Raw genomic sequence first — 144,179 nt, 5'->3', positions numbered from 1 at the left:
TCCAAGAGAAGACATTTTATTATAAATAGATAATAAAATAAATCTTTTCCTTGCTCCTTCTGAAACAATATCTCGATTCTGCTACAAAAGCTATGGCAATGTCCATAGGTCAATTAGAGAAAGCTCTTCTTCTTGATAATATGCTGGAGTAACAAATTATTATAATGCCTTGCCTTTAAATAAATAGATTAAAGAAGAAAAACACATGCTTTTCCAACCATCTGCATAATCACCAGGTGACTAACCTTTGTTGTGTTACAACAACAATGGAAATTCAACCCATTTGGAAGGCACCAGATTGAAGAAGTCTGACCTAGGCCCCTTTCAGACTCTTTGAAAATACCCATTAGACTCATCATCATGCATTTCTTACTTTACTCTCATTCTGCATCAGTGTTATTTGGCCTCAGAAATGTGACGTTTGTGAGGATAAAATTAGAACAGGCTCCCATACTGTATATGCAACCTAGAGCTTTCTGACAGTGAGCAGTGAGCAAGATATAAACACAACAATACATTAATAAATAGTGCTAGTCTTTTTCCTGTGATAGCCATGCATTTAACATTTGCACGGGTACTTTCTGCAATCTTCAACTGATCATGAGATGGTCTTCTTATCATTTGGCATAGTTAGACACACCTAGCTAAATTAAGCCTGTTCCTTTGTGCACTGAACAACTCTAGTTCTGTTTATAGTATATAAACAGTATATAGTATACTATAGTATATAGCTCTATACTGTAGTATATAGCTCTGCGCATGCGCAAGATGGCGTGGCTCTGAAGACTCGGCTCCGGCGTTGAGAGGCCCCTCCGATGCTGGCGATGCCTCGTCGCTTTAGCCGCTGTCCCCGCCCGGTAGATCTTACCTCGGGCAGCCATAGGAGAGGTCTCTGACTTTTCACACATGGCTGCCGAGAACGAGGCCGGGTAGGCAAGCGGTGGATTCGGGCGGCCATGTTTTTAGGCTCGGAGGTGGGGCGATGAGTCGGCGTTTTTTCGGCCGTATCTCGGCCGATTCGTCTTGCCGGCTGGCCTCTAGCCTCTGGCCCGTTTCCCGGCCCTCTTATGAGTATGGACTCCGGACTTTTTGGGTTATAGCCTTTCCGGCTCTAGCCTCTGCAACTTGGACGATCTGGATGATAGCGGAGGTATTACATCTACCCTTATTATTGCCATCTGCCTTGTTGCCATGGTTTTTTGGCTTTCTCCCTGCTGCCGGACTGTGGACTTGTCAGCCTTCATATCCCCCAGCCTCTCGGAGAGGTTTAGCCTCTTATATTTATTTATTTATTTATTTATTTATTTATTAAATTTGTATACCGCCCTTCTCCCGAAGGACTCAGGGCGGTTCACAGCCAAGTAAAATAGACAATATATAAATACAATTTAAAATACACTTAAAAAACTTATTAAAATTGGCCATAATTAAAATTTAAAACTAAAACCCATTTAAAAACCCATAAATTTAAAAAACTAACCCAGGCCAGCGCAAATAAATAGGTAAGTTTTAAGCTCATGAAAGGTTGAGGTCCGGAAGTTGGCGAAGTCCTGGGGAGGTCATTCCAGAGGGCGGAGCCCCACAGAAGGCCCTTCCTGGGGCGCCAGGCGACACTGTCGCACCGACGGCACCCTGAGAGTCCCTCTCTGTGAGAGCGCACGGGTCGGTGAGAGGTATTCGGTAGCAGCAGGCGGTCCCGTAAATAGCCCGGCCCTATGCCATGGGCGCTTTAAAGGCGTTCACCAAAACCTTGAAGCGCACCGGAAGGCCACAGGCAGCCAGTGCAGCCTGCGCAGGATAGGTGTCATTCGAGCCCCGAGGGGCTCCTCTATCACCAGCGCAGCTGCATTCTGGACTAACTGTAGCCTCCGGATGCCCCTCAAGGGAGCCCCATGTAGAGAGCATTGCAGTAATCCAGGCGAGGCGTCACAAGGCGTGGTGACCGTGCATAGGCATCCCGGTCTAGAAAGGCGCAACTGGCGCACCAGGCGAACCTGGTGGAAAGCTCTCCTGGAGGCGGCCGTCAGGTGTTCATCAAAAGACAGCCGTTCATCCAGGAGAACGCCCAAATTATGACCCTCTCCATCGGGGCCAATGACTCGCTCCCGACAGTCAGCCGTGGACTCAGCTGACTGTACCGGGATGCCGGCATCCACAGCCACTCTGTCTTGGAGGGATTGAGCTTGAGCCTGTTCTCCCCATCCAGACCCGTCGGCTTCCAAACACCGGGACAGCACTTGATAGCTTCATTGGGGTGGCCGGTGTGGAAAGTACAGCTGGGTGTCATCAGCGTACAGCTGGTACCTCACACGAAACCACTGATGATCTCACCCAGCGGCTTCATATAGATGTTGAACAGAAGGCGAGACCCCTCGCGGCACCCACAAGTGAGGCGCGCGGGGTGACCTCTGCCCCCGTCAACACCGTCTGCGACCGGTCGGAGAGATAGGAGGAGAACCACCGATAAACGGTGCCTCCACTCCCAATCCCCCAACGGCGCAGCAGGATACCATGGTCGATGGTATCGAAAGCCGCTGAGAGGTCTAATAGGACCAGGGCAGAGGAACAACCCCTATCCCTGGCCCTCCAGAGATCATCCACCAACGCGACCAAAGCCGTCTCAGTGCTGTAACCGGGCCGGAAACCGGACTGGAGCAGGTCTAGATAGACAGTTTCCTCCAGGTGCAGGGGAAACTGATATGCCACCATACTCTCTACAACCTTCGCCTGCCAAGGTTGGAGACCGACGATAATTACCTAAAACAGCCGGGTCCAGGAAGGCTTCTTGAGGAGGGCCTCACCACCGCCTCTTTCAAGGCGGCGGAAAGACTCCTCCAACAAGGAAGCACTCGTAATCCCTGGAGCCAGCCTCGTGTCACCTCCCGAGTGGCCAGCACCAGCCAGGAGGGGCACGGGTCCAGTAAACACGTGGTGGCATTCAGTCTACCCAGCAACCTGTCCATGTCCTCGGGAGTCACAGGGTCAAACTCATCCCAGACAACCTCACCAAGACCGCCTCGACGCCCCATCCGAATCGCCACAATTTTGGTCCAGACCGTCCTTAAGCTGAGCGATTTTATCGTATAGATAACCGTTAAACTCCTCAGCACGTCCCTGCAGCGGGTCATCCCGCTCCCCTGGTGAAGGAGGGAGCGGTCACCCAAACAGGGCAGCTGGGCGGTTATCTGCCGGCGCAATGAGGGAGGAGGCGAGCAACGCCGCTTCCCTCAGTGCCACTAGGTAGGTCCTAGTATAGGATCTAACTAGTGTCGATCAACCTCTGAGCGGCTGGACCTCCAGGAACTCTCTAGGCGTCTTCTCCGGCGTTTCATCCCCTCAGCTCCTCGGAGAACCAAGGGCGGTTGGGATCTGCGCCGGGTCAGAGGCCGCAAAGGCACGACACGGTCTAAGGCCCCAGCCGCAGCCCGTTCCCAGGCTGCAGCTAGTTCCTCTGCCGTGCCGTGAGCCAGACCCTCAGGAAGTGGCCCAAGCTCCGTCTGAAACCTCTCTGGGTCCATCAGGCGCCTGGGGCGGTACCAGCGTAATGGTTCCGTCTCCCTGCGGTGTTGGGTGGCGGTCAGAAAGTCCAGGCGAAGGAGAGAGTGATCTGACCATGACAAAGGTTCAATGACTATTTCCTTTAAGTCCAGATCTCTCAACCACTGACCAGAGACAAAAATCAGGTCCAGTGTGCCTCCCCCGATGTGAGTGGGGCCATCCACTACTTGAGTCAGGTCCAAGGCCGTCATGGGAGCCAAGAACTCCCGAGCTACCGTCGATGACGAGCGGCAGATGGCAGATTAAAGTCCCCATGACTAAAAGTCTGGGGTCTCCACTGCCACCCGGCAAGCACCTCTAGAAGCTCGGGCAGGGCAGCTGTCACGCAGCAAGGAGCCAGGTGCGACCAGCAAGCCCATCTGACATCTACGACCCCACCTCACAAGAGGATTCACACCCGGCAATCTGAGGTACAGTGGTCTCCCTCGGCTCTAGACTCTCTTTAATAACAACCGCCACCCCTCCACCCCTACCCTGGGCCCTCGGCTGATGGAATGCACGGAAACCCGGTGGGCACATCTCGACCAGGGGCACGCCCCCTTCAGTACCCAACCAGGTCTCCGTAACGCCTATAATATCCGTGGCACCCCCCTGAATCAGATCATATATTAGGGGGGCCTTATTGGCCACGGACCGTGCGTTCCATAACACCAGACGAAGCCCCAGGCTCTGAGAGTCTTGACCATCCGGGAAACGGGTGAAGTCAGGGGGATCGGGGCACGCGATCGCCTGCATACATCGAACGCGTGACCCCTTACATCGATACGATCCCCCCCTTCCGCCATATCTGCCCCTCCCACTTACCGTGCAAATAGACTCACCCTCACACAAAGGAACACACTCCCCCCCCATAACCTCCGAACCCATTTGACAGTCGCCACGAGCATGCGCTGGAACTGGTTTCTCCCGACGGGCTACCCCATCACCCGCCTACCCTCCCACCCCTTAAAATTGCCCTGTCTAAAACCCCAAAGGCTCTTTCTTCTGCATGCCACCTCTGTGGGTCCCAAGACCCGTCATTGAGGCCGGCCCTTGGTAGCGATATGGGCCATTCCTGCGAGGCGGGGGCACTGAGGCGCAAGAGTTCATGTACAGTGTAGCGCATAGAAAAGTGCGAATCGACGAGGGATGCTAAAATCCCAAAGAGATAAAATGGTAAGTCTTCCAGCGGGAGTCCAGTTGGTAAAGGACAGATGGAGCAGGAACCGGATAGCGATGACAGAGCAGGAACAGACAGGCCGGCAATCTCCATAGTGTACCTATGGGGAATAGTTCTACAAGGTCTTAGTCAGGTAGAAATGGCTATCGGTCTGTCCGGGTCCATAGACCAGTCCAAGCTATTCCAATCCAGTCCAATCCTCTCCATAACCCGCAGATGGACATGCATGACCGACCAGTTTAGATGATCCAAAGTCCGGTATGGGAGGGGGGAGGGGAAGGGGAGGTAAATAGAACCCAGCAACCCGGGCAGAAAACGTGGAGATGGCCAGCTACACTCCACCGCGCCGTTTGACCCTGCCCATCACGATCGTCGAAGGGACCCTGCCTAGCTTGTTGGGACTAGACTGGTTCCGTGCTGGGCATGGGAGTGACTGGCATCTACAGAAGTGACTGTAACCTAAAGACACACTCATGAACGAGTTCGAAGATGTCTTCAAGGACTGCCTGGGCAAGTACAAGGGACCCTGCCTAGCTTGTTGGGACTAGACTGGTTCCGTGCTGGGCATGGGAGTGACTGGCATCTACAGAAGTGACTGTAACCTAAAGACACACTCATGAACGAGTTCGAAGATGTCTTCAAGGACTGCCTGGGCAAGTACAAGGGACCCTGCCTAGCTTGTTGGGACTAGACTGGTTCCGTGCTGGGCATGGGAGTGACTGGCATCTACAGAAGTGACTGTAACCTAAAGACACACTCATGAACGAGTTCGAAGATGTCTTCAAGGACTGCCTGGGCAAGTACAAGGGACCCTGCCTAGCTTGTTGGGACTAGACTGGTTCCGTGCTGGGCATGGGAGTGACTGGCATCTACAGAAGTGACTGTAACCTAAAGACACACTCATGAACGAGTTCGAAGATGTCTTCAAGGACTGCCTGGGCAAGTACAAGGGACCCTGCCTAGCTTGTTGGGACTAGACTGGTTCCGTGCTGGGCATGGGAGTGACTGGCATCTACAGAAGTGACTGTAACCTAAAGACACACTCATGAACGAGTTCGAAGATGTCTTCAAGGACTGCCTGGGCAAGTACAAGGGACCCTGCCTAGCTTGTTGGGACTAGACTGGTTCCGTGCTGGGCATGGGAGTGACTGGCATCTACAGAAGTGACTGTAACCTAAAGACACACTCATGAACGAGTTCGAAGATGTCTTCAAGGACTGCCTGGGCAAGTACAAGGGACCCTGCCTAGCTTGTTGGGACTAGACTGGTTCCGTGCTGGGCATGGGAGTGACTGGCATCTACAGAAGTGACTGTAACCTAAAGACACACTCATGAACGAGTTCGAAGATGTCTTCAAGGACTGCCTGGGCAAGTACAAGGGACCCTGCCTAGCTTGTTGGGACTAGACTGGTTCCGTGCTGGGCATGGGAGTGACTGGCATCTACAGAAGTGACTGTAACCTAAAGACACACTCATGAACGAGTTCGAAGATGTCTTCAAGGACTGCCTGGGCAAGTACAAGGGACCCTGCCTAGCTTGTTGGGACTAGACTGGTTCCGTGCTGGGCATGGGAGTGACTGGCATCTACAGAAGTGACTGTAACCTAAAGACACACTCATGAACGAGTTCGAAGATGTCTTCAAGGACTGCCTGGGCAAGTACAAGGGACCCTGCCTAGCTTGTTGGGACTAGACTGGTTCCGTGCTGGGCATGGGAGTGACTGGCATCTACAGAAGTGACTGTAACCTAAAGACACACTCATGAACGAGTTCGAAGATGTCTTCAAGGACTGCCTGGGCAAGTACAAGGGACCCTGCCTAGCTTGTTGGGACTAGACTGGTTCCGTGCTGGGCATGGGAGTGACTGGCATCTACAGAAGTGACTGTAACCTAAAGACACACTCATGAACGAGTTCGAAGATGTCTTCAAGGACTGCCTGGGCAAGTACAAGGGACCCTGCCTAGCTTGTTGGGACTAGACTGGTTCCGTGCTGGGCATGGGAGTGACTGGCATCTACAGAAGTGACTGTAACCTAAAGACACACTCATGAACGAGTTCGAAGATGTCTTCAAGGACTGCCTGGGCAAGTACAAGGGACCCTGCCTAGCTTGTTGGGACTAGACTGGTTCCGTGCTGGGCATGGGAGTGACTGGCATCTACAGAAGTGACTGTAACCTAAAGACACACTCATGAACGAGTTCGAAGATGTCTTCAAGGACTGCCTGGGCAAGTACAAGGGACCCTGCCTAGCTTGTTGGGACTAGACTGGTTCCGTGCTGGGCATGGGAGTGACTGGCATCTACAGAAGTGACTGTAACCTAAAGACACACTCATGAACGAGTTCGAAGATGTCTTCAAGGACTGCCTGGGCAAGTACAAGGGACCCTGCCTAGCTTGTTGGGCCACTGCGGTCCCGAGGTCATCGACATCGCGGAAGCCCTGGCAGCCCCAACGCCGGTACAATCGGTATCGTGGCAAACCCTGCAAACCCTGCTAAAAAACCATTTCGCGCCAACGCCGTCCAAATACGTGCGGCGTTTTGAATTTGGTGAGCGCAGACAGCTAGAGGGCGAATCCCTCAGCGACTACATGGCCGCCCTGAGGAGAGCCTCCAAGGACTGTGGGTACCGAGATTTGGACGAGGCGCTGCTAGAGCAACTCATCCGTGGGGTCAGAGACATCCGTTTGCGAAGGCGGCTGCTATCAAAGAGCAACCTAACGCTGGCAAACGCTCTGGACGAAGCCAGAGCCCATGAGATGTCTACCCAAGCGGCGGAGACCCTGCAAAAGCCACTCACACCGAAGGCGAGCACGAAACCAACCCCAGTACACGACGTACGTGAGGAGGCCCAGACCGATTCAGACGGTGAGGATGAGGAAGGGGTTTGTCGTACCGAGAGACGGGGCAAAGAAGACCGGGAGGAATGCGGAAGTTGCGGTGGGCAACACCAGCGCCAACATTGCAAATTTAAGGACGCTACATGTCGGCGATGCGAGAAGAAGGGGCACCTGGCTCAAGTCTGTCGAGCACCCCAACCTTCCCGCCGAAAATTCAAACCGACCAATCAGAGCGCGGGATCGGCAAGGCGACCCGCGATTGGCTCAAACAAAAAAGGCGCGAACTCGAATCAAACGACTGTGATCATAGGCCGCGCCACAACCCGGGTGGAGAAGAAAATCTTCACCAAGCCCAAAATAGAAGGAGTACGGTGCCGACTCGAAGTGGACACCGGGTCAGCGATCACCATCATGTCCTGGGACACTTTGGCAAAGGCGTTGCCATCAGTCGCGAAGCGCCACCTGCAAACTCAACGGCTACGAGTCCACGACTACCAAGGGAATCGCATCCCTGTTCGAGGGACCACCGCTGTCCGAGTCGAGTACGGACCACACAAGAAGACCCTGCCCATCACGATCGTCGAAGGGACCCTGCCTAGCTTGTTGGGACTAGACTGGTTCCGTGCGTTGGGCATGGGAGTGACTGGCATCTACAGAAGTGACTGTAACCTAAAAGACACACTCATGAACGAGTTCGAAGATGTCTTCAAGGACTGCCTGGGCAAGTACAAGGGGACCCCTATTTCCTTCAACTTAGACCCCCAGGTAGCCCCCATTAGGTTAAAGGCAAGGAGAGTCCCTTTTGCCCTTAAACCTAAGATTGACAAGGAGCTAGATAAGCTCATAAATCAGGGGATTCTGGTGCCAGTCGATCACGCAAAGTGGGAGACGCCAATCGTCACCCCAGTAAAACCAGATGGGTCAGTTAGAATCTGCGCTGACTACAAGGCGACGTTAAACAAAGCCTTACAGAAAAGCGCTTACCCGGTTCCGTGGTGCAACACTTGCTGCACTCTTTGGGGCAAGGGCAAGTCTTTGCAAAGTTAGACTTGGCTCAAGCCTATCAACAACTGCCCGTGACGCCAACACAGCCGAAGCCCAAACGATTGTAACTCACAGAGGTGCGTTCAAGTGTACCCGATTACAATTTGGGGTAAGTGTGGCACCGGGGCTGTTCCAAAATTTGATGGAACGACTTCTGCAAGGGCTCCCAGGGGTTGTCCAATACTTCGATGATGTATTGATATCAGGGGAAAATTTAGAGGAATTGGGGGAGCGCTTGAGAAAAGTTCTGGGCATTTTCCGGTCAGCCGGACTAAAGGTTAAAGTGAACAAATGCCAGATAGGGGTAGAATCCGTCGAATTCTTGGGCTACCGAATAGACAAGAAAGGAATTCACCCCACTGAGAGCAAGGTCAAGGCAATCAGAAAGGCTCCAGCGCCCAAAAACAAAACAGAGCTACAGGCATTCCTGGGGCTAGTGAATTTTCTGCGGTCTTTTTAAAAAACAAGGCGACCGTTGCTGAGCCGCTGCATAAGCTTCTGGGAAAGAATACTGTTTGGTCTTGGGGAAAGTCGGAAGCTAGGGCTTTCGAAGCAGTAAAAAACCTACTCTCGAGCGATAGCCTACTGATCCAGTATCATAGCTCATTGCCATTATTACTGGTTTGCGATGCCTCCCCATACGGGGTGGGTGCTGTGCTCAGCCACAGACTCCCAAACGGCACAGAAGCCCCAATAGCCTTCTACTCCAGAACGATGTCCTCGACAGAGAGGAACTATAGCCAGTTGGATAAGGAAGCGCTAGCAATTGTGTCAGGGGTAAAAAAGTTTCATGAATACGTTTTTGGTAGAGACTTTGAAATTGTGACTGACCATAGACCGCTGTTAGGGATACTGGCTGGCGACCGCCCAACGCCTGTGGCACTTTCGCCACGATTGACCCGATGGACTATCTTCTTAGCCGCTTATTCCTACAAGCTGCAGCATCGACCGGGAAAAGAAGTGGGGCATGCGGACGCTTTAAGCAGATGCCCACTACCAGGGGCGATCGAAGACCCCACTCCGGGGACGCCCATCCTGCTAATTGACTCTTTGGACTCTGGCCCAGTCACATCTAAGGAAGTGGCTCGGGCATCATACCGGGACATTACTTTGAGGACTGTACTCGGTTGGGTACAAAGAGGGTGGCCCGCTGCGCCGGGCGAGCGTTTTAAGGAATTTGTAAAAAAACGTGGGGAACTCTCGGCTCAAGGGGGGTGCCTGCTATGGGGCGATCGAGTGGTGATCCCGGAGAAATTGAGGGAAAGGGTATTGGACCTCCTCCACGAGGGTCACCCAGGGATCGTAAGGATGAAGGGGCTAGCGAGAAGCTATGTGTGGTGGCCCTTAATGGACTCAGAAATTGCTGAAAGGGTAGGGAAATGCCAGGCTTGCCAAGAGTCCAGACCTCTACCCCCAACGGCCCCAGTCAGAGAATGGGACAAACCCCAAGGGCCCTGGTCAAGAATCCACATCGATTTTGCCGGCCCCTTCCACGGCCAAACCTTCTTAGTGGTAGTCGACGCCTTCTCTAAATGGCTGGAAATCATTCTCATGAGATCCATGACAGCCGAGGCGGTAATCGCAGCCCTACGGCACCTGTTTGCAACCCACGGGCTGCCCGACACGCTAGTATCCGATAACGGCCCGCAATTCACGGCAACCCAGTTTGAGGAATACTTGGCAGATGAGGGCATCCGACATGCCCTCTCTGCGCCTTTCCACCCTGCGTCGAATGGCCTTGCAGAGCGTTCCGTCCGGAGCGCTAAGGAGGCATTGTCCAGGCTCAAGCCAGGCGACTGGCAAACAAAGATAGATTTCTTTCTGGCCGTTCAGCATAGAACCCCCAGCACTGCTACAGGCAGAAGCCCAGCCGAGTTATTGATGGGACGGAAGCTCCGGTGCCCACTTGACCGTTTAAATCCCCATTACACACCAGAGGGTTACAAGGGGGAACTGGAAAAAACTAGAGAAATGGGCATAGGCGACCGAGTGTGGGCCCGCAACTATGGGGACGGCCCAAGTTGGCTAGCAGGGCAAATCATAAAAGCAACCGGTCCAAAATCATACTTAGTTGAGTTAAAAGACAACCGAGTATGGAGGCGCCACATAGATCAGATAAGGAAACGAATAGCCGAAAAACCCGAGCTAAATGAGGCAGATCATGACCACTCATTATTTGAACCCACAGCTGACCACAACCCGGGGGAGGCGCAAGACTTAGCTGAGTTCCCGGAGGTCCAGCGACGCCATCAGGCTCCCGATGGAAACAGCAGGGAAAACTCTGCAAGTAATCCAAGGCCGGATGGCCTAGAAAAAGAGTCTGCAAGTAATCCAGGGCCGGATGGCCTAGAGAAAGAGCTAGGAGGAGCAAACAGCCCCTCCGACCAGCTCAACCCACTCCCAAGGACTGAACCGCGCAGGTCCGAAAGAATCAGGAGACGCCCAGGTTATTTGCGTGACTACGTCGAAAAATAACATGTAAATAATATGTAAATAGAGGTAAAGTGTTTTCTGGGAGGGGAGGAGTGTTATGTATCTTTAAATATTTGGCGGGAAACAAGCACGTTGCTGATTGGTTGAAGCCGCCGGTTGAACAGTATATAAGGAGAGGTTTTTCCCCAGCCAGGCTGCTGGGTTCACCCTATATTAAAGAGCTGTTGTCACTACCCTGGTCTCCAGCCTCGTTACTTCCCGAACATAACACAAGGGATTTATCTGGGGACAGAGGAAGACGGAGGAAGACGTGGCCAGCGACTGGATTGCCATTTCCCCTCACCCCCGGTTCCAGGATGCTTGGACTATGCACCGGACAGAATACCACCTAGACTGTCATTCGGTGCCAATTGTGGTTCCATTCTTTGTCTGCCCTCATTCTGGACTAGTACCATCTGTTACCATCTTGCCATTCGGAGATGGAACCTCTATTTTGCCGATTCTTAGTCTCAGCTGCTACGCGTTATACTTCTTGTGAACTCTTGCGCCTGCAGTGCCCCGCCTCGCAGGAATGGCCTCACTACCGAGGGCCAGCCTCCATGACGGGTCTTGGGACCCACAGAGGTGGCATGCGAAAAGAAGAGCTTGTGGGGTTTTTAGAGAGGAATTTTAAGGGTGGGAGGGTAAGGCTGGTAATGGGGTAACCCGTCGGGTGAGGCCAGTTCCTGCACATGCTCACGGCGGTTTTTCTCTATCAGGTTCGGAGGTTATGGGGGAGGAGTGTGTTCCTATCTGTGAGGGTGGTTCTATCGACACGGTAAGTGGGAGAGGCAGGTATGGCGGAAGCGAGGGGTCATATCAAGTTCCGGGAGCGCGTGCTCGATGTCTGAAAGCGATCACGCGCTCCGACCCCTTGGACTTCTCCCGTTCCCCGGATGGTCAGGATCCTCAGAGCTTGGGCCTTCGGTTGATGTTGTGCAATGCTCGGTCCGTGGTGAACAAAGCCCCCCTTGTCTGTGATCTTATACAGGGGGGTTCCGCGGACCTTATGGGCATTACGGAGACCTGGTTGGGCACTGAAGGGGGCGTGCCCCTTGTTGAGATGTGCCCGCCGGGTTTCCGTGCATTCCATCAGCCGAGGGCCCAGGGTAGGGGTGGGGGGGTGGCGGTTGTGATTAGAGAGAGTCTAGAGCCGAGGGAGACCACTGTACCTCAGATTGCCGGGTGCGAATCCCTCTTTGTGAGATGGGGTCGTAGGTGTCAGATGGGTTTGCTGATCACGTACCTGGCTCCTTGCTGCGTGACAGCTGCCCTGCCCGAGCTCCTGGAGGTGCTGGCTGGGGTGGCAGTTGAGACCCCCAGACTTCTAGTCATGGGGGACTTTAACTTGCCATCTTCCGGCTCATCATCGACGGCAGCTCGGGAGTTCACGGCTTCCATGACGGCCTTGGACCTGACCCAAGTAGTTGATGGCCCTACTCACATTGGGGGTGGCACTCTGGACCTGATTTTTCTCTCTGTTCAGTGGTTGAGAGATCTAGACTTAAAGGAAATAGTCACTGAACCTTTGTCATGGTCAGATCACTCTCTTCTTCGCCTGGACTTTCTGACCGCCATTCACCACCGCAGGGAGACGGAGCCGACACGTTGGTTCCGTCCCAGGCGCCTGATGGACCCGGAGGGGTTCCGGACGGAGCTTGGGCCATTTCCTGAGGGTCTGGCTCACGGCTCGGCTGAGGAACTTGTTGCGGCCTGGGAACGGGCCGCGGCGGGGCCTTAGACCGTGTCGTGCCTTTGCGGCCTCTGACCCGGCGCGGGTCCCAACCGGCTCCTTGGTTCTCCGAGGAGCTGAGAGGATGAGCGCGGAGAAGACGCCTAGAGAGTTCCTGGAGGTCTAGCCGTTCGAAGCTGATCGGACACTAGTGAAGTCCTATACTAGGACTTACCTAGTGGCATTGAGGAAGCGAGGCGTAGCTCGCCTCCTCCCTCATTGCATCGGCAGATAACCGCCCAGCCGCCCTGTTTCGGGTGACTCGCTCCCTCCTACACCAGGGGGAGCGGGATGACCCGTTGCAGGGACGTGCTGAGGAGTTTAACGGTTATCTATACGATAAAATCGTTCAACCGGGATGGTCTGGACCAAGATTGCGGTGATGCGGTGAGATGCTCGAGGGTGGTCTTGGCGATATTGTTTGGGATGAGTTTGACCCTGTGGCTCCCGAGGACATGGACAGGTTGTTGGGTAGGCTGAATGCCACCACGTGTTTACTGGACCCGTGCCCCTCCTGGCTGGTGCTGGCCACTCAGGAGGTGACACGAGGCTGGCTCCAGGCGATTACGACCGCTTCTTTGGTGGAGGGCGTCTTCCCGGCCGCCTTGAAAGAGGCGGTGGTGAGGCCCCTCCTTAAGAAGCCTTCCCTGGACCCGGCTGTTTTAGGTAATTATCGTCCGGTCTCCAACCCGCCATGGCGAAGGTTGTAGAAATATGGTGGCATATCAGTTTCCCTTGCACCTGGATGAAACTGTCTATCTAGACCCGTTCCAGTCCGGTTTCCGGCCCGGTTACAGCACGGAGACGGCTTTGGTCGCGTTGGTGGATGATCTCTGGAGGGCCAGGGATAGGGGTTGTTCCTCTGCCCTGGTCCTATTAGACCTCTCAGCGGCTTTCGATACCATCGACCATGGTATCCTGCTGCGCGGTTGGAGGATTGGGAGTGGGAGGCACCGTTTATCGGTGGTTCTCCTCCTATCTCTCCGACCGTCGCAGTCGGTGTTGACAGGGGCAGAGGTCGGCCCGGGCGCCTCACTTGTGGGGTGCCGCGGGGTCGATCCTCTCGCCTACTGTTTAACATCTACATGAAGCCGCTGGGTGAGATCATCAGTGGTTTCGGTGTGAAGTACCAGCTGTATGCGGATGACACCCAGCTGTACTTTTCTACACGGACCACCCCAGCGAAGCTATCAGTGCTGTCCCGGTGTCTGGAGGCCGTACGGGTCTGGATGGGGAGAAACAGGCTCAAGCTCAATCCCGCCAAGACAGAGTGGCTGTGGATGCGGCATCCCGGTACAGTCAGCTAAATCGCGGCTGACCATCGGTGGCGAGTCATTGGCCCCGATGGAGAGGGTTCGCAACAGGCGTCCTCCTGGATGAACGGCTGTCTCTAGAAGATCATTTGACGGCCGTCTCCAGGAGAGCGTTCTACCAGGTTCGCCTGGTACGCCAGTTGCGCCTTTCTGGACGGGATGCCCTATGCACGGTCACTCACGCACTCGTGACGTCTCGCCTGGATTACTGCAATGCTCTCTACATGGGGCTCCCCTTGAAGGGCATCCGGAGGCTACAGTTAGTCAGAATGCAGCTGCGCTGGTGATAGATGGAGCCCTCGTGGCTCCCGTGATAACACCCATCCTGCGCAGACTGCACTGGCTACCTGTGGCCTTCGGGTGCGCTTCAAGGTTTTGGTGACCACCTTTAAAGCGCTCCATGGCATTGGGCGGGTTATTTACGGGACCGCCTACTGCTACCGAATACCTCTCACCGACCCGTGCGCTCTCACAGAGGGTCTCCTCAGGGTGCCGTCAGCGAGGCAATGTCGTCTGGCGGCGCCCAGGGAAGGGCCTTCTCTGTGGGGCTCCCACCCTCTGGAACGAACTACCCCCGGACTTCGTCAGCTTCGGACCTTGGACCTTCCGCTGGCTTAAAACATACTTATTTAATTGTGCAGGACTGAGCTAGATTTTAAATTTATGGGTTTTAATTGGGTTTTATTTTTATATTTTAATTAACGGGCTTATAGAATAAGTTTTTTAATTGTTTTTATATTGTATTTATGTGTTTATGTGTTTTTTTAAGTGCCTGTAAACCGCCCTGAGTCCTTCGGGAGATAGGGCGGTATATAAATACGATTAAATAAATAAATAAATAAATAAATAAATAGTTGTTGAACAACTGTAGTTGTCTGTAATACTGAAAAAGAGTCAGTGGAAGAGCTCCATACACTTCTATCCATTTATGGATTGTTTACTATGGTCCCTTTAATCTATACTTAAGTGCCATTTATTTCTTATCTGCCAAATGTAGAACCAATCCAAACCAATTTAAACCAATGCATTTATTTTTAAATATTTATTTTTAAATTAAAAGTTGTTTCCTTTTTTATTACATTACTCAGTCTTTCTTCCAATACAGTTCACTTAACACCTTCAATAACAACTTAACAAGCTTTGAGAGTAACAATCCCAAAGGCACAATGCAACAGGAAGTAGAAAGGAAAAAGAAAACAGGAAAATTAACCTGGTAAGTAATTGTTATGACAACCATAAGAAATGAAATGGAAACAGTTCAGGAAAGAATGGAGAGTATTACATCTAGTCTCTTAGAAATGGCTGTCTCTAAACTTCTAAATGACTTCCAGAACTTATACTCTCAGTTACTGTCAAGCTAAAATTGAAGTTGGTAATCCAAACCTTTTTTAACTTTTTGCAATATAACTTGTGATATCTTATTTAAACAAAATCAGTTGATGTATATAATGTACCATTCTCAGTCAATCTAATCAGAACTCAGGCTAAAAATTAATGTCCATGTTCATATATGTAGACAAGGGGTGGGTTCTACTTACCTTTACTACTGGTTTGCAAGCTTCTGCGCATGCGCAGATCACCCATGATGATGTCTTGGTGGGTGGGTGGAGCCTCCCACCGGTTTTACTACTGGTTCTATAGAACTGGACTGAACCTCGGGCAACCACCACTGGTGTAGATGCCTGCATGTCCACTCAAAGGTAAGCATTTTGGTGTTTTCTACATATTTTGAATTACAGCTTCTATTTGGCCAGCAAACATCTCCAGCAGTCATTAAAATCCAAAGTTACAAAAGAAAAAATTCTTGAATGTGATTTTTAATCAAATTGGCATGAGAAATGATTGCACTATGAGGACTGAGTTCAGAATCAAAGCTGCAGTTAAATTAATTGAGTAAATCCAGGCCTCACCGTGACAGCAACCTGGATTAAATGACTCAAGAAAGTTTTAACTTTGACGCAGTTTCAAAATCCATTTATGAGTATTTGTACTGTACATGATGTACAACATGCATCCTGAGTGGAATATTAGATAAGTGGATAATAGTGGCGTTTTGCTATTATTACTGATGAAGCAGTTTTCAGTCAATGGCCATTTTCTGCTTCTCTCCAGTTGAAGTGATTTCCACAAGGGGGCTCTTATTTCAGATTACAACTAGTCCTTCTTATACACATTGTTTCATTAATTTGTTTACTTATATTACTTGCAATTGGATGAGGCCAGGACAATCTACCAACAAAGACAGGAATAGGAACTACTGAGTTGGAAAGGAGCCAGCCCGGGGGTGAAATGCTACCAGTTCACTCCGGTTCAGGTGAACCGGTAGCAGCGGCGCATGATTCAGCAAACTGGTAGTGACAGCAGCACGAACCAGTAGAAAAGGTAAGTAGATTTCATCCCTGAGCCAGCCATAATAGATGATCTGGAGAGGGTTGAGGACAATGAACCTTTGACATCCACCTACATGCATCGATGATGATGATGATTTATTCAAATGTATTGGCTGGCCATTACCACCACCATCAATCATCCTACCATAGTTTTCATCTTACAGATATTTCTCTGGGCAAAATGGACTTCAGGTTAGGTGGAACCTCTTACACCAGCAGCTCTCATCTTGGTAGAAAGAGGCTATGCAAAGCTTGGAAGAAAGATTGCATTGTTGATCACACATAATGAAAGGATCATGAACAGCCACATCCACACGTAGGATAAAGGTAAAGTAAAGGTAAATGTTTCCCTGGCACATATGTGCTAGTCGTTCCTGACTCTAGGGGGCGGTACTCATCTCTGTTTCAAAGCCAAAGAGCCAGTGCTGTCCGAAGATGTCTCCGTGGTCATGTGGCCGGCATGACTCAATGCCAAAGGCGCACGGAACGCTGTTACCTTCCCACCAACGGTGGCCCCTATTTTTCTACTTGCATTTTTATGTGCTTTCGAACAGCTAGATTGGCAGAAGTTGGGACAAGTAATGAGAGCTCACCCCATTACGTGGCACTAGGGATTTGAACTGCTGAACTGCCGACCTTTCGATTGACAAGCTCAGCATCTTAGCCACTGAACCACCATGTCCCTCATAGGTAGGATAAAGAACCCCAAAGCACTACTTAAAGATTCTATCTCAGCAAACCTATACAAACCAAGGACAGGTAGTACCTAGTAGGAGAAAGACACGAGAGACAAATTAATTTGAGTGTTATTGTGGAAGATAAAAAGATATAATGAATGCAATCAGGAGAAAATTGTATTTCATAATGAGGATAGTTTACAACAAACCTTAGCCATTGGGAAACACAACTTACTTCTTCTTCCTTCAATATATCCTAATATTCATAGCATTCAAAGCACACAAAAAAGAGAAATGAAATACTCTGCCATTATCATGAAACAGGTGCTATCCAAACTGCATCAAATATATAAACAATCACGTTTCTACTGTTATAACAAATAGCTTCATTTAAGTTTCATTCACAGCTTGGATAAGGTGTTTTTTTTTTAAAGCACAACCTTTATATTATCTGATTGCAGTTAAATAATAAACTGGAACTGACTGGTAGTTGAAAGGAATGTGGAGCATAAAGCAGACTCACTAACATTGCCTTTCTCTATCCAAACACTTTTTTCTACAGCCACATGCCAGAAATATAAATGTGCCAGTCTGTGATTTGTTTTTTAAGTATACAGTTTTTCAACAGTTTTTCTTTCTTCCCTCATTTCTGGATGAAAATGGAAAGCAAAATAGGTATCCCAGTTGCACAGATATAATTCCTTCCATTCTATCTAGGGAAAAATGGACTTTGGTTTTCTAAAATTATCTCTAATATATACATCCTCCCTTTTTTTTTATTCAAAGTTTTACAGAAAATTTTTCCCTTTCCCCCCTCCTCCCCTCCCTTCACAACCCCTCCCCGACTTCCCGGAACAAGCACAAGGTATAATTAAAAATAAAACGAACATATGTTAAAAAATTTTCGTCCCAACTTAATTATACCCCTACAATCATCAATTCCTAACTTCCCCCGAAAACAATAAAAAATAATACATCATAATCATTCAAAAACAGTCTGATAACTCTTAGTCTGATATCTACTTTGAATATAGTCAATCCATTTTTCCCATTCCTTTAAGTATCTTTCTTGCATATTGTCTTTCAAAAAGGCTGATATCTTCGCCATCTCAGCCAAATTGGCAACATCCTCCCTTTTTATGTCTCCCAGCAGGATAGTCTAACGTGGCACTTTCTAACACTAATCCAGATAACCTTCAAGTGGTTCCCTTTCCCATAATCTATCTGCCTAGTCTAGCTTAGCATTTTCAAACTTGACAACTTTAAGATGTGTAGACTTCAAGAATTTCGCAGGCAGAAGTCCACACATCTCAAACAGTGGTGGGTTGCCCTCAGTTTGGACCGGTTCTTGCAAACCGGTAGTAAAACCGGGGGAGGCTCCGCCCACCAACCACAACGTCATCAGGAAGCTTGTGCGCATGCACGAGCAAAGCGCACACACGCATGCAATCCCGCTGCGAACCGGTAGTAAAGGTAAGTAGAACCCACCCCTGATCTCAAAGTTACCAAGTTTAAAACACACTGGTCTAGACTTAGGTTTGCAATAGAGAGCACAGGCTGTACAATAAATTGCTTCATAAAAGAATAGTTCTAGATCACGGGTGTCAAATCCGCAATGTCATGTTGTCGTCACGTGATGTATCATGACTTTTCCCCCCTTCGCTAAACCGGGCGTGGGCATGGCCAGCGCATGATGCAACTGGCCCATGGGCTGTGAGTTTGATACCCCTGTTCTAGATTATTTAAGTTTGCTGAGCCATATAATATAGAAGAAATAAGTTTTCCATGAGCAGGTCAACATGATGCTCTCTGAGCTTGATTGTTTTCTTGCAGATGTTTACCCAAACCAGGTAATATCAGTGTTGGTAAGGAGTAGGTTAGCTCTCATTTTATATTCCAGTGACTTGCCCATGAGACCTAACCCCAGCCACTACAAGCACTGATGATGTCTCCTAGTTTGAATAATGAAACGTCTGCAAGTAAACAACCAAACTCAGAGAGCACCAAAGACTCTTTGATATCATCTTCCTTTGGTCAGCCTCTTTCTCTATGGTCTGGCTAGATTGATGACATTGTAGTTCATTTACTTATGCCTCTTCTAGGTTGCTGACACAGAATGTTGCTGTGAAACCACAATCATGACACCAATGCTTCATTGGTGGAAGGGGTTTTCCCCGCTACCTTGAAAGAGGCGGTGGTGAGACCCCTCCTCAAGAAGCCTTCCCTGGATCCAGCTATTTTGGGGAATTACCGTCCAGTCTCCAACCTTCGCTTCGTGGTGAAGGTTGTAGAGAGTGTGGTTGCATGGCAGCTTCCCCAGTACCTGGATGAAGCTGTCTATCTAGACCCGTTCCAGTCTGGCTTCCGGCCTGGTCATAGTACGGAGACAGCTTTGGTCGTGTTGGTGGATGACCTCTGGAGGGCCAGGGATAGGGGCTGTTCCTCTGCCCTGGTCCTATTAGATTTCTCAGCGGCTTTTGATACCATTGACCATGTTATCTTGCTGCACCGGTTGGAGGGTTTGGGAGTGGGAGACACTGTTTATCGGTGGTTCTCCTCCTATCTCTCTGACAGGTCGCAGACGGTGTTGACAGGGGGGCAGAGATCGACCGCGAGGCGCCTTACTTGTGGGGTGCCTCAGGGGTCGATTCTCTCGCCTCTCCTGTTCAACATCTATATGAAGCCGCTGGGTGAGGTCATCAGTGGCTTCGGGGTGAGTTACCATCTGTACGCTGATGACACGCAGCTGTACTTCTCCACCCCGGGCCACCCCAACGAAGCTGTCGAAGTGCTGTCCCGGTGTCTGGAAGCCGTACGGGTCTGGATGGGGAGAAACAGACTCAAGCTCAATCCCTCCAAGACGGAGTGGCTGTGGATGCCGGCACCCCGGTACAGTCAGCTGCAACCGCAGCTGACTGTTGGGGGCGAGTTATTGGCCCCAATGGAAAGGGTGCGCAACTTGGGTGTCCTCCTGGATGGGCAGCTGTCGTTTGATGATCATTTGGCGGCCGTCTCCAGGAGGGCCTTTCACCAAGTACGCTTGGTCCGCCAGTTGTGCCCCTTCCTTGACTGGGATGCCTTATGCACGGTCACTCACGCTCTTGTCACTTCTCATTTGGATTATTGCAATGCTCTCTACATGGGGCTGCCCTTGAAGTGCACCCGGAGGCTTCAGCTAGTTCAGAATGCAGCTGCGCGGGTAATAGTGGGAGCCACTCGTTGCTCCCATGTAACACCAATCCTGCGCAGTCTGCACTGGCTTCCTGTGGTCTTTCGGGTGCGCTTTAAGATTTTGGTTACCACCTTTAAAGCGCTCCATGGCTTAGGGCCTGGGTACTTACGGGACCGCCTGCTGTTACCTTATGCCTCCCACCGACCCGTACGCTCACACAGAGAGGGTCTTCTCAGGGTGCCGTCCGCCAAACAATGTCGGCTGGTGGCCCCCAGGGGTAGGGCCTTCTCTGTTGGAGCTCCTACTCTCTGGAACGAACTTCCCCCTGGTTTACGCCAATTGCCTGATCTTCGGACCTTTCGCCATGAGCTGAAAACACATTTATTTATTCAAGCGGGACTGGCTTAAAAGTTTTATTAAATTTTAATTGGGGTTTTAATGTATTTTAGGGTTTTAAATTTTTAAATTTCGGCCATTTATGTAATATGCTTGGATTTAAGTTTGTTTTAATGTGTATATTGTGGGGTTTTTATTATTTGGCTGTACACCGCCCTGAGTCCTTCGGGAGAAGGGCGGTATAAAAATCTAATAAAATAAATAAAAATAAATAAATAAATAAATGTCTTACCCAGAAAAGGCCACATTTCATCAATGTTCTCTACCATATAGCCTTACATTCCATGGAAGTGGGGGGGGGGGCTTTGCCAACCAACTATTCTACTCCTGTCACCACAAAACCTCAGCCATTAAAAAAGTCAAGTTAGTGAGCATGCTAAACCTAGTGTCCTACAACAGGAAGAAAAAAGTTGGGAAAAGGCATGTTCTGCAGTGGTTAAGCATGACTTCTTTTTTGGGATACTTTGGAGACTGCTGTGTTTGACCTAATGTAAAAAATGAGAATTCTGTCTCAGGCACAGAAGTCAACTAGGGGTTGTGCTGCCAGTCACTCTTGCTCAGCCTTAGGAAGATGGTACTGACAAGCCACTTCCAAAAATGTTGCTAAGAAAACTGCAGGGACTTTCACCAGGACTTGATAGATCATAACTACAACAAAATACTGTCCTTTCCTCATTCCTGCTGTCTCTACTTTAAAAAAAAACCTGCAGGATAAATGCCTTTAAAAATGTATTGCTTTTGCTCTTTGGTCTTCTAGGGCTTCACCAATACTCTAGGAATTACCAGACGTTACAATTATCGATTTAACAATCATCTTTATTATTCCTTTGCTATCTTAGGATGTATTTCCCATTTCATGAGAAACTAGTTAAATCATGGAAAGGTAGTGTGCTTTAAAAGAATTACTATCCCTGTTATTTTTATCCAGAGGTGAGGTGGTATTCAGCTGGTTCAGACAAACTGATTGTTAAAATTCTGCCCAGTTTGGGGAACTGGCTAATCTGACCACTGGCTGGCCCCATCCCCGGCCATTTTTGGAGCCATTTTTGGGGCTGTTTTTTTAGGGCACTTGGGAGGCGTTTTGGGAGTTTTTTCCAGGCCAGTTTTGGCCATTTTGGGGGCCATTTTTCAGCCATTTTCAGGCCATTTTTGGGGCCATTTTGGATGTTCAGTAGTAGTAAATAAATAGAGAGGAAATTACAAGTACAAATATCTTTGTAAAATAATAATCGAGATTTACAACAATATTGATTACATTAACATCGATTCTATAATATTAAAATGATTAAACATTATAATCATAATATCTGCTTCTGTCTCTTAACATATCTTCTTTATTTTACTAATCTTTTTCTTTTGTTTCCCTGTTTCTAACTTCCGTTTTTGTTATTTAACCATTGATAAAATAATTCCCATGTCATATAATATTCAGTTTGTTCTTTTTCCTTAATTGCTAGTATTAGTCTATTCATTTCTGCACATTCTAATATTTTCCTGATCACATTCTCGTCTGTGGGGATCTGTTCACTTTTCCAATTTTTTGCAAATACAATTCTATTTGCAGTTAGTATATGCATAATTAAATATGCATTGGGTTTTTTTTGTAAAAAGAGAAGCTGCCATTTGTTGAATGAAGAGTACAATTTTTCACACAGAATATACTCCAGCATTAGTTGTATGGTTATAGATAATTGCTCCCTTGTCCATAATGAACATAGTGGGGAGTGGGGGGATCATTTTTTCTCTCTCTTCTTTTTTGTTCTCTTGAAAAAAAATCAGCCCTGATGCCCAGAAATGACAAAGGAAGACAATATTGGACCAAGTTCTTTCAGCTCCAGTCTGGAAGGAAAAAAAAAAGTGAAACAAATAAATTGTCCCAAGGAACACATTCTTGTCATCAAAGGCTGCAGAATGAAACAGCATGCTGTTCATACCTCAGGAATCCTGACGCAATGCCTCTCTAATTCTATAGGGCACAACTAGCATTCCTTCTCACAATGAGGGAAGAAAGGTTTGAAGAAACTCTGTGAGGCCCCTCTTTATAAGAACCATATGATGGAAAAACATACAAAAGGGGGCTGAAAATGGAACCGTCTGGATTATTTGGAAGAAAAGAAGGAGAAGGGAATATGATGGATAGATAATGCAGATTTGTTTAAACTGCTTTGGGTTTTTTTTAAAAATGGAATAAAATAATGTTGATCCACAGCTTTTTTAGTTCAAAACTGGCATTCTAGAAGTTTACATTCTAGAAGTTTACATAAACAGAACTTTTTTTTTCTTTTTTGCTGTCCCCTCCGTCTTGTTTTAAAGTGTGAATTGAAAGCCTGGAAATGAGACAAGGCCAGCACCATATGAGCAAGTGGGAAACTGAGGCCATGCTAGTTACCCTGTAAATAGCTAGCGAAGAAAGGCATACAAACCAGCTTCACTCCATTACCCACCTTTACTCCAATCTTTAAATAAAACAAGGGTTGAAAAATTGAAAAAACCTGGCTACATTGGGCTAGAATTCAGATATTTGGGGGGGGGGGTGAAGGTTGGTTAAAAAAAAACATTAGAAAATTCATAGCATTTTATGTTCTCTTGGTGTGCCTGCAGCCTAGCTGATCAACAAACTAGACCAGGAGTGTCAAACTCAATTTCATTGACGGTTGCATCAGGGTTGTTTTTGACCTCAGGGGTGGGGGTGGGGGGAATCCATTGTCTCCAGCTCTGTTTTTGAGTGTGATGGCCTCCTGCAGCCCTCTGCCAGTGAAAACAGACCTCTGTTTTCATGGCAGAGGCACCGCGGGCCAGTCCTTCGCTGTTTCCAGGGTGGCCCCATGGGCCAGATCTAAGCAACCCATGGGCCAGAACCGGCCTATGGGCCTTGAGTTTGATACCCCTGAATTAGACAATGCATAAAACAGTGTATAATATTTTTCTACATCCTGTGTTTATTTTTTTTTCATTGACAAAAAAACTGTAAATTAACGTCAATCAAGACTACCAGGTTCCTTTCTTTTTAGCCCTACTGCTTACAAGAAATTAGCAAACGGACAACTCTTTTTCAACAACAGAAATGTCCCCTGGTGCCTCATGAGAGGAAGAATTTTTTGATAGCAAAGGCTTAATCTCCTAAAGAGACATCTCCATTCTTTGGCTTGGTATTTCGTTTTTTTAGAATCCATCATGTCATGACTAATCACTAAGTGCATCATTTTTATGCTGGGAGTTTCCAAGCAGTTTTCCTTTCATATGGAGAAGAAGAAGAAAAAATCATCCAGTAAGTTTCATGGCTGAATGGAGGTATATAAAAGAAAACTCCAGGGATGATGGCAAAGAGCTATTTTGTCTCACCACAGAAAGTCAGACCAGAAATAATGGGTGTAAATTACAGATACTTAGCTTTCAGGTAAATACAAGGAAAATTTTTCCTGTTGCTAAAATTTGTGCAACAGTGGGAGAGTTTATCTATGCATATTATGCGTTCTCCAACTCTGGGGGGTTTTAGGAAGAGGCTGGGCAGCCACTCTCATAGACAGATTAACTGGTTTTCCTGCATAATGTCGGACAAATATGTACAAAATTGTACCTATAAGAGCAGGGGTCTCCAACCTTTCGGACCTCAGGGACTGCTAAATTCATAATTTTAAATCCCAAGGACCACTAATATGAATTTTTTAAAGATAAATAGTATTTAGTGCAATATAAAAAATGCAAATAATTTTTCTGCGGACCACCAAAATTTTCCTGCGGACCATCAGTGGTTGGTGACCACTGCTATAAGAGTATTGAAAACCACACTGAAAAAATAAGTAAGAGGAATGGCTAGAACTAAGATATAAGTGAATACCTACAGTGTTGATGTGAACCTAGAATTAAATCCAATTTTTCCAGGGAAAAAGGTAGTTTTTCAGTACATTCAGTGCTCTCCACAACACTACATAACATTCATATGGATACTTTACATACAGGTAGTCCTTGACTTACAAGCATTTTTTTAGTGACGGTTTGAAGTTAAAACGGCACAGAAAAAAGTGACTTATGACCGTTTTTCACACTTTACAACCACTGCAGCATCCCCATGGTCACATGATCAAAATTCAGATGCTTGGCAACTGGCTCTCACATTTATGATGGTTGCAGTGTCTTGAGGTCATGTGATCATTTTTGCAACTTTCTGACAAGCAAAGTCAATGGGGAATCTAGATTCACTTACCAACTGTGTTACTAACTTACCAACTACATTGATTCACAACAACTGTGGCAAGAAAGGTCGTAAAATGGGACAAAACTCACTTAACAATTGTCTTAGCAATAGAAATTTTGCATTCAGTTGTGGTCATAAACCGAGGACTACTTGTACACATAATTTGTTCATTGATGCATATTAATAGGACAGGCCTTTCCCCCCATTAAACAAAAATACTGGTAGCCTGATTTATCCAATCAAGCTAAAATCTTTGACTTTGTGGGCATTGATTTTTATACTTAAAATTTCACATGGAGATTCTTACCCATACGTCCATAAATAAAGTATGCTCCATCTAGCTGTTGCCAAATTATAACTTTGTTATCAACATGGCTAATTCCTAAAGTAAATTTTAGAGAGCATGATTTAGTTTCTTTCTTTTTTAAAGGAAGTATGGTTTAAATTTTTGGCAGCTTGAAGTTCAAGCATGTAAGAAAGTTCAGTTCAAGACATCGAGATGCTCCATACAGTCCATAGCTACATAGCTGTTTATTTATAAAAACTCATTTTTGAGCGGTCTTTTTATGGCAATGCAAAATCCAGTATAAATATTGTCATCTTCTGGAAAATGCATGTAAATTATCTCAGTATGTTTAGACAAATCCGAGACAACAATTTCATTACACGCTCATTAAAATGTCACCATGTCCAGTTCAAGCCCCTCCCCCACGATGAGCTGGATGTTTGAAATGTCAGCCTGAATAATCTTTTCTTGGTGTCAGGCTTTCTTTCTTGGTATGCAGGGAAGCAGAACGATTTCAGTTTGATTAGTTTAATGTGCATGAGAAATAATAAATTGAAGAAATTCGTGTTTTCCACCGGGACAATTACACTATCCCCTTTTTTTATTTTAAAAAATAAAAATGAATTCACCAAGCACTTTCATGGCTTAGGATATCGGGTACTGATATGATTTACTTCCCTCTATCTTTTGTAAGTTCAAATTGTTCTTTAAATTATTCCCCATTGTGCTGCTGATTACTATTGTTGATTATTAATATGTATTATTGCCTCTTTTATTCATTAAACATGAAACTCAGTCAACTGAACATTTAAAAATATGTCACAAATACCATTGACTGGTGCTAATGGTTGATACGGGTTGCTGCCAGTGTCCTAGGTATCAACCAAGTATCTTCTTAAAATATATGATGTTCTGAATAGCGCAGTTTTTTGCAGTTCCGTTGGTGTTATTGCAGGAAGCTGCAATTTCTTGATGTGTTTTGCAAAATTCTTGGACATGGTACCAAGTGCCCTGATGACAGTGGGTATCACTGTTACATGTTTCATCCATAGGCATGTAGTTTCAATGGCCAGGTCGCTTTTTAAAATATTATTATTATTTACTTTATTCATTAAACATGAAACTCAGTCAACTGAACATTCAAAAATGCACCACAAATACCATTGACTGGTGCTAATGGTTGATACGGGTTGCTGCCAGTGTCCTAGGTATCAACCAAGTATCTTCTTAAAATATATGATGTTCCGAATAGCGCAGTTTTTTGCAGTTCCGTTGGTGTTATTGCAGTAAGCTGCAATTTGTTGATGTATCTTATAAAATTCTTGGACATGGTACCAAGCGCCCCGATGACAATGAGTATCACTGTTACATGTTTCATCCATAGCCGTGTAGTTTCGATGGCCAGGTCGCGATATTTCATGATTTTTTCTAGTTCTTTTTCTTCGACTCTTGCATCTCCTGGTACCACGGTGTGTACGTTTCAGTTTTAGACAACTGTGATATCTGGCATGTTGTGTTCCAGGTGACGATCCGTCTGTATTATGGATGATGAAGCATCTTTGATCCATTAATCTTTGTTCAGATACATCACTTTCCGGGTGTTTTTCCTTCCACAGTTGCATCATTCTTTTCTGAAATCCCCTGGCTGTTGGTTCTGCCTGGTAATAATATTTGATGATTTCTTGGTTTTCTTCAGTTGTCCAAGTTTTGTGCTTTTGTTTTAGTCACTTTGCAGTTGCACGCCCTGGTTCTCTAGCAGTAACAACTGAGCCCTGTAGCCCCTTTTTCGACAGATGTCCAGGAGTCATAACATCTGATGCAGTCCTTTTTTTGCAGTTCCGCTGGTGATATTGCAGGAAGCTATTGTTGTTGTTGTTGTTGTTGTTAAGAATAGTCTGCATGAGAGTTTCCCTTGTGGAAATATGGTACAATGTGAAATGGAAATGCCAGATTAAGAATTTTTTATCTGAATGTTAATTACAGTAATAACAGTAACAGCTAATTACCACTATCACAAGTGAGCAGGTTTGCTTTTGTGTCAGTCAGCCCGTCAGTCTGTCAATCTGTTAGTCTGTCAACTCATATGCCTCCTCGCTCACAAAGTCAATGCACATATCAGGATTAAAAACCACAACGTATTAATAATAATCAACAATAGCGATCAGCAGCACAACGGGGAATAATTTAAAGAACAATTTGAGTTTATGAAAGACGAAGGAGAGGGAAGCAAAGTCATATCACAAGCTGATATCCTAAGCCATGATTTTTGACTTAAAGTGCTTGGTGAATTCATCCTCATATCCCCACTGAATAATTTTAGCATCTGGATAAATGGATTGCTATTACACAGAAGTTACTGAAAATATACACTGAGATGCTTTTTTATCCTTCTGGTTGGATTCTGTTTGGCACAAAAGAGAAAATTCATTCATTTTTGAGAATTCTCTGGTGGGGTGGGGGGAAGAGAGAGAAGAAAATGGCATTTCTTTGTCCTAAGCCCCTCCTCCTGCTATTTTATGATAACCAATAGAAATATATTTAGATATTTTCCTTTGTGAAATATAAGATTTGGAGGGCTGAGACTTTTTTTTTTTTTTTTTTTTGGTCTCATACCAAGAAAGTCCCCAGTTGGGGACAGGAAATCCAAATCGCTTTTCAAATTATACCATCAGGAAAAACAACGACCTTTTCTTATCTTGAGAAGAGTTAATAGCAAACAGATGCATTGCCTATATTAAGCTGTTTCTCTTGTATATTTATCCAATATTCACTCATTTATTAGCCTGCTGTTTTCAGTATGCATCATTCGGTGTTCTGTCACTCATTAGAACTAGCTTTTGAGGAAGCCAGTAATTTCCTCTTTCTAATCAATGGGTATCTCTATTCCTACTTGCTTTGATTTATCTTCGTTTGCTAACATAGTTAAGGATTCCAGGCATTGGGGTGCTGTGATAATAGTGATCTCTGACTCAGATCTTTAATTCTGAATATATTTTGGTTTGTTTAGGGGTTTTTTTTGGTTAGCATTAACCAAAATACATTACTTGGATTCCCTTCCAAAGGATATTTGGAAATGCCTACCTGAACTCTTTAAAGCAGCTGAGCTTGGCAATCAAAAGAGGAAGCTGTTTTTCATTTGTTCAATTTCCTTGAATGTTCTTGATTTAAATATCAGGAATGGATGGATGGATGGTTGATTCTGTTTTGATCCACGGATGTAGAAATAAAACTTTACAAACGTAATAACAAACACTTGACAAACAGAATCATAGAAAAAATGCTATGTACCATTTGTTTCCTAATAAGGGTGGCCTCAGAAATACATTTCACCACCATTTAAGTGTCTTGATTTAAATGAGACCCAAGGAGAAAGATACATGTTTTATATCTTTCTCCTTGGGTCTCATTTAAATCAAGACACTTAAATGGCAGTGAACTAGTTAGTTTACTTAAAAGAGGTTTATTCACAGACTCACACAATCCAGGAAAATGAATATCTAGTAGGGAAACTGACAGAAGTGAGTTTGAATTTGTCATTCCTGAGGAAGTGGACAGATTTCCTTAAGACTGACCACTGCTTTATTAGTTCCATGTCCTTCTGGTTGGTGAAGGCTGCCTGGAAAGCGACATATGATTGGAGCCACACAGTAATGTTAACCTCCTGGAGAATGGGGCAGGTTATATCTACCTTGAAAGTGGCAGTGATATGACTTATTTTCAAGAAGCAATTGCTATACTCAATAGTAATGGACAATTTTCATTCAATCTCTAACCTTCCCTTTTTAGGGAAAATTGTATTGTGGCTTTAAAGGGCCCTGAAGGAAACAGATTATCTAGTAAACTTTTTGGCCTAAGTCACCCAGCCAAGTGGCGTATCTCCTTCATGAGCTTAACTCTTTGCCAGTTAGCTTCTGGAAGCAATTCAAGATGCTTGTTGCCACCTATAAAGTCACCAAGGTTATCTTAGAGACTGTCTATCTTCAGTAACCTCTGCCTATTCTGGTTCATTTATATCACCTGATGGGACAGGAAATGGGGTATCTCTGTGGCTCTGCCAGATCCCTGGAATAGCATTTTCCCAGTGATCCATATAACTTCATTTAGAAGTAGATTAAACTTGACTTTTTCTTAAAATGACTTTGATTTAGGATGGGTGGGTGTCTTGTAGATTATGTATTTTAGGCTCATGTTTTTTTCTCTTCTTGATATATATTGCTTTCCCCCCTTTGTTACACACTTTCTGTACAGTATAGTTGAATGTTGCCCAGAATCATTATGGAGTTGGGTGGTCTTATATATTTAACATAAATATAACTAAAATTAATGAAATCTTCCTCAGAGTTTTTACTGGATATTTGGGGTCAGAAGTGATATCACTATTATAATTGTTGTCAGATGATGGGAGCTAATATTCGCCTCACCTCTATGGACACATAATCTGGACTAAAAAAACTTAAGATATATGGACTACGACTTCCAGAAAGCTCAAAAATATTCATATGATCTAGAGAATTCTAGATTTGAAGTCTACAATTTGGAAGCTATCCTAAATTGAAAGCCTGCTCAAGATAATAGTGAAAAGTCTCCTAATTAAATTTCTTATTCTGTCCTAATTAGAAATTACCTCAAGAGCCACAGACTCTGATTACTTTGTTACAGACACTAATTGTTTATCTGCAGGTTTCAATGTGCAGGTGAATTGTGTTGATAGACTTACATGGGGCTTGAACTACATCTGATAGGTACAATTCTGGGATTTTGGTGGAAATAAAATGACAGCTGTGCCATTTCTGATCATTTGAGATTGACTAATATTTTCAGCATAAATTAAATATCAATAAGAAGCATTAAACATAGAAGGCTTTTTCCATTGTTTTGCATGGAAAGCAAGACCTCAGTATTGGCCTGTGGGAATATTCCATTTCCTCTGTTGGCTGCTTCTTTCTTGTTTTGTCTCATGTCATATGACTTTAGATTATTGTGAATAAAGTTTGTAAGAAGAAAGAACAAAAGAAACGGAAAGAGAAAAAAAACATTATGCAATGCAGTTTTAAAACAGCCAAATTCAAGTTAAAGGTTATTGTGCTTTCTGTGCATCATTGCAAAACAGACTTTTGGAATCAAATACATTAGTAGTTGTAAGATGAGTCGGCATTATTTGTGATAAAGGGAAACTTATGACAGTGTCAATTTGGTGGACTTTAACAAGTATATCTTCTCCTTTTACCTTAAGATCCAGATGTCTTTGGGTGTTATATGATGGGCCTTGGATCTCAAAACATCTGGAAGAAATCAGGCTGGCTAAGGCAGATTTATACTAATGACAACGCTAATGGAACTTTGAGTTGCACTTCAAATGGAAATTATTCCCAAGTTGTTTATTGGAGTTCTTTCTAAGTTTTAGTCATTCTTTTCATTCAAGCATATCATGGATGTTTATTTTGCATCTTTCATTCTTCAAGGTCTAGCTATGAAAGGCATATTATTTAATTATCATCATACATGTCTAGGCCTTTGTAAATATAAATATAATTTATCATCTGTCAATGACCTAGATGTTTATGGCAATAAGATATAAATCTCAGCCTAAGCCATTTTTATACCAATTATTCTTTCAACAAAGAGTATTATCATTAAACCCAAGCTAAACATCACTGGTCATTTTACTTTTGCATAAATCCAGGTGTGAAGAGATCCAGATATCATTAATCCATTATAACATATGTATTTTGTATGCAAACATTTTATATGTGACTATATATGAAACCCAAGCTATAAAAGCCATTCCCTTGAAATGACCTCAGTTGCCAGATTCTTTGTAAAAGGTCATACAATTAAATCCAAGCACTTCTGCAGTTCAATGGGTAAAACTAATTCGTTGTTTCTCAACCATGGCAAATTTAAGTTGTGTGGGCTTCATTTCCTAGAATTCCCTAGCCAGCCTGCTGGGAAATTCTGGGAACTGAAGTTCACACATCTTTACTTTGCCATGGTTGAGAAACACTGAACTAGAGAGATGATGGAGGAGATAAGAAAGGAGAATCAAAAAAAGTACATAAATCCAATAAGCAAGAGAGAACAAATGAACAACGATAAATTCAAAGTCAAAGTGGCTAGCTTTTCTCAAATCATTATACCCTTACAAAATGTTCTTCAATACCACTCTCTACTGCTCATTTATCTATAGATAAAATATTTTAATAACAGATTTATCAAGTAAATATATAATGGCATAATGCTAAAAATCTGATTGTTTACATAATTAATCACAAGTTGTACTCCCAAAGGTGCTTTTTCCCAAAGACAACTTAACCTGGTTTTTTTGCTTGAAGACATTTTGCTTCTCATCCTAGAAGCTTCTTCAGTTCTTGGATGAGAAGTGAAACATCTTCAAGCTAAAAACAAAGTCCCCAGATGACTGAGAATCTCCATGAACACAAGTTGCACTCAAAAATAACTTCTTTTTTTTAAAAAAAATGGTTTTTTTTAGTTCAGTAAAACAAGTTGTGTATATCCATAAAATATTGGTCTGTAGAAAATGAGCATTTAGTTGTTTGGATGATACATCTGGTTCTTCCTCTTCCTCTAAGATAAAGCTGTCCAAACTTGGCAACTTTAAGACTTGTAGAATTCAACTCCTAGATTTACCCAGCCAGCCATCCTGGCTGGGGAATTCTGGGAATTGAAATCTCTGGATCTTAAAGTTGCCAAGATTGGACACCCCTGCTCTACGACTTTCAGTTATATTGTTTTATTTCCCCCAGTGGTCCTATGCAGGTGATTAATTACCCAGAAAGCTTTGTTGATGGTTGGACTTTCCTGATACCAGGGTAACATTCTAACTACTATGTTTGTATAAAACGGAATGAATTTACCAGAGCAGAACTGCAGCCTATGTCTGCAAAATTGCTTTTCTCGATAGTGGTCATGCTATTTTGGTATTTGAAAATGTTTTGTCAGCAACTTCTGCATTTCTGATTTTTATTTGCAGAATGGTCCCTAGCAATGACTAAATATTACAAGGAAGCAATCTCTAATTTTTATCCATTTTTGCTGTGAAAATATATTAGATTACACAACTATCAAATGGCATCACAATACTTCTGGAAGCATTGAGCAACAAATCATTTTGAACTTTTGTTTACCTTTGATTTATACATCTAGCCATGGTCAGAATTTCTAAGCCCAGCATTATCTCACATGATTTATTTTTAAAACTTAGGGTAATAGATAAGAATGACTTCACTCTTAGCAGCAGATAAGCAGAGCTGAAATACAAGCATATGCCACAAACACTCCTGCATCCAATTTTTAATTATATCATCAGGAGTGCACCAAAGAGAAGGATTGTACACAATAAACAAGGCTGTGCCATTAGGTCAGATTATACCTTTGTTATCTCTATACTCCTACACAATATTGATAAAATGAAGGGGATTTTGTTCACTCATCAGTTCAATTTTGGGTTAACACTCAATTGAAAACTACTGAAAGAAGTGCTTCTTGATGAAACCACCTGCTGTCATTTCAGAGCATACATGACCTACAGGCACTTTGTGCAATAACATCTGGCCATCCAGTAGTTGAGCTGTGATTTCGCAGTATCATTTCAAATGATAACAGCTAGTCCTAAGGATGTCGTGCACTGTTTTTGCAGGAAAAATGACAGACTGTTCAGGACTATCTGTGAACACACAAAGATAAGCTTATTGTTACTGAACAGGGCATGAGAAGATATGGATATTGGTACATTGAACATAATCAAGATTATAATATTACTTCAATTAATGATTACATTCCCTATATTTATTGGTTGGTTGGTTGGTTGCGTAAATTACTATGATGAAACTGATTCACAAAGCAGAAAGATATAAAATGAACATTTTATTTCATTATTCTGACTGCATAAGAATGAAAATTTGGAATATTATTAATCAGATGCCATTGCATTCATATTATCAAGGTTTTTTGTGTGTGAAAATTTTTTATTTATTTTTTGACAAAAAAAACCTCATCAAACCAATTACAACATGTTGAATGGGTGTTAACATATCTTCTTGTGCAATCACAAAATAAACATCTCTTTCATACATATATCTTATATTATCTTTTCTAACATATCTCTTCATCTAGCCAATGGTAAAATAAATCCCATATTTTATAATATTGCTTATCTTCTTGCTCTCTAATTTCAAATGTCAATTTACTCATCTCTGCACATTCCATCATTTTCCTAATTATTTCATCTTGTGAAGATAATTTCTCGTTCTTCCAGTTTTTAGCAAACACAATCCTGGCTGCTGTAATAATATTCACAATCAAATATTTTACATCTCTAGTATATAGTTATCAAGGTTTTTTTAATGTCTCAAGTCAACATTATCATTTTATAACAAGTACAGGTCAAAGGGAAGGGCTTTTATTCCATAAATACAGTAGAAATGCAAGTTTTCTCAATCTCAAATGGCTTCAGGTTGCTTCATGTGAGATTATAAAATGGCAAGAAATGATAAGAAATAAAGAGGGAGGGAGGGAGAGAAGGAGAGGGAGAGGGAGAGGAGGAGGGAGGGAGGGAGAGAAAGCGGGGGGGAGATTATAGTTCATCTGCATCAGTCATTATTACCCTCTGGTGATCATAACTCAATAAAAAAGGATGCCAGTAGGTCTATGACAGTGTTTCTCAACCTTGGTAACTTTAGAGACATGCAGGACACATGGGAACTCTCTGACTGAATGCTAGTTTGACTAATCACCAGAGGATTTTAGCAGTTATGTAAATGCGGTCTGGTCACAGTCATTATTGTGATGGGGCAATATATGATAAATCGGGTAGTTAGAGCAGAACTTCTAAATTTGGACACATCAGGTAACTCTCATTTTTAATTTTGAGTATATCCTACTTGAGAAAGAGAGTTTTGGTGGCCCAATGAACTCATTGGATAATACTAATAGATCATCTCAAACACTTGCAAAGTATCTGCAATGGATGTGTGCATGAAAATGTCAAGGGATTGGCAGCGACTGTGCAGGTGAACCACATATTAATCATAAGGCTTTGGCCACCATCCTAACTTTTGTTTTTTTTACCTTGGTTTTCCTGAATGCCCCAGAGATGGGAACAATGATGAGCAGAAAGAAAATTCAGGAATGATGAAACACAATGAATAGTGTTAAACTTCAAGGGTCTTTTCTACCTTTGAGGGGGCAGAATTATACTTGCCAGTATTATATCAATGTGTGTAAATTATAATAATAAACACTTTTTTTTTTTGCTGAATACCCATTTGTCATTTTTGTGACAGTTTATAGAAATTAAGAATGGTTTGTTCTGCAAAATGTGGAAGAATTACCTAAATAATCAGACACTCTGTTTAAGAGGCCAGACTGCATTTATTTTGAACAAAGTTCTGTTGCTTCTGAGGAACAAGTTGCTTGAAGTTGTCATTTGAAAACTTCATTTTGTACAGGTAACTGCTGCAGCAGAAAAGTAAGGTATTACAAAGTATTATAGCAAGTATATCTTGAAGCATGAGATATACGGTACATACTTATAGATCCAGGTCATATCATTTAGGCAACTTCCTTCTACCAATCTGCGGCTCCCATTATTTGTTGAGATGACATCTCCCAGAATTCCCAAAGAGCATCTGGGGGACGGGAGGACAGTAGATTGGGAAGACTGCACAGACGTGACCGGCGCGCGCAGCAGAGGAAGCGTTGGGACAAAGCCAAAGAATGATGGTCATGCAGTGACATCTGCAGAGACTATAAAAAGGAGGCGGGACTTCTTGGTTTTTTGTCTTGGACAAAGCAATTAATTTGCGCGGGCAAACTGTATCAATGGAGGGAAGAATATATTCGTGAGTAATTCTGGCCTTATCTATAATTTCCTCGTTATCTCCAGAGACTTGGCAGGCCCGTGGGTAGACGTGGCCAGGACATTTATCTATGTAAATAAATTAGAAGAGAAGGCCTTTCACTGACTCTATGTTGGGAGTATTGGGGGAGGGAAACAGAACACTTTGTCCAAGACAAAAAACCAGGATCCCTCCTCCTTTTTATAGTCTCTGCAGATGTCACTGAATGACCATTATTCTTTGGCTTTGTCCCAACGCTTCCTCTGCTGCGCGCGCCGGTCACGTCTGCGCAGTCTTGCATCACTCCAAAACTGTTCTTGGGGTGTTGCCAAATTAGAAGAAGGCTCGGGAGAATCAGGCCTTGCCGGTCCCTCCTCCTCCCTTTGGGTGGGTGCCAGGGAGGGAGAGGGCCCAAGAGAAGCAGGCCTTGCCAGGTCTTCTCCCTCACTTTCTGAATCATCCAAGTCCAGGAGTCCGGGTCCAGGAACCTGGGTCACAACAGGTTTCTTCATCTATTGCACAACTGGAACCTCACTTTGTTTATACACATTGCATATAAAAAAGCAATGCAACTACAACAGTGGTGAAATCCACTTACCTTCGCTACCGGTTCAGGAACAGGAGTGCGCGAGAGTGCGCCTGCGTATAGTGTGCACCTCTTCTGCTCATGCTCAGAGCCTTCTGTGAATATACAGAGGGTCAAAAACAGGATGTGATGACATCCCAGTGGGTGGGCGGAGCCTCCTGCCGCCGGCGCTACCAGTTCGAGCGATCCAAATAGATCCAGCCGGATTTCTATTTTTATTTATTTATTTATTTGTCACAACAATATATGTAAGTATCATACAAAAAGATTATATAGTATATAAACATATATATGAGTAAATATTAGGAGGTATAAGCATATATATATATATATATATATATATATATATATATATATATATATATATATATATATATATATATATATATATATATATATATATATGAAGAAGAAAAGAAAAACAATAAGACAGGAACAGTAGGCACATTTGTGCACCTATGCATGCCCCTTATAGTCCTCTTAGGAATGGGGTGAGGTCAATAGTAGAAAGTTTTTGGATAAAGCTTTTAGGATTATGGGAAGAGACCACAGAGTCAGGTAAAGTATTCCAAACACTGATGATTCTGTTACAGAAGTCATATTTTCTGCAATCTAGATTAAAGCGGTTGACATTAAGTTTAAATGTATTGGTTGCTCTTGTATTATTGCAATTAAAGCTGAAGTAGTCTTTAACAGGAAGGACATTACAATAGATGATTCTATGAGTTAAACTTAGGTCTTGTCGAAGGCGACGGAGTTCCAAGTTTTCTAAGCCTAGGATTTCAAGTCTAGTGGGATAAGGTATTTTGTTGTTTACAGAGGAATGGATAACTCTTCTTGTAAAATTGTAAAATTGTAAAAACCACTGAACTACAAGCTTGTAGTTGTACATCAGTGAAATTTCTGAATTTGTGCTCAGCATGATATGTGACAGTTTGGTTTTTTTAAAAAAAACTCATTTAAAAAAAACAAGCCTGAACTTTCAATCATTTAAAAAAGAAAATATCGTTTTTCCCCCTTGCACTGATTGCCAAAAGAATAGACCAATCAAATAATAAAACCCATCTTTCAGAAAGATAAAACAAATTTTTCAGGAAAGAATTTGGCATGGTATTAATATTAAGCAGAAATAAAAGGCATTACATTTTGAAACATTCTACTGCTTTGAGGCATTTTTCGCGTTTGCAGATGTCAAATTTAAGAATGACATTGCCCTCTTGTGGATGACTAGTACAATGAAACTCTGGAAGCTGTAAGAAAAATTGTTTATTCTCATCCAACCTATTTCTGTCCAATCTGTTAAGGCATCTGAGGTTCTAATCAAAGCTTTTTAGTGGCTGGAACTCATATGCTCAGCCTTGGCCTTTTTGGAGATCAATGCTCTGAACGGCTTACCGTAAGGAGGAGAATAAATAGCAGTAACTTTGTATGGCTTTGAGAACAAATGGTATCCTGATGGAAAAGATATTGCATAGATGACAGAAAAGCAAAAAAAATGAATCAAATGCAAAAGGATACCGGAATTAATTGGCAGCTTCCTTTTTACACTTTTAAAGTTCTATGGTTTCCTTCCTTCACATGAGAATGAATTTAATGAGAAATCTGGCATGAATTTCAGAATTTTTTTTTGCTTCCTTATTTTGCTATGTTTCATGACATGAACTCATAAATAGAGAAGCTGAATATTTGGATTGTGAATAATATAACTGACTACAGGAACTGGAAAATTGTTGGGTCCCAAGGTTACACAAGATGGGGACAATTTCTCTTCAGGCATGTACATTAGACTGTTTACAAGGATGCCTTGTTTATCGTTAGTGTCTAAATACAGGGGTCCCCAACCCCTGGTCTGTGTACTGGCACAGGTCCATGGCATGCCAGAAACTAGTTCGTGCAAACAAGCGAAGCCCCATCTGTGAAATGCAGACCACACATGAAACCACGCCCCCTCTGGTCCATGGAAAAGCCTCTCTCTACATAATCAGTTCTTGATGCCCAAAAGAATGGAGCCACTCTGTCTTGATCAATTCACTGCAGAGCTTTAGACCAGGGGTGAAATTCAGCAGGTTCTGACAGGTTCTGGAGAACCGGTAGAGGAAATTTTGAGCAGTTTGGAGAACCGCTAGCAGAAATTTTGAATAGTTCGGAGAACCGGCAAATACCATCTCTGGTGGCCCCAGAATGGGTTGGGAATGGAGATTTTGCAATATCCTTCCCCTAGAGTGGGGTGGGAATGGAGATTTTGCAGTATTTTTCCCCTGTCATGCCCACCAAGCCACACCACACCACGCCCACCAAGCTATGCCCACAAAACTGGTAGTAAAAAAATTTGGATTTCACCACTGCTTTGGACCACAGTCTGTCACCCTGACCCAGTGTGGGTTAGTAAAAAAGATATTTGTTGACTTCCCAATCTAAGTGTTAGGTTTGGGTATTGACGAGGCAGGAGACCAGGTTAGTGACAACAGCTCTTTAATATAGTGTGACCCAGCAAAACTCTGGAGAAAAACCTCTCCTTATATACACTTCAGCCAGAGGCTGTATCCAATCAGAAGCGAGATACTTCCCGCCTAAAACTCCCGCCAAAACTTACAGTAATACATTACACTCCTTCCCTCCCAGAAGGCACTTTGCCAATATTTGCATATTACTTCTCTACGTAGTCCCGCAGGTACGTGGGGCGTCTCCTGACTCTCCCGGACCTGCGCAGTTCACTTTCTGGAGTTGAGTCGAGCTTGCCGGAGGGGCTTTTCGTTCCTCTGAGCTCCTCCTCCCGGCCATCCGGCCCTGGATTATTCGCCGGCTCGGACCTGCTGTCCTCTAGAGGGACCGGAGGGTGTCGCTGGACTTCGCCTGACTCAGATAAGTCTCTGTTTGGTTCTACGCTTTCTGTTTGTTCTCGGCTCCAGTCAGCTGTGGGGTTAATTAAATCATAGTCAGGGCTGGTCTCGCCTAATTCTGCCTTATCGCTCAATCTGTTTCTTAATTGATCTATGTGGCGCCTCCAAACTCTGCCATCGTCTATTTCCACTAGGTAAGATTTGGGGCCCGTTTTGTCTATGACTATCCCCCTCTTCCAGCTTGGGCCGTCGCTGTAATTATGTGCCCACACTGAGTCTCCTATGTTTAATTCCCGGATTCTATCTGGTTTTGTTTTGAACCCGTCCTGCACGTAGTTCGGGTGTAGCCGGTCTAGCGGGCACCGTAGCTTCCGCCCCATTAATAGCTCGGCTGGGCTGCGGCCGGTGGCCACACAGGGGTCCTGTGTTGACGGTTAGGAATGCGTCGATCTGTGCCTGCCAATCGCCGGGCCGCCGTGATAGCGCTTCTTCGCACTCCGAACAAAACGTTCAGCAAGGCCGTTCGACGCAGGGTGGAACGGCGCTGAGAGGGCATGTCGGATGCCCTCTTCAGCCAGGTACCCTTCAAATAATGCTGCGGTGAACTGTGGGCGTTATCGGACACGAGGGTGTCCGTAGCCCGTGCGTGGCGAAAAGGTGTTTTAGTGCTGCAATGACAGCTCCAGCGGTTGTGGATTTCATTAAGATGATCTCCAGCCATTTGGAGAATGCATCCACCACAATTAGAAATGTTTGGCCGTGGAAGGGCCGGCAAAATCAATGTGTATGCGGGACCAAGGGCCTTGGGGTTTCTCCCACTCCAACACTGGGGCCGAGGTGGTAGTGGTCTGATTCCTGACATACCTGGCATCGGCCAACCCTGTCACCGATTTCCTGTCCATTAGGGGCCACCAAACATAGCTCCTGGCTAGCCCTTCATCCTTACAATTCCTGGGTGACCTCATGCAGTAGTTCCAGGACTTTTTCTCAGCTTCTCTGGAACTACCACCCTATCCCCCAGAGCAGGCACCCCTTGCACAGACAATTCCCTCTTTCTTTACAAACTCTAAACGGTCGCCCGGCAGCGGGCCATCCCCTTTGAACCCAACCAATTACAGTTCTTAAAACAATGTCCCGGTAGGAGGCCCGAGCCACTTCCTGCGATGTGACTGGGCCAGAGTCCCAAGAGTCAATTAGTAGAACGGGGGTGCCCGGAGTAGGGTCCTCGATTTCCCCGGGCAATGGGCATCTGCTCAATGCGTCCGCATGCCCCAGCTCTTTCCAGGGCGATGCTGCAGTTTGTAAGAGTAGGCGGCCAGAAAAATAGTCCATCTGGTCAGCCGGGGTGATAGTGCCACTGGCGTTGGGCGGTCGCCAGCCAGTAATCCCAATAGCGGTCTGTGGTCAGTGATAATTTCAAAGTCTCTCCCAAAACGTATTCGTGAAATTTTTCACCCTGACACTATTGCGAGAGCCTCCCTATCTAGCTGGCTGTAATTCCTCTCAGCCGGGACATCGTTCGTGAATAGAACGCTATAGGGGCTTCAGTGCCGCTTTGGGAGTCTGTGGCTAAGTACCGCTCCTACTCCATAGGGGACGATCACAAACCAATACTAACGGCAGTCTGTTGTTGTATTGTATTAACAGGCTATCGCTTGATAGCAAACTTTTACTGCCTCAAATGCCCTATTCTCTGACTTCCCCACGACCAAACAGTGTTTTTCCAAGCAATTTATGCAGCGGTTCAGCAACGGTTGCCTTGTCTTTTAAAAACACGGCGTAAAGTTTACCAGACCCAGGAAAGCCTGGAGTTCTGTCTTGTTTTTGGGTGCTGGGGCTCTCTTTATCGCCTTGACTTTGCTCTCAGTGGGTGAATCCTTTTTGTCTATTCTATAGCCCAAAATTCAACAGATTCGACCCCTATCTGACACTTGCTTGCTTTGACTTTTAATCCTGCCGACCTAAAATGGCCAAAACTTTCCTTAATCGCTTCCCCAGTTCTCTTAAATCTTCCCTGATACCAACACATCATCGAAATAGGGTACGACTCCGGTAACCCTTGTAGGAGCCGCTCCATCAAATTTTGAATAGCCCGGGCCACACTCACCCGAACTGTAACCGGGTGCACTTAAAGGCACCCGGTGCGTTACAATGGTCTGGGCTTCAGCTGTGCTAGCATCTACGGGTAGCTGTTGGTACGCTTGTGCCAAGTCTAATTTGGCGAAAACTTGTCCGTGCCTAGTGAGTGCAATAAGTGTTGCACTACTGGAACTGGGTAGGCGCTTTTGCAATGCTTTGTTCAAGGTAGCCTTGTAATCAGCGCAAATTCTTATGGACCCGTCTGGTTTTATAGGGTGACGATTGGCGTCTCCCATTTGGCATGGTCAACTGGCACTAGTATCCCTGGCTGACTAATTTATCTAACTCTTTGTCGATTTTAGGTTTGAGTGCAAAAGGAACCCTCCTTGCCTTTAACCTAATGGGAGCTATTTGGGGTCTAAATTGAAGGAGATAGGGGTCCCTTGTACTTGCCTAAACGGTCCTCGAATACGCCTGCGAATTCCTCCATTAGGGCGTTTGCAGGTTGCATCCGTCCGTGGACGCCAGTCACCCCATTCCCAACGCCTGAACCAGTCTAGCCCCAGCAAGCTTGGCAAGGTTCCTCGACTAACGTGATGGGCAGGGTCTTTTCGTATGTCCCGTACTTGACCTCGACGGTCGTTGTCCTCGAACAGGGATGCGGTTGCCCTGGTAATCCTGCACCCGGAGCCGTTGTTTCTGTAGCTTGCGCTTTGCGATGTGCGGCAAGGCTTTCACAAAAGTGTCCCAGGACATGATTGTGATAGCTGATCCTGTGTCTACTTCCAGTCGGCACGGTACGCCTTCAATTGTCGGGTTTGTGAAGATCTTTTCTTCGATGCGGGTAGCTGCGTGGTCTATGGTAACAGTCATTCGGTTTGACTTCGCGCTCTTTCTTTCCTGGCCAATCGCTGGTCGCCTCGCCGATCTCGCTCTGATTGGCTGGTTTGAAATTTCGGAATGTGGGGTTTGCATCTCTGACTCAGAGCCGCTCTGATTGGCCGATTTGAATTTTCGGCGGAAGGTTGGGGTGCTCGGCAGACTTGAGCCAGGTGCCCTTCCTTTCACACCGCCGCAAATGGCGCCCTGAACTTACATCTTTGGCGCTGATGTCGCCCGCAACTTCCGCATTCCTCCGGTCTTCCTTGTCGATTTTCCGGTGTAGTGGACTTCTTCCTCCTCTTCGCTGGTTGACTCACGATAGGTTTCTTCGTGGTGGACTGTGCTCGGCTTTGCGCCCGCCATCGGCGTGAGTCGCTTTTGTAAGGTGTCTGCTGCATGGTTGGACATCTCATGGGCTCTGGCTTCGTCCAGAGCGTTTGCCAATGTCAGGTTGCTCTTGGCTAGCAACCGTCTCCTCAAACGGATGTCTCTGACCCCCCGTATAAGTTGTTCCAGCAGCTCTTCGTCCAGATCGCGGTACTGCAATGCTTGGAGGCTTGTCTCAGGGCTGCCATGTAGTCGCTGATAGACTCGCCTTCTTGTTGCCTGCGCCCCAAACTCGCATGCCGAACGATTTGGACGGGGCTGGTGCGTAGTGATTCTTCAGGAGGGTCTGAAGGGTCTGCCACGATACGGAGTGTAGCGGTGTTGGCTCCGCTAGGGCTTCTGCGACGGCGATGACTGCGGACCCACAGTGGCTTATGAAGTAAGCCCGTTTGCGGTTGTCGGAGACTCCCTGTAGCTCGTTTGCCTCCAGGAAACTTTCGAAACGGGTCATATATATTCCCCATGTCTCCTGGGCAGGGTCAAACGGAGTGGGTGGCGTGTAGCCGGTCATCGCTGCATTCGCCGTCACCTTGCTGGGTTTGATTCTCGTAGTGAGTTCAGCTCTGTTCTGGTGCTCTGCCTCAATATCCCACCTTCGTCGCCAATGTTAGGTTTGGGTATTGACGAGGCAGGAGACCAGGTTAGTGACAACAGCTCTTTAATATAGTGTGACCCAGCAAAACTCTGGAGAAAAACCTCTCCTTATATACACTTCAGCCAGAGGCTGTATCCAATCAGAAGCGAGATACTTCCCGCCTAAAACTCCCGCCAAAACTTACAGTAATACATTACACTAAGGTTGAGAGAAAACAATTAGCTCAAAGTTATACTTCAGAATTGGAGCCTGGCCTTTCCTAGTCCAGCACCTGAATCACTATTATCATCATCACCATGACAATCAACAAAGATATACAGAAGAGTATTTCATTATGCATGAGTTTTTTAGGTTATTGTAGAAGTAGCATTAACATTCACTCTGTGCTTAGTAATTCTGTGATTATTAGAATTTCTTCTTCTTCCTCCTTCTCCTCCTCTTCTTCTTCTCCTCCTCCTCTCCTCCTCTCCTCCTCTCCTCCTCTTCCATTTCTTCTTCTTCTTCTTCTTCTTCTTCTTCTTCTTCTTCTTCTTCTTCTTCTTCTTCTTCTTCTTCTTCTTCTCCTCCTCCTCCTCCTCCTCCTCCTCCTCCTCCTCCTCCTCCTCCTCCTCCTCCTCCTCTCTTTGTGTTCCTTTTCTTCTACTCTATTTCCCTTGATTGGAAGACTGAGGTTTGGTACTTCAACCTGCTTCCAAAAGGAAGAAGGAATACTTTATTCTTTCTGATCTTTCTCAATGACTTCCAAGTCTGGGGTGGGGAAAAAGGCAGACAGTTCCTAGGTGGCAGCATTAGAGATTTTTGCAGCCCCTTTTTCTACCATAAGGACAGAAACTTCAGAAATGTAGGCTTTCTATTGCAGAATGTAACTTCTTCAAGAAACATCCTTTTGACCTTCAGCATCTGTTTCTGATTATTTTTAATGGGGTTGGCTCTAGTCACGCATACTAAATATAGATCCTAGTGAATGAACAGGAGAATTCCTAATAGGATTATCTCAGTTTCCCCCTTACATATTAATTGCATTGCTAGCTTCTTTATTTATGGCTAAAATTTGCTATGGATTATTGGTGAAGTATGAGTTTTCATATTGATGCTGCTATTGTCCAAAGGCTTAATTCATGTCTTTCAGAATATATTTCCTGGCTTTTAATTTCCAGCACTTGACCTTCAATTCCATAAATGAAAGATGTTCACTGAAGTCCAGGTGTTCAGTACACCTGACATTTACGGCCAACACACAACTTTGATGGAGGGTATCCATAGTCTTGAGTACTGTGCTGGGCAGAGGTGGGTTTCAGCAGATTCTGACCAGTTCTAGAGAACAGGTAGCAGAAATTTTGAGTAGTTCAGAGAACCGATAAATACCACCGGCTCCACCCCCATCTAGTGTCTGCCTCCCGAGTCCCAGCTGATTGGGAGGAACTGGGGATTTTGCAGTAACCTTCCCCGGCCATGCCCACCAAGCCATACCCACAGAACCGGTAGTAAAAAAAATTGAAACCTGCCACTGGTGCTGGCTATCTCTAAAAACTCTGATCAGAAATTACTAAATAGAGGAAGGGATTTTTTTTTAAAAAAAAAAGCCAGACTATATTACATCAGTTTGGTTTTTGCCATTTTGTCAAATGAAAACCAGAGAAGACAAGCACATCCCTGAAGTGAATGAGCTTTTTACACTGTTGATTTTGGGGAAATGATACTGTAGATCTAGGTATTCAGTCAGATTGAACAAGTCCTAATGTGATCTAGGATGAACCAGATTATTTCCAGAACAATGGAATTATTTCCAGAACAATGGCCCTCAGCATCAGTCTGATAGTTTCTGAAAAGCCTTACCAAGTATTTTTTGATTATCCTAATTCTGAGACGATTTCTCTTTTTTTCAACTTAAACATTATAGGGGTTATATTCTTCTTTTCCAAATATAATCTAAAATAATATGTGATTCTGCCTTGACTGTTGGCATCTTATGTGTGGTTGAATACGATTAAAAAACAGTATAAGAACTGAAGTAGATGCGTTTCAAATTTGAAAATAAAGACTAGATTTTCCTTCCCTTTTATAGGTATACAAAGATCTTACCATAAGGATCCTTGGGAAAAATCAGTTAAGAGAAACAGATTTCCTGGTAGTGTTTACCTTTTTCTGCCAGCTTCTTTATTTTCCTTATTTGTTGCAGTAATGAATATATGATTCACAAGCTGAATGTGTATATATGTATGTATGTATGTATAGATACATACATGCATATATACACACAGAGAGCTGTGATATATCATCTCATATCTCATCGAACTATATCACCTTCAATGAAGAGACTTTATCCTTCAGTGGATTGATTTGGTCTGGTACTGCTGCTACTACTACTATCAATATGACAGTGGGGGTGATTAATGGGCTAGACTAGGGGTGAGGAGTCATAGATCTAGTATTCCCTTAGGAGCAGAAACTGGCTGAGTGATTTTGGCCCAGTCACTTTCTTTCAGCCCTGGACTAGGAAGATGAAAAACATCTATTTATGTGCATTGCAGAGTATATTCATAGACTAGCATGGTAGCATATATATTCAATTTATTGATATGTATTCTTTTTTTTCCTTCTTCTTCCTGATTTTGATGTATTACAATTAGATAATTTATCTTGTAATGCAAAATAGTTGCTGTCAAATCCAGTGCATTGTCTTCAGATTCTTATTAGAGGTAAGGTTCTTACAGACCCATTACTATACTTGATAAACTTTAAAGAGTTTATTTAAACTCTCATATAATCCCATTTTGTACTAATTGCTGTTAATATCCTATCAAAAGCCTAGTTAATACCACAAGAAAACAACATGTTTTTCTATGTTTTGTGAATGCAGTCATTGTGATTTGAGTAAACTATTGTTAAGCAAATCACGCTCTTAATTTATTTCATCATTTGTATTTTATACAGAATACAAAATATAATTACACATATACACACACACAATATTTTGTGTGCTTTCATGTCAGTGTTCACTTCGGGTGCTTGCCTGGATATGTTCCTACAATTTTCTTAGCAAAAGCTTGGAAGTAGTAGGCCATTGCTCCTTCCTGGGGCTGAGAGAGAGGGACTGAGTCAAAGTCAGTCAGCTGGCTTCATGCAAGGTGGGACTAGAACTCATGTCTTCTAGTTTCTAGCCTGGTGCCTTAATTCAGAGTCTCCAACTTTGGCAACTTTAAAACTTTAAGACTCTAACTTTAACTTTAACTTCAATTTAAATTTAATTAATTAATTAATTTAATTAATTTAATTTTAACTTTAAGACTTGTGGACAGCTTTGCTGGCTGAAGAATTCTGGGAGTTGAAGTCCACAAGTCTTAAAGTTGTCAAGGTTGGAGACCCCTGCCTTAATTAACATACTATACCAAACTGGCTCCTGTGTTGCTTCACAGGGCACTGACATGAAGCATTAGGCCATCAGCCTATCACTGGTTATCTACTTATAACATATGGAATTGAAATACCCTATACTATTCCACTATGAGTTTGCCTTATTGTGGTCAGTTCTTATCTTGAGTGCTTGTATAATGATCTTTTTTTTATTATGGACATTTGCTAACTAAATTGGCTCCCAATTTATTTATTCTTTAACCACTTGACCTTTCCACAATTCAGAACTCAATTCTCTTTTCAATGTTTTAATCCTTATAATTTCCTTTGAGTCCCTTCAAATCAGTTTTACCATAGTCAGAAAATGATTTCATAATACTTGAACATTTTCCTTGTTTTTATACAGTTTCCCAAATTGCCAGAAATTTTACTTTGCTGTATTTTTAAAGTGTTATGGATTTCAAATTCTGACTATTTATTTATTGTTCAGATTATTTTCCATGCATATTTTGTACTATATTACAAAAGAATTCCTTTTAATCCAAAACAGATGAACTTGGCCATGCTTACACTAAGATAACTCATTTGTTTGGAAATGAATCTAATTGAACATAACTCTTGGTTGCATTTCAGTTTAAATCATAATTTACTTGCAGCATTACTTATGGTGAATGATTTGTATTTACAAATCATGCTATACTAAAATGTTTAGGCTTCACATATATGAATCCAACAGTTGTGGTTGGATAACCATGATTATAACTGTGTTTTGTGAATCTGCTTTATTTAATAAACTGTGGTTATCCACAGTTTAGTAGCACATGCAACCCAATCCCCAAAAAAAACTGTATCTAGTTTTGGTCAAAGCAATTATTTTAGTAAGGCTAAACTAAGACACTGAGCTTGTCGATCAGAAAGTTGGCAGTTCAGCAGTTCAAATCCCTAGTGCTGCGTAACGGAGTGAGCTCCCGTTACTGTCCCAGCTTCTGCCAACCTAGCAGTAAAAAATGCAAGTAGAAAAATAGGGACCAGTTTGGTGGGAAGGTAACAGCGCTCCATGTGCCTTTGGATTGAGAAATGCCGGCCACATGACCATGGAGACGTCTTTGGACAGCACTGGCTCTTCGGCTTAGAAATGGAGATGAGCACTGTCCCTAGAGCTGGAAATGACTAGCATGCATGTGCGGGGGAACCTTTACCTGTATTGAACTAAATATGCAAAAGTCTTGTCAGTAAGGAATTAGAATTATATCTGCCTTCTTGCTATCTGCTAATAGGTTTTTGTTTTTATTTTTGTTTTTGCATTGAGATACTGTAGATCTAAAAGTGCCAGTTTGAGAAATTATATCATAGTCCAGTTCTCAAAGCCCCAGATTTCAGTGACTATAACCTAAATATGCCTAAATCCAGTTCCAGCCCCAAATATACAACAGATGAAAACACACTTGGACTCACACACAGGGAGAGATTAAAAGCAATGGAATGACAAGGACAGCAAAACGTACCGGTTTATTCATTCAAAATATTACATAGCTATACATCTGGGATATTTTGATAACAGTTGATTTGTCTTCCAGCTTGCTTGTAATTATAGTTTTCTTCTCTTGCAGATACAGATTTACATGTATTAATAACTGATGTTTCTAGGTAATCAATTTACATATGCAATTAGAGTTTCCAGTTGGAAAATTCTGCATCCTAAAATTAATCTTTGCCTCCATGTTTACCTAAGTTAATTAACAGGAAACCTGAAAGAATAATTGGTCACAATTAAAGCATCTAGCTTCAAAGAAGGAATGAAATAATACCAACTTGAACTTTGAAGACTACGTAGACTATTTGACTTGTATCTATTGACAAACTTTCTTGGGTGATGTCATTTGTTTACATGATAATGTATTAATGCAGGGTTTGTGTAATTTGTGCTTTTTATAGATTCCTGTCTAATTTGCTGTCTGACTAACTCCAAAGATTTCATGGTCTGAGATGCAAAAAATATCCAAGATATTTGGATGGATGGAAATGGCCTCAAGAGATCCCCTTTTGATCATTCTCAACACTTTCTGCCCCTGTTTTAGGGCTCCAGCAACAGAATTAAGTCCCCTTCTCCTTCATATCTTTGATATACATTCCACTGCCTGCTTCAACCATTCTCCTTCCCTCTGTACTTTTCCATCTTCCAGCAAGGAATGGTATTTGTCTCCTGGCTAGCAAAAACAGATGAGCCCACTGTTATGGCTATTATGGCTCCCATTCATGGTTCAACTAATTTATACCTTCTCTTTCTGGCCAAAACAGAATAGAAAGAAAAGGAGGGAGTAAAGGAAAAAAAATGGTATTGGTAGCTCAGGGTTGAAATGAAGGGTCTTGGTGCTCTCTGTGCTTGGTTGTTTTCTTTCAGACATTTCAGAGCTTCATCAGAGCACAGATGATGTTACTTAGTTTGGGTAATGAAACTTCTGCAAAAGAACAACCAAGCTCAGAGAGCACCAAGGAGGAATTGCCACTGCTATACACAACCATTGGTTCTGTCTATCTTGCACTGTATATAAGCATATGCTGTTAACCCTGATAATGCTTCTCCTAGGGAGACAGAAGGGAGCTAAAACCAACTATTTGCTCTCCAATCAGGAAGTGGACACCAGGAATACTGTAAGTACAGATGAGCAATATAGTAGTCTGATGCTTTGATTCACCCTTGCCATTCACTTGCTCAAACATAAGGATGAGAGATTCAGCATGTTGTCAAAGGGGCAGACACTTACCCCAGACACTTACTTGGAGTTGATAGTAGCAGAAAGAGAAAATAGTTCAATTAGAAAGTGTAAAAGGCTTCCAAGATCATCTAAAATCTGGAACCAACTCATTTTAAGGTTTTCTATCTTTTCTATCTGTGATTTCACTGCTTCATTTTTGAAAGCAAATATCTTCTTCCATTGTATACTTTGCTTTAGGTGGTGATTCTCCTTTGAGAATGATTGCTCGGCACATTTAGTTTGATTATCACTACTAAGGTACATCTGAAATTCTGCAGAGAAAATTGAATTATTTAAATGACATGGGCTTGGGCAAATATTTAGACAAATCACTAAGGACCCATCATTTCATATATTACGCAACAGCCATAAGGGCTGATATTCTTAAAACTCCAGTTTCTGTTACCATTATGCAAATCTTTTGATATATTGTCTAAAATTGGGCAACAGCTGGCTCTGGTGATACTGTAATTCAGAATTGGGAGTCAGTGAGTGACAGAGCTGAGTTGGCCAATAAGCTTCAACAGCTGGACTCATGGGGAGGGCTTGGAGTGAGACTAGATTGATGTAACTCCTACTGGTTATGCAGGATTACTACAAGCAGAACAACTCCATTGGGATGCCACTGTCCTCACCACTGTTCAGTCTGAACTCCAGATGGCCTCCTCTTGCCCCACCAGGCCGTTATATAGGCGAGCACTAGAAGAATCAGAGGAGCAAATCTGATTGGTATGCCACTACCCAAGATGGCTAGGAATCTTACCCCAAAAAAGAGATCTGCAATCTCAAAGTGCTATGAAGAATGTTGCATTTTGGCATTCTTTTTGTGATACTCACACCTGGCCCTCACAACTCCACAGAGGGACAACATTCTCGTCTCAATCCAAAACAGGTTCTCTTTTAGATCAGCTACATAAAGTGAATTTCAGTGCTAGTGAGGAAAGCAATACTACTCCTGAGAGAAATAGGGGAATAAAAATCCTTAGGGAAAAAAACCCAGTGAAACAAGGATCCTTTAAGGCTGTTTATTGTTGTGACCTGGAGATATGTTTTACCCTGGCACAAAGAAGTAATTTCTTTTTAAAGATCCTGGCTTGTGGGATTAAAGTCATTTGTTTTGTGTTCCTCAAAGGAAATGTCTCTGGTGAGAACTTTGTAGATAAGTAACTAACAAACAAACAATTGTCCACAGGCTCTCAGCATTCAGATTTCTTAACACAACAAGGCAAAATAGTCCACAAATCTGATTTACATTTTTATAGCAACCATCTTTCCAAGTGCATATAAAATAGGAGGCTCAAAAGGTCCTAGTTGGTTCTCTAATAAAACTTCATATTGCCTATATTTACCCTAACACAGGATTGTTCTATGTAGGCCTGAGAGAATTCATCAGTAGTTTTCAAATGTGTAATACTGCAGGAAGCGTAGACAGCAGATAATACTAATAACGTCTGCCTGCCTAATGCAAACTTTTTCTCAGCTTAGCCAAAACCATCTATTTTACATGTTTCCATCTTTTTTCTTACCATTAAAAAAAAATCTACTAAGAAGAGAAAGAAAGAACCCCACAATATGTTGTGTTTTTTAAAGGCTAGCCCTAGGAACAATCTCTTGAAGGCAGTTTTCATCCTGTGGATCTGTCAAATTTGGGCTGAACTGATTCAGGAAGATCTCTTGGGCAGTCACGCACAACGTTGATGGGGGTGTTGTGGTTGCATATGTTTTTAAAATCCTAATCAAGCTGGTGCATACAAAGTGGAAACAATGTCAAACTTGCTTTGAGCCTTCTTCCACACTTGGTATGTGAACACTAGCTGTGAACTTGGACAAGGTTACACAAATACATTTGTCATTTTTAAGAAGTTGCAAGTCTCCTTAAAATGACACAAGACACGAAGTATGAGAATTTCTCCCTGAAGGCCGAGTTCTCAGAGAAGCTCAGCGTTCAGGATAATTCCTTAAATGAGCCGAGTATCATTATAAGGCTCCATAACTTTGTTTCTCTGGTGAACCGACTGTGATCTGGGTTTGGTTCCATATACATGCCATAAGTATAATCTTGCCTTCTGCAACTTGATGCTTTCCACATGTGTTGAATTACAATTGCATCAATCCCCAAAGCTCTAATCTTATGCAACATCTGCTGTACTACCATTCATATACATATGTTAAAAAAAAAACAACCCTGACTTTTATAAAAATTTAATTTGTGAAGCATTTTTGCAGTTTTATTGAATGCAGCTGTTCTCTTTTAGTGTCTTGTTGGGTCTTTTAGTCTGTTACCTTCCAAGTTATGCAGCTACAGTTATGAATACAATGCACAGATTACCCTACAATTGATCTTTTCTGCCTTTTAATTTTTATAAAAGTAAGGGGGGGTTGTTTTTTTGAACAGCTTCATGCTTAGATTCTCTTTCTATAGTTTGTTCTCAAGAATTTATGTGAATTTCTGTATTTAAAATGGTGGGAAATAAACTCTGTTATATCGCAATAAAAACGACTGATTTTCTTACCATGTCCTTTGGGTGCCCCAGAATTTAGCAAAATATAAAAGCTACCTTTTCAGATTATTTAATATATAGATATTGTTAGAACAGCGTAATATGCTTCAATTTATGGGGCAGGGTATTTTCCATAGCAACCTCTCCAACCTCTCCATTTATTTCTGCTCAGAAAAGTATTTGTCATTTTTTAAAGCCAAAAAAAATAATCAAACATGTTTTATATCCAAGTCATTTGTATTATATATATCTTACATAGTAAAACAAGGAGAAAGATGACTGTAATAAATTTTTCCCTCAGTCAGAGGTATGTTTGTCTTTAGCTTGACAAGCCGAGGACCTGCAACGGCCCACAAAATGAGGGAAAACCTCAGCTTTAATTCTTTGTTCAAACATCTTTCTAAATTAACTATTTTTAACACCCAAAGCTGGTTAGTTATTGTCCTGCAAGTAAGATAATCCAGTGAGTTTTACCAAAAAATGGGTGTTTGTCTGAGTGTATTTATGTATTTATGTGTATATTCACACACATATATAAAGCCATGGAATGCTTCAGGTTCCATTCACAGTGCATGAAGAAACAAAAGGAACACTTTTTACCACTTTTTAAAATAATGCTCTGTTTTTTCCAAAATTTCACAGCTTTTAATTTAAATTTTTCAAAACCTCTTTTTTTATATTTCAATTGAGTTTGTATATTTCCTGACTGCTGTAGCCATGTTGACTTTTCTATGGATATCAGGGATATCCAGCTAGGATCAAAAACTCAAGATGGTTGCCACAACACATTTAGCAGCTTCAATTGCAGTCAAGGCCACCATTTTGGTGTTTGGACCCTTTTTTTGGATATTCCTGATGGATATAAAAGTGGGATTATAAATTGAAGTCATTACACACATACATATTACAGGAAGCATAGAGCTTGTGTAATTCCCACACTGAATGCAGAATGTGATAGTGATTTTTTTTCCTGCTCTAATGTAATCACTTTCAGTTTTTGAGTTCTCATTTCTTGACTTAGGTTGCTTCTGCCATTGCTTTGGCAGGGATAGATAAGTGTTATGTATTACATATAAGATGAATTCAAGCCAGAAGAAATAATTCTGTTGCATGAATCTTGTGGGCAGTTCATCCAAGCCATGAGCAAAATTGGATCTGAGAAATCTGTAATTGTCATGGGCAGAACCTGTGGAATGTCAGCCTCAGGAAACACAAAGCTTAGATTCAGCTGAGGTTGATCAAACAGATGCCACCTGTTTGGAGCAGCCAGAGAATGATGTCAGACCTCCACCCTTCCCTCACATGGCAAGTAAAGTGAAGGCAGAGCAAAGACATTCTACAAGACTGCTTGTCAAACAAGGGAGTAAATCTCTTAATTAAAAGTAGTTGGCTGCAGCCTATCTAACAGGCAGCTCTGTCCCATGATCTTTTGATGGAATCAACTGTCTGATCTCTGGTTGTTGTGTGACATTTATGTAGTTTCCGATGTGAAAATCTGAACTTTGGACTAGATAATAGTCCTGACCTGGCTCTTGGAACTTTGGACTGGATTTTGATTATTTTTCTGTATGCTGCCACTAAAAGCAAAACCACTCAGGCAAGCTTCTCTTTTCAGAGACTATTTTGGTTTGCATTCCTTGTCTGCTGTTATCTCTTTGATCTTGAGTAAATTGCTAATTTCCATAACAACTCTGTGTCTGTGAATTTATAACCAGAAGCAAGACAGATATACTAGTATCTGTGGTACAACTGCTGGCTGAAGGGAAAGGGCCCCTCAAGGGGAAGTAAAGAGACATTCCATCTTAAGAATCTGTTCAGGGGAGAAAGTGTCTGAAGTCAAATCTCTAGGTCTGTATCTGCCATTTCCCAAGGGAAAGCAGATAATCTGGCCAGATTCTTGTAATATAGATGAGCAATCATTAAATATCTATCTGAGTCTGTCCACCAGAGTTTCTGGTGTTTGTTTCTTGGTTTCATGTTAATTAGGAATATTAAAGATTCTATCAGTCACATGGAAAATTGTATAATCAATCACATGTTGAATTTTGAAAATTCTGTAAAACTAAACTACCTTGCATTTTTAGCATTCCAATGTGGTCGTACAAATATCTAGCATTAAATTCTGTTTTTACTGCTCTGGCTTCCTGTTCTGTATTCATTTATTTTTCTTTATCATTATTTTGTTTGGGATAGAATTAGTAAAAACTGAAAACCCCTAGTTAACCTTGGCTGATCTCAAAAAACTAAACAGAGCTGGACTTAAATGTGAGACCATCAAGATTTTAGCTAGTATAGAAATTAAAACATACACATGTAGATACAGATATAAATCTCAGAAGAAAGCAATTGCAAACCGCTCCAACAATGTGACCAAAGAAAATACATAGATATGGACTTGACTCAAAGGAAACATTTTTTTTATTGGATAAGGTATCTATAATGGTATGAGAGAAAGACCTTAGGAGTCTTGGCAGAGATGCTGCCAAGGGAATGGTCATATAAGAGATGTTGGTTACCATCTTTAAAGCGCTCCATGGCTTAGGGCCCGGGTACTTACGGGACCGCCTGCTGTTACCTTATGCCTCCCACCGACCCGTACGCTCACACAGAGAGGGTCTTCTCAGGGTGCCGTCCGCCAAGCAATGTCGGTTGGCGGCCCCCAGGGGAAGGGCCTTCTCTGTTGGAGCACCTACCCTCTGGAACGAACTTCCCCCTGGTTTGCGTCAACTACCTGACCTTCGGACCTTTCGCCGTGAATTGAAAACGTACTTGTTTATTCAAGCAGGACTGGCTTAATTTTAATATTCTAAATTTTTAAATTTTTAAATTTTAATAATTTTTAACTGGTGTATTTTATTGATGGTCAAATTTGACGGTTTTAATTTTCAGCCATTCTTAGAATATGTTATTTTAACTATGGTTTTAATCTGTATATTGTTCTGTTTTAATCTGGCTGTACACCGCCCTGAGTCCTTCGGGAGAAGGGCGGTATAAAAATCTAAATAATAAAATAAAATAAATAATAAAATAATAAATAAGAGATATCCTAGCCTGCAACTGGATAGTGGATGGGGCAAGAGGCTCAGAAAAAAATCTCGCTAGTTTCTTGAGCTGTAAAAGGGGGGGAGGATTGTATTGACAGATTTGCAAAATTATTTTAATGTAGCTTTATAAGTAGAATTACCTAGTTCATCTGGCTGTGGTCTGGTTTGCCCTTCAAGGCTGACAGTATCACAGGTCTAGAAATCTGAGATCTTTCATGTTATTTTTGTGATGCAAGATTTTGACACAGATCAGCTCCACAGCATTTATAAAATTACTTTTAAGAATCAAATAAAGACTAGATTTTTCTCTTTTCTTTTTGATTGGTCAGTAGTTCCTGATGCTGTTCAGCACACCGCTTTTGAATTATTTTGCTGGAATCCTGGGAACGGCTATTTCTGAGAGAGTGGTCTGGTAGAGAAACGTTGCTAATGCTACTCCCAGAAGGCCAGAGTCAGTTCCTACCTTCCCCTAACCTCCATCCCATGTACTTGCTTTTCTGAGCAAGCTTTGCTTCATTTTTAACTTCACACACAAGTTCTCACAGTGATTATAAGTGAATTCATCACAGGCACGACTCCAAAACCAGATGAATCACCCCTTTCCCAGAGGTTTGAGTGATTCTTCTTAGTCATGCCCAATCAGTGGTAAAATCCAATTTTTTTTACTACCGGTGCTGTGGGTGTGGCTTGGTGGGCATGGCAGGGGAAGGATACTGCAAAATCTCCATTCCCACCCCACTCCTGGGAGAAGGATATTGCAAAATCTCCATTCCCACCCCATTCTGGGACCAGCCAGAGGTGGTATTTGCCGATTCTCCAAACTACTCAAAATTTCCGCTACCAGTTCTCCGAACTGCTCAAAATTTCCGCTACCGGTTCTCCAGAACCTCCTGGATTTCACGCCTGGTTGGTAATATAAAGATTGTCAAAAGAAAAAAATTGCAAATCTTTCACCCTAGGTTTTTTGTGAGCCAAAGCACCCCTTACCTAGGTGCTGAGACCATCTCACAAGATCCTTCTTCTTTAGTTGCATATTTTATTGCTTTTGGAGAATGTTTAAATACATTAGTTTTACTTCAGGCCTATAGCATTTCAAGAAACTTAACAACCCTTAGCCATGCCTTTCTAATTTTTTTTTTATTTAAGGATTTTATTCAGTCATCCTGAATACCTTTAATCAGCAACATCATGAGATGTGAATTTTACAAGAGAAGTATTAATACCAGGTTAATTTCCAAGCCAATTGAACCTGCATGTCTCTAGTCTGAATGGTGTGCTTTCCAGGTGTAGCATGTAAAGCAATCGTATAAATGGGATATGAACAGTATGTGAATTGGGGTTGCATGAATAACCAAGTACACAGCACTGTGTGAGGCTCTGAATGTTTCAAAGATTTCCCATTCTTGCTCTAGTATATATACTGGGGAAAAACTTCTATATGCTTCTAGCTACTTTTTTCACTAGAAACCTTAACTTCTACAGATGAAAAAAAATGACTAAATTTGCACTTTGTTGTGATAACCTTATCTTGTAACCTATTGTCATTGCCCCAGACAGACCATCCCAACTACTAGTGAAAGCAAGTAAATCCACCCCTATTAACTTTTCCACATTCACTAAGCTTACCTAGAAGCTACCATCTACCTGAATTTCATTAATAATACAAACATCAGTGCAGCCTTCCTCAATCTGGTCAATGATCACTCAGCCTTGAAGAGATAAACTAATCCAATAAATATAGAACAGTGTTTCTCATGCAGGCTGGGTTCTGGAACCTGATGTCCATACATCTTCAAGTGGCCAATGTTGAGAAACGCTGATATAGACAGTTTGGTGAAGAGTCTTCAATCCCAGCTGGTAAAAGGAATGAAAATCTTGCAAATAGAACAATGCAGCTGATTTTATGATCCAGAGTATTGTACCCCAAACATTAAGCTTTAGCAAATAATAGCAAAGAAACTTTCAATTGTTTGTTGCACAAAAAGGCAAAGACAGATAAATTATAAATTTATTAAAACTAATTTTATTATCATACTAATATATACATTTTAAATCAACATGCAAAAGAATTATATTTTTATGTTTTTTATCTTTGCCAAGATAATGTGCTTGCATAGATTTAAGATAGCACTCTTTTAAAGAGCTAAATATAGACATATTAAATAAATTAGCAATTTTCAAACCAATTATCAAATTTATCAATTCATGAATATTAAGACTACTTTTGTCTCTTCTATGTAATAAAAGTATAAATAGCAACAATATAGAAGACTCAGATATGTCTAATTATTCCAACCATGTAGGATTTAAAACTAAGCAAGTCAGCATTAAAAAAGGAGAACGTAACTTCCCCTCTAAGTCTAGTTGCAGATAGCAAAGATATTGTTTTGTTTAAGTCTGAAAATACTATTTTGGTTCAGGTACAAAAATTCTGAAAGATATCAGCCCCCTCAAGCCAGTTTTGAAAGCAGTTGAGCCCTCTCTCACGAATCTGTTTTCTCCCTTTATCGGTAATTACTTCTCCAGTTTGTTTAACAATCACAAGTTTGGGGATGGCTGTTATGTTGTATTTCTTCTTCAATTCACTGTAAAAAAAAAAGGAGAGAAAAAGTTGGCTATACTATGTGCATATAAGTAAATGAACAATCAGGCCTCTTTCCATTTGTCCATAACTGTGACATTTGTCTATAACTGGTTTTGAAAGCATAATCAAGCCACCTGAGTCCTTAATGATTAAAGGTAAAGGTAAAGGTTCCCCTCACACATACGTGCTAGTCGTTGCCGACTCTAGGGGGTGGTGCTCATCTCCGTTTCAAAGCCGAAGAGCCAGTGCTGTCCGAAGACGTCTCCGTGGTCATGTGGCTGGCATGACTCAACACCAAAGGTGCACAGAACACTGTTATCTTCCCACTAAAGTTGGTCTCTATTTTTTCTACTTGCATTTTTACATGCTTTCAAAACTGCTAGGTTGGCAGAAGCTGGGACAAGTAACAGGAGCTCACCCCATTACACGACAGCACTAGGGATTTGAACCGCTGAGCTGCCGACCTTTCAATCGACAAGCTCAACATCCTAGCCCCTGAGCCACTGCAATGCTATTTCACCTTTGTTTCTCCAAATATGTCTTGAAAGGTTGTACACAAATGACTTGTGTTTTAATTTGATCAGTACAAAATTAAATGTTTCAGACTTGTCAGGATTTTCTTGTACATACCTGAGACAATGAATTTTGTATTTAAATTGAAGAAAAAAAAAATATATTGACAGCTGCCCAACACAGTATTTCATGTTAGACAGCTGCCCAACGTGAAATACTGTGTGGTGGATCCGTGAATATCCACTCTATTGTTAGCTAAAGTTTACAGCAGTTTATTTGCAGTGAACTATTGGTTCAATTTAGCATATCTAACCAGTTTGGGGACAGTTCTAACATAACATTATCTTAGTTTTCAAGCTAATGTCCAACAGTCAGTAAAGAAATTAAAGCTGAAAAGAGATTAATTAGTTCAGCAAGATATTGATTTCAATTGTATTTTCAAACCTATCATGAATACTTCCTAGAAAGAAAATGAAAAAAATTGAGAATGTCCCTCTCAGTCTCCATAGTACTGAAATTCTGCAAGATTTTAATTAATTAATTTATAAACTACTGGCTACCCATCTTATCACAAGACACCTCTGGATGGCTTACAATTTAAAAAATATGTATACAGTATATTAAAACATAAATAAATTCAAGCCACGCATTCAAATCTAATGACATGTGGCGAGGACACGATGGAGGGAGGTGGGGTTGGTTGATAATCAACCACCTCCATTTGTGCTGTTCCTCCATTCCCCCACAGGTCTTGAGGCCCTTACAAAAGGATAGGAGGGTTGGGGCCACACTCACATGGGGAGGGCAAGACGTTCCGAGGGCAGGAGCAACAGTAGAGAAGGCCCTCCTCCTGGAATAATCCTCCTGGAATAATCAAGCTGACTCCACCCACAACATGCCTGCTCTGCTGCATGAGTGGGAAGGGCTAATCCCAGTGGGGTGAGATCAGAGGTGGGATTCACTTTCATACTAGTTTGCAAATGTGAGCGTGCATGCTCACCTCTGCGCATGGCCTTCTGCGCATGTGCAGTAGTCACACATTACATCCAGACGGGTGAGCGGAGCCTCCCACAGTCGCTGCTACCGGTTCACGCAGAACCGGCTGAATCCCACCACTGGGTGAGATGGTTCCTCAAATAGCCTTAATCATGTTAATATATGCAAGGAGACTTAAGAATATTTCTGAGCTATTCGAGAAAACATCCAAAAGTCCATGGTTGGCATGAAGACCTGCATGATAAATTAGCTTGTAAATTATGAAAATAAAATAAAACGATATTGAAATGACAAGAAGGAAATGTATTAATGGTTGACGCCACGGCTACACAAAAAGTATTTTATCAACCTGTTGGGACAGTAATTCCCACAGAATCACAGTAAGTGGATTTGTGCTTTATCTGTGCGCAGAAGCAAAGAGGGCCCCTCTGCTGACCGTTTCAATAAACTTCAGCAAAAAGGAAGAGGAGTCCAAGAGTCATGTTATGGTTAGCTTTTATACTTTTTGCAGAAAGAAGCACAAGGTTACAGTCTCACTCATTGGTTATTTATCATTTCCGGGGGCCTGCCCAGATTCTGCCCATAGCTATAAGCTAAATGTCACACTACTCAGTAATGGGCCCACTTGCAATATTTCCTAGAACTGTTTACCAACCACATCTCTTCATCAAACAAATGCCTCCTCTATGTGGTCTAGGCCTTCTGCAGTGTCTAGTAATTACCGTAGTTGATTCTTATCTGTGGTTTAGCATCTGGTGGCAAACTTCCGTTTCTCTGATCTAGGTTGCTGTTTTGCTGGATCTTCACAAAAAGCTTCTGTTTAACTACCACTTAATTCACTATAGAGTAACTTAACACATAGTTCTACCTGAGGTTATTTTATAAGATAAAATTGAAGTACATGTTCTTTACTGACCAGGACTACACTGGACCAAGATTAAAGTAGCAGGTCTACATAGAAGGCGTGCTATTCCATTGGAGAAAATAGATTAATATCTTAGGGGGGAAAAGTCAATTGAGGATTACAGAGGAACAAAGACAAATTATGAATGGACCATAACATAACACAACAATAAGAAAAGTTTAAAAATAAATCAGGAAAGGTGCCTGGATCAGATGGATAATCAAGCTTGTATTACAATACAAATGTTTTGGGAATAAACTTTTGCAGCCTCTATAAAACACAATGAACTCTATTTTATGAGGAGGAAGGATGGCAGAGATTTAGAAAGAGGCTAATGTTTATTTTTATTTATTTATTTATTTATTTATTTATTTATTTATTTATTTATTTATTTATTTGTCGTAACAATATATACAAGCATTGCATAAAGGGTTATATAATATATGAACGTATATATGAGGAGAAACGAGGTACTATAAACATATATATACATAGGGGAAGAAACAATAGGACAGGAATGGTAGGCACGTTTGTGCTCTTATGCACGCCCCTTAGAGTCCTCTTAGGAAAGTGGTGAGGTCAACCGTGGACAGTTTTTGAGTAAAGCCTTTGGGGTTATGAGAAGAAACCACAGAGTCAGGTAATGCATTCCAAGCATATACAATTCTGTTACAGAAATCGTGTTTTCTGCAATCTAAACTGGAGCGGTTGACATTGAGTTTAAATCTGTTGGTAGCTCTTGTGATATTGTTATTGAAACTAAAAAAGTCATTGACAGGAAGGACATTACAACGGATGATTTTATATGCTAAACCCAGATCCTGTCAAAGGCGACGAAGTTCCAAATTTTCTAGACCCAGGATATCAAGTCTGGTGGAATAAGGTATTTTATTGGTTTCGGAGGAGTGGAGAATTCTTCTCGTAAAATACCTTTGGACACGCTCAACTGTGTTGATGTCAGATATATGGTATGGGTTCCAGACAGGAGAGCAGTAATCAAGAATTGGCCTAACAAATGTTTTATATGCTCTGGTCAGTAGCGTGGTGTTTTTTGAAAAGAAGCTACGTAAAATTAAGTTAACAACTCTTAGAGCCTTCTTAGCTATATAGTTGCAGTGGGCTTTGGCACTTAAATCGTTAGATGTAAAAACTCCAAGGTCTTTGACAGGGTGGGGGTCATCTGCAAGGCAATGTCCATCAAGCATGTACTTTGTGATTGGGTTCTTTCTTCCAATATGCAAGACTGAGCATTTACTGGTTGAGATTTGTAGTTGCCAAATTTTAGACCAAGCAGTTAGATGATCAAGGTCCTTTTGAATTGTGGATGTATTGTCAGTGGTGTTGAAAAGTTTGACATCATCAGCAAAGAGAACACAGTTACTTGAGATATGATTACAAAGATCATTTATGTATATTATAAAGAGAGTAGGTCCAAGAACGCTACCTTGAGGAACACCACTCTTGACAGGAACAGGATTTGATAGAGCATTACCAATTTTAACTATTTGTTGTCTGTTTGACAGAAAAGCAGATATCCAGTTGTGTAAGGGTCCTGAAATGCCATAGGATTTTAATTTTAGGAGAAGTTTATCATGTACTACTGAGTCAAAAGCTTTACAGAAGTCTATGTATATTGCATCTATTGATTTACCTAGATCAAGATTTGTAGTCCATAGGTTTTTACAGTGGAGAAGTTGTAAATTGCATGATAATTTTTTCCTGAAGCCAAATTGTTTATTTGAGAGAAGGTTGTGTATTTCTAAGTGCAAGGTAATGGATTGGTTGATGATGGATTCCATAACCTTGCAGGCGACGCAACATAGGGAGATTGGTCTATAATTGGTCTATAATGTGTATTACTATCTAAAGGACAAGATTTGACCTTAGCAAGAAACTACAGTCCAATATTGTTATTGAATAATGACTATTAATTGTTTATAAAGATTTTAGCTGAAAAACTGAAAATAATTTTATAATATTTTTTCATTGGGATCAAGTAGGTTTTTACCTAAATGACAATTTCCTCACTTGGCTCTGGGAACAACATGAAGAAACCTTGCCAACAGCATTTTTCTGCCATGTCTCTTCATTTCTGCCCTGTGCTTCAGTTTAAAGTTGACACAACTTAAATTTGTACTTGGCTATAGTAGTTGGTTTCCTCTCATCCCAATATAATTTTTTTTAGCATAAATATAATCTGGCACACGTCACTAAAAATCTGGTTCCAGATACAGTAAGGAATTAAGATCTTTTTAGTTCCTGTTGGCTACTTTAGGCTGCTGTCACCTGGGCACTGAAAATGGCCTTCCGTTGCCATTTTGGCAGAAAGGATAATGTTAGAAGTATATTGGATATTTTGGAATATTTAGAACAACATAATGAAAAACAAAGCTGCACTGATTTTTTTTAAGACACAATGAAGGCTTTTGACAAACTGAACTTTTTTGTTTAGATAATTTTGGAAAGAACATTATAAAGAGGGGAAATCAATTTGTATTTCACAAATAGCATAAATAGCTGTATGTGGAAACTTAACCAAACCAAGATTTTAAAAAAGGGGTAAGACAAGGTTGCCCGCTGTCTCCTCTTCTGCTAATAAAATAGATTTTAAAATTAAGAAAAATATGAAATATTTTGGTATTATTATGACAAATGAGAATTGTATATTATTTTTAGATATGAAATGAAGTTAAAAAAACATATTAACATGGGATAAAGTACAATTGTCATTGTTGGGGAGAATTTCTGTGATTAAGACAAAAGTTTCATCTAGAACGTTATTTTCGTTTCAGACAATCCCTTAACAACTGATATGTCCTCTAAAAATGTATGGGAGGGAAACATCCTGAGTTAGATTTAAGGTATTTCAAGATGCAAAAAAGAGAGAAGGATTGGGAGTACCAGATTTGAAATTATATTTTACACTCTGCTTTTTAACTTGGATAAAAGAGTGGGTATAAGTTGTATAAGGCTATATGGAGTTAGAAGGACACAATCTGAGATTTGAGTGGCATGGATATCTATGGTATGACAAATCTAAGTTAATGTCTCAACATTAAAAAAACCTAAGATCATGGTATCCAGTCCTATCACTTTTGGTAAATAGGAGGGGAAGAAATGGAAGCTGTGACAGATTTTATTTTCTTGCACTCCAAATCACTGTAGACGTGACTTCACCCATGAAATTAAAAGACACTTGTTTCATGGGAAATCTTGTTTTATGGCAAATCTAGACAGCATATTAAAAAGCAGGGCTATCACCTTGCCAACAAAAGTATATACACTCAAAGCTATGGTTTTCCCAGTAGTACTGTATGGCTAATGACCCGTAAGGAGGCTGAATGCTGAAGAACTGATGCTTTCAAATTGTGGTGTTAGAGAAGATGTTTGAGAGAGCTCAGACTGCATGGAGAGTCAATCAGTCAATCCTAAAGGAAATCAACTCTGACTGTTCTTTGGAAGGACAGATACTGAAACTTAAGCTCAAATACTTTGGCCACCAAATGACAAGACAGGATTTATTGGAAAAGACCCTGTTGTTGGGAAAGATCGAAGGCAAAAGGAGAAAGGAATGGCACGGAACCAGATGATGAGATAGTATCATTGATGCAGTGAACATGAATTTGGGCAAACTCCAGGAGATCCTGACATCCCTCTGGTCCATGGGATTATGAAAAATAGGGCATAACTTAACAACTGAACAACAAACAATAAAGGCTAATATACATTTCAAAAATCATTATGTCAGGTAGACCATTTTTCAGAGTTTGTAATAAATACAAATCTAGGTCGTGCCCATAAACACTTTGTGAGTCCCAACACAAGAAGCATTTTATAGATGAGAAATGATAAATAAACATAAATGGTTAAATTACTGTGATGTATTATAATTTTCTCAAGGAGATTATAAAATAAAATCAAGAGAAGTTAAGAGAAGGATCTTTTTCCTATGTATAATTATCAGAGATTTACAGTGGCTAAAAGATGTTATGGTTTTGAACAAAGTCTGAAACAGAATTATATATAAACAATGTTGTTGCTAAAATGTATAACTTTTTGTTGAAATATGAAACAGAGGAAGACCAGTAAAAGAGTGTATGACACTGATGGCTAACCTTTATGCCATCGCGTGCCAGGAGGGGGTGGGAGGGGTCACGCAGTGGGACCGGAAGTTGGCAAACGAGCCGTTTTTGGCCTCCGGAGGATCTCCGGGGGGTGGGGAAGACCGTTTTCACCCTCTCCAGACTCCTAGAAAGGCTCTGGAGCCTTGGGACAGCAAAAAATGGGCCTTCCCCACCACCACCACCCAAGGCCCTCCAGAAGCAGGAAACAGCCTGTTTCCCTACTTCTGGTGGGCCTAGAAGGCCCGAGAGCTTGCATGCCCACCAATATGGCTACATGTGCCACCTATGGCACGCATGCCATAGGTCTGCCATCACAGGTGTATGATAAACTAGGCTAAAAAATTTAGTTATAATATACAAGTGGATCAATGGGAAAATATGTGAGTGAAATGACTGGAATTTACACTGTGTTTTCATGTTAAAGAGAATTTTGATAAATTGATGTACCATTGTTATTTGACACCAAGAAATTATCTATGTAGCAAACTAACAGGTAGAGCAAGGGGGAGGTGTCAAGAGATGAATCAGCATGGACTCAGTACATTCCCACAAACCAATCCCTCTTGAATTTCTTTAACTCTTATCTACTGCCAATTTAGTGCTGACCATTAGTGGATCAGATTCTTGTGTGTAGGTATGAACAGTAAATCATCTTAACTTAAATTTAGTCCTGATTCTTCACATCTGACAATTTAAAATGTATAAAGGCACTTTGAATTTATGATGAAAATGTGAACAATATGAAGAAATGTTTTGTTTGTGTATGTATGTATGTATGTGTGTGTATGTATATATATATAAAACCTAACATCTGTCTTTCTGCAAACAACTTGCTGTGCAGTGATGAGGTGGGCAGAGAAAAAAAGGCAGAACAGAGAAAAACAAAGAGAAAAGGAAGATTGCACCTGAATGACTTTTGGCTTAGTTCTGCCTTACCATTCCTAATACATGGCCTTCAAATTGATGAGCTCTATAGGAACATTGCTTTCCAAATCAGAATGATACGTGGTTTTCGATTTAAAGAAGCCCTCAGCCAAATTCATCAGATAGTCAGTTGGCCTCTGTTTTTAGGGTTATCATTTCTCAGGCAACCTTCATTTTACTATATCCAAACTGGTGGGAAAAGGAAAGTCTGGGTGCTACATTTAAAAGCAGTCAAAATAAATATCAGTCTACTATTATAAAGTGACGAGAACTATTAATCTGGTAAATGTGATCCTATGAAGAATGATGCTCATTGCAAGAAATGGGGAACTACCCCCAGAGAATACAGTATTCTGTGCTGTTGTTTACCTGCCCATTTATTTGCAAACCAAATAAAGGCACTTCAGGGTTGATCTCCATGTTGTGAAGCTTCAAAATGTATCCCAGATTGTAGGAAAATCTGGAGGCTAAAAGGAGTTCAGGAGCTATTACCTCTGATAAGATTTTGCACAAGGGTAAAATTAATCTCTCCAATTGCAAGCTCTCTGTCGTACCTAGCAGCAAAATAGCTCTCCACATAGCAGTGTAAAATCTTTGGGCTAATGTTAATGACTTGACTAACTGAGAGTTATATGATTGCCTGAAAGTAATGGATGATTATTGGTTCAAGTGCCTTGGGCATCCTGGCTACTTTCTTCAGTGCCAATTTTTTAATTTTTTTCCATTATTTTCTTTCAGCAGAAGAGTTTAATCTGAAGAACAGATAAGTAAATTCTGGCCAATAGCCACATATTTTCTTCTTTCTTCTCAGCACTGACATATACTATGGAGAGCCATTCATCGCAAATGCATAGGTAGAAATGGTCAGGCATTTCAAAAAATGATAAAATAAGTGCACCAAAACAAACTTATTTGCTTATGAATAATAATGCTACTCCAGGTGAGACAGAATCATATCCTGATATGGGCTCTTTGTTTTGTTGAAACACTTTACAGAGCACTGAGAGCTGTAGGCATAGGAAGAGTAAGCATACGCATGAAAATAACTATATAAATATAAACATATAAATGAGCATAAGTAATAACTATATTAATTGGATATAATGAAAGGAATCAATGGGACAGGAAGGGTAGGCACGTTTTGTGCTCTTATGCATGCCCCTTATAGACCTCTTAGGAATAGGGTCAGGTCAATAGTAGAGAGTTTTTGATTAAAGCTTCTTCAATTCTGAAGAATCAGTTCTGAAACGAAGAAGCTTCTTGGATGAGAAGTGAAACATTCTCAAAGAGAAAAATAAACAAGAAAGCAACTTGGAAAAAGCAACTTAGGGATAGCCATTTAAAGAACTTTGGCCAGAGCTCCCCATAGTCCTTCATGATTGCATCTCATGTGTTTTTAACTGAACCACAAGTAGTCCTCAACTAATGACTACAATTGAGGCCAAAATTTCTGTTGTTAAGCAAGACATCTGTTAAGTGAGCTTTGCCCCATTTTACAACCTTTCTTGAGAACCAATAGTTCTTAAGTGAATCACTGCAGTTGTTAAGTTAGTAACAAGATTTGCCACCATCACAGTAACACAATTAAGTGAACCTGGCTTCCCTACTGACTTTGCTTGTCAGAGGATTACAAAAGGTGATCCTATATCCAGGGATACTGCATCCATTATAAATACTAGTTGCCAAGCATCTGAATTTTAATCACGTGATCAAATGGGGATGCCCCAACGGTCATAAGTATGAAAAATGGTCATAAATCACTTTTTTTTTCCAAAGTTGCTGTTGTAACTTTGAACGGCCACTAAAAGAAGTATTGTAAGACGAGGGCTACCGGACTATTCTATTTGCCTTTCGAATGGACTGGATTACAAGTCCCATAACTCCCTATCAAAACATTTAAATTATGGGACATGTAGCTCAGGGGTCTCCAACCTTGACAACTTTAAGACTTGTGGACTTCAACTCCCAATTTTGTCTTAAAGTTGTCAAGGTTGGAGACCCCTGATGTAGACCGAGCCACCTGAAAGGCGCCACATCGGAGGAGCTGACCGAAAAGTTGCCAGTTCAACTCTAACAAGCTACCGATGTGGGGCGAGGGTTGCGCGCCCCCAACCTACTCACTGCTTAAGGGGGTCGTGGAAGGGCAAGGCCAGCCAAGCCGGGTGCATCTTGTACATAAAGCTCGCCATTTCTTCCCGGCTGCGGTCGGACGAGATGAAGACGATCTGGAAAGGGGCCGGATGAGTGACGACATCCACCAATTCGCTGTAGAAATCGCACAGCGTCGGGGTGAAGTCCCTGCAGAGGGAGCACCAGGCGGCCGAAAAGTACAAGCCCACGATTTTGTTCTCCAAAGCTTGCTCGGGGTCCACGAAGGCGCCCTCCAGGTTCACGAGGATCCGCCCGACGAACAAATCCACCATGCTGAGAGCGAGCGAGCGAGCGGTCGGCCGCCCGATACGGCTTGAGGAGCTACGTAGAAAGGGAAGGAGTCAACTGCAGGACGGACGGCCCTTGAATTGCTTAAGCCGATCCTTGCAAAACATCCACGGGACACAACTTTTCCCCGACGGCGGGAAAAATGGGCGCCGTCCTTTTTTCCGATGCTTTTTCCTCGCAAAGGCACCCTTGGAGACGACTCGAGGCGCGGAGCGAGAAGGTTCCTCGGATCCGATCTCTGCCCCAGAACCGCCTGGAGAAAAATAAAAAGCCCCGACGCCTGGAGGGCAGACACGTAGGCGGGAGAAAGGAAATGAACGTCGGGCTCGGAGAATCCGATGAGCCGGATTAAAGGCTTGCGAATTTATTTACCTGAGCTATAAATGGATGTAACGTTTTTAAAAATAGACCCCGAAAGCGTAGAGGAGCGTTGGGAAAGCTCGCGTCTTCTCAAGTATTATTCCCCAGACCCGGTTGCACTACGACGGGGTGTGTCTTTGTTGAGAAGAAGAAGCGACAAGTGTGACCAAGTTAATGGTCGCCGTTCAAATCCAAGACCGCAAGGTCGACTCAGGCGCTCAGTCCTGCAAAATGTAGGAAGGAAGGAAGGTTGTTAGGTGCTTTTGTCCTTTTGCGTTGCATTGTACCAGCATCTCCAAGCCTCAAGTACAAAATACCTCAGTAACCTTCCTAGGAGACTTCTTCAGCCAGGTACTCTAGTATATTGACAATACTAAGAATAGAATAGAATAGAATAGAATTTTTATTGGCCAAGTGTGATTGGACACACAAGGAATTTGTCTTGGTGCCTATGCTCTCAATGTACATAAAAGAAAAGATACCTTCATCAAGGTACAACACTTACAACACTTAATGGTAGTCATAAGCTACAATTAAGCAATCAGGAAACAATCAATTACAGTATAAATCGTAAGGATACAAGCAACAAAGTTACAGTCATAAGTGGAAGGAGATGGGTGATGGGAATGATGAGAAGATTAATAGTAGTGCATTCTCAATCAGCATAACCATGCTGGATGAGGACTGGGAACAATGGGAAGGACTGGTTAAGAGCTGGCACAGAGCAGTGAAAGTAATTTCAAAAATCAGGTGAACCTACAGGTTTGACTGAGGAGGTACAATGCGGTCCTCCCTTTCAGATTTGTCTTAGTGGAGATTTTGGTCTGGAATGAGGTGCCTCAGCTTGAACTGGCTCCTCCCTTAGGTACTTGCAGTTGTGAGATAGCTCTGTGTTGTACCTATTGCACACCTCAGTGACTGGAAAGTGCTGCCATCACTCCTTCCTTCCCAAACAATTTCAATTCAATTCAGATCTTTATTGTCAGTGCATAACAGGTGCAATAACATTGGTTGAGCTCCCTCAGTGCACCCCCCCAACACAATACAACTCAAAGTGAAGACAGAAAATGCTTAACCCAATAAATCGTATTAACAAAACACCCAGTCCTATTTCACCACTGCGAACATGTTACACATTGCGCTGGCCCTGCAGTCCATCATACTATATAGTTATTTCTCATTCAGGAGTCTGACAGCCCATGGAAAAAACTGTTCTTCATCCTGTTTGTACGGCTGGCTATACTTCTATATCTCCTTCCTGATGGTAAGATAGTAAAGAAGTGATGACCAGGGTGACAATCGTCCCTGGGAATTTTCCTCACTCTTCTAAGGCAGCGAGCCCTAGTGATCTCATCTAGTGGTATTGGGACAGCCCACAATGTTTTGTCACTTCTACTTTTGGCTGTCCGTTCAGGTGACTACTTCTGGGCTCATAAAGCTATTATTTAAAAGGCAAGCTGCTCCCCACTATTTGTACACAGAGGCATTCACAGTCAGAAAGTATATCTGTATGCCCAGGTACATGAGTATTGCCTTAACCACATTTTTTGAATAATAAAAAATATTATTCCAATGTTTTTGAGTGTAACTCTAGGAAGTCCTATCAATGATGGTCATTAAGTAAGTCTTAAAAAGAACAGACGTAGCCAGGCACTCCTAGCATAATTGTTCATATCCCTCAGTTTCCTAAACAAGTTGCAGGCCTTATTAAAGATATGCCTGAAATTTTTCCTGATAACTTTTTTCTTACTCTATCCATCTTACAAGCACTCACTGTAGTGGAAAATGTCAAGCTTTGCTTTGGTTGCACAGCAAGTGCTCCTTTGAGAATGGTACAGATTAGAAGCAGACACATTCAGGTGGAAGGACCTACAGATATGAATTCTTGTTTCTATAATATAGTCAGAGGGAATTCAGCCAGAAATTCTGAGATTGCAGTCCCTGTAGCCAGATGAGAAAAAGCTGAACGTTAGTGTGAGAAGAAAAAGATCAAATTCAAGTCCTTACTTCACCCTGAAGGTCATGAGTAATTTTAGGCTAGACATTATCTCTCATCCCATCCCACTACAGACAGTTATTGAGATTAAAACAAGAGTTGGGTCCCCTGGGAACATACAGTACATATGCATAAGAAAGAAATAATGCTTGGCTATAGGAGCCTTCGGCATGTTGTATTTTTCTAACAGTCTGGTAATTATATGCAGTGCAGTTTAATTATGTAGAGTGCAAAGCTAATATCACCTAGGGATTTAGAAAAGAAGACTCTAGAGAGTGAAAGTTATCTTATTTCTTCTAAAGGAAAACAAAACCAAATCATCGAACATGATTCTAAGAAAAAGTGGATTATTGTACTCTGTGGAGATGCAGTTAACAAAAGGCCACTTATAGATCTAAAATATTTATGACTATATGATGTTTAACTGTAAATAGAGCAGCTTTCCACAAAGTAGATTTTGTTGTTTATGTTACCCTTTAGCAATTAAATAATTATAACACAATTACAGATCTTACCTTCAGAACTATTAAACAGCAAAAACATATATTTTACTTGACTATTTGATGAAAAAGCTAATTTTAATATACTACAGGTTTTTAATAAAATGTCATTTTTTTTGGAGGAGCAACTAGTAAATAATATATCATTTTGTATGTTTATTAGACATCGACACTCATAATTCCCAGCTCACATGGTTGGGAAACATCGTAATGCAACAAATTAATAAAATGTTTTTTTGTTTGAAAAGAAGGATTCAATTATTTATGCCCAAGCTTTGGACATGTATATTCCAATGACATATAGAGTTATTGTAAATTAAATGCTGTTTTATGAACGGAGTCACAAACTGCAGTCTTCAACTACAAGTTTCCAGTTTTCATTGGTTCAGGTCATAGGCTATTACAGTGATTATGTCTGCTATGTTGGCAGGATTAGTCTGAGATGCATTTCTTGTCTCTTCAGAAGTTGCCTTCAGCTGTTCCTATGAGGTATTTCTGGTTCCTGTCATAGGTAGATATATGCTTGTAATGATGACTTATCAGGGCTTTTTGATTAAACTTCTTGAAACATAGGCCACTTCATGGCCAATTTGGGTTTGGCTTGCCAAAAAAGCAAAAAAGTTACGTTGCTAATTGGAACATTTTTTAAGTGAGCTTTGCACCATTTTACAACCTTTCTTGCTACAGTTGTTAAGAGAATCACTGCAGTTGTTAAGTTAGTATCACAGTTGTTAAGTGAATCTGGTTTCCCCATTGACTTTGCTTGTCAAAAGGTCGGAAAAGGGGAATCTACAACTGTTATAAGTGTGAAAAAACTGTTATATGTCCCTCTTTTCAGTGCTGTTGTAGCTTCGAACAGTCACTAAATGAACTGTTGTAAGTCAAGGACTACCTGTAGCTGGTTTGTGAAGAGATAGCCTCATAGTATACTTCTGGTTGCTGTCAACAACAACCACTCACTGCCAACACTCACCTTCTCGTTGAAATTTGAGATATTTAGTATCTAAGGAAAAACTGAAGAGTTCTACCCATTTCTCCTCTTAGCCCAAGTATCAGAAGAATAGTAAAAATTGTCAACAGGTTTTCTGGAAGACTGATAAATTTTCATCCAAAGCTGATATAGAATGGCTGGAGATATGCGGAAGAGGGGTGGCTTTACCTCAGAGCCCTTCTCTTTTCCACTGAACTGTCAGCTGGGGGTTTTTTGAGCAGAGATTTGCTAATCTTTAGGCTGGGAGAAATGTTTTCTTTTCTTTTTTTTAACATTTTTTTTATTTTATAAACAAACAAACATATAATACATAATCAATCATTCAGTGTATCATCTAGGTGTGTCTTTTGTGACTTCTTCCTCTTACTCCTCCAATCTTCATCATTTCTTAATATTTTCCATTCATTTGTTATAACATTCTCTCCACATTATTAATTTATTATAACATTCTCATCATATTTCTTGTTTATTATTAATACATTTGTCTATTATCCTATATATATATATCTTCTCTAATCAATAGTAAAATTGTCCCTATATCTTAAAATATTCCGATTCCTCTCTTTAAGTACCAAAGCCAGTCTATTCATTTCTGCACAAGCTAATATTTTTTTAATTACTTCCCCCTCTGAAGGGATTTTCTCTGCTTTCCATCTTTGCACAAATACTATCCTCACTGCAGTTATTACATGTATAATCAAATATATATTTTCTTTACTAATTTTCTCTGGAAGAATACCCAATAGGAACAGCTCAGGTTTTAAATCAATATATTGTAGCATTTCTTCTAACCATGTTTTAATTCTAGTCCAATAATTTCTTGCTTCTGGAGAAGTCCATATATGATAATACAATCCTGATATCTGATGGCATTTCCAACATTTAGCTGATTTAACTTTAAACATCTTCACCAATTTTTCAGATGGCATACGCCACCTATAAAACATTTTATATTGGTTCTCTTATATAGGGCCTTTGGTGGCTCAACAGACTAATGCAGTCTGTTATTAACAGCAGCTGCTTGCAATTACTGCAGGTTCAAGTCCCACCAGACCCAAGGTTGACTCAGCCTTCCATCCTTTATAAGGTAGGTAAAATGAGGACCCAGATTGTTGGGGGCAATAAGTTTACTTTGTATATTATATACAAATGGATGAAGACTATTGCTTGACATAGTGTAAGCCGCCCTGAGTCTTCGGAGAAGGGCGGGATATAAATGCAAAATAAATAATAATAATATATGCTGTGGACATTGTTAATTTGTAGTTCCTTCCCCATAGTTGCTGCCATTTATCTAGCTCAGTTGAGTATCCAAAATTTTTCACCCAAGTTTTCATTCTTTCTTTTACCTGTTTTTCTTCCAATTCAATACTAAGTAAGTAATTATATATATATATATATAATTATTTTATCCTCTGTTCCTGTGAGTATCCTATCCAGATCTGTCGTGGGAGAAATGTTTTCAATTCTTCTCATCATTTGGGCTTCCAGAAGCATGTTAGATCTGCCTTCAGAAATAGCCCGAGTGATAGGTTATCAGGGCACAACACATCCATACTCTTAAACTATTGCTCAAGTAACTTGAAAAGTTGACGGTGAAGGTTCATTCCCCAAGCTTGTGGGTTGGTTTCCAAACGTATCATTACCAGACTAGGTAACATTTTCGGCGGAGTTTAGGGAATCCCCTAAACCTCTCTGAAGATGTTACTTAGCCTGGTAACGAAATGTTCAAAAACGAACCCACAATCTCAGAGAATGAACCTTCACCTGCATCTTACACCCGAGCTACAGATATATGCCACTATTGCATAACTTGAAAAGTAGCTAGAACATACAACCACAGAGCTGCCTGTAATTACTCAAATCCCACAAACCTTAAGGAGAGTAATTATTTTCCCCCCCATAAGCTGTTGACATTGACTGTGAAGAAAAACAAGGCCAGGAGCATCTAAAAATGATTGCTGCAAAATTGTCTGTAGAAAATTGAACCAGCAACTACTTACAAGCTTATGCACTGAGGCAAATAGGAACTTACCTCTCAGGGCTTCAAAGTTATCCTGATATACTTTTCTGCAGCTTCAAGGACTATGGGAATCTATGTTAAGGCAACTATGAGTTACCATATCTGAATTGCAAAACTTGAGACAACCACAAGATTGTGACAAAAATATGCTATATATGGGAGCCCTATTTAAGGGCTGTAGGTCGTATGCCTGTGGATCATGTATAGCCCACCAGACATAGCTATTTAACCATTTAATTGGGAAAGGAATCCACCAAGGCTATATACTGTTGCCCTGCCTATTTAACTTATATGCAGAGCACATGATGAGAAAGGCGGGGCTAGATAAATCAAAAATTGGAATTAATATTGCTGGGAGAAATAACAACCTCAGATATGCAGATACCACTCTAATGGCAGAAAGTGAAGAGGAACTAAAGAGCCTTTTGATGCGTGTGAAGAAGGAGAGTGCAAAAGTTGGCTTGAAACTCAACATTAAGAAAACTAAAATCATGGCATCTGGCCCTCTCAATTCCACGCAAATAGATGGGGAAGAAATGGAGGTAGTCACAGATTTTATTTTCCTGGGCTCCAAGATCACTGCAGATACAGCCAAGAAATTAAAAGACTTTTGCTCCTAGGGAGGAAAACTATGGCAAATCTAGATAGCTTACTAAAAAGCAGAAACATCACCCTGCCAACAAAAGTGCATATAGTTAAGGCTATGTTTTTCCCAGTTGCAATGTATGGCTGTGAAAGTTGGACCATAAGAAAGGCTGAGTGCCAAAGAATTGAGACCTTTGAACTAGGAGAAGACTCCTGCGAGTCTCTTGGACTGCAAGGCGATCAAACTGGTCAGTCCTAGAGGAGATCAAACCTGACTGCTCTTTAGAAGGCCAGATCCTGATGAAGATGAAACTGAAATACTTTGGCCACCTAATGAGAAGGAAGGACAGAGAACGAGGTGGCTGGATGGAGTCACTGAAGCAGTAGGCATAGGGGTGAAATCTACTTACTTTCCTTACCGGTTCGGTTCATGCACTGCGCATGCACAGAAGGTAAAAAACACATGACTTCCTGGTTAAAACCAGGAAGTAATGACACCTGGGTGGGTGGGTGGAGCTTTGCTCTGCCATCGCTACCGGATCGCCGAACTACCAGCCAAGATTGCTACTGGATCGCGTGATCCGGTCTGATCCGGGAGCATTTCACCCCTGAGTAGGCATGAGCTTAAATGGACTCCAGAGGATGGTAGAGGACAGGAAGGCCTGGAGCAACGTTGTCCATGGGGTCGCGATGGGTCAGACACGACTTCGCAACTAACAACAATGACATTTAACCATAAAAGTTTAGGATGAGGCTAAACAATATTTTTATTCCTAAAATATTTTTTAGAATTTTGAGCACATGCAATAGATGTACTTGATCTGTCCAGCACAAAAATGGCTCCTACAGTAAAACATGATTAGTTACAAAACAACCATTCATCAGAAAATGAGCTAGAAGGCTCTCTACCAGCTGGGACTTCTGTAGGTTCAAAGAGATTCCTTAAAAGAAATACGATTTCTGGAGGTGGTGCTTTGCACCATTCATTTTCCTATGCATTTTTTAATTAAAAAGACAGAAGAGGCAGGAAATCTGATGGACACCAAGGGAGATGTTTGGGGGTTGCTCACACTTGGTGTAAAGCTGTAGCAGAAATACACCAATATCTTATTCTTGCTTAATATCTTAGACATTGTCTTTGATTACGTGCTATCAAGTCAGTATTGACTCTTATTTATTTATTTATTTATTTGTTCGCACTTTTATACAGCCCTATCTCCCCAGGGACTCAGGGCGGTTTACAGCCATATAAAACACATATATATACAGAATAAAACACCAATTTAAAAAACTTATTACATAAGGCCGAATATTTAAAATAGGAATATAAATAATAAAACCCCATTAAAACCCGATTTAAAATTTAAAACATTTAAAAATTCTAGTTCAGTTCTGCGCAAATAAATAGATGTGTCTTAAGCTCGCAGCGGAAGGTTCGAAGGTCAGGAAGTTGGCGAAGTCCTGGGGGAAGCTCGTTCCAGAGGCTGGGGGCCCCCACAGAAAAGGCCCTTCCCCTGGGTGTCGCCAGTCGGCACTGCCTGGCCGACGGCACCTTGAGGAGTCCCTCTCTGTGAGAGCGCACGGGTCGGTGAGAGGCAATCGGTGGCAGCAGACGGTCCCGTAAGTAGCCCGGCCCTATGCCATGGAGCGCTTTGAAGATCATTACCAAAACCTTGAAGCGCACCTGGAAGGCCACAGGCAGCCAGTGCAGTCTGCGCAGGAGAGGTGTTACGTGGGAGCCCCGAGGGGCTCCCTCTATCACCCGCGCAGCCGCATTCTGAACTACCTGGAGTCTCCGGGTGCTCCTCAAGGGGAGCCCCATGTAGAGAGCATTGCAGTAATCCAGACGGGATGTCACGAGAGCATGAGTGACCATGCATAGGGCATCCCGGTCTAGAAAGAGGCGCAACTGGTGAACCAGGCGAACCTGGTAAAAAGCTCTCCTGGAGACGGCCGTCAAATGATCTTCAAAAGACAGCCGTCCATCCAGGAAGACGCCCAAGTTGCGCACCCTCTCCATTGGGGCCAATGACTCGCCCCCAACAGTCAGCCGCGGCTGCAGCTGACTGTACCGGGATGCCGGCATCCATAGCCACTCCGTCTTGGAGGGATTGAGCTTGAGCCTGTTTCTCCCCATCCAGACCCGTATGGCTTCCAGACACCGGGACAGCACTTTGATAGCTTCGTTGGGGTGGCCCGGTGTGGAAAAGTACAGCTGAGTATCGTCAGCGTACAGCTGGTACCTCACACCGAAACCACTGATGATCTCACCCAGCAGCTTCATATAGATGTTGAACAAGAGGGGCGAGAGAATCGACCCCTGAGGCACCCCACAAGTGAGGTGTCTTGGGGTCGACCTCTGCCCCCCCGTCAACACCGTCTGCGACCGATCAGAGAGATAGGAGGAGAACCACTGATAGACAGTGCCTCCCACCCCCAATCCCTCCAACCTGTTGTGTCTTGTCCGCTCTCACCGCAGCCGGGGTCTGCTTATCTGCTCCCGAACACGGAGGAATGTATGCCTCCCGGCCCCAGTCCTGGCTCCATGCCCAGGCAAGCTGCAGAGGAGGGGGCACCTCCCGGTCCCAGCCCTGGCTCCATGCCCAAGCAGGCTGCAGAGGAGGGAGCATCCCCCGGCCCCAGCCCTGGCTCCATGCCCAGGCAAACGGAGCAGCTAGACCCCTCCCCCTCCTCCACAGCATGTGAGCCTGAGGAAAGTTTACTTCCAACATCTGATTGGAGTGACCCTCGCATCAGAAGATTGGATAGGCGGAGGCAACAGAAGGAAGGGAGGGGCAGGCCTTAATGAGTGCTGAGTCATGGAGCCACACCCCATGGCCTATATAAAGGATCTGCTTTCTGGCAGTCTCTGAGTCAGGCAAAGTCGAACTTATCTTGCTGAAGTCACTTACTGGTCTCCTGCCTGCTCTGAGGACTTTGCTAGGACTTTGGGCAGAGCTGCAGAGGCAAGACTGATTCGGATTTCCCTGACCCGGCCGTCAGCGGAGGAGTGGGACACGACACAACCGGTGCAGCAGGATACCATGGTCGATGTTATCAAAAGCCGCTGAGAGGTTTAATAGGACCAAGGCAGAGGAATAACCCCTATCCCTGGCCCTCCAGAGATCATCCACCAACGCGACCAAAGCCGTCTCAGTGCTGTATCCGGGCCGAAAGCCGGACTGGAACGGGTCTAGATAGATTGTTTCCTCCAGGTACCGGGGCAGTTGACATGCCACCACACTCTCTACAACCTTCACCGCGAAGCGAAGGTTGGAGACCGGACGATAATTACCTAAAACAGCTGGGTCCAGGGAAGGCTTCTTGAGGAGAGGCCTCACCACCGCCTCTTTCAAGGCGGCCGGAAAGACGCCCTCCACCAAAGAAGCATTCGTAATCCCCTGGAGCCAGCCTCGTGTCACCTCCTGTGCGGCCAGCACCAACCAGGAGGGACACGGGTCCAGTAAACATGTGGTGGCGTTCAACCTACCCAGCAACCTGTCCATGTCCTCGGGAGCCACCGGGTCAAACTCATCCCAAACAGTCTCAACAAGACAGCTCTCTGACATCTCGCCTGGATCTACCCAATTTTGGTCCAAGCCATCCCGAAGCTGAACGATTTTGTCATATAGATAACCACTAAACTCTCGGCACGTCCCTGCAACGGGTCATCCTGCTCCCCCTGTTGAAGGAGAGAGCAAGTCACCTGAAACAGGGCGGCCGGGCGGTTATCTGCCGACGCAATGAGGGAGGAGACATAGCAATGTCTCGCTTCCCTCATTGCCACTAGGTAGGTCCTAGTATAGGACCTAACTAGTGTCCGATCAGCCTCCGAACGACTGGACCTCCAAGAACTCTCTAGGCATCTTCTCCGGCGTTTCATCCCCCTCAGCTCCTTGGAAAACCAGGGAGCTGTTTGAGACCTACGCCGGGTCAGAGGCCGCAAAGGCACGACACGGTCTAAGGCCCCCGCCGCGGCCCATTCCCAAGCCGCGACAAGTTCCTCGGCTGTGCCGTGAGCCAGACCCTCAGGAAATGGCCCAAGCTCCGTCTGGAACCTCTCCGGGTCCATCAGGCGCCTGGGAGGGAACCAACGTATTGGATCCGTCTCCCTGCGGTGTTGAGTGGCAGTCAGAAAGTCCAGGCGAAGGAGGAAGTGATCTGACCATGACAAAGGTTCGATGACTAAATCCCTCAAGTCCAGATCCTTCAACCACTGACCAGAGATGAAAATCAAATCCAGTGTGCCTCCCCCACTGTGAGTAGGGCCATCAACTACTTGAGTCAGGTCCAAGGCCGTCATGGAAGCCGTGAACTCCCGAGCAACTGTCGATGACATGCCGGTCGATGGTAAATTAAAGTCCCCCATGACTATAAGTCTGGGGGTCTCCACCGCCACTCCAGCAAGCACCTCCAGGAGCTCGGGCAGGGCTGCTGTCACGCCGCAAGGAGCCAGGTATGTGACAAACAAGCCCATCTGACATCTATGACCCCACCTCACAAAGAGGGATTCACACCCGGCAATCTGAGGTACAGTGGTCTTAGTGACCACATAGATTTTCTCCATGAAATTGTCTTTAGCACCCAGAAATTATTGGATCAGTATTTCAGTTGTAATGCACATTTGCTTGTTTCCCCCAAATGGATAATTTATAAAGATTGAGAGTCAGTTTAATTAGATGCTAATGAAAACTATGAAGCAGTTGCCATGAGTCAGGTGTAGAAGTCTTGTCTTTTAAGCATATGTTTGGAACTTGATAATAACAAACCGATATTGTCATTTGGATGGTTTATGTCATGGTGATACCATGTTTAATTCATTTCATTCTAAAATAATTGCATATTTCAGGAGCTTCTCACATAAAGATCTTGAGCCAATATTGCACTGTATTTTTACATTTATCATCTCTTGAAGGATATATTCCATAGGGTCTGCACAAACATGCATAGCTGGCAGGAAGAATTCAAGAGCAAAGAGAATCTCAAATAATACGGTTTTGAAAGTATTACTGTGCAAATTTCCCAGCAATGCTTTAACTGCCTTGAAAACTTATTATCCATACAGGTTGTTTTCAGTTAACAACTAACTACTTTCAGCAACTTTTCAAACTTATAGTGCGCTGAGTGAGTGGTACTTATGACCAGTCCTCGAAGTTCCAGCCTTCTCATCATCCCCACAATCACATGATCACAATCTGGATATTTCGCAACTGGCTCACACTTCCAAAGTTTGCAGTGTCCCACAAACATGTGATCACATTTGTGTCCTTCTCTGCTGGCTTCCCACAAAGTCAATGGGGAAGCTATCAGGGAAGATTGCAAGTTGCTCCCATAAGTCACTCCTGCTCTCACCATTTTCTTGAAAACCTTTCTTGTATACCTTTGGAGCACATACCCCACACCTAGCTGCACATGCACTAGGCTAGAACAGCCACTGCAAGTCTTCCTACCCTCCACCCATGCACATTTGTGAGGCACTGCAGCATTTCCCACCATACTCCACAATGTTCACCTTCCCGCCAGCTTGCTTGCGAGCCCTTTGCTTCCTTGTGACTTCCTGCTGGCTTCCCCATTGACTTTGAATTGACCCCATTGAACCTAACAGGAAATTTTATGTTGCAATCACATGTGGTTCTTGTTTAATAACTCTGATCCTGACTTAACAATGGTGAGTGCTATGTAGTCATGTGATACTGCATTTTATGGCTGCATTGTTTAACAACCCAAATTCCTATTCCAATTAACATCATTATGCAAGGATCAGCTATACTGCTTTTTTTAAGTTAAGGAAAGCAGATGCATCTGATGTATCAATATGAATCTCTTTGAATGTTAAGATGAAAAAAAGTAAGTGTCTTGGAGATGCCTATTTTCCGAAGTATATTTATTGATTCCATGGGAGAGGATCTTCTTTTGTGTTGTTTGCAGGTACAGAATATGTTTACTAGTCATGTTTTATTAGTAGTCACTTTGAGTATTTGCTAAGCAGATAAGTGAGATACTCACTGAAACAACAACAATAGTTTGAGACATTTACAAGCTCTTGATTTGGGACTGTTAAGGCATTCGGGAGAAGGGCGGTATAAAAATTAAATTATTATTATTATTATTATTTTTAATAATTATCTGGTACTGATTTAGTAAATCTCTGCAAGTTTTATTATCAGACCTCTATTTACCCAGAGTTCCTAATAGTTTCTCCAGGGAACAAATTAACTTTAGCACGAGACTGAGATATTATTTTCTGCTCCTTAGTGTAAAACTGGTAAACATAACTTTGACTCCTACAAAACAGAGGTTTTAGAAATTAACAGTTTGAACTCAAAAATATACTTTTGATAAGGGAGCAGATCAGAGGTAGTATTCAGCAGGTTCTGACTAGTTCTAGAGAACTGGTAGTGGAAATTTTGAGTAGTTCGGAGAACCGATAAATACCACCTCTGACTGGCCCCATCCCCATCTATTCTCTGCCCCCGAGTCCCAGCTGATCGGGAGGAAATGGGGATTTTGCAGTAACCTTCCCCTAGAGTGGGGAGGGAATGGAGATTTTACAATATCCTTCCCCTGGAGTGGGTGAGAATGGAGATTTCACAGTATCTTTCCCCTGCCACGCCCACCAAGCCACACACACAGAACCGGTAGTATAAAATTTTGAATCCCACCACTGGAGCAGATCCTGTATTCTCATTGTAATGAATCATTGGTTTTGTCAAAATGAGGATAATTTACATCAAGCCCAAAGGATTGCTGGAAACGTGATTAACAGTTTATTACATTTCCAAAATTCTGCTCTTTTTATGTAGTTTGGTGAACAGGTTTTGTAGTATAATGAACCAATATAACACTGAAGTCTTTACAAATATTCACATTTGAAAATTGCTAGTAGAATGATTGACAACATGTTATTTCTATGCTGTATTTTAAATGTATTTTGACATATATTTCTAAATACTTGATGGGGCAGAAGATAAAATTGAATGGCATCTTCCGAGGACATACACTACACATTTCTTTGGTAATAAGATCCTGTTAGAAAGTTGAAAATATTCCAACATTCCCTTTAAAAAATTCCAACCACTTTCCATGTTCATAGAGTTTTGGAATTTCCCTTGATTAAATAAGTAAAAAAAATTTTTTAGCACAATATTATTATATTGTTATTGGCTAAGAACAAATAGGAATAGGAACTTAATAGGAACAACTATAAAGACCCAGGTCCACTGAAATATTAACATGTTTTTACTTAAAATTCTCACTTGAATTCAAAATGACCTAGGAGATAAATCTATAGCCTCAATCTAGATTTACCTGTTGTTAAGCAACCACTGGATTGTCATCCAAGGTATGTTTCCCAAAACCCAGAATTCTTTTTTTTCTTTTTTCTTTTGTTTTAAAAGTTCCCTGTCTGCAAAAATTAACTTGCTGGAAGAAATCCCAACTGTAATATTTTGCCATTTTTAATTGTTTCCTTAAGAAATTTTGAATCTTATTGTCGGTTAACATTTGGGAAAATTTTGCAGAAGAAAACTGGGAACATTGTCAAAGCTTTGTAGCATTTTTGCTAATAGAAATTGGTTCTAGCCTAGGCTTCTAAGCAAGTCCCAGACGAGTCTGGGCGTTTTGCCTGTGCAAGCTCTACTCTTGGCACATGAAACACTTTTATGGTATTTGTTTAAACTATTGAAATATTGATTAAAAATTGTGTTTCTTGCCCAACCTAATGACAGTGTAATTATTCATAATTCCAGATTCATACTTTTTTTTTTCCTTTTAGGAAGTTGGGTTCCAGGAAAGTTTGAAATCTAGAGCGTAACTCAGCTTCCCACACAGGAAATGAAATTTGTGAATTTGTCTCTTATTTCAGTCCAAAGTAATCCACATTTCCCATTGTCAGACAGCTTTTGATTTAAAGCCACCTCATAATCTTCCCCTCATCTGAACCCAATCAGTTCTACCACCTGCCAGTTAGTGTAGTTCGAGAATTGTAATGTCCATATTTTTCTCCCTTTCATTAAATATAACAACTGTTATTCATTTCAAACCTTTCAACGGTTTCTTTCTTCTTTAAAAGTCAAACTCTCTGAGAGGCAGTTTAGAACATTGTTTTCAACCTTGGCAACTTTACCACATGTGGACTTCAACTCCCAGAATTCCTCAGCCAACCGGAATATTTGGTTTAGAATATTGCTGGTCCAAGGTTTACACAGTGTTTCTCCTTCTGTTAATTTTAAAGGGAAATGTCCGATAAAGGGGTACTTTATTTATTGTAAATATGTATGGAGGGATTTCTGTGCCATATGCAAATATTGTTCCTCAAAACATTTAAAATTTAAAATATCTTTAAAACTACACCAAATCTGTACAAAGCATAACGGTCTTTCCTCAGTTTTATGCCCATCAGAGATTTGGTTGGGGAAATTTGTTGATAATTATTTGTCTCTTTCCAAGGAGAAATATTGGGGAAATACTAAGTGAGGGGGACTTTGCAACAAGCCCATCTTTTCTGCCTTTTTTCTTTTGAATACATAGTGGGCAGACATGGAATTGCCAAATATGGAAGCAAGCATATTGAATTAAGCTTGATTCCTGATAATAGAATAGAATAGAATTTTATTGGCCAGCTGTGATTGGACACACATAATAGATAATAATAATAGACTTTATGTCTTATTCTGCTGCTAACAAATAGCTGAAGTGGAATGACCTTTTTACCAAGCCTCTGATGAAGGCCTCTACTCAAACCCTACTTTACAATACAGTCGTAAACAGGATACATCTCCAACCTAGAATAGGCTATCAGATTATTTCATTATATCATTCTTCAAAGCATGAGGGCCATTTATTATTGCCTTCTTGCAGCAAATATGTAAGTCTGCTTAAAAAACCTCATACTACTTTAGGTTTCTTTCCCACTGCTTGGAAAAGGTAATTTAATAACACTGCATACAGAAACACTGCGTAGCTCCATCAGAATCACATTTGAATTGGAAAGAGTAAAAAGACTAGGTTCCCATAGTCAACCTTTCCTTAATTCCTCATTTTACCCCCTTTTTTATATATATGACAAACATTTATTTAATAGACCTTACTTACTCGTGTATTTAATCTGTTTTACTGACTAGCTACTATGTATTGTTTTACGAAAAAATTTAAATTTTTAATTTTACTGGTTCCTTAAGAGATTGCATTTTTGTTTCATAAGAAATTTTGAGTAGCGCTGATAGAAAAGCTAGATATTAGTATTTCGAATAAAGTGGCAGGAAAATATAATTACTGGAAAACAACCTATAGATATGATTAATTTTTGAATTCTCTGTAACACAAGTTAGCAGTAAAGCTCCAGTTTCAATAAAATACATTCTATTTCAAAGAAAGAGAAATTTTGGTCAGTGTCAAAAAGTTACATGAATGTGGCCATTGTGGCCCTCAAGTCTCTTTTTGGTGGCCTAACTTTGGCCACAGGCTAAATACCAATGATATAGTTTAATGCTATTTTGAAGTCAGTAATACTTGAAAAATATAGCCCCAAAATAGGGTGAACATAGTTTAAGACCCCTCAAATCCTGGTCGAATCTACTTTGTATCATCAATGTCTTCTGATCTCCACTCCAAAGTTATATGTGCCTGCTGATCATTGAAATGTTTTATTTCCACTCTATCCAGTCAACTGAATTTTCAAGCATTCATTTCATAACTTTTCTATTCTCTCTTTCAATGTGTACTATTAGCAATATAAGATATAGTATTAGTCAGTCTTAATACCTTTGAATATGTGATGGAATGTGCACCTGCAGCAGCAGACGGGGGTGAATAATGCCAACTCAAGAGCTTTTCCCAGAAAGAGATCTGGATCAAGACTGCAGTCTCGAAATGGAAGGTGAGAGGGAACAAATGGTTCAGGATAATTGCACCCTAGAATCTCCCAGGATATATCTAGTAGCTTAGAAAATTATAGCTTTAGTTTGGCAAGATTCTGGCCATTAGAGGTAAGCAAATAAAAGGGTTGGACTCAAATGGATTTCATTGACTTGTCTCTTGGCTTGGGCCTAAAAGAAAAGCAACTCTTAAAAATGCATTCAATCGTCATTCGTCCAGCAGTTCTCACATTTGCACTCTGATTATGGATTCAACATAGGCATACATTTTAAAAAATGCCTCCTAGATCATTATCGAATAGTTGTATGCAAAAATGTTGGCACTGATAAAATAGCACGTTTCAGTGAATCCCCACATAAAGAAAAAAAAAACTTTAATGTTCCAATTCACCTGGGAATATTTTTAAGATGCCCCCAATCTCACTAGAATCTGGCTGGTGAGTATATAGCATGAGAATTTTTTTTTTTAAAAAAAGCACAAAGTAAATCAAAACAGCTGTAGTAGTGAATGCCTGTAATAAATTAGGTTTAAAGGCATGTATTGATTTTACTTGCTTAATGCAAGATCGGTTAGAGATGTATTACCTCCAGGGAAAATGTTCTATGAAATGGCGGGGACCTGCTGTGCATGCGTTTAAATATTTTTGGGGAGGGCTTATTTTTGGGGAAACACGGTAGAACATGCTGGATGTTAGTTTGAAGCCCAAGAAAAATGTCTGCAAACTGGCCATATATGCAAAACAGAATTCCAGATCACTGCAAATGACCAACTGGAAGGTTTAGATAGTATTAGACTATTTGTCTACAGGCCCATAATACCCATATAAAAATAATTTGTAAGAGAAAGTTGTCAGAAACCCTTCTCTCCAACTTCGCCTAAAATTTATTTACAGAAAGAGTAGAGACTATGAAAAGAACATCTTGCCAATCACTATGTATCAAAATATAAAGGTTAATGTCTTGTATCAGTGAAGAATCTGAAGCTGAGAAGAGATTGGATGTTTCAACTAAACAATAATCTAGGAATATCTATGATATTAATTTAAACGAGCATTTATTTGGAGCTTGTTTTAATTCTTGTCCTTATTTCATATTGCATTTTTATTCTGTATGTTCTGCAAGCTACCTGGAGCAGGGGTCTCCAACCTTGGCAACTTTAAGACTTGTGAACTTCAACTCCCAGAGTTCCTCAGCCAGCAAAGCTTTAAAGACTTGTAAGTAAAGCTGGCTGAGGAACTCTGGGAGTTGAAGTCCATAAGTCTTAAAGTTGCCAAGGTTGGAGACCCCTGGCTTGGAGTGCAGTGTTTTTAGTAATAGCTAAAAATAAATATCTCCAAATCAACCATGAAGTACTTACAGGTAAAAAGAGAAAGGTTTTGGAGTAGTCTTCACAGTCCCCAGTCTTGATTATTATTGATACATGTACAGGTAAGCAATCCTAAGAATAATTTGAGATTAGAAGAATTTCTGCAAGGAAGAGTGAGGGGAAAATTCCAAAGAATAGCAAGATGGTCTCATTGGAGAAAACATTTGTGAGCCTTTATTTCTGTCAAAGATGTTACAAAGGAGTTGTGATTCAAATGGTTTCCAACTGCCATGGTCACTTTTTTTTTTGAATCTGCAAATTTGTGTTTAAACTTCGTACATTCAGATGTATCAACTTCTGTCCACTTGAGGATTCACTTGAACATACAATTTTATTAAGGATGCCTAAATGTTCGCATACAACTTTATATTGTTTAACTATAAAGCAGGGACAAGGTAATGAAACATTTATCTTTTCAGCTGTTTGGTTTCAACAATTTAAATGATTCAGTTCAACTGCTGATGTATTGCATTTAACTGTTTGGTGTTTTGTATGATTTTTTTTAAAAAAGTATTTCCTAATATTTATCAGCATAATAGTTTTTCATTGTTAAAATAGTTTAATTACAAAATGGAGTATTTTTTTAAAATTTCATTTTAATTATAAAATGGAAGAAATTTCTCTTCAATTTGAACACATCACATTTGTCTTATGAGAACAAGATTTACAGTCGTAAGTTGCACATAAAGGGTTTATTTTAAATGTTTTAAGGATAGAGTTACATCATAATTATAAAAATTACTTACAGAATTAAGTAACAGATTTAAAGATTTAAAGTGTTTATACTTCTAAATGCAGAGAACAGGGAACTGTCTACATCATTAAAAAAAAATGAAACCAAGCTCTAGAGATGACGTCATTTACCTAATTTTAAAATGTGAACACGAAGACCTTTGAACTATACACATAGCAAGAACCATCCAAATTGCACTAATGATGAAAAATATAAAAAGCACAGCATTTCCAAGGAACCACACATTTTTAATTTTTTTGGTTCTTTGAAATGGTTGCAATTAATATATCCATGGAGAAATCTTAATTTTTAAAATGCACCAATTTAAGGAAGTTAAAAATTATCCAGCAAAAATAGCTTTTTGCACTATTGCCTGGGTTTCTAATATGATTCTACTTCATCACAATTTAGGATTTGGCACAAAAAAAGCCTACTACTAATTTGAACTAATTTGTATTTCTTTTTAAACAAGTACATGGTCCCTTCAAACGCTGCATGACACATACAACTGGAAAGTTACCTCCTGTTGGCACTATGTTTGCCTCACCAGTGCATTTAATCCTACTACCACCATTAAAACAGCACAATAAGCAAATTCACAAAAAAAAAAAAAACCAGAACCAAAATTAAAAAAATCTAAAAACCTAAACATTTTTTAAACATGCAACTTTAACTTTCTTACATTGAACATTCTACCTTCTAAGCATGCAAAAAAGGGATGGTCTGCATTTAAGTTTTGTCTTAAAATTTTACAGGGCAGCCTGACATCACATAAAACACACAATATACAATACTACAGCAGGTAAATGGAGAAAGGCCAGTAACTTTTATACACAGATCCATAGCTTGTGCCACCACAAGCTTGTAATAACTTGGAAACCAATGCTGAATCCCTGGAGCAAGGGACCAACATTAGTTACCAGGGTGACAAGCACTGCATGCAGATCTGAAATTTGAGCCTAAAATGAAGCCCAAAACAGATGGGCAGGGTATAAAATTAAGTCTCTAGCTCAAAAACAGAAAAAAGGTGGTCTAAGCTATCAAAAAAGCAGACAATGTGGACACTTAAAAACCCATAAAATTTATACAGAATATAGATTACTCTAAACTGGCAGAATGTGGTGTATTATTAAGAGACTTGCAGAAATCACCTCGTCACAAGCTCTTTGAACATGATCTTTTTGTTCTACTTAATCCTTAGCAAGTATCTTGAGATATATACTCTGGATTTATAGTTTATGTAGCCCACAATTCAAAGTACTACATTTACGTGTTTCTCTTGTGTATGTTCAATACACACTCATTCTTGTGCCACAAATATCAACTTGGGCTCATGGAGCCAGGCTCAGCTTTGAGATTTACATGCAGGACTCTAAAGAGTCAATAGAAAACATACAGATCTGCTGGATGAAAAACACTGGGTCGCAAATCTGCTCACTTTGTTCAAGAACACAGGAACATCATGACTCAGGTACTCAGGGCTTAAAAACTGCATTGGAAAAGCTCTTCATGGAAAAGACAACAGCTTGCCTTTGGTTGCCTGTGATGAAATACTGGACATAATGCAATAGTAGCAATGGTCAAGAAATTTTAAGATACTGTTTATATACGGTGAGTATTACCATTAAAGAGCATAATGAGGCACAAGCCTTAAGGCTATAATATGAATTCAGGCAAAACTAAAAAAAAAAAAGTTTAAATTGCATGGAGTTTAATATGCATACTCACACCAGAGGTAAACTTAACCTCAAAAAGCTGATCAGCAACACTTTCTAAAACTCCTCAGCCTTGTAGTTAAGCAGAGGTTTGGTTCTCATTTATTTGTGCAAAGCAGTCCTTCGGTCACTGCTATGCTCCACCTCAAATTGGTTGCTGTTATGATTTTTCCATTGATTGGTTTAAAAAGCTGCCACGCCAATCTACCACTTTACAAAAAGAAAAAAGGAAAAGGAAAAAATGACCCAAGAATGGATTCTGAAGCTGCGGGCGGCTTATTTACATCCATCTTCGGCTGCAGATGGCTGAACCATGGAGACTGCCTAGCTTCCGTTAGATAGTGCACCATTAGCATGCAGAGCCCTAGTGTTCTTTTAATGTAGTTCACATTGAACAGCATACCTCAAGCAAATACAATGTACAGCACAAAAGGCGACAATAGGTTGGAATTGCACGTCTTGTCTGGATTCACCCAAAGAAGAAAGGCCAGGAGAAAAAAAGGTAGAAGCCTTCTTTAGCAGAAGATAAGGAAACAAGAAGGAATGCAGTATATCAAAATAGAAGGCAACAGATGACTTTCTCTTCTCGGTAAGACAAGCCTTTAATGTATGAGGACTCTTATGAGGTTTGTCATTACATGTAACAGATTTTAGTCCACATACAAGAATCTAAGTTGCTAGATTTGATAGACACCCAATAGTTGCTGTGTAGTATTCTTTAATGTTAACATGAATGACTAAGCTGCTACGGCACCAAGCACCTGGGTTCTGCTAAAAGTTAACAAAAAATCCTACAACAACAATATTGAGAACTGAAGGCATCCTTGCTTTAATTTTATCCAGGTCCTACATCTGATAAACACTTGCTCTGCATTTTTCTTATCAACTGCATCATATGTATACCATATTCTATTATCCTGTAATTAAAATGAACAGAGGCGTAATAGTATCTGGAACATAGGACACTGGTATTAATTGGTTTAGGCACTCCTTAACACTGCTTAAAATAGTTTTAATCATCTCTGCCCAAACCCCCAAAACAAGGACGTAATATGTTTAATACAAGAAAACTTAATATTACATACAGGAAAGCAATTTAATATCAAGCTACACTTGCATTGGCAGTTGAAAAGTTAAGTGAAAAGCCAAGGGAAAGTTATAATTGGGGGAGGGGGAGAAATCAGATTAATGATTATTACACTGCTAGATTTTTACACAGCTTGAATTTGCAGCTGCTGGTTTTTTTGTCCTAACTTTATCCAGATACCGCCCCCCCCAACAAGACTTCCTCTAAGAAAAGGAATTCCCCTACATAAAATGTGTCATGTTCACATCAAAGTCTGTACAGTTCACAATGGAATAATTTTCCTGGCAGAGATTGTGGGCTCGCAGGGACATCTAAGCTTTCAAATAAACTGGAAAGCAGTTAAGTCTTCTGTGTCTACAAATTTTACACTCAAAAGTTCCACAAGTTTGGCAAAAGTTTGCATGGTGGTGTCTAGGATGTCTTCACCAAATCATAGACATAAATATGGAAATCATCATCAAACTTGATGAAATAGACAGAGGGTTTGGCTTCAACTTGATGAATGACCATGCCAGTCCTTTTTGAGCCATCTTCTTTGGCATATTCCACTTGTTTTCCAACTAGGCTGTCCACAACTTCTCCAGGTTCCCGCTCTGCTGGAGGTGAATCATCTGGAAAGACAAAGTTTATATTAAGACACAACATAACATTTAACATAATGTATTTTTCTTAAGTCCATTTCTTCATGACAATTATCTATGTTATCACTGTCAATTTATTCACTTCTAATGATTAACAGAAGGCAAATTGTTTTTCCCCCAAAAGAGAAGTTGCTTCTTTACAAATGAAAATAAAACACCAGGAATATATTGTTGCAAGAAATACTCCTTTTATGAAGTTTATCCTAGTGATCCATTTCAAACACCTTAAAACAAAAGCTATATTAATGGCATACATAGACAAAATGGATGTTTTCAAAATTTTATCAAAGTCTAATTGGATTGATTGAATGGGTAATGTCTTACTCAAATGAATACCTGCGTATAACCTGGGTATAAAGTAGAATAAATATATTCTACTTTATACAGCATAGCATAGCCAAAATTTCAAATGTCAAAATTATTTCTCCTTAAACTCTGGGTGAACAGTCTAACAAATTCTTATTTAATATAGGTTAGGTCTAGGATAGAAAATAAATAGAAACTGATACTTGTTAATTTTTCTTGTTAGTTGTTCATTTAAAAAACAACAACTAACAACTTCACATTCGAAGTTTGTTCTTAATAATATCACATTAAAATGTTGTAAACTATATGAGTATTTTACAGAACGATAGCAATCATCAATACTTCATATACATTTAATACATTTAATGGTGCAAAGAATCTTCATGTGGCCTGACCATTAGCGATTCCTCTACCAAACCACCTGGTTTTGACCTGCCTCACTTTGTCTGGTTGAAATTGAATATAATTAGATGTGATACTGGAAGAAGTGCCTCTGCCCTGTATCAGTGTGAATGGAAAGATTCCTCTTGTTGAGATTGCGGTGCTAATATGCAAACTATTAAGCATATTGTGCAAGGTAGTCCACGCTGCACATTGTCTGGTTCCCTAGAAAATCTGAATGAAGTAATGCCAGATGCAGGCATCTGAATAGCTGAATTAGAAATCCAATTATGAGGCCATGCCATACCCCCATAGGAGTTTTACTTATAATTACGCAGACTGTATATATTGTTTACTTCTCTTCTGTTATATGCTAAATAATAAATAATAACACATTTAGCCTATGGCTTAGCTAAGTCTAAAATGCTAATAAAAAATGGAGCATTAATGGATAAAGCATCTATTAAGACTGGGATAATATTACAATATATAAGAAACATGCATGACATATAATAGATTACATAGGAAGTTACTATTTTCAAATCATAATTCTTAAAATAAAATAACATATTTTTGGAGTAATAATATTATTTAGTAAAAAAGAAAACCAAAACAAATTAAATTACCAGTTCAAGTTTATGTATATACTAAATGTGACAAAATATCAATTAAAAAATTAACTGTCGTTGTACTTCTTCTTAATGCTTTAAGTATAGACTGTGCTTAAAAAAAAACCTCGTTTCATTGTGCCAATAATCATTTGACCTTTGCAGATGCTTCTGCTTAAAAGCAAATGAATACATGATTCCCCAATACCCCAAGCAAGGATAGTGAGGAAATCTTTGCATATATGTGAACATTCTCTCTCCCTCACAGACACATACATCCATACATACTTTCACTGGATTCTCAATTTTTATTTTGCAATTCAATTCATAAATAAAAGCACAAAATGCATATGTACATTTCCAGAAGACTGAAAACTGATATAAAAATGGGATGCTGGGAAAAAGAAGAAGAAATTGAGCTAAAATGAACTGGAAAGATTCACTAACTCCCAAACAGTATTTTCTTAACCTAACAAATATTCTAATCAAACTTAATAGGCCTAAAAGTTATGGCAGTATGTCTAATATTTCCATAACACTCTATATAAGCTTTAAACTGACACAATAAACAATGAAGTCTTTGAATAGTAGTCTTTGTTTAGCTGTAGGAAATTTTGAAATAAAGGAAGGCAATTTGTATGCAGTTGCAACAGACAGCAATAATAGGATGTCTTCCCACCATGCTCTTCAAGCTGAAATATCCCACTGGAAATTAAGCCACAGAAGCGGATGGCAAACATAGAATGTTAAATGCTAGTGACTTATCTTTGAAAGTACATTGGGAGTCAAGCTCAGCACATCTCATGGAAAAATCCAAAAACATCGTTTTAAGAAATCACAAAAAGTGAAGTCACTGACTAAAGAAAACCATTCATTTTGCATATACTATAAAAACATCAAAATTGCTATAAACAAGTCTGGAACAAAAACATGGCTAATTTTTTGAGAATTGTGGTAATTTGAGGAACTGTTCCTGGCACTGTTACAAACAACTGCATTATAAAATGTCATGAATACCTGCAGGCAAACTGGCGATCCTTCAGGGCCTTGTTCTAGAACCTGAACACAACGTAAAAATCACTCCTGGTCCCCATTTCTTTTCAAGCCTATAGTCTTTCAGGAGAGCCCCTCTCACATGCTCCCATTACACAAAGCACAGTCAGTTTTGCAAAGAAAGCTTGTATCTTTCCTGCTTTTGTTTCCCATCTTGGGTAAAGTCACACCGTGTTATTCTCTGAACAAAATCTCTCATGAATTAAGCTCGACACTTGGTGACTAAACGGGCACATCCGTCTTATTTCTTGGCAGTGATGTAGGAATGGTTTGTCATTACCTTCTTGGAGTATTTCTCATCTTCCCAATTTTGTACATAGCCCTAGAATTTCTGCTGGTCTCCCAACAAAGTACTATGTCCAACTGCTTTGCTTTTTGAAGATTGGCGAAGGTTACTATACAGTGATAGTGCTAACCGCAGTAACAGTGCTGCCATGCCTTCTCATTTTCAACAGCCTCCCTTTAAGCCCTGTTCCCTTTAGGATATTCATAACCTTGCTAGTATTCTTGTTTTTTGTCAGTCCTTTAAGGTAGGGCAGGTCACACAGCAAATAGTATAAGGATTTCAGGAAAACTCTATTATACTAAGTTCAAATAACAGAATCTTCAAAGCCTGACCAAGTTTGCCAGTTCTGGTACCAAATAAAATCAAGACAAGACTATACTGAATTTCTTTCTTACTCTTCTTTCTAACTTGGACTAGGCATTTTTTTCTGCAAGCCCCTGTTAATGACCCCCCTCCTTTCTTTTTCCCTTAATGGCTCTCTCATATCTTCCCCAACTTCAGCACTACATTCATTTGCATGATTTTTTTTTGGTAAGCCTCATCTTCCCAAACAGTGGGATCTGAGTTTTCCTATAGCTGGATATAAATACAGTGTCAGCTTTGGAAGCCATATTAGGCTGGAAGCTTCCGTGCTGCTACTTTCTCATGTGTGGGAAAGTAGGAGGGGCGATTTAGTAGGGGGGGTTGTCTTTAGACATAATAGCATTCTTCCTGTCAGTCAAGGTCAGGCCGATCCTGCATTTGGAGATGGAATGGTCGGAGTGCTGTCTCGAGATGGGACGGTTGGTGATTGGAGCATGTGATCGACTGTAGAGTCAGGAGATGGTTTTGGGGGTTTTGATTTACTAAAGGAAAACCCAGACCTCTTAGATTCAGGTTTTCCCAGATGTGCCAGTTTACCTAGAACTGGCACATCTAGATAGATAGTTTTAAATAATTCTAAATAGAATTTTGAAAGATGCTTGCTTCAGAGTTTTTACTTGGAGTTGGGGTCTTTTTCTGGAATGCTGACATTTAGGACACAAAATAACATTGTATTCCATAAAGGAAAAGGGAAATAGAAATTTAAGAACTTTAAACATGATCTATGTAACTATTCACATGGATGTGAATACTGCCAATTGCAGCAGTCAATTCTCTCTTGCCTTCCCTTCCAATTAAGTATTTGTCATGGAAACCTAAAGTTTCATTTTGATTGAACATTCAAAATGTGCAACAACTGTACTGAAGAACCTTTTTGTTCTCCACTTTGTATAGTTCTCAGGTCAGTTCGCAAGAATTATTCTTTATATTGGTAATAAAATTTATTCTCAAAACTCCTGTATTCTAGCACACTCTTGAGAATTTTAAATTGATTTTTATATATGGATCAACTTACTAGAATCAGGCATAATACGGAGATCACCTTCTTTATAGTCATCTAAGAGCTGGTACATGTACAAGACAGGATCCTTTTCATAGGTGATATAAAACCATGTCTTCATTATAGGTGCTTGAGCCAAGACCATTCCCCTCCATTCATCTTTTGAGCCGTCTTCTGTCTCAAACATATGCTCTACTGCTTTGCCAATCATTATGTCTGCCAGGTGGGCATCACTGATCCGAGACGAAGCTGAAAGACACAGTTCAATGCTTGGTTAACATTATAAGCTATACCCATTCTACTTTAAGATGCCAGAAAAATAGTATAAGGATTTCAGGAAAACTCTATTATACTAAGTTCAAATAACAGAATCTTCAAAGCCTGACCAAGTTTGCCAATTCTGGTACCAAATAAAATCAAGACAAGACTATACTGAATTTCTTTCTTACTCTTCTTTCTAACTTGGACTAGGCAATTTTTTCTGCAAGCCCCTGTTAATGACCCCCCTCCTTTCTTTTTCCCTTAATGGCTCTCTCATATCTTCCCCAACTTCAGCACTACATTCATTTGCATGATTTTTTTTTGGTAAGCCTCATCTTCCCAAACAGTGGGATCTGAGTTTTCCTATAGCTGGATATAAATACAGTGTCAGCTTTGGAAGCCATATTAGGCTGGAAGCTTCCGTGCTGCTACTTTCTCATGTATGGGAAAGTAGGAGGGGCGATTTAGTAGGGGGGGTTGTCTTTAGACATAATAGCATTCTTCCTGTCAGTCAAGGTCAGGCCGATCCTGCATTTGGAGATGGAATGGTCGGAGTGCTGTCTCGAGATGGGACGGTTGGTGATTGGAGCATGTGATCGACTGTAGAGTCAGGAGATGGTTTTGGGGGTTTTGATTTACTAAAGGAAAACCCAGACCTCTTAGATTCAGGTTTTCCCAGATGTGCCAGTTTACCTAGAACTGGCACATCTAGATAGATAGTTTTAAATAATTCTAAATAGAATTTTGAAAGATGCTTGCTTCAGAGTTTTTACTTGGAGTTGGGGTCTTTTTCTGGAATGCTGACATTTAGGACACAAAATAACATTGTATTCCATAAAGGAAAAGGGAAATAGAAATTTAAGAACTTTAAACATGATCTACGTAACTATTCACATGGATGTGAATACTGCCAATTGCAGCAGTCAATTCTCTCTTGCCTTCCCTTCCAATTAAGTATTTGTCATGGAAACCTAAAGTTTCATTTTGATTGAACATTCAAAATGTACAACAACTGTACTGAAGAACCTTTTTGTTCTCCACTTTGTATAGTTCTCAGGTCAGTTCGCAAGAATTATTCTTTATATTGGTAATAAAATTTATTCTCAAAACTCCTGTATTCTAGCACACTCTTGAGAATTTTAAATTGATTTTTATATATGGATCAACTTACTAGAATCAGGCATAATACGGAGATCACCTTCTTTATAGTCATCTAAGAGCTGGTACATGTACAAGACAGGATCCTTTTCATAGGTGATATAAAACCATGTCTTCATTATAGGTGCTTGAGCCAAGACCATTCCCCTCCATTCATCTTTTGAGCCGTCTTCTGTCTCAAACATATGCTCTACTGCTTTGCCAATCATTATGTCTGCCAGGTGGGCATCACTGATCCGAGACGAAGCTGAAAGACACAGTTCAATGCTTGGTTAACATTATAAGCTATACCCATTCTACTTTAAGATGCCAGAAAAATAGTATAAATGCAGCAATTGGGCATTGCCTGACCTCAAAAACTAGATAAATACTTGATTTTACTCAAGATTTTATGCAAGATTAATTAAAAAATATCTTTATGGGATTTAGGCAAGAAGGATATTCAGCAATCACACTTAAAAGCTGAATAAAACACTTCTAATTAATTAAAGTAAAATTTTGCATTGAGCACTGAATAAGATTCAATTTTAAAGTTACTTCAATAACAAAAAAGAAAAAGATATTGAATTTTAATGTTAGGAAATATTCAAGGGGGGGGGAATTAGGAACTGGGGATGTTTATGGTTGATTTCCTTTGCTCTTAGGGATGGGAGGTCAACCTGTTTGTGAACTAAGTTTTCATGGAGAGCCTTCTCTGAACATTTATCAAGGCAATATACACTTTCAAAAGAATTGCATGACTGTAATGAAAAGTAGTTTTTTCCCCAATACCATAATAATAACATCCTGCCTTTATATATTTAATTCAAGGTGGTAAACATGCCTAATATTCTTGACTTCTACTTTCCCCACAACAACAGCCCTGTGAGATAGATTGGGTTGAAAAAGAGTGATTTTAAAACTGAAAAGTTACCCAGCCAGCTTTCATGCATAAGGGATGCCTAGAATCCATAATCTCCTGATTTTAGGCCAGTATCTTCACCACTATACAAAATTGGCTCTTTTTAAAATATTGCTTCCTGATGAAATTTCTATACGTCTTCATTTTTAAGTTTTATTGACACTAGTATTTCCTTTTATAATGCAGATAAAGGCAGGCAGGCTCACATTTTTTTAACAGCAGGAATAGAAGTATTAATAGGTCTCTTAAAGTTTCTAGGATAAAAACATGCATGGATTCTATATATATCTACTTTCAAAGAACATTATTTGAACATTAATTTAAAATGTAATGGCCTGCTTATTAATGTGAGAGTCTTGTTGGCAGAATATTAAAGTGGTTCTAAGAAATATATATGTGCTTTCCAGGGTGAGTACAGAGAAAGAGCAGAGTGAAGCTGCCTTTGTTGTTACATTTTCACTTCAGCAAAGCGAGTGGGAGGAGCTGCTGGCTGTGAGGGGGAGTGAGGGTGAGTACAGAGAAAGAGCGGCCCGCACGCCTAATGGCATGCAAATCATATAAATATAAACCAAAAATAGCAATAATATATTCAGGGTTAATCCACTTGAGATTGTGATTTTATTCTATTTCAAAATGACTGGCTTAGTTCAGTGTAATACTTATTTTGCAGCTGTCTTTCGCAGCAGCCTCTTCAAATTTGGGTACTGTCCTCTTTGTAAACAAATTAGTAGTCTACATGGACAGATTACCTATCTAGAATCTCAAATCTGTGCTCTCCAAGCAGAAATTAGGTGCCCAATTCAGCCATTCCACCCTTTTGAGCTGCCATGCCATCAGTCCCCTCTACCACAAAGATCCTGCAGGAGAAGGACAGTATGGACAACCGTGGGATCTGGCAGGGTGACAGTTGTGAACCATAAACACAAAGCTTTTGCAGTGTCCCAGTATAACAGATATAATGTCCTTGCTGACCGTAACAGGGACACTAAAGTGACAGGTCAAGGTAGTTGTGATACTGATAACTCAAACAAGCAGAATGATTTCCAGAGCTTGGGGTATGAACTTAGTAGTATAGGTTGTAGGCTTATCTTTTCAGAGGTTTTACCAGTATATAAAGAACAAAAAGTTAAAGGCCAGCGTGTAGTGGAGTTTAATGTATGGCTAAAAGAGTGGTGTAAAAGGGAAGGCTTTGGTTTTGTTAGTCATGATGTCTGCAACTGGTCCAATGAAAAATTGTACAAAAGAGATGGATTGCATCCATCAAAGAAAGGGACTGAGTTACTCAGCAATAAATTCAAAGATTTTCTGAATAAACATTTAAACTGAACAGTGGGGACAGAGAATTAATTGATACAGAAAATTTCTGTCCCCAGCAATCCAAAATTAACAGGGTTAACAGTAACATAGAAGTCTGTGTGGGTAAGATTATCAGCCTTGCTATCAAGCAAAACCAAGCATTTAATAGTGAGGGCCATACCATGTGCACTAATTAAACAGGTGGCAAGAAAGTAGGGGCAGTCAGGCACAACACAGGTTATGTAGGCACTAAACACCAGGTCAATCAAAATGGACTCAAATGTCTATACACCAATGCACAGAGTATGAGGAATAAACAGGGTGAATTAGAAATTCAAGTAAATGAGGGCAGATATGTTGCCATTACGGAAACTTGGTGGGATGAAACTGACGAATGGAACATATAGCTAGAGGGATATAAATTATTTAAAAGAAATAGACCAAATAAAAGAAGAGGTGGAGTTGCACTATATATAAGGAATAATTACATCTCTATAGAAATAGAGCACAACAATGATGAAAATTATCTTATTGACATTTGGGTCAATATTAAAAAGGGGGGGATGATATTGCCATACTATAGGCCACCCAACCAAACAGAGGAAGTAGATGAACTCTTTGCTAGTCAGCTAACTAAGGTATGTAGGAAGCCCATCACAGTAGTAATGGGGGATTTTAACTACCCTGACATTAACTGGGAGACAAACTCTGCACCAAGAGGAAGATCCAACAGGTTCCTAACAAACCTAGCAGACAACTTTGTTTCCCAAAAAGTAGAGAAGGGAACAAGGGGATCAGCCATATTGGACTTAATTCTCACTAACAGAGATGAAATGATAGAAGGTGTTGAAGCTACAGGAACCTTGGGGGCAAGTGATCACACAATACTGGAATTCAACAATATGCAAACACAAGTAGTAGAACAAAGTCAAACTAGAGTCTTGGACTTTAAGAAAGCTAATTTCAATAAATTAAGAGAGAGCTTGAGAAGGATTCCATGGATGAGAATCCTCACGGGGAAAACAACTCAAGAAGCTTGGGAAATTTTGAAAAGTGAGATTATAAAAGCCCAGTCTAGCACAATACCAATGAAGAAGAAAAATAATAGATCTCAAAAGAAACCAGCATGGATGCATAAAGAACTATCTGATAAATTGAAAGACAAAAAGGACAAGTATAAAAAGTGGAAAGAGGGGCAAATAACTAAGGCAGAATATCAGCAAATAGCCAGAGCTTGTAAAGATGAAGTGAGGAAAGCTAAGGCTCACAATGAACAAAGACTAGCGACGAAAGTAAAAAATAACAAAAAAAGCTTCTTCCAACATGTTAAAAACAAGAAAAATGTCAAGGAAACAATTGACCCATTGCTGGGAGAAAGTGGCAAGAAGATGACAAGCAACTGGGAGAAAGCAGAACTACTTTACTCATTTTTTGCATCTGTCTTTACACAAAAGGAAAAAACAATCCAACCTATCAAAAACAGCACTACAAAAAACGGATTAGGAACACAAGTTAAAATAGGGGAAAAAATGGTAGATGAACACCTGTCTACCCTAGACAAGTTCAAATCACCAGGACCAGATGGATTATACCCCAACGTTCTGAAGGAACTGACAGATGAGATCTCAGAATCACTGAACTATATCTTTCAAAGATCCTGGAGCACAGGGAAACTGCCAGAGAACTGGAAAAGAGCTGATGTAGTTCCCATCTTCAAAAAGAAAAAAAAAACAGATCCAGGAAATTACAGACCTATCAGCCTGACCTCAATACCAGGGAAGATTCTGGAAAAGATAATCAAGCAACGAATCACCAAACACCTAGAAACAAACAAAGTAATAACCAAAAGCCAACATGGGTTTGTCAAAAACAGATCATGCCAGACTAATCTTATTCTTTGCATTCTTTGACAAAATAACAAAATTAGTGGACAGAAGAATTCTGTAGATATAATTTACTTGGGCTTCAGTAAAGCATTTGATAAAGTAGACCATAACCTACTACTAGATAAAGTAGAAAAATGTGGGTTAGACAGCACCACCACCAGATGGATTCGTAACTGGCTGACCAACCGCACTCAACGTGTAGTCCTCAACGGAACTACATCCACATGGAGGGAAGTATGCAGTGGAGTACCCCAAGGTTCTGTTTTAAGCCCAGTACTCTTCAACATCTTCATCAATGACTTGGATGAGGGGATAGATGGGGAACTCATCAAATTTGCAGATGACACAAGCTGGCAGGAATAGCCAACACTCCAGAAGATAGGCTCAAGATACAGAAGGATCTTGACAGACTTGAACACTGGGCGCTATCTAACAAAATGAAATTCAACAGTGAAAAAAGTAAGGTTCTACATTTAGGCCAAAAAAACAAAATGCACAGGTACCGTATATGTGGTACCTTGCTCAATAGTAGTAACTGCCAGAGGGATCTTGGAATCCTAGTGGACAGCCATTTAGATATGAGCCAGCAGTGTGCAACAGCTGCCAAAAAAGCCAACACTATTCTGGGCTGCCTAAACAGAGGGATAGAATCAAGATCACGTGAAGTGTTAATACCATTTTATAATGCCTTGGTAAGGCCACACTTGGAATATTACATTCAGTTTTGGTCGCCACGATGTAAAAAAGATGTTGAGACTCTAGAAAGAGTGCAGAAAAGAGCAACAAAGATGATTAGGGGACTGGAGGCTAAAACATATGAAGAACGGTTGCAGGAACTCGGTATGTCTAGTTTAATGAAAAGAAGGACTAGGGGAGACATGATAGCAGTGTTCCAATATCTCAGGGGTTGCCACAAAGAAGAGGGAGTCAAACTATTCTCCAAAGCACCTGAGGGTAGAACAAGAAGCAATGGGTGGAAACTAATCAAGGAGAGAAGCAACTTAGAACTAAGGAGAAATTTCCTGACATTTAGAACAATTAATAAGTGGACTAACTTGCCTGCAGAAGTTGTGAATGCTCCAACACTGGAAATTTTTAAGAAAATGTTGGATAGCCATTTGTCTGAAATGATGTAGGGTTTCCTGCCTGGGCAGGGGGTTGGACTAGAAGACCTCCAAGGTCCCTTCCAACTCTGTTATTATGTTATACCTACATGTGAGTAAAGACTCAGGAGTGTGGCATGCTCAACTGATATATTACAAATATTTCTTGCTTTAATCTATGTATTTCTAGTCCCCTTGAACACTGGATTAAGCAAGAAGAGAGGTTATAAATTTAATAATTTATTTATTATTTATTAAATTTGTATACCGCTCTTCTCCCAAAGGACTCAGGGCGGTTCACAGCCAGTAAAATCAAAATACATATGATACAGATTAAAAAACAATATAAACATCTGTAGTCATGAAAACCTTTGAAAGGCTAGTGCTTTCCTACCTGAAAACCATCACGGATCCGCTGTTAGACCCCTTGCAATTTGCATACCGAGCAAATAGATCAACAGATGATGCTGTTAATATGGCTCTGCACTACATCCTACAACATCTTGAGTCTCCAAAGACCTATGCAAGGGTCCTTTTTGTAGACTTTAGTTCAGCATTCAATACCATCATTCCAGACATTCTTCTAACTAAGCTAAACCAGCTACAGGTACCAGAACAGGCTTGTAAGTGGATCACAAGCTTCCTAACAAACAGGAAGCAGCAGGTGAAGCTAAGCAAGATCACATCAAATACCTGTACAATTAGCACAGGGGCCCCCCAAGGCTGTGTGCTCTCCCCACTTCTCTTCTCTCTGTATACCAATGACTGCATCTCCAATGATCCATCAGTTAAGCTACTGAAGTTCGCAGATGACACAACAGTGATTGGTCTCATTCGAGACAATGACGAATCCGCATATAGACGAGAGGTCGAACGACTAGCCTTGTGGTGCAACCAAAACAATCTGGAACTGAACACACTCAAAACCGTAGAAATGGTGGTAGACTTTAGGAAAAACCCTTCCATACTTCCACCTCTCACAATACTTGACAACACAGTATCAACAGTAGAAACCTTCAAATTTCTGGGTTCTATCATATCGCAAGATCTCAAATGGACAGCTAACATCAAAAACATCATTAAAAAAGGACAACAAAGAATGTTCTTTCTGCGCCAACTCAGTAAGCTCAAACTGCCCAAGGAGCTGCTGATCCAATTCTACAGAGGAATTATTGAGTCTGTCATTTGCACCTCTATAACTGTCTGGTTCGGTTCTGCAACCCAACAAGAAAAACACAGACTTCAGAGGATAATTAGAACTGCAGAAAAATAATTGCTACCAACTTGCCTTCCATTGAGGACCTGTATACTGCACGAATCAAGAAGAGGGCCGTGAAAATATTTGCAGATCCCTCGCATCCTGGACATAAACTGTTTCAACTCCTACCCTCAAACGACGCTATAGAGCACTGCACACCAGAACAACTAGACACAAGAACAGTTTTTTCCCGAAGGCCATCACTCTGCTAAACAAATAATTCCCTCAACACTGTCAGACTATTTACTGAATCTGCACTACTATTAATCGTTTCATAGTTCCCATCGCCAATCTCTTTCCACTTATGACTGTATGACTATAACTTGTTGCTGGCAATCCTTATGATTTATATTGATATATTGATCATCAATTGTGTTGTAAATGTTGTACCTTGATGAACGTATCTTTTCTTTTATGTACACTGAGAGCATATGCACCAAGACAAATTCCTTGTGTGTCCAATCACACTTGGCCAATAAAAAAATTCTATTCTATTCTATTCTATTCTAAAAAACTAATTCAATATATGGCCTAAAAATTTTTAAATACAATTAAAAACCCCGTTTAAAACCCCCAATTTAAAACTACGTTTAAGATAGTCCTGCATGTCGAAACAACAACGTCTTCAGCTCGCGGCGAAATCAAACAAATGACTTATCTCAAGCTTGTTCAATTTTACCACAAGCATTAACATTTATATCAATATTATTTGGAAGTGCTTTTCTTAGAAGCTAATTTATTGACAAAAAAGGATTCTTCTGTTGTACTGCCTTTACTATATAAAACTCATCCTTGAAAAGGTTCACTAAAAGAACATGGTAAGAATTCAGCAGAAGGAATAGGCTATGATTCTTAGTAAATTGGACGCATTTGCAGGTTCACTATCATTTGCCAAACAATTTTTTATATTTTAATTTGTTGCTTTGTGGGATATGAAAATGTTTATATTTGCACTTTAAACAGATACTATGCTCAGTTGGCAGCTGTTCATAAAGATATGTGGGGATTATTTTTAAATCAGTAAATTTTCTGTCTAACATTCCCTACTGCAGAAAATTATTATCCATTCACTTCTATAGCCTGTGGCACTATTTGACGATTAACACCCAATGCTTCTAGTCTCCATCTAAATACTTACCAACTCGGTCTGGAAGGACTTCAAGTGCTGAAACCCTCTCATCTTTGTGCAGTTCTAGTCCATAGACACAATCAAATCCATCGTATTTAATAAGGAAGAGAGAGGGGTTTACAGGAACCTGGTCTAGGACTGTGCCTTTCCACTGTGTCACAGGCCCACTCCCTTCTTTCCATCCATGTTGTATTCTGCATCCTACAATATTTCTTCTGGGTTGAGAAATGGGTTTACTTGGTCCCACGTTGTTTCGATGCTTTCTGTATTTGTATATAAAGCCATTAAGATGTAAATACATTGAAAAATTCTATTATGTTGCAGAAGCTGCTCAGAGTCACTTTGAACTGCAAGACTGGTAGCAAATCAATTTATTAAAAAATATGAAGCATCTCATACTTAACTACTCTTTCCTATTAGGAAATATAGTTATTTAATACAACACATGGACACAATTTTCAGCAAGGAGCCCAAGTCCACAGTACATTTGCAATACATTCAGTAAATGATACTATGTCTCCTTCCAAATATATCCTTATTTTAGAGAGGAAGTCTTGGATCTTTCTAAAATTATTTCATGTGATTCTAGAATTATCCCAGAAGTGGACGCTGGCTAAACTCCAGAAAATTTCCACTTTAATATAGCACTCTGATCTTGGCTAAGCAAACACTAGTCTTTTCTTAGAAATATGCTTTGTAACTATCATACATTTATTTTAGCTATCTGATTTCAAAAATATGGATTCTACTAGAATCTTTGGCTCCAAAGCATAACATTCCATATTTATTAAAAACAATGTTTTTCCCCCTATTCCCACCCTGCAACTTGTCAGGCAATTTGTATTCTCTCAAAAAAGCCTCCCAGGGCTGGGAAACACTTGAGACAATTTGGATATATGAGAAATTACAGCCAAGGATTTGGAAAACCTAACAGCCTTATGTTTGTTTCCATGCTGAAAATTCCTTAATCTTGAATATATGATATTTGATCTTAGAGGTGTAGAAAAGCTTTACCACTCTTACCAAAAAGAACTAATGTCGCTTAACATGAATTCAGTGTGGGTCATATAATAGTTTTTATTTCTTGCTAAAATTATTATATAGCAGTAGGTTGGGATGGGATAAAAGTTCAACTCTATAACCTTATCATTGTCCATCTTATACATCTCATATTCTACATTCCTTAGCACTTTTTTGCACAAGGACCACATAATAAAATTGATATATTACAGAAGAGAACACAAGAGGAGATAAGTCTTCTCATAATGCCCAAGTTAGATAAAGGATAAAGTCTGAAAATGTCTAGATAACTTAGTTTTTTGAGGAGCAGAAGATTTGCAGATCAGACAAGGAACAGATTGCTTTTCACAAGTTTACAATTGCAGCTCCCTCATAAAAAGGGAAAGCATGAGATTAAAATGACAACACTACTTACTTGTGGGAAGCTCTTTTCTTCATCATGCTGGCAGAGACACCTGCATGCCCTACAAGAAAGAAGAAAACAAGAACTAAGAGGCAAAGTTGCATGATGGGAAGGTTTAAACTTTATTATTTCACATTTGCTGTGGTTAAACACAGAGCATATCGATCAAATCTAATCTATCCTAACTTAAACCAGCCCCAGTGAATTAAACTTTTAGCCCTGTCCCCAGATACCTTGGTATTCATAATTCAAAATTAGGCTTGCCTGAATATAGTAGAAGAGCATACATTTTCTATCCCAACATTATGAATAGCCTTTTCCCTCTTTAATAAACTATAGAATTATCAGATGAAATTATGTCAAATAAACTTTGGTGCTTAAACATTCATGTTGCCAGATAATGTTAGTCTTTGTTATTTGTCTCTCCGTAAATACGGCCAATCTCCAATGACAGGAGACAGAATCTATAACTAGGCTTGCTTAGGTCTTTGCATAGAAAAAAAAATCGTTCTCATTATTTGGATTTTATATTTCAAATTAAGGCAAATATTATGGTTAGACAAGTTTGCTACACAACTGTTTTGGTTCTCATGCTGTTAAAGAGCTAATTATTAAAGATAAAACAGTATCAATTTCTGCAGATCAAGAATATTTTGGGCTACCTCCGTGATCATAATGAAAATATCTGATAAAATCAGAAATTATAGGAAATTATTTTTAAAACATATCCCAAGTCTGTCTTGTATATGGTGATGATTAGTCATGTTCTAGGAACCCTATGCATTGTTAATACCCCATAAATCTTTACTTTACAATATAATATATATAAATATAATGTAAATCTGACTTATAAAAGAACACGACAACCATACAGAAGCTTAAAACTGGTCTTGTACTGACTTACTTAACAACTGCATTGCTTAGTGATTCAGTCCCAATGGTAGTCATAAATTGAGGACTACCGATACAGCTGATAGGCATTTGTTGAGTACACCACTAATAACCTAGTATTTAAGTTGTTTTGCACAAAAATTTCAAGCATAATAATTCAAAATTCGCAAAAAAAGCATATTACATGAAATTAATATGATATCAAGAAATCTATTAAAATATTCTGACAAGCTATTAAACCCAAACAATTAAGTCTGCTTGGGCTAGCTCAAGTATCTGCTTGAATAGTAATCCTTTCCCTTTTCCTAAACTGGGAGCTAACAGACTTTCATTCAGAAAATACACTCTTGAACCTTCTAAAGAAACCCTTAATGTTATCAAGGGCATCAGTTGCAGTTCAATTTAAGATATGCATCACATTTTTTTAATATTAGAAATTTCATTTTTATCCCCAAAGGCTGGCTAAACCCAAACATAGGATCAGTTAGGACAAAATTGCTGAAATGCATATATTAGGTACTGGTCTATGATCATATGAAATCATGAAGAACAAGTAAACAAAATTCACTGCCTAACTTTTTTAAAGCAAGATATCAGAGCCACAGCTTTGATAGTCTAATATAGTTACTACTAATAGAACCATTTTTATTAAAATTGTGCCAGACATGTTGCTGAATACCTAACACTGCAGTTAAGATATAGTCTATGGCCCAAATACAGCTTTGGAAAGTAACATATGGCTATTTGGACGTTTAAGATGGACCATGTGGCTGAAAACACATTATAAATATTCCTGTAGAACAGAAAACAGACTTAGAAGAAGCCTAGAAGATTTAGTAGCAATAACACGATAAGGGCAATCCTATTATAAAAGGAGCTTGTCATGTAATTCCACTGAAGACATTAGCAGATTCTCTCATTATTCAACTTAAAGAATAAACCTTGCCTTTACATTTTTTTTGGGGGTGGGCAAAAGCCAGATATTTTCATATTAGCAATATATGCAGCAGAAAGAATTACTATCACAGTTATCTAGTGTAATCATTGGTTTAAGTGTTCACCGAAATTATCAGATAAAAGATTATCAACTGGCAGATTGTCACTACAATAAGGATGACAACTGATTTAATGCACGACACAACACAACACAATAATATATTACTTTACATAAATACAAGGAAAGCAACTTATATATCCAGCATTTATGGAATGGGTATGGAAGGGGGGTTGTCACTGTTTTGAAAAAGTCATAGCATTTGGATCTTCTAAATAGAGAAAACAAAAACGCAATGTGTGTTCTGATTATTATTTCTCACAAATGTGCATTCTATCTTCATTCACAAAACTATAATTGGATCTAAGCAATAACATCTAAATATGTTGATACACAACACAAAACAATATATAAAGTTTCTATACAGATTAAGTCTCTAACACAATATTTTAATATTTATTTTATCACCTGTTAATTGCTAATCTAACTAAACATAATTATATTTCCTTTTCCACTATTGGGTTTCAATGACTATCAGTTCCTATTTAATACTAGTTTTACTCAAATCAGATATATTTATATTGTGCTCTGATAATTAAAAAAACAACCAAAGAATAGCAGATTTTTCATTCATGAAAAAATAAGACAAACCTACTGCATTTTTTCTTTTTATCAGAAATTCTCTTGTGGTTCTAGAGCAGGAAAATCAGTGGACTAAGTTCTCTTAAGCAGTGGTCTTTTGTTAGGATATTGAATTTACTAGCCGGAACAATAAAGTGTACAATAGGCCTAACATACAGTTGTAGATGATTAGAGTGCTGACTCATGCATGATGCAATCTACACTATGATTGGTTGCTGTAAGTATAAAGGGGGAATTTCCCTTTTCCCCCTCCTTTTTCTTCTGCCTGTTCTATAAACTGTTCAGATTTACCTCATGATATTCCTGACTATCTTATGTTCTTCCTTTTCTGGATGATGGCAAAACTGCTGCAAATTTTAATGTTAAATATATTTATATTTATGCAAAAGACTCCAAGTTTGTGTCAGTGTCTCCAACTTTACCTGGACAGCCGCTGCGCAATTCCGTCATCTTTATATAAAAATTTTTTTTTAGCCAGATTAGATTGGGTAGTATAGAAACAGCTAAATTCTGTTCGTTTATTTTCTGGATCTGGGCAACTAGGAACAAATCTAATACTAAGATTTAAACTCTGGATATTATAATTTTGAGAAAAATTTTAAAAATTATTTTAAGTTATAATTTAGTATTTTATGTTCTTGTTTTATACTGATATATACTGCAGCTATGATCAAAGTAAATATTCATGATAAATCACAAACATATCCCTCATTTTAAAATGTCAATGCCTTTATCTCCTCTGATATAATTGCTTACTAATGGTGATTTTTTTTTCTTCTGGTTTACAACAGTTACAATCAATTACAAAAATAATTTGGCTATCCTGGTAACTTAGTGCTTGAGTAATCTTGACCAACAAGGAATATTTATATCCCATGCATATATGCTTTGAATGGCTTATAACATTAAAAACATACAAATTTAAAAATGGAAAAAGATCTAAAAAGTATTTATAAACATTTCTAATGAGAATTAGCTAGTAAGAATAGGCAAGGCAAACAGATAATAACCTCAGACAAAACTTATACTGCTTATGGGGTGAAATGGCTTTTAAGATGATCACTAACACTTTGAACCCAGAAATAAACTAATTAGTGTCGCTCTTCTGCAGTGTAGCTGAAGAATCAATTATGTAGTGATGTCAAATATCCAACACTGTCTCTGGTCCTACATTTTAAACCTGTAATAATCAAAACTTAATATTAAAATGTAGCCATAGTCACATGCAATATTCACTACAACACACACACACATACACACACCATCCATTAGTTAATTGTTTCAGAGATATTTCCTTACCAGATTCCTCAATGCTTTCAACAATGGCAGAGCTTCATACGTTCTGAAAAGTTCTTAAAGGTTCAGGGAGATATACAGTAATGTATCTGCCTTGAAAGTAGTCTATATATATATATATATATATTCCTATACATATTAAGAGATGATTATGAGATGACCACAGAAAAGGTTTATGACATTTTGTATTAATCTCATAAAATGCTCTACGATAATTATGTCATAAAATATTTTATAAAATTGCCAAATTTCAATTAAATGGAAGATATGAGATTTGGGATTTTGGATTTTATTTTAAAGGCAAGTAATTAACCTTTTTCTCTTTAAATCTACATGTGAGTTAGGATCCTGTGAAGTTATTTTTATTAGGGTCTTCATTAATTTTCCAATTCATCTTTTTAACTCACCCTTCTTTTGATATTATTCTGGTTGGGGGTCTCAATCTTAAATCAGAATGTGAAAGTGATAAACTACTTGTCTCCACCTTCAAAGTGGACATGTTTTCTTACAGTGATTGAAATCATCATGTAGGATAGTGAAATTATTTTCACGATCAACTAAAACTTTGCCATACTTGCTTCATTCACTCTGTTGTCACTATTACACAACATTTATCCTGCAAATCAGTTTCTTTCCTTATAAATTTAAAAACACATGTTCATACATATATTCCAACCATTTTTTTCCTACAATAGCAATTGCAACATTACATTATAGTCCAGGTTTTCTTTTGGTGATCACTTTCTTCAAAAAAATGAATCAATTTAGTATTTGTTAGGGAGTCCCCTGCAAATCCAGCTTTTCAACACACAATCCAATGGGGCTTCATTCCGTTTTTTACTCCAACAAAATCCATGCCACTGTCTATGGTGCTGACATTTCCTTTGGTCCAAAATGGGCCCAAAGGCTTTCCTTCACCCCCTTCGTTTTGAAAGTCAGTGGGTTGCTTCCCTGAAGCTTCCCTTATCCAGAATTTGAGTCTTTCTGAATCTCAGGTTCAGACCTATATGGGGCAACTGAAAACAGCACTTAACCTTTTCATGATCTGGACTGTCGATTTGCACCAGTGTTAGTCTCCCTTCTTCTCCAGTTAGTTATTCTTTGGGCCCCTCGCTGTTGACTTTGGAGCAATCTGAGCTCCTTGTGTGGCCACTTGGGAAAATTAATTGCCCAGCCCTGATCTATGCCAATTGTTATCTGTGGTTAACATTATCAGTTTTGGCTGGCAAGTTTTTATCTGATCTAAGTTGTTAAAGTTAAATACATAGCATGCTTCTTTTTTGTCAGATTTAGGTTGCTAAATCTTAACAGAAATAGATAATTCCATATGGAGTAACCTATAATATGACTCTGACTAAAGTTTGTTCATTAGCTGGAATTAAGGTACTAACCCTTCAGACACACTCTTTAATTTCATCTATTTAAGGTACCATGGTTCAAAAATAGTTGCCCTATGAGGCATCTTGTTTTGCCCAAGTTTACAGACATAAGAATTTTAGTAATACACACACACAGACAACCTTTACCTATATATGTCAAAAATCCAGCACCATTCCTGGTCCTACATTTTAAATTTATTGTGGGATAACACTCTGCAATAACCAAATATTTATATGCAGTATATTATACTATACAATGCAAAGCCTGCCTGAACTGATTTAAGGAATGATATAAATAGCAAAAGACATTCTGTCAAATTAAGTCAATATGAGGACAGCACAAAACTTCAACTAAATCCTCCATACCTATATGCAAATATTCTTAACAGTGCATGAGGAATGAGTTGTAATTTACAGCTGGCCTATGTCCTTCAGCATGGTTAATTCATGCTGCATATAGCGACTATAAGCAAAGCCTGCCTAAATATTTCTGCACATCGTTTTTGATTAAAAAGAACCAAAGCCTTATCAGGACAAAACAAATTTAGGCAGACATCTGCACATGCAAGATAATATACAAAGAAGAAATGAGTAAGGACAATCAGTTTTAAACTGATTCGGATTTTCGAAGAGGCTTCCTGAGAAACTGATCTAGATCTCTTTTTTTAGTAGCCAACAGTTCTAAAGGAACAGCAGGAACATCACCTACCCTCTTACGTCCCTCTTGCCATGTTGAGCATTCCAGAATGAATGTGCCAGTCTACATTTGCAGTGGATGTCTAGTGTGACAAACGCAAGAAACTAGCAGAACTCTCAGGTACAGGCATCTGGCCTCCAACACCTAGAAGCACCACAATGCAAGATATGGAACTACAGCCATCAATGTTTGTTATCCACTGTTGGGATGTAGTATAATATTGCTACCTACCTGCATCAGCTCTGGATCGCTGACCTGGTGCCTTTCCAAATGGGGTCTTCATTCATCAGTATTTAAGTGAGCAGCAAAGCTGCTAAACTAGGGTGAAAATCCAGTTCTGTGCGGAGCTGCAATGTTTCTCTGTCTTGGAATAATAATACCAAACTCCAAAATGGGATTATTTTCCCTTGATGATCTTCAATTACAATATTCTGCAAATGAAAAAAATTATTAGTAAAAAGTCTATAGAATTATGGTAAGAGATTCTGTGCATCTAATTGGCCCGATGAAAGGCATACATATCCACACAAGTCACAATGATAAAACAATCTGCATGTGTCTGCACACTGCAAATTCCATCCTTATTCACATGCATTATGATGCCTGACAAAGATATAAGTTGCAATGTTTGTGTTGTGACATCATGACACGTTTCATTACTTGGCTTCCTTGTTCCTTCTCTCAGACTCCACTGATGAAGGATCTCTAGACACAACAACCTCTTTCCAATATGTTGTTAAATCACTAAGGATTATAGTACAGTAAGGCTGTTATCATTCTTATTTTTCTTTGGATTGAACAAAGTTATCAGTTCTCACTAATATGACTTTTTCAAAACCAGGTAATTCTTAAAATACAGTCAAGTTTTCTTCAATTTGTATGGAAAGAGAACAAAAGGGCTTGTTACTCATCTATGATGGGGGGGATTTCTTGGAGTGACAATCTATGAATTCAAACACACAAATCATGTGCCAGTGCACAGTTCATTAAATGTATTTTATAGCTTATAGCCATAGTTCTCAACCTTTTCTTCGTCACAGACCCCCTTTACAGACCTTTTATGGCCAAAGATCATGTCCACAAGCTTAACTAAAGATTTAACAGTTCTTCAAGACTTTATGGACCCCGTGACAATATGGCGGCCCCTCAGGTGTCCGCAGACCACAGGTCGAGAAACACTGACTTATATAGTATTCCTGGAAGGAATCTTGCCCCCTGCCTCACTTGTACCATGAATTTGTAGCATGATTTGATTATGCTAACTCCCCTCAGTTTTTAAGAACATAATGAAACACCAAAACATGTAGAATGGTTGTGTGAATTCACAGAAAACCAATGAAAAATTCCAGTTACATCTGATGAAATAAAGTGAGGCTTACAAAAACCTTTTCATAAACTTGTATTAGTCAAAAAAGGTACCATGCTCCTTCTGATTTTTTTTGTCACTGTAGACCAACATGGCTTTCCTCCTACATTAATACAAAAGGATCACTGTTATTTTGCCAATGCACACTAAAGCTTCATGCTTTTCTTCTTTTAGAAAAACATTGGGAAGAGAGACACAATTTTTAAAAGGGGTCTTTCATCTTAGTTTCAAATGAAAGTCAATCACTATTTGAACATCAAGAAAATAGTTTCTCTTTCAGTTTTGAAGAATTGGGAAACCACTGTAGGCAATTTAATAGCCCAATCCAAGTAGAATGCAAAAGCAGATTTAAGAAGGAAAAGTTTGGACAAATGACAGTCTTATCCCATGAAAATAAAAGAAGGATCACTTCTATGCAAGGCACATAATACTCTCAGTTGGTGAGTTGATGTCACAATGCCATCTTTTATGATGGCAATTGACTTGGGGATCAATCAGAAGGACTTCGACCACATACAGATAAGGCTTGAAAGATTTGATAACATGAAAGAAGAAAGATCTTCCAGACAGAATGATGGAAATAGGCAAGTTAAAACTTGTAAAGCGCTTTTATTACTTTTTGTAAAAAAACGAGTACTGTCTGCTGGAGGGTGGAAAGAAGAAATGGTATGAGGTATATTCTTATATGAGAGGAGCCATGTTATTTTATGAATGAAGTAAAGACTCAAATTTGGTGAATCTGGCTTCATAAAGAGTCCGTGCTCCTTTTGTATGAAGCCCTCAAAGGATTTATATTTAGCTACATATCGTCATTGAGAAAACCTATTTATGTGACTGTTAAGAGTAGTAACTGACTTGATAGCACAGAATCAATCAATATGTAAGGATCTCCTTGAGGACAGATGAGAAGGCATGAGGAATTTCTTTAGATTAAATTCTAAGGTGATGAGCAACTCAATCCACCTTGCAAAATGGGAAGTTAAGATCCAGGTAATCCATTTGCTCTTAATGGGTAGAAAATGATTTGGAAAATAAGTAAAATGCAACAGAGGAGCAAATCATGGCACCCAAAGCTACCACAATGTAACAATGGTGTAGCTGATAGAATTCCTCTGGATTTTTGCAAGGAAACTGTTCAAAAGGAGCATCTGTGGAAAAAAGCAAAACTGAAATCTATTCTGACAGAACAAGAAAGCATAGCCTAAAAGCAAGGTATCTATTCTGTACCTCAAGTAACCAGGACCTACACCATGTATAGCTTTATGAACAGCAATCTTGGATTGCTGCTGGAAACAAAATGGCAACCACTACAGCTTGCAAAGCAGAGGTGTTAACTTGGGCATTCTGAGACATGCCTATCACTGTCTGCTCTGTTGCATTCTAATCTAGACCATTTGAAGTTTTCAGTGGTCTTCAAGGGCAGCCGCGCATAGTGTGTATTATAGTAGTCAAGCTGTGAAATGACACAGAACTGGTAGAAAGGTAATGTTATGGGTCCTGCGTATGATGGGGTCATCTGGCAAGACCCCGGAGAGCTTTTTCTGCTGCAGGCCCACTCTTTGCAACATCATCTCCCAAGTGAAACTGGCCCTGATTCTTGTTGGATTTCGGAGGAGCCTGATGATATCATGGAGATCCAGTGAAGCTGGTGGAGAGCCTGCTAAATAGCTGTATTTCTAGGAAAATGAATGGTGCTCTCTCACAGATTGTGTTTTTTACGGTTTTTAATAGCTTAAACATTATTTTATTGATTTCTATGGTTATTTTTTAGTTATGTTTATAACTATTTGGGGGGAGATGTTTAACCTTGTAAGCTGCTGAAAGTCAAGGCAATGAGATGGGCATCGGGAGGGGAGGGAGGGAAGGAAGGAAGGAAGAAAGGCAGAGGTGATTCCAACCCATCCAAACTTATACAGGCTCCAGGCACTAGGATAGAACCTCAACAGCCTCACTTGGCCAACCTGGGGTCAAAAGACCCAAGTACCATCAGCATACCGATGATGTAGAATTCCATACAGGTGGATGATCTCTGACAATAGTTTGATATAAATACTGAAAAGGAGGGAAGAGAGAATCCCTGTGGAGGGAATCCCACAAGGGAGGGGCGAGGGCCATGGAATGTGGAAGACAGCCATTAGAAAGCATACATATCCTCAAACATATAATGTTTGAGGATATTTAATGTTTTACAGTCATAGGCAGTACATAAAGACAGTATGCTTGACTCAAACTAAAAACATAGCATTTGGGCACCCTCTTGTGGCAACTTTCTACAGCTGTATCAGCTAATCTTTCCCAAACAGGGAATCTCCTAATATTCCTTAGACAATGATCTTCCTAGTTGGTCTCTGTGGTCTTAGGGTTTTATGGTTGTCAGGACACGTGTGTGATTTTCAATGTTTTTTTGCAATACTATTAAACGTGGCTACATTTTATAAATTTTAGACTTATTTAATGTTTTGTGATATTTTAAATGCTATAACTTAATATTATATACCGCCTAAAGTGCATAACCTAGCATGCTGAATGCAAATATGTAAAATAAATATAAATAATCCACTTTCTTACATGATTCAAGATTTACACATACACTATTAAACAGCCTATCTTTGGAGTCAGTACAGTACGGTAACTAGTTTTTTTTTCTTAGAGAATAGCGTGTAGAGTGTAGGTGAACAGTAAGATTTAAGCTCCAACTATAGTCTTCTAGATTTTCCACATACCGAATTACAGGTAGTCCTTGTAATTATATTACAAATATAATGGAGCCTTCCCATTCCATTTGTACCTCAAGGATTCGTGGGAGTGAATCTCGTACCTTAAATGAGATCACTCCCTGCTTTCACCCATACATTTGCTAATTTAATGCGTGGGCAAATGCATGGTTTATTAAGTGCACGAGGTATATCATGGTGGGGAAGGCCATGGGGGTGCCTAGTGATGGAACACTAACCCTAACCCTCCCCAACCTACTAAGATACCTCATGCTTCCCTCTCCCTGCCATGCCGGACTAACTTACCTTGGAAAGATGTCTCCTCTCTGCTGTGGTTTATTTCCCTTTGAGGGAGAGTCGAGTTGATGGAAGCTCCTGGGCGTGAAGTGTTTGCAGTGCCTGTCCCCTACTCCTCCCCCTTGATACTTTTCACCGAGATGGAGACCTGACAGAGACTGGAAGCTTCATCTGTGTGCAGATGGGGCCTTTACAAATGGAGGGATTCCCTCCTTTTTCAAAGGCCTCACAGGTGCCTATGGGGTGTTTCAAAATGAAGTGAATCCCTCTGTTTTCAAAGGCTCCATTTGCACGTAGATAAAGCTTCCACTCTGTGTCAGGTCTCCGTCTGGGCGAAAAGTAGTTGGGGAGGAGGGGGAGGAGCGGGAGACAGGTACCGCAAATACTTTTTGCGCTGAGAATTAAAGTTTCTGGGGTCCGTGATCTCGTGAGAGTTCAGGCACCCAGTCTCTGCAAAAGAGGATGGGTGCCTGAACTCACGCGATATTACAGCACTCAGGAGCTTCCATCAATTGTCTTCTCCTTCAAAAGTAAAGAAACTTGTAAGGTTAGTCCTGTGTGGCAGGATGGGAGAGGGAAGCAGTCGTGGGGAGCGGGGTGAGTAGAGTGAATGTTGCAGACCTGTGCAGTCATTCATAAGGACGAACAACTGCCATGGTGCTGCAGAATTCGTAATTTTGGGACTTGCTCATAAACACTAGAGGGCACTCATCTTGTAACTTCGAACTGGCGCTAAATGAACACTCGTAACCTAGGGATTAGCTGTACTCAGTATATTTGCTCTTCTGATGGTTTTTTCAAATAGTCTCTACAGAGTACAGTAACTGTGTATTGTCATTTCAAATGTCCCCTATTCAGTTTGAATTGAGTTTGAAAAATATTTTATTCCTCCACGGTTATATAACTGATTACAATACAAGTAATACAGCTTTTATTTTTATAATACAGCTTTTATTTTTTTTGCACCTAAATTAGTTACCATATAGAGAAACATTTACTTTTCTTATTGAGGCACAATCAGAACCAGATTGAAACCTACTATTGGGTCTGTCTGTAAACTTCAGTTGGGCAAAATTACAAGTTACAGAGCAACAATTATTGAACCAAAGTAACAATAAATGGGCTAACAAACAGAATGCTGGAACACATGACTCCATCGAAATGAAATTTGGGAAAGTTGTGGCCACTTCAGTGCTCCCGCACCTTCTGACTATACTTCCCAGAAACCATAGGTTGTCTAGCACAAGGGAAGATGGGAGGGGCATATCCCTGTTCTCTTTCCTGCTTCCCTCTGGGCCCTTTTTGTAATAATGTAATTATTATTTTGTAATAATGGATATAAATTAGTGCATTTCCCAGGACTGGAAGATTTAGAAGCATAATATGGATTTAGAAGATTTGAATTGTGGAAATTGAAAGAATGTTTAATATTGTCAGCTCTCCCAGGTATAGCAGACAGGAAACAAGACTATGACCCAAATCTACTATTTTGTAAGACTACATTAATAAAATTTTACAAGTCTAAAAGTACCAGTAATACTACAGAGATAATAACATGGAAACAATAATTTCATATGACTAGAATTTCATGACTAGAATTTATATTGCCTCTAAAATTTTACTCTTCCTGATCACATAAATAGGTAACCAAGCATTTTCAAATCAAAATCTAGTATGAAGATTAAATTTGCTTCAAAATGAATGCACTTCAAATTGAAATGCTAATTTCATATTCCTTTTCATATGAAGAGGACAGCATATAAAAGCAAATTATATGGTGATGACCATCCAACACAGCCTGTTCATTTTCTTTTTAAAAGTCGACTTGCCCACATAAGCCAATGTCTTTGATCAATAACTCTCTCAAGCATCATCTCAAGACTTTTAAGTTTGCACAGCAAAATTTATCTGAATTTTTTAAAGACAAGATACAGGTTGTGGATCTTTGTACATATAGTTCAAATCAAGCTATAAATTATTTCTGAAAATACACCATCTCTCTCAGACTGAATATAAATTGCACAAGATATAGATAAATCAACTATCTTGGACAAAAACACCCAGTCTCTATGTTGCATTTGATTAATATTTTCTCTTCATAGTCCCCTTTTTTGCTAAATAGTACCCAAATTAGCTAATAATAATAAACAATATACAGTATAATACAATTAAGAATAAAGCAAAATCAAATCAAACCAATCCAGGAAACCCTAATGAATTAAAACTAATGACAACACATTTACAATTTAAATTATGGAAAGAGACTTTCAAAATATGGCAAAGAACAAACCAGTAACTGATGAAACTGCTCTAATAGCTTGCTTCCCGTGATCATCCAGCATTCTGAACCAGGACAATAATCATATTAAGTCCACTAAAACAGTCTGAACAACTTAAAATATGCATCCAAGAATAGGTTTAAATTTACCATCACTCTTTATATGCAGAAAAGCTTCTGACCATTATAATAAACATCTGGAAAATTATAAGGTGGCTAAAATGACTCTTTACATGTTTTTAATTAAATCATATTTATAAAATTTAGACTAGATTTAAGCATTTCTTAAAATTATTGATGCAAACATAAAATGAAAATCAGTTTGATGAAGTGGTTAAGGTACTGGGCTAGAAACCAGGGGTGAAATGCTACCGGATTGGACCGGATCAGGCGAGTAGCTAGCAGAGATTGGGTCTGGTTCGCCGATCCAGTAGCAATCGCTGGCTGGCCACGCCCCCGAACCAGTCCACAGCCCGCAGTCCAGCCTTCGCAAGCTGGACACCGGGACACCGGGAAGAATGCTCGCCACCTGTTCGTCCTTCGGTCAGGGGCCGGGGCCCATTCCCCGAGGCCCTGGAGCCGCCGCCTGCCCCAACCGAGCAGGGAATGCACCATTCCCCGATTCCGGCCATTCCCCAGAGCTGCTGCCCGCCCGCTGCCCGTTGGCCCTTTGCCTTTGGTCAGGGCCCAGGGATGCCTCATTCCCCTGAGACCCCGGAGCTGCCACCTGCCTCAACTGGGTCAGGGAATGCACTATTCCCCGACACCAGTCTTGCGATGGAGCCACCGCCCGCTCTTCCTTCACCACGCGGCGTATACTTACTTTCCTCCAGCAGCTGGCTGCCAGGAAAGGCAAGCGTCCAAAAGTTACTGGAGTCCCTCTCCTTGAATATGCTGCCGCCATTGCTGCTTGTTCCATGCACCGGCTGTGCAAGCGTACACCGTTTATTTCATTTATCAGCGGCAGGTTGGGTGTGTGCTTGCGCAGCCAGCGCATAGAACAAGGCGGCATATTCAAGGAGAGCAACTCCGGTAACTTTTGGATGCTTGCCTTTCTTGGCAGCCAGCCCGCTGGAGGAAAGTAAGTATATGCCACGTGGCGAAGGAAGAGCGGGCGGCGGCTCCGGGACAAGGCTGGTGTCGGGGAATGGTACATTCCCCGACCCGGTTGAGGCAGGCGGCGAGCAGGTGGCGACTCCAGGGCCTCAGGGAATGGGCAGAATAGAAATGTTAAAAAAATTCCTACTGGGTTCTGTGGGTATGGCTTGGTGGGGGGGGTTGTGACTGAGTGGGCATGGCTGTGAGGGACATTGAGTTGGCCATGCCCACTCAGTCACAGGACACACCCACCCACCAAGCCACACCCACAGAACAGGTAGCAAAAATTTTTTAGATTTCACCCCTGCTAGAAACCAAGGGATTATGAGTTCCATGTCCCATCATAGATATGAAAGCTAGATGGATGACTTTGGGCCAGTCATTCTCCTAGCCCACAAACATGAGGCTCAGGTGAGAAGCCTGCTAGCCAATTCCTGTCACAACCAATGGATCAACTGTTTTGATTTTAAAAAATGCACTTTCAGGAAAATGCTAGGAAGAAAAGAAGGATAAATATGATGTAGCCCACACAAACAATAAAACTTCTAATTCTTGCATGTTCAACTTGGTAATAGAAGAGAAATTAACTGAAATATTGGATGAGTGATTTCCTTTCAAAAATACAAAATTCAAAGGTAAATAAATAAAAAAATTGAATTCATAGAGTAGATATGGGCAAAATGGGAACGTCTCAATCAATACATTCCTAAAATCCTAACAATTTTAAAACTATCTTTCTGGATTTAAAGCTTTAGTCTGTTGTTGTTGTTGTTGTTATTTATCATTATTATTAGCATATGGCGTCATAATGCAGAGTAGTCATTTGGCTACCAATTTACTAGTTTTTTAATAGGAAATTCTCTAATGTTTCCTATGGTGTGCCACAGAAAAGCAAGCTAGCTTCATCTGCGTCATCGAAGGAGCCCCTCCCTCCCCTTGCCTTGCAAAGGAGTGTCACAACCAAGCAGGTTCAGAGTTGACAGAAACCTGCTGCCTGCCTAGCTTGCCTCCCTACCGAAGTGGTACCTATTTATCACTTGCATACAACATGCTTTCAAACTGCTAGGTGAGCAGAAGCTGAGCAAATGACGGGAACTCACTCCACCATGCAGCGCTAGGGTTCGAACCACTGGAGCAGAGACCATCTCCAGTGTCATTAAGACACTAAGCCACTATGCCTTCATACTTGAATGAATGAGAGCAGTGATCGCGAACCTTTTAGGGACCAAATGTCTGAACTGCAACCCAAAACCCACTTATTTATCAAAAAGTGCCAACATGGTAATTTAATCTGAATAATGAGGTTTTGTGAGGAATTTCATTCACTCTTTCACAACTTGACTTCTCCCTGATGGCATTGGATTTCTTTAGCAGCACAACTCAGGAATGATGGAAGTGTAGTGCAGTAGCCTCTGGAGGGCCATCACATCCTTATTCCTTCCCTCCTTCCCCCCTCCTCTGATTTCACTTTCCTTCCTTTAATCCTGTATATTATGGTTTGTTATTGTTAGTATTTATTAAAGAATGCTGTGTAGCTTAGAAGCTCTCAGCAAACACAACAGCAGCTATTGTTTGTGGCTGAAGCTGTATTGGGCTGTTATTTACACACACACACACACACACACACACACCTATTTTTATTCCATTTTCCCTGAGTCTTGGGAAAGGAATGGCATCTTTTCCCCATCCCCATCTTTAATAAACCATAACCCCCCCTTGCTACCTTTTAGCTACTATTGTCTCATCTTGCTTCCCCCTCCCCTTAAAACGAGGCTAGGGAAGAAAGCTGGGAGAGAGGAATCTAAGGGGGAGGGAAGAAGAGATCCAAGCAGATCCCTCTCTGAATAGCCTCCTGCCCAGATTTCAACTGATTTCCTCTCTGATCTTCTGATAAACAGATCCCACCCCCCTTTTGGGACCACCGGGTATTTATTTTCCCCATTTATTAGGGGAAATTAGATTTTTATTGGGTCTTTCCCCACCCCCGACCCCCGTCCCACACCAAAAGGAAAGCCAGCCGGGCTTCTCCTCCTAGAAGCTCCCCTATCCTTCCCCCTGCTCCCTTCCCCCTACCTACCATTCAATCCCACTTAGGGACAGTGGACCGCACGCTAGAAATGCATGTTGGGGTGACATGGGAGCGTGCCTTCTGACGCTCCAGCGCTCGGCCCACAATTCTGTGTGCTCACCCAGGCCTGGCTTGCTGAGGAGGGGGGGCAACCCTGATGCCTCCACTGCCCTCCCCACAGACCCAGTCATTGCTGCCCTGCTTTCTCAAAGGCATGGCATATTTCAAAGGTGGCAGCTCACGTTTGGAGGTGCCAAAGAGTGGGAGAGCTGGGCCACGCCTCTCCATCATCCAACTCACCAATGGGGGTGCTTCTGTTGGGCCAACCACCACCCCGCTGGGCTTTTACTTTTTTCACCATTGAATTTCATTTTGTTAGAGAGCACTGAGTGTTCAAGTCTGCCTTTCTGTATCTTAAGCCTATCTTCTGGAGTGTTGGCTATTACTGCCACCTTGGTGTCGTCTGCAAATTTGATGAGTTCCCTATATATCCCTCACTAAATCATTGAAGATGTTGTTGAAGAGTACTGGGCCTAAAACAGAGCCTTGTGGTACTCCACTGCATACTTCTCTCCATGTAAATGCAGTTCCATTGAGAACTACACATTCAGTGGTTGTTCAGCCAGTTATGAATCCATCTGGTGGTGATGCTGTCTAACCCACTTTTTCTATCTTATCAAGTAGTAGGTTATGGTCTACTTTATCAAATGTCTTACTGAAGTCTATCCACAGCATTTCTCTGGTCCACTTTGTCAAATTTTGTCACTTTGTCAAAGAATGCAATAAGATTTATGTGGCATGATGTTTTTGACAAACCCATGTTGAATTTTGGTTATGACTTTGTTTGCCTTCATTGAAATTAGGCATCACATATGTTTTATGTTTGTTGTTACTCTTTGTAAGATGTATTTTTTTGACTTCATGTAGCCTATGTAACCAAATATATCTTTGGAAATAATTTATATTTATTAATATTCACAATTATTCTTAATCAATTCTCAATTATTAATATTTACAATTGATTTCCAATCTATATATAGATTGGACTAAAGACTATAAATATAGACTTTATTTAAAAAAAGATATTATTTCTAACTTCCAGATTCTCACTATATAATCCATACTATCTAATGTGTCCCTATTTGCTCATTAAGATCTAAAAGAGAGACCTTTTACTGAATCCCAGAAGTGGCTGAGATAAGGATCTGTTATCTATTAATTGTATTATATCTAGCAAAACAGAATTTAAACAAATATATAAAGCTGATTTTAAGGATCAATAGGGGAATTAGACAGGGATGTATTTTATCACCAATTTTGTTCAATCGATATGCTGAAATGATCATGCGGAAGTTAGATCTGGAACTGCCCGATGTTGGAGTGAAGACTGTGGGAAGAACAATAAATAATATTAGGTATATGTATATGTAACATGAGGAGAAATCTCAACAACCTTAGATATGCAGATGATACCAATGTAATGGCAGAAAGTGAAGAGGAACTAAGAGCCTCTTGATGGGGGTGAAGGAGGAGAGTGCAAAAGTTGGCCTGAAACTCAACATTAAGAAAAATAAGACCATGGGATCTGGCCCTCTCAATTCCTGGCAAATACATGGAGAAGAAATGGAGGTAGCAACAGATTTTATTTTCGTGGGCTCCAAGATCACCGCAGATGGGAACTGCAGCCAAGAAATTAAAAGATGGTTGCTCCTGGGGAGGAAAGCTATGGCAAAACTAGATGGCATATTAAAAAGCTGAGCCATCACTCTGCCAACTGAAGTGCATATAGTCAAGGCTATGGTTTTCCCAGTTGCTGTGAAAGTTGAACCATAAAAAAAGCTGAGTGCCAAAGAATTGAGGCCTTTGAACTATGGTGCTGGAGAAGACTCCTGCAAGTCCCTTGGACTGCAAGGCGATCAAACCAGTCAGTCCTAGAGGAGATCAACCCTGACTGCTCTTTAGAAGGCCAGATCCTGAAGATGAAACTCAAATACTTTGGCCACCTAATGAGAAGGAAGGACTCAATGGAGTAGAGCCTAATGCTGGGAAAGATTGAGGGCAAAAGAAGAAGAGGACAACAGAACGTGATGGCTGGATGGAGTCACTGAAGCAGTAGGTGTGAGCTTAAATGGACCCCAGAGGATGGCAGAGGACAGGAAGGCCTGAAGGAACATTGTCCATGGGGTCGTGATGGGTGGGACATGACTTCGAACTAACAACAACAACAACACAGATCATATAATACCATTGGCTGAAAATAATGGAAAATATGTTCTGGAAAATCAAGGATGAAAGTGAAAAAGTAGGATTGAGTCTTAACTTTGGGAAAACAAAGACGACGACAATAGCTGCAGACATGAAATATTTAAAATGGATAAGGAAGAAATTGATTTGAGAAAGTTATTTCCTTAAATCAAAAACTGTTCATGATGGCAGTTCTACTCCTGAAATCAAATGCAGGATAACCTTAGGCCACACTGCAATGATTAATATGAATAAGTTCTGGAAAAGCAGAAATATTGATATAAATACAAAAAGTAGGGTAGTTAGGGCAATAATCTTCCCTATGATGATATATAGTCGTGAGAGTTGGGCACCAAGTATGGCTGATAGAAGAATTGAAGCCTTTGAACTATGGTGATGGCATAAATTATTGCATATACCATGGACAGCCCCAGCAACCAACAGAGAGGTGCGGAATTGTATAAAACCAGTCAATTCACTAGAAGTCAAAATCACAAGACTACATCTGATTTACTTTGGCCATGTTATGCATGCCAATTCATTGGAGAAATCTATGATGTTAGAAATGGCTAGTGGAACAAAAAAAGAAAAAGGGACAAGCAAAGATGACGGCTTGGTAACATCAAAACTGATACAAAGATCAACATCGAACAACTGAAAGCTGTGTTTGTCAGAGTAGCATGTATTAACTCACCAAGAGCTGGACCTGACTGAACAATTACAAAAATAAACAACAAATCTTATTATTACCAGAAGGGGTTTCTAAATTGAGTTGTTAGAACCACAATGGTTCAGCTTTACATGACCTTTCCTAAAGAAAAAGTTAAGAGTGATTTTGAAGCAAGAAAACCATATGAGCATATATGGAAACAAAAAACCTAATTCAATTCTCACTGCTTCATTATTCTATTTTATATGCTGAAGGAAAGAGGCAGATGTATCTTTTGGAAAATATTTATTGTAATAATTTTAGATAATAACATTAAGTTAGATTGCTATTCAGATAACAAAACTGAAGCATTCCTCTATCAAGGAAAATCTCTTCATTTCACATATTAATTTAATTTCATATGTGGGATGCCTATACTCAACCTATTTAACTACATTTCAAAGTTTGACAACTTTGCCAAAGATGTATACTATATTTTTGGACTATAAGACACACCAGAATATAAGACGCATCAAGATTTCAAAGAGGTAAACAAGAAAAATAAAGTTTTTGTCCTCCTCAATCCCCAGGAGCTCTTTGCAGGCTTTCCAAACCCTCTGCAGGACACATTGTATAATATATGTAAGATGCACCAACATTTCTACCCTCTTTTTTTGGGGGGCGGGGGGGGGAAGGTGTGTCTTATACTCCCAAAAGTATTGTATATTAGTTCAGGATTTAAATATTCTAGAAATAAATCTTAATGAGCCTTTAGGCAAATTAGAGACCAGTTATTTCAAAGATAAAACATCTGAGAATACTGAGGATGTACCACATAACCAAACTTTAAAAGGACACCAGATAGGAGATTACAATAAAATAAGATAGTAACATTTACCATGATAGCTGTCTATTACTTGATTTTAATTCTAGGCAATGCTACACTCTTGTCAAAAGAAAAACTTGAGTTAGTATCTTGTGCAGTATAGTCCTTGACTTATGACCGGTCATTTAGGAACCATTTGAAGTTACAACAGACTCCATAAACGCTACTTATGATCCAGATTCAAAGTTCTGACAGTTGTGTCGTGTCCCCCCACCATGACTGCATTTTGGGCACTTGGCAACCAGCCTGCAATTACAGCCATTTCCATGTCCCACGGTAACGTACATGCAATTTACAACATTTTTGCCAGAAACCAGCATTTACAATGGGTTTGCTTAACGACTGTGGTGTCTTCTTAACAACCACCGCAAAAATCAGTGGTTATAAAATCGTGTGGTCACATAGTTACCTGCTTTATCACGGTCACAAGTTATGACTGAAATTGCGGGCTCAATTATGGTCGTAAGTTGAGGACTACTTATATAGCAATTTCCATTTTATTTATTCTTTGGCAATTTTATAGAAACAAAATACTACATGCTAATAATTCAAGTTATTAATCATAGAATAAAATCCAGTTTTACAGAAATTTGATTTCTTTTTGAAATATTTAATAATATATCAGGATTCAATTTGGGCCTCATTTGATATTATACAACTTTCTTTCCTGTTCTCAGTCCTTTGCTCTTAGCTTTCTTCTGTCCTAGTTAAGATTTCATCCTTTAGTTTTTGGTGCTTTTATCTACATCCATTTTCTGTTTCTCTTGGGACATTTTGATTTGGTTCTATAAAAGTTCTATTTTTGTTCGCCCTTATATTTGGCTGCCCAAAGACGTGTTGGTTAAGAAACATATAATCCTTCCATACATGTCTGTGAAGATATTCTATTGTCCTTGTCCCATCTTTAACATAGCATCTTTCCAAGTTCTTTCTGATCTCTAGATGTCTATTAGATTTTTAGTTTTATAAAAATCATAGAGATATCCATGCTAATTACCTTTTATCCAACTAACATAATTTTAATCTCTTACCCAGTCTTTTTTGCACATCATTATTTCTAATTTCAAAACAGAATATATGTGTACCTCTGTGTTAACTGTGATGGCAGTTATCCGAATGGAACCTTCCAGTATTCTTTTTCAGAAACAGGTTCTGCTCACCAGAAAGAGGAATCATTTTTCTTGTGCATGTATAATGCTAATCGTAACTATTATTATTTTTAAATTGGCTACAAAATGGCCACTGCATATATGTGTGTTAACAAAGTGGGGTGGGGTACACTCAGAAATACCCTTATCAGTACATATTCTATGGCTATGCCCTTTTGGCCAAATATATTTTAAGTGAGTTATTGCCTAAGCATCTCTTTCAGACTGATACCTTGATTAGAGGGATTAAATTCAACCAGTTTCGTGAACTGGTTTTGTGAGCTTCTTTGCTCACAAAGCATGCACATGAATGCATAATTTGGCAATGTCAAGTTTAATTTTATAAACTGAGTTTTATAATGTTAGAACAAGAATATTATCTTAGGCTGTTGGTTTGAGCTCTGGTTGCAAATGTTTCATCATCATTTGAGGAGACATTGTCAGTGCCTTTTGAATTGTGCTCAGCTGTCAGAACTATCCGAACGAACAAAATTCAGACTAATTTGCAACTCATAAAAAGTTAAAGATCTGTGTTTTGACAAAGCGCAATTCAAAACACACTGATGATGTCTCCTCGAATGGTGACGAAATGTTTGCAACCAAATTGTCAAGCTCGGAGCTCAAACCAACAGCCTAACTACCAACCCGAGCTACTAATATTCAAACACATTTCAAGAATATTATCATTTATTTATTAAATTTATATGCTGCTTATCTCACACTTCAAGGCGACTCTGAGCAGCTATATTTATAGTTGTAATCAATAAAGTCAACTTGCTATCACATCTTGAGAATATCAATATTGAATAAATGCATGTAACATTTGTTCCTAATTTGGGAGTTTGGGGCACAGGTCAAAAATGAGAAATGAAAAAAGAATAACAGAGGAAGATATAAATGTGTTAATGTTGTTATAGTTGAAAATAAACTGGTTTTGTGCGGTATGTCCAAGAGGCAGAATTAACACCAAATTATTTTACAAATTTCCCAACAGGCTTTGTAGGTGAATAGAATTCGCATGTAAATTACATATGTAAATACTACTACTGGCAAGTATCACCATCATCCAGCTTTTATCTAGGAGAGAGATATTGCTCTGACTGTACTGAACTAACTGCATATCTTCATTCATCCACTCATACATGTAAGTTAAGCATTATTTCAATAACATACATGTATGTGACCAGCAGGCCTATCAAAGCCAGAAAAGACTACGGTGTCAAGTCTCTCTGCTCATACAGAAAGCTGAAGAGTAATTTCAAACTTTCAGGCTCAAGAGAATTATTGGACAAGAGTTCTGTTCCCTGTTGTGGAGAACATTTATTTCAGTGAGGCAGTCAAGTCCTCTGGAACAATACATTTGATTTTGCTCTCCCATCTGGTGCTGTTTTCTTTTACACCCCTCTATAGCAATCAAGGATCCTCAATGCTCACTGCATTAATTCTGAGATTCCCAAACTTCCTCCCTCCCTCAAGCAAAATGCATAATGCAGTAATGGTTTTGTCTCACAATATTGAATTAGAAAAGGATGATATATTTTTCCATTTTCTCAAGCTTCTAAAATTTCATGCAGAAAATTTTAAAGTTCCAAAACAGTATTTGTTAAATTTGTGTGGCCCTTTTTATTTTTTTCCTACTTTCCTCACAACTTCCCAGTGAGATAGATTGGGTTGAGTCAAAGTACCTGGTGCCAGGTAATGCATTGAACTTCTGTGGCTGTCGGTCTCCCCAGTTCAAGCCTAGCAACTTGACCATTATATCACACTGGCAAAGAGGAGTTTTTGGTTAATAATTTTATTGAGATTTTTAATAAATGTAGTAAAAATGAATACAAAGTAAACTAGAAGAAAAAAACAATTAAAATTCAGAAGATGCAGGAAAAAAAAAAGAAAAAAACTAGAAGAAAAAATTATAGACAGTTCTTGGGTTACGAACGAATTCCACTCCCTAAGTCTGTCTTTAAATTGAATTTATATGTTAAGTTGGAACTCATGAACAGACTATCTATTACTAAAAATGGCGGATCGAATTCTCTTTCATGAATTGCTGAAAACGGGCTGTATATTAAAATCACACTACTTCAGCAGTTCATGAAAACACTGCACACTTTCAGCAGTTCATCAGCTCAAGGAAGAAGAGTGTTGTTTTTAGTAATAGGCAGCCTGTTCGTAAGTACGAGTTGTCAGTAAGTTGGACATTCTTAACCCAGGGACCACCTGTAAAAGAAAAATGCAACAAATAATAAATGTCAGAGTGTGCACAGTGTAACTATTTTGAGACAACCCAGAAGCAAAATACAGTAAACAGAGGTTTGTCTTTCAAACAGTGGTTTATCTACAAGGAATATATACATACACGTACTAGGAAAAGTCAGGCAATCATCAACTATAGCACGGAAGCATAGGACCTATGCAGAGAGAGAGAGAGAGAGAGAGAGATACACACCCTCACAGGGCCATTCTTATATTACAACCTCTTAAAGTGGTAGCAGTCAAATAACCCTGCTGACTCATTGCTACCATTGCATCATCATTATAGTATTACAACATTATAGCAGCTGGTCAGCTATTAAATCATCCTTACCCTGAAAATAAAGAACTGGCTTTCAACCTTCATCACACTAAGCATAAGCTAACATTACTTTTAACACACTTTTAAAATTACAATGAAAAAATACTTTTTCTTTCCATAGCCTTTTATCTATATGCAATCCAAAAATCATCCATCTTTTCAATCTTAGTTCATCAAAAAGTCCATTAGCTGTTATAAGAAATATCCAATATTTTGTCCTTGGTCAAATACTCTACCTTTATATTCCTTCTTTCTGTTCTGCACAACTTAGATCAGGGGTAGTCAACCTTTTTATACCTACTGCCCACTTTTGTATCTGTTAGTAGTAAAATTTTCTAACCGCCCACCAGTTCCACAGTAATGCGCCGTGTATCCTCGTCTGCGCATGCCACTTGCGCATCGTGGATTGGGTTTGGGGGGGTGCCAGCTACCGGCTCTGCTTGTCAGTTACAGCTGGATGGTGTGGGGGGGAGATGCGCGAGCTATTCTGGGATGAGGCTCTTTTGTTTGCAGTCGCACTATAGCGCCATTTAGTTTCACTTACATAACGGGAACTAAACTTATGCACGGGCGATACAAATCGTATATTTTCAGAAATTTAAATTGTCACGGGGAATTTTATGAAAACCTAATGAATTTTTTTTTAAATAATGCTATGAATTTTTTTTAAAAAGTCTATTAAATTTAAAAAAAGGAAAGTGCTTCAGTATCGGACAAAACCCCTACTGCCCACCATGAAAGCTAGAATGCCCACTAGTGGGCGGTAGGGACACGGTTGACTACCACTGACTTAGACCTTTAAATCATTCTTACAGCATGACAGGATTTGATCTTTCACTACTCTTTAGCATTTATAAGATTTTGAAACTTTCACCCTACTTTGTAAATCCCTTAAGGAGCCATCATCCAGGATTTCTTACTGCAGCTATTCAATTTCCAAATCCTTTGTGTTTATATATTCTTATTTTGGTAATTTTGTTGCCTTTCATGCCTTCAGATGCTGTAACGTCTATGTTGGATAAATTGTTTTTTCAAAATTTTCTCACCATCTTCAAAATGTATCCATTAAAATCTACATCCATTCTGAGACATTAATTATTAATAGTTCAGTCCATGTATCAAAAAACTTGTCAGGGAAATACTTTAAGAGCTGACCAGCTGCTGCAATGTATAAGGCAGGGAATGAGTCAGCAAAGTTTTTGGGGTGATATGACTTTAAGAGGTTGTATATAAAAGAGAGGGTGTACCCGTGCTATAGTTGATGATTGATTGCCTGATTTTGCCTAGTATATGTATGTATATATTCCTTGTAGAAGTTGTGGTCCCCCAGCAGCCTGCGGAGCTGGCAACAGAATTGGACAGTGAGGAAGCTGGGAAGGAATATGGGCCAGTCCTGGATTCTGGGGAAGGCCTGGACGAGATGGGCCAGGGCCATCTGGGAGTGATGTGAAGGAGGCATAGGAACAGGAGGAGCATGTTCTAGTCCACGCATGCACACAGCTGCCAGAAGGCAAGAGCAGCTAAAGCAGAAGGGACGACTCAGAGTAAGGCCAGGAGATGTTTGGCCCCTCCTATAAGACTTAAAAGAGAAACAAAGGCAGTTGGACCTTTTGCAGAAAAGCAACATTGCTAACTCTGTTTCTAGTTGGCATCTCGTTTCTGAACTCCGTGGGGTTTTGGGCAATGTGTCAAAGAAGATAAAGGTTGGTGATTATCCTGACGGACTTCTTCCGAAGACTTTTTTTGCAACTAATTGAGACTCAGCTGGGAAGGAACATAACTCTCAGCTGTTACAATAAAATAGATTTTTTGGGACTAATTGTGTATTGTAATAACTCAGTAAGCCTAGGTCACAACAGTAGATAAACCACTATTTGAAAGACAAACCTCTGTTTACTGTATTTTGCTCCTTGGTTGTCTCAAAATAGTCATGCTATGCTCACTCTGACAAACTTTTTTTTTTAAGATAAGAAAAAGGTTATAGCTGGCTTAGCTATTTTAACCTTTTTCTGCTTGATTCTTTATTTCTTCTACTGCCATTTACAACTTTCATCAAGACTTAGTTCCTAATATGAGTTTATTTCCATTTTCGTCATTTCCCACAAGTATATTATTTAATTCTATACTTATTTTTCAAATCTTAAAGCAAAAACAACCAAAAATCTAAATACATGTCCAATATATGCAATTCTTATATCAAAATCCTTTTTTATTTGTGACAACTATACATTATTTTAAATTTTTTCTAAAATTCAACAGATATCAAATTAAATTTCCATCTTGAAAATCTCTAACGAATTGTTTAAACTAAGCATTTCTAAATGTGATTAGAAAGTATCTAGTTTAATGACCTTATGAAAGCCTTTGCTACTGCTGCTGAAAGCAAAGTCTCCCTTGGAACCTTGTGCTCAAACCCACCATTTTAGGGTCTCCTCACTAGGAGCTGCCATGCAGAATACTCAAGGCGATCTCCGAATCTTTTGAGAGATTTGAAAGATATATCTATTTGCCAGTCTTTTGTTCTTCACAGTGGTCTGTCATTTCTCTCATCTGCAGAGATGCCTACAGTCAACCATGACTCAAACTGGAGGCACAAAAAGGCAACGTTGTTACAGAAAAAGAATTTGGCAAAACAAGACTTTTTATCTATCTACTTACTTTCTGCTAGGAGGAATATTTCCTAAGCAGAATTCACTTTAAGGAGATAAGTATTAGCATTGTTCATGTACTTTGAGTAAATGTCTCAAACTTGGATTTATGAGTTTGAATTTATAGGATGATACCAGATATTAGAAGTATTACTTAAATCTTATACTATGGCTGTTCAACCAAAGTACCAGAATTTCATATTATATTGGTTTCTCCACAGACATCTTGGTCTCTCTCCCTTTAGACTGGTTTTCCTTATGAATACAGTCAAAGCAGAACCACCACAAAGCATCACACTTAAGTTAGAATATAACAATTTTCCATATTTTAAAGCTTAGTTAAGAAAATTATGAATAATATCATTTTACTTACTTAAAAAACACTTATTGACCTCCATTAGATGGACAGCCTGGGATTTGCTTCCCTTTTTTGACCTACAAGTGAAAATATTTATAGTTTAATCCCAATGCTATTATATCTGAAGCCTTGGATCAATCAACCCATCTTATCAAATATATCAACCTGATGCTCCTTTTTATCTAACGTTTAGAATATATTAGGTGAGAAATTATCTTGGTCTAAATGTTACTGAAATTTTTACATGGCAACTTATATGAAGGAAATGGTCAGATTCCTTGTTAATGTTACTCATCCCTCTACTTTCCCAGGACCCTTTCAAAACTTTCCAATAATATTGCTTCATATGACAAAAATGAATGAGCGTGCAACTACTACTTTTGAGGTTTATTCTATAAAACGAAATTACATGTAGTTTTTGCCAGGATTATTAACAAAATATGATACATTCCCAAGGTCAACTGAAATCCCCACTTCGAAAAATATTGTACTAATCTAGAAAAAAAATTATAGAGTTACATCAGTTCCTCATGTTATCTAGCTGTTATTTGGTTAAAAACAGTATTTAGCATGCTTTTTCAGAAAAGCAGCCTCGAGATCCCTTCCTGTCTTGTAAGAAAATACAAATGTTACTGCAACTCTGAAAGTATATTAGTGTGCTCCAAGAAAACCATTTTTGGAAAACCACTTTTGGATTATCAAGCTATGTGTTTAATCTGATCTCATTCCAGTCTCCAAGCCAATCAAACTTGCAAGAAGAATGGTTAACCAAACCAGGTCCTTCTCTTTTTTCTTTCAGTCTGATATATCTATCTATATGTATGTGTGTGTGCTTGTATATGTGTATATATATATATATGTATGTATGTATGTATGTATGTATGTATGTATGTATATATATGTAGGTCTTTGGTTATTCGGGTTTTCTCCTGTGTAAAATTGGAAGTGTCTTGGCGACGTTTCGACGAAGTCTCATTCGTCATCTTCTAACCCTAACCCTAACCCTAACCCTAGAAGCACGAAGCTGAAGCCTGAAGATGACGAATGAGACTTCGTCGAAACGTCGCCAAGACACTTCCAATTTTATGCAGGAGAAAACCCAAATAACCAAAGACCTACATACAAACACCCACGAAAACCTCAGAAAACACACACATACACACACACACACACATAATAAAATATATATTTGCTGATAAAGAAATTAAAGAAATAATGGGAGACTAGTATAGATCTATTTTGAGCTATTTATCTCTCATCAGCTAGCCATACCCTTATCAGATTCAAACTTGGGCTGCCTGCATATTAGGCAGTTATATTAACCTCTGAGCCACACGTTCTCCTCCCTTTATCAGCTTGAGCCGGGGGGGAGATTGTTTTTCTGTCGAAGCACCTGGTCTGCCCCAATATGTGTGTGTGGGTGTGTAAAAACATTTATGTATCCAATTGCCCCCTATATATAATAATTCATTGTTTAGACAGCGGAAGAAAATGGGGCATTGGCCTTACCCGACACGCCCTTTCTCGGCATAGGGGGGAAGATCATCCATGTATGGGTAATACTCTGCTTCTCTGAGTATTATACTCTGTCCAGATGCATGAGGCATCAGCAGGTCCGAAGTAACATACATGACGTAGTGGACGAGTAATTCGAATACCCCGGGACCAGCAGGTCTTGAACGACGGATGCGAGGTAGAGGACGGCCGACTCCAATCCCCAGAGTCGATGGCTCCACCTTGGTGCCCCCGGAGGACATCTGTAAAAGGAAAAGGAAAAAAACCCTGGACCACCACCACCTGGTGGGGAAAACACTTCCGTAGGGAAACACTGCGAGACTGCGGTCGGTCAAGTCCCGCCAGGCCATCTGCCAAGGCAAGTAAGACCGCAGAGAAAGGTTACTAAAGGAGCTCCAAGTATCTGTGGCCCCAGATACGTTTGGAAGTAGTGAGAGTCCAAACGTACCCCGCCGTGGCGGACTGGACCCTGGTAGGTTGTTCCCCCCCCCCGCAAGCGGCCGCTGGTTACATGAGCAGTCAGGGGAACACAGAGAGTACCAACAATCCAGAAACCTGCCCCATTCAAGAATGGATAACTGTGACCACTTGCCCACAGAAGGAGCCCTATGGCCAACTAAGTAATATCCAGAGGCGAGAGGATTCAAAGTTCGAGGCAATCCTGACATTAAACCCAATTACAGAACGTGGACAACTGGGCTTCCAAGTGAATTTAAACATAACTCATGTGCCGAACATGTCGATGCTGGGTCCCCAGGCTAAAGTTGAGTGGGAGATCGTCACCGCCTGCCAATGAAACAGGGGCAGGGGCTAGGGAAGAGAAAGCCTCCCTCTCAGGAACCACTGGGAATGACGGGTGGCTGGGCTGATGGGCGCGTTCCCAGATCCAAAGCAGGAGGAGAGGAAGCGGGCAAGAGCCCTTGCAACTGGACAGAAGAAGGGATGCCGCTGTCCCCTGGTGTCCCTTACCTGTGGACAAGGACCCCATAGTTGTCGGTGTGCCGTGGCCAACACAGATCGGATCGGATCATGAATCCAATTCCCAGGGTCTGGAGCTGTGACCTATGGACACCAGCTGCCAATGCTAGACACTGTGCGCGGGGAACCCGCTCAAGTGAAATCTTACCTGAGAATGAAGGGGTTCACCACGGATAGATCCAAGGAGCCCCCGCTTCTACTGGAGGGCAAAGTTGCCGGAATATGCCAGGAGGCCTAAATCAGTGAACAGAAAAACAGCCTGGCCAATCTGATGAGTTGTGCCAACCCCGTGTTGCCAGGTGTTGTAGCGTCAGGATCTCCTCCAAAGTTCCGGTTTGTTGAGAAACCAAGGATTCCGCTACCCCCAGGACCTGGGGATCCTAGCCATACTTTAGTTCCGGGACAATTCTAGCTCGTGGCTGGCTTCGTGCTCACATGCTGTAGGGAGGTTTGTTTGCTCAGTCTGTTCGGGCATGGTGCCAGGACTGGGGGCTGGAGGTATGCCAGGCCATTCTTCTTCACTATCAGTCTCTGGCTCAAATAGCAGGAGATGGGAGGGGCCCAGCTGAGGAGAGGAGGGCAGGCGAGGCACAACACAAGCAGACATTAGCAGTGGGGGAACATCTGACATCTCCCAATGGCTGAATCCTAAGGAACGGAGGCCGGACGGAATAGTGAAAGCAGCCTCCCTTGAATGAGAAGGGACATGCAAGAGCGATCCTTCCCAACTATACTAGCAAAGCAACATCCCTACCATGGTAGGGAAGGCACCCCCCCACTCTGCTGATGATAAAGCAGGAGGGCTCGTTCAGCATTTGTGCTGCAGGCGTGTCTTAGACAGCCCGACGCCCGAGTCTGGTATCATAGGAGAGCTATACCCAGCAGGATGAGATTCCCTATTCACCTCATGTGTACGCTCGCAGAGTATTCTGACCACTGGCAAGATGTGTCAATGGGAGCGGTGCATAACACACCTTCCCCAATGTGTGCAAGTCCTGGCCTTCATGAAGGCCAGAGGAAGACCCAATGTGGATGGCCAAAAAGGGATCAAGGGTCAAGGAGTACTAAGACCCCCCAGTTCTGGACTGCCTGCCATATGGCCGTTGGAATTTCCCTTCACCTATGGTCCATCAAATGATCTTGAGCAGTTTGATACAGGGGAAGCCCCCCTTGTGCGGGTGTGGCTATGCTGCAAAGCCGTATGACCTTTCCAATGGCTGGGAATAGTGGCTTCCCTGTAAGATGTAACAGGCTGTAATGTTCATCCCTTGATTGGTTCTCATCGCAGATGGCAAAAAAGGGCATCTGCCGTAAGGATCTGCTTTTGCCAGACCGTAGCCCCACAACTGGGATGAAATAGGGTCTGGCAGGGAACCATAGAGCACGCCTTGTGCTCTTGTCCTCGGTGGTATAGAACACTCCCAGTTAAAACAGGGGAGATGTAAAACTACAGGATTCCTGGGGAAGACGGAATCCGGAGTCTACAGGATGTACCAGGTTCTCCTGCCACTGGAGGGGTTGGCGGAGCCACATTTGGGAGATCTGGCTGAGGGCCAGGAAGGTGGACAACGGAAATTCTGCGATCGGATACCAAAACACATACATACAAGGCGGCTTACCTCCCGTTAAGTGCCCATGTCCAATCCTAAGTAGGCCATACAGTAATGCCTCACAGCAGTTCACGGTCCTTACAAGGGATTCAGAGTCAGCGTACAGCTCCCAACAACCTGGATCCCCACCTTACTGGCTATGGAATGATGAAGGGCTGGCTCAATCTTCAATCTGGAGACATTCGCTCTGCCGATTCGCTGACAGCTGACGGCTTGCAGAAGTAGTCCGCCGTACTGCCCTCCACCACTGCGCCACTCTGGCTGAGGTCTAGGGCCGGCAGAACGTGGATCTAATTAGGTCAAAGGAAGGGACTGGAGGCCCATGAGACAGAGGTCCTGTAGATAGATACTGATCATGGAAGGTCTGATTGTGTCGTCGGAGGGAGATCCACCCAGGAGCACCTGTGACAGAATACTATAAACCAGTGGTGAAGTTGCAATAGAGGAGGCTGACACAGCTTCCAGCTCAGGGACACCGAGTGAGCCAGGACGGAAACCTGTGACCATAGGTCACTGGGGTAACCGACAAGTGACAAGTAGGACTCTGTTCCTGACCAGGCCCCATTCAAGGGAGTCGAAATAGTGGCACAGTGACCAGATCTCCACAAAGGAGCAGATCCACTGCAGTCAACCAGAACTGACTGAAGTAGTAATTGGGATTCTTGCTGACTGTCGCCCCCAGGTGACTCTTCTTATGGTCTGCAGCCTTGGCCACTGGCTGAAGCAGAAGTAGAACCACCGGCTTCTGGATTAGAGCCTGGAGTCTAACCACTAAGCCAACTAGTTCTCTATATGAGAGGAGCTATAGAAAAAAAATTAGGAATAGTGAGGGCAACTACAGTTAATACGAGGCAACTTGTCACAATGAACTACTTTCCCCCTGTCACTAGTGCTGTGGGCGTGGTAAGCTCCTCCTGTCAGCAGTGGTGAGGTAAGCTGGCTCGTAAGGAGCAACTGTCTCAAGCTTCCTCTGGCGCCAAAAATTCCCAATGGCGTCAAGACCGCCCACCATGTTGTCACCAGGCAGATAGCTAACAAGTTGCAGCTGTGGAGTGGCTAAAATGGCACCAAAACCTCCACCATTTGTGTTTAAAAATTCAGGTGGGCTAGTAGCTAGCTCTTAGGCTACATACCGCGGCACTAATGGTATCAAACCCCATGCCGAGTATAGCTGTGAAAACAAATACCCTGGCCTGAAGAGAGGAGTCTAACTCCGGCGTTGGAGCACGAGTCACTCTAACAACCGCTTACCTCATGTCATCAGGCGGACTGGCTCACAGGGAGCTCTCCTGCCATGGCTGAAAAAACGCCGAGCGCTGCTGTGTTGTGCAATAAGTGAGAGCAGATTGCTTATCTCCATTCCTGCATGCTAAGAGGAGCTAGTTTACCGCCGCGGTTCTTCTCCGCTGCCGATCGGCAGTCAGGCTGTACTGAGCGTGTCCAGAGCAGCAATGATGGTGCCAGGAACGCCAGCTGCTATATGCAAGGTGGGCCACCTGAATCAGAGTGATCGCTTTCACCATGGCCTTAACGGCGCTCGTCGCACCAATTGAGATTGCTGAAGTTCGAGCAGCCTGGCTCTTGAAGAGCGCTCCTGCCGAGGCTGTTAGGCTTCAGAATGCCAGCCGCTCCATTCTCCATTTGGGCAGTCTGGCTTGTAATGAGCACTCCTGCCACGGCCGTAACAGTGCCTAGTATGCCTGCCGCTCAATCCACAGTCCGGGCAGCCCGGCTCATAATGAGTACTCCTGCTGCGGCTGCCATGACGCCTAGCATGCCTGTCGTTTTATCCACAATTCGGGCAGCCTGGCTCGTCCTGAGTGCTCCTGTTGTGGCTCCAGCCCCCGAACTTGGCCCCATGCCTGAAAGTGCCTTGGAGCCGGGCCTGCTGCCAGAAAGTGACTTGGACAGTGAGGGGGAAGGGCCGTCAGGATTTACCTCGGAAGCATCGGCCTCCCTGGCTCAGCTCCAGGAGCCAGAAGCAGGCCAGGTGGAAGAACTAATGAGGCTTCCATCCCCTGACTCTCCCCCCCCCCAGGCCACGCCTGCAGACCCAGCTGACAGCAATCAGGCATGGTTGAATCCTAGGTTTCGTAGGCAGGAGAGAAGGGAACAACAGAAGCAGGGGAGGGGCAGGCCTAGGAAGTGCTGAGTCATGGAGCCAAACCCCACAGGATATAAAAGGCAGCAAGAGCTGGTGTGTCTCTTTGTATCAGGCAAATCCACTGATTGACTAGAGCTAAAGGTTGTGACTCACCAGCATCTTGGCAACTAACGAGGGCTCTTGGCAGGCGCTGGCTCTTTTGCTGCCAGAGCTGATAAGAGCCGGCTAATTAAGCCATCGTTCGGACGGAGGTGAGGAGGACAGAACAGCTCCTGCCATGGCGTCTGTCGTGCCAGCCGCTTCATCTGCTGTTGTGGCAGCCTGGCTCTTTCATGAGCACTCCTGCTGTGGCCATGATGGCGCCTAACACACCAGCCGCTCATCTGAAGTTCGGGCAATTGGGCTCTTAATGAGCATTCCTGAGGCAGCTAAAGGGTGCCAAAAACGCCAGCCACAGTATTGCAATGCGGGCAGCCCTGCTCATAGGAGCATTCCTGCCGTGGCTTAGATGGCTCCTTAAGCCTTAAGTCTGCCGCTCTATTGCAATTCGGGCAGCCTGGCTCGTCCTGAGTGCTCCTGTTGTGGCTCCAGCCCCCGAACTTGGCCCCATGCCTGAAAGTGCCTTGGAGCCGGGCCTGCTGCCAGAAAGTGACTTGGACAGTGAGGGGGAAGGGCCGTCAGGATTTACCTCGGAAGCATCGGTCTCCCTGGCTCAGCTCCAGGAGCCAGAAGCAGGCCAGGTGGAAGAACTAATGAGGCTTCCATCCCCTGACTCTCCCCCCCCCCAGGCCACGCCTGCAGACCCAGCTGACAGCAATCAGGCATGGTTGAATCCTAGGTTTCGTAGGCAGGAGAGAAGGGAACAACAGAAGCAGGGGAGGGGCAGGCCTAGGAAGTGCTGAGTCATGGAGCCAAACCCCACAGGATATAAAAGGCAGCAAGAGCTGGTGTGTCTCTTTGTATCAGGCAAATCCACTGATTGACTAGAGCTAAAGGTTGTGACTCACCAGCATCTTGGCAACTAACGAGGGCTCTTGGCAGACGCTGGCTCTTTTGCTGCCAGAGCTGATAAGAGCCGGCTAATTAAGCCATCGTTCGGACGGAGGTGAGGAGGACAGAACAGCTCCTGCCATGGCGTCTGTCGTGCCAGCCGCTTCATCTGCTGTTGTGGCAGCCTGGCTCTTTCATGAGCACTCCTGCTGTGGCCATGATGGCGCCTAACACACCAGCCGCTCATCTGAAGTTCGGGCAATTGGGCTCTTAATGAGCATTCCTGAGGCAGCTAAAGGGTGCCAAAAACGCCAGCCACAGTATTGCAATGCGGGCAGCCCTGCTCATAGGAGCATTCCTGCCGTGGCTTAGATGGCTCCTTAAGCCTTAAGTCTGCCGCTCTATTGCAATTCGGGCAGCCTGGCTCCTATTGAGTGCTCCTGCTGTGGCTGTAATAGCGCCTAATGCACCAGCTGCTTTCTCTGCGGGTAGGACAGCCTGGCTTGTCATGAGCAGTCCTGCTGCGGCTCTAGAGGCGCCCAAGCGCTGGCCGCAATCAGTGTGCCTAGACAAATCTAGAAAGGTACTGAGTCCCTCTCTGCAGATGCAGACTAATGCCAGGGGCAGCCTGTTAGCAGGCAATGCCCCTTCCACTAAGCGCGGGAACGACAGGGGCCTCAGCTGAAGTATCTGCCAGAAAGAAGGTTACCAGCAGCTTGTAACACTCCAGATTGCTCACCAGCGATCACCGAGCCTCGCTAGGAACAATATAAAATACATGATGTTATCTTACGTTGTGAAAGATTAAGGATGAGAGTCTCATTTCTCAATCTCAACTCATTGGAAGACCGAATCTAACTGGGGAGTGCCTGGACAGGAGTAGGTGTGGCTAACAAAGTTTGATCCGGTCTCCAATCAGAGAAGCAGAGTATTACCCATGCATGGATGATCTTCCCCCAATGCGCTGGAGAATAGCTTTTACGATCTGACTTCCAGCAGTGTGCCAAGCACAGGAACTGTTTGCATTACTAGATCAACAGTTGGTATACAGTATACTATAAGGCACGCACACAAACATTACAACACATCCTCACCCTCTAATAGGGATGGATGATCCAAAATAAAAATCAAAACCACTCTGTAATTTCCTTTCTTCTCCCATTTTTAAGCTAAACAATTTTGACATTGTAGAAGGACAAGTTTTTCATCTACTGTTCAACAGCTCAAGTACTTGACCTAGCTAGGTAAAGCACTTTTTAGATATTACCATACTTCTTTCAAACAGCAACTTAGCATAAAGGAATCTAAATATGCATAGAACAGGAAGGGGGGTTCTGGGGTTGTTAGGAAAAAACAAAAAAAAATCAACATCATTTTATGGTTTTCTAGAAAAAAGAAGTCTGATAATCCTATATTAATTCCCCTTGGAGTCTAGAGGTCCTCTCTTCCCTTCTATACAGACAGTAGTGATTTTGAATGTGTCTGTAAGTTGTTCTCGCTTTTTTTCATTACCAAGTGACACAATTACAGGTAATCTTCAACTTACGACCATAACTGAGCCCAAAATTTGAGAATTTAAGTGAGTTCTGCCCAATTTTACGACAATTCTTGCCTCAGTTGTTAAGTGAATCAGTGCAGTTGATAAGTTAGTAACCTGGTTGTTAAGTGACTCTGGCTTTGCTTGTTAGAAGGCTGCAAAAGGCCCCGGGACACTGCAACGGTCCTTAAGTATGAACCAGTTATCAAGAATCTGAATTTTGTTCACATGATCATGGGGAAGCTGCAAAGGTTGTAACTATGAAAAATTGTCACCACTTTTTCAGTGTCATTGTAACTTTGAATGGTCACTAAATGAATAGTTATAAATTGAGAACTACCTGTATATCTTTTCAAGAATTAGAGTTTATTAAAAAGGAAAAAGTGTGTGCTGCTGAAATTATAAAATGTCTCTTAGAAGTGTTTGTTGATTGGTATCAGCCCTTTCGAGGTAGTTCAGAAAGCAAACCAAACCTCTTGAGTATCAATACTACATTTACTGTAAGGTTACATTAACAAAATATTGCAAATCTGAAAGCATTTCCACCCTCCCCTTTACTTTCCAGAAAACTAAGGAAAGTCATTAGTTTCTCCACTTTCTCCATCATCATCCCTCCTTTGGACTCAGATTTCTCTTATCAGACTGTTGCCTAGCTTGTAGCTATTCCTTCTATCACCCAAGGTTATTCTCATAATTCATTACAACTGATTTCAGGGGTGTAGTGAACCTCTGCTCTATACATAGGATTTAGAAATTGTCTTTGTCAAAAGCCTTAATGTCCTCATCTTCCCGTATCTCTGATTATACCCTATCCCCATCACCTCACTGAGGGGGGAAAAGCACCCAAGAGGTGAGCTTATTGTGGGTGACTGAGATACCTTTTACTGGGAGCCATGAAATCTGACAATTGCAATGTTGTTTGCAACTTATCAGGACGGACTGAGAACAAAAGGAACACATTGTCATATGTTTCAACTCACTCAAGGCTTTGTTTAATATTCTTTAAAGCTAGTTTTGTCTAGCATGCGAATAAGGATAAGTGTAAAAATAACATAGCAGTAAATTATGACAGCAATATAGACCAAAGTAATAATAAGCATAGTTAAAAACACTGCCTGAAGCACCATGAATAAAGCATTAAACTAATCTCAAAAGAGTCCTAAAAGGTGCAGTCTTCTCTTCAAGGAGAAAAGATTAAATCTTTTACTGTTTACAATACATTGTATATAAATTATATAAATATGAAATATCCCAGAGCTGGTTTCATATCATTCATAGGAATAAAAAATCTTTGCCATGCCAACTTCTTTTTCCATGGAGACCATTGGTTATTACTCATTTGGATAATTTTGAGGCCTAGTGAAAACAATACATTGGATCATGATTGCATGAAACAATCTCAATTAATAAACAATGTTACTCTCAGAGCATAGCAATGTGAAATGTAGAGTGTTCCACTTTGTGGTGATTGATACCTGTTCCTTTAAAAAATGTGAATCCGATGTTTTTTTTTGGGTAAGCAAATGTGTCTGTTCCCTCAATATGTCTTTCCACAAAAGGGCTCCTCCTAGTATTATGCCACTCCTGGCTCTGCCTTGTAAACCCCATTGGGCAACAGGCTTCAAATGAGCTAGTAATAGATTGGTAGATATATAGCAGGTACAGGGGGAAAGAGTATTCCATTGTAGAGATTTAAACTTGCCTTAGGACTGTATTAAATACTGTAAATCTTGGAAATTATTTCATTAATTTATTAAATAATATAGTTAATAGAAACAGGACAATGAAATTATTGTGCTAACTTATAATGGTAAAATGGTGACTTAAGATGCTAACATAAAATGGTGACTTAAGATGGTAGGGGGAATTTATGCAGTGATACCTAAAAGATAGTTTTAACAGAACCTGTAGGAGCAAAATAGTTTAAAACTGCACTCCCCACCTGCCCAACATGTACTCTTAATAGTTAAATGCAAATTGCTTCATGTTCATATTCACCTTTGTTTGTATTATTGGGGCAAATACAACTTCTACATAGCATCTCAGAATTGCTACACAAGAATATAGTCAACTAACAAAATTTACAAAAAGCAACAATGCAAGCTCCTAGTCTCATTTCTTACAATGTTTTAAATGTCACTAAAAATATCAGAATAGTTACTGAGCAAATACTTTAGCTTGGTTCTCAATTGAGCCCAATTGCTGAAGAAACAGCACACACCCACTTAAGCTTTATAATTTTAAATCTATTCTTCTGCTGTCTCCCTTAACTCATAAATAGTAAATATTTATATAATCAAGCCATAAGTCACAGCTTCTTAAAAGATATAATCTTTACAGAAACAGAAAGCAGTCCATTACAGAGTAATCCTTAAATCAAATTGCAAATTGCAAATCATGTTGTATCACTAAAACCATATTAGATAAAATTCTGTTTTTCTTCATCTGCAGAGATTCACAATATGTTTACAATGAGATTTTATTTTAGACTTTGTTCTAATGTTATTCACTCTATAATTTTAGAAGATATAAGAGGATTTTTTATTAAAAGGAAATAAGATAAACAATCTTCCAAAAAAAAGGAGCACAATACAGTTGTGATCTTCACAATTAATTGATGGCTCTATCAATACTTAAGATGAGGAGAAAAGGAAAAAAAGTGAAGGCCCTCCTTCATTTTAGATCATTATACAGTCTGTCTGCCCACTTTGAAATATTTTATAAAATGATATGAATACACTCTACTTAAACTCCTGGTTAAAAAAAAATCGCTTAACTAACATAATTAATCCAAAAGCTTAAATTCCTAAAACAGTTAAAAAGTCCCACAAAATTGTTTTTCAATTTTGAATGTATCAATCACTACATAAACAATAGTTATAGTCTTTTTATTTAAAAATATTCATCTTATAAAACATTTAGGTAAAATTGAATAAAGGGATAAAACTTATAGATTGAGAAAGATCCATACAAATAACAGCAAAATAGTTTTTATCAGTCATAATTTCCCACCTGAAGAACAAAATGAATCTCTGCACAGTCATCCTTTAAAACTAAACAGATTAAACTCAAGGTCATTTCATTATCATCCCCTCCCCCCACCTCCCCCCAAAAAAGTTGACTAAGTACAGGGGTGGGAAGAAGGACAGATGATTTTTTTAAACATTTGGCTCAAAACTGTTCTGTGAAAGTTTTGTGTAAGCCAGAAGGGGGTGCTGTTATCTGCCCAAGGTTTTGACTTGAGGTAAGGGGCAAAACAGTTTTGATAAAAAGTTTCCCTACTATACTCAACAGAATGGTGAAGCCGCTTAAGATATGTGGACCTGGCACAATTCTTTGTTACAGGCCCCTATTTCAGGCCAAAACTAGAAGGGTCATAAATTATTTTAGAACTAACTACTGTAGTGACAGTTCAAAGTTTTGTTTCTCACAAGGGCTTAGCTAAAACATTAACACCTAAAACAGGAGGGGAATCAAAAAAACCCATAGCTTGTTTTAACAAAATGCTTTATGCATGTTGCCTTTTATAAGATAATGAGGCCTATCCCTCCCACCTGCAAGAAATGGAATAGCCCTGAGCATTTTTGCTAACATAACACCCATTTAACCATCACTAACATTTTGGTGCATTGGCCTCCCTTCCCCCATATCCAGGAAAACAGATACACACATTCCAGCCCAGCTTCTCGGCAGAGGTCGCCCCACTCACCCCTCCCCCAGGCCTCTCTTAAGCTCCCAGAATCTGGTGGGGCTTCCAGTTCATCATACTTTTGCACCAACCCAAAGGGTGGGGGGGGGGGAAGAAGCTTCAGTGGAAAAATCCTTATGCCTGACAAGCAACCACACAAAAATACAGGGGGGGGGGGGGAAGAGAAAACGAATTAGCTTTCCTTTCCTTTGACGGGTGGGGAAAAGATAAAAGCAAAGAATACAAAGACTAAGATACAGATGGGGGAGAAAAAAGGAATTGGGGGATGGGGAGGAGGAGGAGAGCCGTGTCAGCCATGTTTTTGCTTGTGTGTGCATAAGCATGTATGTGCTTGTCCATCCCCAGTATTTACAAACCTGCAGCTGCGGCAGCTCATGGAGTCTGTGAAGGAAAAAGAAGGGAGGGGAAGAAAGGAGGTGGGGGGGGAGAGAGGAAGAGCCACCAGGAAAGGAAGGGAGAAAGGCAGAAAAAAAAGAGCGAAGGGAGGAGAGACGGGCAAGCCAGCAAGTAGACAAAGGAACTCGGCAAAACCTGACAAGACACACTCACTCACTCTCTCACACACACACACACACGACAGCCGCAGCGTGAGGAACTGTGGAAATGTCTGCTTGCTTCCTGACACGGCGATTCAGCTCCCTTACTTCGGGGAGTGGAAAAGAGAAGGGGGGGGAGAAGGAAGCCCACTCTCCCGGGCACTACCACCAACAGCTCTCCTCCCCACTCCAACCCGCCCGCATGAGGCAACCTTCCCCGTCTGCCCCCTCCCCTCCCCTCCCCCCGCGGGCAAGAGGGAGACGATTCCCACGGCTCTTCGGGGGTGGCGGGGGAGGCACAAGCGGGGAATCCGGGCGCCCCTCGAGGGGCCCCCGCCTGCCACACAATAGCAGGGAGGAACCAGAACGCTGAGGCGACGGGAGGGAAGAGGAGAGAGCAGGGGAGACCGAAGGCAGCGCTGGCGCCTCCCCCAGAGGAGGAGCAATTAGAGCCGCCGCGCGAGGGGAGGGGAGGGGGGCGGAGGGTCTGCTCCGCTCCCCAGCCAGGTCGCCGAGGGCTCCCTTCTGGCTCCGCTCCCGCTTTCTTCAGGGGGAGGGAAAACAGCTTCCGGGAGGGAGGGGGGCCGAGGGAGAAGCGGAGGGAAGGAGGAGCGGCAGCCCAGGGCCGCCGCGAATGAATAATAAATTAACTCCAGCCCCAGGAGAGGGGAGGGGAGCGGCGCCTCTCCCACAGCGACTCCCTCCGGTTGTGGCCGGTACTGACCGGCCGAACCAAGGGCGGCGCGGCAACTCCCGCTTCCCCCCTCCCTTCTCCTCCGCGCTCGCCTTCTCCCCTCACCTGCTGCCGGAGCCTCGTCCTTGGCGGCTTCCTCCGCCGCCTCCGCCTTCGCCCGGGCAGGCGTGAGGTGCCCGGCGGGGGGGTGGCGTAGGCGGTGGGGCCAGAGCTGCAGAAGCTTCGCCACCCCCGTTCGCCCGTCCAGGCCGCTCAGCTCCTCGGCGGCGGCGGCGGCTGCTGCGGCGGCTCCCCTTGTCTCGCTTGGCCCCCTCCTTCTCCGCCGCTGTTTAGCCCTCCTCTCTCTTGCCACATTGGGAGCCTCCCCTCTGCCTGCGCTCGAGCCGCTGCCAGGAGAGAGGCCTCCGCACCTTCCTGCCAAATAATGAGCCGCTCCAAACATGCGGCCCCGCCCTCCTCCGTTTTTTTGCGGCGCGCAGGCGCACTGCCTCCTTCGAACTGCGACAGGAGAGAAGCGCCTCGAGCTCGCTCACCTCCCTCCTACTCCCCGATCCGGGAAGCCCGACGCTCGGCCGGTTTTGGCGCGGGAAGCTCGCCTGGCTCGGGCGGCATCCGCGGCGCTGGCCTTCGGCTGGGGTGCCCTTGCGGGAGGCGGATCCTCTGGCATCCCCCCCCCCCGAGCGACCCACGCGGCTAACTTCGTGTTGGCGTCCCTTCTTCTAGTCTTATTTCAGGCAGCGAAGTGGGGGAAAAATCCGTGTTAGTCCAATCCGAGGTACCTGCGTTTCAGTGGTACCCTTGATTTCCCGTAAAAAGCTGAAGTACATCGTCATTTCTGCAGGCTCGCGCTTTTTCAGCGCAGATGGGAAAGCCTCTTGGGCAGAGTGTGAAATGAATGAGGTGTGCAAAAGTTGGCGTTTGAGGGGCTGATGGAAGCACTCTGTGTACCATCAGTATTAACCTCGTGCGTTTTAAGAATTTATTCCGACTCCCTATTTTGGGGACTGAAAAGTGTTGCAGGTAAAGCCCACGTGCCAACTAGTATCAATACACAACTGCTCTGGCTCACAGATGTGGCAAAAAATGGGCTTCCTCTGAGTCCCAGGCTTGACTATTATTTTTGGCAGCAAAGCAAACCCTTTGCAGCTGCTACTTTTTGTTTGATGGACAGAACCAGAGTAATCTCTTAGTCAAGATCTCCTCTGTGTCACTAAGCTGGAAAGATCTGGGACACAAAGCCTGTGAGATGCACACAAACATTGCTTAGGTAAATTCCTATGAAAACATAGAAATAATGATTATGGGTTATGTAGGAATTTAGTACCCACCCCCCTCCTAGAAGAATGAAACATTTTAGAAAATATTTAAAAGGCAGAATATATTTCCCTGGATGAGAAATG

The 144,179-nt window shown here is 41.2% G+C and overlaps 2 protein-coding genes across 3 annotated transcripts; both read right to left on the bottom strand.

The window, feature by feature from the left end:
* Positions 1-56,225: 56,225 nt before the first annotated feature.
* On the bottom strand, positions 56,226-68,749 carry NXNL2 (nucleoredoxin like 2). 2 transcript variants are annotated; one of them, XM_058169881.1, is made up of 4 exons: positions 68,732-68,749; positions 66,970-67,181; positions 66,280-66,877; positions 56,226-56,698 (listed from the first exon to the last, which is right to left on the bottom strand). In XM_058169881.1, the coding sequence occupies exons 3-4, from the start codon at positions 66,579-66,581 to the stop codon at positions 56,530-56,532; spliced, it is 471 nt and encodes a 156-aa protein (XP_058025864.1). In that variant the 5' UTR covers positions 66,582-66,877; positions 66,970-67,181; positions 68,732-68,749; the 3' UTR covers positions 56,226-56,529. The 2 variants fall into 2 exon arrangements, with proteins under 2 accessions (XP_058025864.1, XP_058025863.1); XM_058169880.1 differs by having other exon boundaries at positions 66,280-67,181.
* Positions 68,750-84,966: 16,217 nt separating this feature from the next.
* Positions 84,967-143,143, bottom strand: SPIN1 (spindlin 1). Its single transcript, XM_058166574.1, has 7 exons — positions 142,885-143,143; positions 129,122-129,183; positions 109,012-109,211; positions 102,894-102,942; positions 101,468-101,721; positions 93,899-94,132; positions 84,967-88,439 (listed from the first exon to the last, which is right to left on the bottom strand). The coding sequence occupies exons 3-7, from the start codon at positions 109,061-109,063 to the stop codon at positions 88,240-88,242; spliced, it is 789 nt and encodes a 262-aa protein (XP_058022557.1). The 5' UTR covers positions 109,064-109,211; positions 129,122-129,183; positions 142,885-143,143; the 3' UTR covers positions 84,967-88,239.
* Positions 143,144-144,179: the final 1,036 nt, after the last annotated feature.

The sequence above is a fragment of the Ahaetulla prasina genome, chromosome 2 (assembly GCF_028640845.1).
Source record: "Ahaetulla prasina isolate Xishuangbanna chromosome 2, ASM2864084v1, whole genome shotgun sequence".
Classification (NCBI taxonomy): domain Eukaryota; kingdom Metazoa; phylum Chordata; class Lepidosauria; order Squamata; family Colubridae; genus Ahaetulla; species Ahaetulla prasina.
This window is presented reverse-complemented; position numbering and strand designations above follow the sequence as displayed.

Excerpts from the sequence above, each read along its gene's own strand:
- SPIN1 (XM_058166574.1), bottom strand. The coding sequence starts at position 109,063 with ATGAAGACCCCATTTGGAAAGGCACCAGGTCAGCGATCCAGAGCTGAT. Across the intron at positions 94,133-101,467 it reads AGTCCTTCCAGACCGAGTTG|CTTCGTCTCGGATCAGTGAT; the intron begins GTAAGTATTTAG and ends TGTGTCTTTCAG. Across the intron at positions 88,440-93,898 it reads CCGTATTATGCCTGATTCTA|ATGATTCACCTCCAGCAGAG; the intron begins GTAAGTTGATCC and ends TTGTCTTTCCAG.
- NXNL2 (XM_058169880.1), bottom strand. The coding sequence starts at position 66,581 with ATGGTGGATTTGTTCGTCGGGCGGATCCTCGTGAACCTGGAGGGCGCC. Across the intron at positions 56,699-66,279 it reads TTCCACGACCCCCTTAAGCA|TGAATTGAAGAAGAAATACA; the intron begins GTGAGTAGGTTG and ends TTTTTTTTACAG.